The 144,179-nt window shown below is 44.7% G+C and overlaps 1 protein-coding gene across 1 annotated transcript; it reads left to right on the plus strand.

Moving 5' to 3' along the window:
• The first annotated feature begins 2,023 nt into the window (after window positions 1-2,023).
• On the plus strand, window positions 2,024-93,656 carry LOC148501719 (uncharacterized). Its single transcript, XM_088450057.1, has 7 exons — window positions 2,024-2,292; window positions 6,130-6,238; window positions 16,676-16,773; window positions 16,945-17,197; window positions 32,114-33,238; window positions 59,583-60,179; window positions 92,285-93,656. The coding sequence occupies exons 1-7, from the start codon at window positions 2,041-2,043 to the stop codon at window positions 93,127-93,129; spliced, it is 3,279 nt and encodes a 1,092-aa protein (XP_088306183.1). The 5' UTR covers window positions 2,024-2,040; the 3' UTR covers window positions 93,130-93,656.
• Window positions 93,657-144,179: the final 50,523 nt, after the last annotated feature.

Raw genomic sequence — 144,179 nt, forward strand, 5'->3', positions numbered from 1 at the left:
ACCGTCTTCTGACCACTCAGAGTGTCTTGAAGCTTTGTGTTGTAATTATGCCTGGCTCATTCTCCTATGGGTCCCAGGATCTTTCATCTGTAATCTTCTAAATCCGTTCTGCAGACCACAATTCAGCTCAGTACTCGCCCCTCTGATTAGTGCCTCAGGCATCCACCCGGGAGATCACTGTCACTAGAGTGTGGGGCATAATCCCGACTTCCTCTGTGTCCATCTACCTCCTGCCTGGTTGTCCTCTGCACGGGATCTTGAGCCCTACATTGGCCCCCAAAGCTCCTGGGCACTGCTGGGTCCCATCTTGGTCTCTGGTCTCTCGCCCACATTAGGTTCCCCTGCCTTGAGCCTCCTCCTGTTGCCTTATCCGGTCTCAGAGTAACTTACTTGTCCGGGCCACTTTGGCCCGGATCTCACCTCCAGCTCTTCTCTAAATGCTGTGTCTGCTCTAACCTGCAGTCTTAACTTAAGCATATCATTCTTCCTGGATCCCTTTACTCTCACGAGCAGGACCCTCTTCCATTACGTGCTTCTTCTTCCCCTACTTATACTATCATTTACTCCTAACTCCCCAAAATGTAACAGAGTGTCCCAGCTTGACTCGCATGCAAGTTAAACTGCTGGTAAACGTGGACCTTGTAATGCGACTTTCATTACAAAGTGCGAGTTACACAGAAGCCTGCACAGATCAGTGAGATTCTTGAAGGCTTCGGTTTAAAAAATAAAAAAAATGTTAAAAATATTTAAAAAAATTATGTGAGGTCCCCCCTTAAAGCACAACCAGCACCAGGCTTTTCTGAGCCGGTCCTGGTTGTAAAAATACAGGGTAAAAATAAATGTAGGATTCCCCTGTATTTTTAACAACCAGTGATGGGCTCAGTGAGCAAGTCCTGGTTGTGAAATACAGGAGACAAAATGAGTAGGGGTCCCCTGATTTTTCAACAAGCAGTACCGGACTCTTTCTAGTTGGGGTATAATACTACAGCCGCAGGACTCTTCAACTGGGTCCAATGGCCAAAGCATTGATCACCTGACCGCTAGTCAGCAGAGGTCGGGGATCCCTGGGGAGGAGGGGACCCCTCAATAAAGGGGTTACCCCTCTACAGGGCACTCCAGGCCTGGGCGGATATCCCAGGGCGATCCTCAGAGCCTCTGGGCAGTGGGTGCCAGGTCGGTGTAAAAAATAATAATATTGTCTTTTACAGTAGAACTAGAAGTTCCAGTAAGCCTCCCCCGCATGCTGGTACTAGGAGAACCACAAGTACCAGCCTGCTGGGCATTAAGGGCCCTCTGGTACGTTCAGTTCACCTAGAAAATTTTAAAATAAAGCCAAGACTCACAAACAGTGACAGTACACGTCTATTACACACATACTCACCTTGTCCCTGGTGTAGATCGTGTCCTCTTGTCCAGTAGAAACCATAGTGTTACCTGTAATATAAATCCATACTCACCTACCCCTTGGCTCCAGTCCTCCTCTGTCCCTGTAGGCATCACGTCATCCAATAACACAACAACCCGCCAATACCCGAGTCATGGACATGTATGAGGGCTCAGCCGCTGCAGGTCACATAGAAAGGTATTGGCTGAGGGTTCATTGGATGAGGGAGACGAGCCCCCACCTCTCCCAGCCAATGAGCGGTTCCCACCACTGACTTAGATGTTAGGAAGCGCTGGGTAACCTCTAGTAACAGATCCGCAATGGGTGTGGCCACTGCCGGGACCAGCGCATGCGCCCAACACCGGCTTCTAGGGAGGAGCAGCTGCTGCTGCTACAGTGTTACATGTCTACTGGTCATACATGTGTCACACACAGCCCCCAGGTCACACACACAGCCCACAGGTCATACATGTGTCACACACAGCCCACAGGTCATACATGTCACACACACAGCCCACAGGTCATACATGTCACACACAACCCCCAGCTCATACATGTGTCACACGCACACACAGTCCCCAGGTCATACACATGTTATACACAGCCCCCAGGTCATACATTTGTCACACAGACCGTCACACATATATAACACATGTATGACGGGGGCAGCAGCAGCAGCTCAGGCCGGGTCTCCTCCTCCCATTATCCTGTCCGCGTTCTTCTCTCTCCTGCCCCACTGCGGCCTCCGTCACTTCCTGATACTGCACGCCGCCGCCGCCATTACTCTTCCTGGCAGCTGCCAGTTCCTCCCATACTTCCTGGTGCCGGTGTCTCCGCGCTGCCGGTGCCCTGTGTGTGCTGAGGGGGGAGGGAGAGGCCGCTGCCTGACACTGAGGGGAGGGGGTGAGGTGAGTGGCGGCTGCCCGGTGCTTCCATACTCCATTACCCCCCTGCCTGGTGTCGCCATATACCTCCTCCTTCCCCATATACTTTATATATACCTCATCCTACCCCATGTACACCTCCCCCTACCTCATATATACCTCCTACCCCATGTATACCTCCTACCACCTCATATATACCTCTTCCTATCTCATATATACCTCCTCCTACCTCATATATACCTCCTCCTACCTCATATACCTCCTCCTACCTCATATATACCTCCTACCTCATATATACCTCTTCCTATCTCATATATACCTCTTCCTATCTCATATATACCTCCTCCTACCTCATATATACCTCCTCCTACCTCATATACCTCCTACCACCTCATATATACCTCTTCCTATCTCATATATACCTCCTCCTACCTCATATATACCTCCTCCTACCTCATATATACCTCCTACCTCATATATACCTCCTCCTACCTCATATATATCTCGTACCAATATATACATCCTAACTCATATATACTTCCTACCTCACATATACCTCCTCCTACCTCATATATACCTCCTCCTACCCCATATATATATATATAAAATCACCCCTATACATATCTATATCCCTCTACACCCCCTGCTCCCATATACACACACACATATTATATATGCTTCTTGACGAACGTCATATGACCGAAACGTTGAAGTAAATTTGTGGTTATTTACCCTGCTTCGATGAACTTTGTTTGTGAAGTGCCACCGCTTCTTTATGTATGTGTATATATCTATATATCTAGATTATATATATATATATATATATATATATATATATATATATATATCCCCTCCACGCCACACATCCCTGCCCCTTATATATCTATCCTATACATATAACCACACCCCTGTCTCAATTATATATACACATACATATATCCGCCTCCCACTATATATATATATATATATATATATAATATATATCTATCTAATTTGTTTACCATATCTATACAGAGTATATCTTTTTTTTATTCATATTTATATATACATTTCTGCTTTTGCACACTGTGGTGGCGGGCTATTATTATTATACAGGAGAGAGGAATGTACAATGATATATGAGGGGGATAACACAGCTCCCAGCACACACTGATAAGTGGTATTATTATTATATAGGGGAGAGGGGACTGTACAGTGATATATGAGGGGGAATAACACAGCTCCCAGCACACACTGATATGTGGTTTTATTATTATATAAGGGAGAGGGGACCATACAGTGATATATGAGGGGGAATAAAACAGCTCCCAGCACACACTGATATGTGGTATTATTATTATATAGGGGAGAGGGGACTGTACAGTGATATATGAGGGGGAATATCACAGCTCCCAGCACACACTGATACGTAGTATTATTATATAGGGGAGAGGGGACCGTACAGTGATATATGAGGGGAATAACACAGCTCCCAGCACACACTGAAATGTGGTATTATTATTATATAGGGGAGAGGGGACCATACAGTGATATATGAGGGGTGTATAACACAGCTCCCAGCACACACTGATATGTGGTATAATTATTATATAGGGGAGAGGGGACTGTACAGTGATATGAGGGGGAATAACACAGCTTCCAGCACACACTTGATATGTGGTGGTATTATTATATAGGGGAGAGGGGACTGTACAGTGATATATGAGGGGGAATGACACAGCTCCCAGCACACACTGATAAGTGGTATTATTATTATATAGGGGAGAGGGGACTGTACAGTGATATATGAGGGGGAATATCACAGCTCCCAGCACACTCTGATACGTAGTATTATTATATAGGGGAGAGGGGACTGTACAGTGATATATGAGGGGGAATATCACAGCTCCCAGCACACACTGATACGTAGTATTATTATATAGGGGAGAGGGGACCGTACAGTGATATATGAGGGGAATAACACAGCTCCCAGCACACACTGAAATGTGGTATTATTATTATATAGGGGAGAGGGGACCATACAGTGATATATGAGGGGTGTATAACACAGCTCCCAGCACACACTGATATGTGGTATAATTATTATATAGGGGAGAGGGGACTGTACAGTGATATGAGGGGGAATAACACAGCTTCCAGCACACACTTGATATGTGGTGTTATTATTATATAGGGGAGAGGGGACTGTACAGTGATATATGAGGGGGAATGACACAGCTCCCAGCACACACTGATAAGTGGTATTATTATTATATAGGGGAGAGGGGACTGTACAGTGATATATGAGGGTGAATAACACAGCTCTCAGCACACACTGATATGTGGTGTTATTATTATATAGGGGAGAGGGGACTGTACAGTGATATATGAGGGGTGTATAACACAGCTCCCAGCACACACTGATATGTGGTATTATTACTATATAGGGGAGAGGGGACTGTACAGTGATATGAGGGTGAATAACACAGCTCCCAGCACACACTGATATGTGGTATTATATAGGGGAGAGGGGACTGTACAGTGATATATGAGGGTGAATAACACAGCTCCCAGCACACACTGATATGTGGTATTATTATTATATAGGGGAGAGGGGACTGTACAGTGATATATGAGGGGGAATAACACAGCTTCCAGCACACACTGATATGTGGTATTATTATATAGGGGAGAGGGGACTGTACAGTGATATATGAGGGTGAATAACACAGCTCTCAGTACACACTGATATGTGGTATTATTATCATATAGGGGAGAGGGTACAGTACAGTGATATATGAGGGGGAATAACACAGCTCCCAGCACACACTGATATGTGGTGTTATTATTATATAGGGGAGAGGGGACTGTACAGTGATATATGAGGGGGAATAACACAGCTTCCAGCACACACTATGTGGTATTATTATTATATAGGGGAGAGGGGACTGTACAGTGATATATGAGGGGGAATAACACAGCTTCCAGCACACACTGATATGTGGTATTATTATATAGGGGAGAGGGGACTGTACAGTGATATATGAGGGTGAATAACACAGCTCTCAGCACACACTGATATGTGGTATTATTATCATATAGGGGAGAGGGTACAGTACAGTGATATATGAGGGGGAATAACACAGCTCCCAGCACACACTGATATGTGGTGTTATTATTATATAGGGGAGAGGGGACCGTACAATGATATATGAGAGGGAATAACACAGCTCCCAGCACACACTGATATGTGGTATTATTATATAGGGGAGAGGGGACTGTACAGTGATATATGAGGGGGAATAACACAGCTCCCAGCACACACTGATAGAGATGGGAGTTGGATGGAATATATGACAGGATGGGGATATGCACAGTATGATTAAAAGTTTATATGACTTGGGGGGGGGGAGGTTGAGAGAGAGTATTTATATTCTGCTGTTCCTTTATTTTATTTATTTATTTTTATTTACAAATTATATGTACTATTGTGCGATCACACAATGGCTACGCATCTGGGGAGTGACCTCTTGCTAAGTGGTATTTGATTATCAATGCATTGTGTGAGTAGTGAAGGTAAGTATTACTCTATGACTATACCTTAATTAAATGATTGTAGATGTGAATTGAAGCGCCATTACTTGAACTATATTGCGTATTATTAAAATTGTGTTTTTAGGTGAAACTTGAGTTTCAAATTGGACATCTAAATTATTCACTTACTTGAGCACCAGATTGTGTTCTCATATACTATAACATTTACCGTACGGTCTGTAGGGCGCTGTAATTAGTCTTCCACACGAATATTCTTCTCTTTTACTAATGTCTAATATCATTTATTGGTATTTGAGTGTTTTCTTTATTGTTCTGTGGGTTATATAGGTTAAAGATATGACTGATATAAAGGAAGAAGAAATAGAGGAAGAAGAAGAGACGTATATGAGGAGGGATCAATGTAAGGAGGAGGAAATCCCCACAGATATCAGCACAGGTGAGTAATAAACACTTATTACATAAGTGACACATTCTCCTTGTTCAGTCACTACAGCAATCTCTTATCTTGCACCCTCCTCCCGGAGTCTGGATGCCGACGCTCCTATAAGCTGCGCCAAAATCTAATGAGGGAAATTTATCTGCCCAGTCTCCTCCCCACACTCTCTGGTGTATCTCATACATCAGGAGCCATCAGCCCCTATTATACTCCTGCTCTACCCCTCACATCATGTCAGTGTGTGTTACCAGCCCAGAGATCTGACCAGTCTCCTCCTCACACTATCTGGTGTATCTCATACATCAGGAACCATCAGCCCCTATTTTCTCATACATCAGGAACCATCAGCCCCTATTATCTCATACATCAGGAGCCATCAGCCCCTATTATCTCATACATCAGGAGCCATCAGCCCCTATTTTCTACTTCAGGGTCCATAGGGTATCCACAGGATACCTCGGGTATAGGTGTGACGTCAGTCGCAGGGCACCAAAGAGTTAAGCTTTCAGCCTCCCAGGATGCACTAGGTCCCCCTCCTATACCCCGCCCCCGGGCCAAGGCACCTCAGTTTAGTTTGGTGCCCGGCCGGAGTCGGGTGCACCTGTTGGAGTGGGGGCTAGAAGAGCCCCTGAAGCTTTTTCTTCATGCAGCTGTGGCTGCACATCTGGATGAACAGCATGGACAGTCAGTCCTGACGTCCATGCTGTCTTCCCTACACCCCGCCGGTACCAGAACGCCGGTACTGATCCGGGGATGCTGGTGGGCGTCTGGGGTCACAGCTAGCGGTGACCCCAGATGTTCCGGACCATGGCCGGATTCAAGGGGGACAGAGGTAAGCAGCGGGGTTCCGCGGTGGGTCCCCGCTGATCACATGGTCCTAAGTCCCCAGGCAGGGGGCTCCCTGGGGACTGGCTGCAGCGTGGAGCCAGGCGACCAACCTGCGCTTCCACTACCCCCTGGGACAGCGGACCGCAGCAGAGCGGTAGCGCTGCGGCGTCCCAGGGGTTAAATGCATGCCAGGGGAGCGCGCCTTCCCTGTCTCACAGCCGGCGCCTCCCCCGCTGCACACAGCCCTCTCTGCACTGTGCTGACTGGTCCTGTGTCAGCGCTCCTCCCCCAGGCCAGCTTCTCTCTGCTCCTCGGCGGCCATCTTCTCTGCAACGCATGGTGAACGCTGCTGGAAGTCTGGAAGGAAGCATCGTGGTCTGGGTCCCCCCGCATACCTCTCCTCCGCTGTGGCTCAGGTCTGTGTATGCAGCGCTGTGTCCTACCAGGCCCTGTGTCTGTGTAGTTGAGTGATCAGCGCTGTTAGTGCAGGAATTGTTATTTCTCTGCATTGTATGTGACTGTGCTAGCGCTGCCTGTAACTTTTCTTCTCTAAACTGTCAGCTTTATTACTGTCCCTGTTCTTTCTGCTAAAGCCCTTGCGGTGCGGTGCTGCAGGGTGGTCTCTCGCCTATTTAATACTTAATTGGTGAGAGAGGTCACATACGTGGTGCCATCATGTCTGAAAGTGATTTTCCCCTCCGGCTACAGTGTACCACGTGCAAAGTACCGTTAGCGGAGGGGGAGGGTAGCGCGGAGGGCCTTTGCCGGCAGTGTTTGTCCATGGCGCGGCCTATTACGGTTACAGCACCGGTACAGGAGCCGCCCTGGGCTTGTTTCGCTCAGGCGTTAACAGCTTTAGTGGGCCAGTTAGCTCCGCAGCCCGCGTTTACTCCGATGGGTTTGTCCCAGCAGTCTGTGGTGTCGTCACCCATGCAGGGGTTCCCACGACAATTGGTGGTACCCCACAGTCTCCCTATTTCCCCGCTCCCGGGTTCTCAGGAGCCAGCGTGGGTTAACTCCCTGACGAGTTCTGTACAGCACTTGTCGGATGTGTTGCAAGGGGAGTCTGTGATGCGGCCTCATAAAAGGCCGGTGGCGTCTCTGTCCGCTCCTTATGAGGATGACGAAGGGACGTCTGATGATGGGGAGATTCTGGATCCTTACGATCAGGAACCTTTCCATACTAAGGACGCTGATGCTAAGTCCAAAGTATATATTCCTGGACTTATTCGGGCGGTCCGCACAGCCTTGGTGATTGAGGACGAAGTTCCCCCAGCGGCTAAATCTAAGTATGCCTTTTTCAAAGATGTGAAGGGCGATGCCACAGTCTTTCCTCTTTCGGGTCAGTTGGTGGACCATTTAGAGGAGGCGTGGAAACAACCTGGCAAAAGATACCAGCCGCAGAGACGCCTGGCGGTGGCTTATCCGTTCGCGGATAATTATTTTGCTAAGTGTGAATCCCCTCCACAGGTGGATTCTCACGTGACCCGTCTTGTCCGTAGTGCCACATTGCCGATGCCATCCATGTCCTCCCTTAAGGATGCTACGGACCGCAAGGTAGAAATCTGCCTGAAGTCTGCTTATTCCCTTGCAGGGGGGGCAGCACGGCCGGCTATGGCCATTTGCTGGGTTGCCAGAGCGATGGAGCGCTGGGCGGATTCATTAGAGGCTTCTTTTGAATCCGACTGTCCGGCCGAACAGGCGGAGTTGATTGGCAATCTCCGTGATTCGGCCACCTACATCAACGAGGCGGCTCTAGACATTAGTACTCTGGTGTCTAGAATTTCTTCAGCAGCGGTAGCTGCTCGTCGCACCTTGTGGCTGCGATCCTGGAAGGCGGACGCAGATCCAAGAAAGGTCTGGAAGCGTTGCCGTTTACCGGAGAAGTTCTCTTCGGTCCGGATCTGGATAAGATTGTGGCCACGCTGGCGGCAGCCAAATCTGCTTGTCTCCCGTCGGCCGCTGCTCCTTCTGGTTCTGGACCATCGTCCTTTCGGTCATCTAGGGCCCAGGGCAGGCCCAAACCACAGTCGTTTCCTTGACAGGCTGGCCCTAAGAAATCGGTCAAGCCCCGGAAACAGGCATGGAGTACCAGACGTCCGGCCCCCAAGCCAGATGACAAGCCTGCGGCCTGACGGTCCGGGTCTCCCCTTGGGGGATCCCAGGGTGGGAGGCCGCCTGCTGCAGTTCTCCCGGTGTTGGTCGTTCACTACGACAGACACTTGGGTTCTGGAGGTGGTCTCTCACGGGTACGCCCTCTCCTTCCGGCACAGACCCCCGGCTCGATTCTTCACCACGGGTCTACCATCAGACCGGAACAAGGCTACGGAGCTGCGGAAGGTATTGCACACTATGCTCCAGGCTGGAGTTATAGTGCCTGTTCCATTCTCCCAGAGGGGCCAGGGTTTCTATTCAAATCTTTTTTTGGTACAGAAACCCAATGGGTCATATCGTCCGATTCTCAACCTCAAAGCACTCAACAAGTCTTTGCGGGTCCCGAAGTTTCGGATGGAGACCCTACGGTCCATCATTCTGGCGCTGGAACCTGGGGACTACATGGTGTCATTGAACTTACAGGACGCTATGGCGGTCATGGCGGCTTCTCTGCGGCTGCAAGGAGTCCGCATGTTGCCGTACTTGGACGACCTGTTATTGGTGGCAGGATCTCCAGAGCTCCTGTTACACCACTTGGACCTGACCATTGCACTGCTGCAATGGCACGGCTGGCTAATCAACTGGCAGAAGTCCACTCTAATCCCGTCTCGGAGGATTCTGCATCTTGGAGCCTTATTGGACTCGGGACAGCAAAGGATCTTCGTGACGGAGGACAAGATCTCTGCTTTACAGTCAAGGGTGCGCAGTTGTCTGCACAGCCGCCGGGTGTCCTTACACTCGGCGATGAGGTTACTGGGCTCCATGGTGTCGGTGTTCGACATGGTGGAATACGCCCAGTTTCACTCCAGACCTCTGCAGCACCTGATCCTGTCCAAGTGGAACGGGCTGCCTCAGTCTCTGAAGTTCCAGACGATTGTGCTCACCCCGGAGGTTCGCCTGTCCCTTGCGTGGTGGTTAAAGACGACCCACCTCAACAAGGGACGTCCGTTCTGGGTTCCAAATTGGGTCCTGTTGACAACGGACGCCAGTCTTCGGGGCTGGGGAGCAGTTTCGGGTCCACACTTGTTCCAGGGCAGGTGGACACCGACAGAAGCGGAGCTTCCAATAAATATCTTGGAACTCCGTGCGGTCTTCAATGCTCTCCTGCAGGCACAGCGGTTTCTCCAGGGTCACCCGGTGCAGGTCCAGTCGGACAATGCTACCACCGTGGCCTACATAAACAGGCAAGGAGGAACTCGCAGTCGGGCGGCTCTCGTAGAGGTCTCTCGGATCCTGGTTTGGGCGGAGCGCAATCTTCCGGCCATATCAGCGGTCTTCATCCCGGGAGTGCTAAATTGGGAGGCAGACTTTCTAAGTCGCCAGGACGTTCATCCAGGGGAATGGTCCCTGCACCCGGACGTTTTTCAACTACTGGTGGACAGGTGGGGTCTTCCAGAAATCGACCTCATGGCGTCCCGGCACAACAACAAGTTGCCGGTGTACGGGTCTCGCACAAGAGACGAAGGGGCGTCTCTGGTGGATGCTCTGTCCGTCCGGTGGACGTTCAGGTTCGCATACCTGTTCCCTCCGGTCTCCCTTCTTCCACGGGTAATCCGGAAATTCAAACAGGAAGGAGGGACGCTCCTGTTGATAGCTCCCGCGTGGCCCAGACGGCACTGGTTCTCAGACCTTCAGGGTCTGTCCGTGGACAGTCCTCTGCGGTTGCCGCTACGACCGGACCTTCTGTCTCAGGGTCCTTGTCTTCACCCGGACCTGTCTCGGCTGTCTTTGGCGGAGTGGCTGTTGAGACGGCCATGCTGAGGTCCTGGGGGTTTTCCAGCTCTGTGGTGCGTACCATGTTACGAGCTCGGAAACCGTCTTCCGCGAGGATATACCATCGCGTGTGGCATATGTTCTTCCAGTGGTGTCGACCGAGAGGTTATGCACCGCGGGAGTTTCGTCTGTCTCGGATTCTCGCCTTCCTGCAAGCGGGACTAGATCATGGGCTTCGCCTTGCTTCTTTGAAGGTACAGGTTTCGGCCCTATCTGTCTGGTTTCACCGTAGGATTGCTACAATCCCGGATGTGCGCACCTTTATGCAAGGTGTTCTCCGTATTCAGCCGCCCTTTGTTCCACCTGTGGCGCCTTGGGATTTGGCTGTGGTCCTGAGGGCTCTCCAAGGACCGCCGTTTGAACCACTGGGCTCAGTGGATATTAAATGGCTAACAGCTAAGACTGTTTTCCTTCTGGCCGTTGCTTCAGCCAGACGTGTTTCTGAGTTAGGGGCTCTTTCTTGTAGACCCCCTTTCTTGGTTTTTCATGGGAACAGGGCAGTGCTCCGCACTCGGCCCAAGTTTCTTCCCAAAGTTGTTTCCCAGTTTCATGTTAACGAGGAAATAGTTGTTCCGGCCTTTAACTCACCGGGTCTTTCCGTGGGTGAGGCCTCTTTGGATGTTGTGCGGGCCTTAAGGACTTATGTTGACCGCACTTCTTTGTTTAGGAAGTCGGACGCTTTGTTGTCCTCTATGGCTTCTGTAAAAAGGGTTGGCCTGCTTCAAAGCAAACTTTGGCAGCCTGGATCCGTATGGCTATTTCTGAAGCTTATCTTCATGAAGGCCTACCGGTCCCTCCTTCTCTGAAGGCTCATTCCACTAGGTCTGTGGGTCCTTCGTGGGCAGCTCGACGTGGTGCCTCGGCAGTTCAGATCTGCAAGGCTGCTACGTGGTCTTCTGTCCATACCTTCGTGAGGTATTACAGGTTTGACACCTTCGCCTCTCAGGATGCTTCCTTCGGGCGGCGGATTCTCCTTTCTGCACAGGAGCGTCCCCACCCTTAAAGGATACTGCTTTGGGACATCCCCAAGGTATCCTGTGGATACCCTATGGACCCTGAAGTAGAAAATATGAGATATGGTAAGAACTTACCCTTGTTATCTCTATTTCTACGAAGTCCATAGGGTTCCACAGGACTCCCGCCCTGTCGCACCTGTGCTGCAGATGGGCTTTGCTCTGGTCACCGGTTTTCCGTCTCCCTCTGGTGAGAATGTGATTCTTGTATGTGTCCAGATCTTTGTTCTCTCTCTTCCTTCTCCTCCTCCGGCCTATGGCTTGGTAACTAACTGAGGTGCCTTGGCCCGGGGGCGGGGTATAGGAGGGGGACCTAGTGCATCCTGGGAGGCTGAAAGCTTAACTCTTTGGTGCCCTGCGACTGACGTCACACCTATACCCGAGGTATCCTGTGGAACCCTATGGACTTCGTAGAAATAGAGATAACAAGGGTAAGTTCTTACCATATCTCATATTATCTCATACATCAGGTGCCATCGGCCCCTATTATCTCATACATCAGGAGCCATCGGCCCCTATTATCTCATACATCAGGTGCCATCGGCCCCTATTTTCTTATACTTCAAGAGCCATCGGCCCCTATTTTCTCATACATCAGGAACCATCAGCCCCTATTATCTCATACATCAGGAGCCATCAGCCCCTATTATCTCATACATCAGGTGCCATCGGCCCCTATTTTCTCATACATCAGGAGCCATCGGCCCCTATTATCTCATACATCAGGAGCCATCAGCCCCTATTATCTCATACATCAGGTGCCATCGGCCCTATTATCTCATACATCAGGTGCCATCGGCCCCTATTATCTCATACATCAGGAGCCATCAGCCCCTATTATCTCATACATCAGGTGCCATCGGCCCCTATTATCTCATACATCAGGTGCCATCGGCCCCTATTATCTCATACATCAGGTGCCATCGGCCCCTATTATCTCATACATCAGGAGCCATCAGCCCCTATTATCTCATACATCAGGTGCCATCGGCCCCTATTCTCTCATACATCAGGAGCCGTCGGCCCCTGTTATCTCATACAGGTGGGGGCATGTGTGTTGGATGGATTAAAGCCTTGATGGAGGTTATTGTGTGGAAATTACATACTATGATTGTTATTTGGTAACCCCGCTATGTTAGGCATAGGAACATGTTGCTTTTAGGTAGTGTTTGGCATACTTCTAAGTCTTTGTGATAATAAGGCTGGGTATTACTAGAAGAGGCTTCCAAGGCAAAGTTTAGTTCTTCTCACTGAGCCAGGAACCTTCTGCGCAGCCTGCGAGACAGAGGCCTTGGACCGGCCATGAAGAAGTTTGATGGATAAGTCAGTGATCCTGAATTGGGCTGAGTCCATGTAGAACTTACTAGGCGGGTGACTCGGCAGTTGGAGTTGAGTGATTGTTCTCTCTCCTAAGATGTCAGAATCTATGGATAGGATTCTGTCATCCCCCGCATTGGCAGTTGTTAAGAAGAGGTCACCGCAAGCTTTGGCTGCTTTTCCTGGAGACTCTGATTCAGTAGGTTCCTCAAAAAAAGAGGATGATTGGGTAGATACATTGGGATGGGATGATGCATCTCCCAATGTTGTTGTCTGTAAACTAATAGATGCAGACAGACACGTAATATTCAGGAAACTGAGGCGCCTGATGTTTAAGCATAAGAAGAAGCAGTAATTCCTCTGTTCCGTCCTTTTCACATTTTCTGATATTTTGAGGAAGGGGGCAGGGTTTAAAACTATGTAAGAAATTTTAGGTTCAGGTTCCCAGAAGGTTTAAATACTCTTCTCCTTTTGCGGACGAGGACACCAAGGTTTTGGAAGTCCCGCCTAGATTCGATGCTCCTGTAGCCAGGTTGACAAGGGCTAAATGTTAACTGTATGCATGCACAGAACATGTAGTTAGCTTGATTGGTTAAGGTACCCAGAGCGGGCTTCCCCCTGTGGTATTCTGTGTTAGTACTGTGTAAATGGATGTCCTGTAAGCCCTAAGCATACAGCCTCTGGAACATCAAGAAGGATTGTACTTCTGGAACATCTTTTATGCTGTGATTGCCCCAAGCACCTTTAGCATGGGGAATTGTCTTTTTCAAGACATTTGAGCAATAAACATCTTTCCTTAAGTCGCCTGCATCTGCTAGTATCCTGTGTCCACCAGAAAAGAGCAAATCACTATTTTGTTCTCCGGCAGTTCTGCACTGAGCCCAGTGGCTCCAAGCTGAAACCTTCTGTCAGCTACACAGTGTAGATTGGTCCTTGCTAAGGGACCAACGGGTATTCGCCAACACTACCCAGGAAATGTTGAAGTAGCATGTCCACATACCCAGAAGTAGGTGCTTCCAGGTTCTGGTGGTAGGAGCCTTGGAGAAGTGGTTCCGCCTCTTGAAAGGATATTGGGAGTTTTGGTCCTTTTCTGCTTTAAAGATCATCATTTGCAAAATTCCCGTCTGTGTGATCGCTCACAGCAGAATTACTAATTGACTATATCCATCCGGATAAAGCATATTGCATGCCGCACGTATTCAGGTACATTCTCTTACCAACTACGGCTAATATAGAGATGGTGAAAGATCCTCCCCTCTGTGTCCTGTTACGACATATGAAAAGGATCCTCTAAGTGCTGCTACAGATTGGAGACTAAAGGCTGTAACACCTACATATGCGGCTGCTTCTCATTTTGTGCTAGTTTGGACCCCTTCACTGGGTTTGTTACCATGTTGAGATTGACTGGACCTCTAAGAGTTTCTGCTGGTAGGGTGGTTCCATTACCGGATTTCGACATAGTACAAGGATTTATTTTTTATTTTACCTAATTGGAACAATGTTATTTTAATTAATTATTATTGGTCAATGTATGCCATATATGCGTTTAGTATTTATTTGCAGATATATAATATATATATTGTGATATAGTTGGGGTAGGGGGGTCCCTCTCCTGGGGTAGATGGACATCTCCTTACACACAGCAGCCAGGAAACAGCACACCAGTCCAGGGTTTTCGTGCAAGCTGGTCGGAACCAGTTTTATTGTGCAATATAAACAGCAAAATAAACAAACCATGAAAATAAATCCTAGCCCGTCTGGGCACTAACTGGACAGGTTATTCCCTCTCTACAAGTGGCAGGGCCTAGTGCCTTACCACAAACACAGCACTTCTAAATAACACAGTGTCTCTGATCAAACCTCAGTGTCTGTTCCCCCCCAGGGTATGTGAGACACTCAACCAAAACCTAACACAGCTTATCTGAGCCACTTCCAGGTGCAACTACTAATCAGCCTGCTCTCAGGCTGAAAGGCCCAACTCCTGGAATGGCCTGTGGATGGAGCCCTCCCTCTCTTGTCACATCCACAGCCCTAGGACCCATTATCCGGCTTTTACCAAAAGCCAACACTTCTGGTCTGTTTGGCATAACAGACTTCACCTGGGGTTTTTACTACACGTGTGATAGGAATCTGGGACACACATATATGCCATCCCATACTACTCCAATGCTTTTAAATTATATATATATAATAAAGGGGGCGTGGTTATGAAAAGGGGGCGTGTCTATAAGACGCGTCCCCTTTTCATCATACTTGGGGGCGTGCCCGGAGCTTACGGACATGCCGGGCAGCCCCCAAGCGCTGCAGAAAGGGAGAATAGATGCCGGGCGCATGCGCCCGGCGTCTATTCTCCGGCGGTGACCGGATCACCGCATGTTTGTCCACCCGCAGGCTGTTAGGGCAGGGTGCTTTTTGCTCTCCAGAAGGAGGGCAGGGCACCACGCCCCGCTAAAACAGCCTAGCAGGAACGCTATATATATATATATATATATATATATATATATATATATATATATATTAGTATAGATTTTTTTTATTCCATGGAATATGAGTTCAAATAGTTTAATTTGATAACATTATTTATGTTATCTCCATGTGTACTACCGCCACCTTTTTTATGTTGTAATTTTAGAGGAGTGGCATTTCTCTTTAAGGTTACGGTGGCAATTACCCAGAGTGTTCAAATCACACAGCTTAAGCACCAGGATCATATTTTTCGTTATTGATCTTTCCTTAGCTGCTTGCATCCTGTGTCCACCAGAATAGAGCAAAATAGCATTTTGCTTTATTATGGTGGACACAGGATGCAAGCAGACGGCTGTTCTGCACTGATCTCAGAGTCTCCAAGCTGAAGCCCTATGCCAGCTGCCCCATGCAGACTGGGTTATGCTGAGGGACAAGCGGGAATTAAGTGACAGTGCCCAGGAAGTGTTGCAGCAGCGTGTTCACACATACCCAGAAGTACCAGGTTCCAGGTGTTAGTGTAGGTACTTTCTTCTGACATATCTGGATGTGGGGACCCTAGACATAGTGTCGTAGGTCTACCCTGTCACACTGCTGGGGACATGGGGACCCTTAGGGATACATTGTACCATATCTTTTGGGAAAATCTTAAAATGAAACACTAATGATAATTATTTATTCCCTGATAAAAAGAGCTTTGACATTTCCTATTGTTCCATCCTGTTTATTGCAACATTTATGAGATGTCTCCTTATATACTTGGTAAATGCAGCATAGGGAGTCATACCTAGAGAGTTTTCCCCATCCAGTATATTTGGTTAGGTTACTGTACACACATCACCTGGTAATCATATATACAATGTACTCAGTCACTGTGTGTCTCCTACAGATGGACCCAGTAACAGAAATACCCCAGAGAGATGTCCCCGTCCTCTTTATTCCCAGGATTGTACAGAGGAGAATCACAGGACCCCACAGGAGCATCAGGTAATATAGGCTCTTTCCAAGGATCGAAATACCAAGGTGACTTTTCATTAATTGACCTGCATATAATTGATTGTCTTACATGTTGATATTTTAATATTATAATATTTATTGTGATATAATTTACTCAGACATTATTAAAGTGTTATTTTGTTGTTTTATGGATACTTTTAGGATGAAGGCCTCATTGAAATTAAGGCAGACGTTATAGAGGGAAAAGAAGAGACGTTTGTGACTGATATGAAGGCAGAAGATATAAAAAGTGAAGAAGAGACATATGTGACTGATATGAAGGCAGAAGATATAGAAGAAGAAAATACATATGTGACTGATATGAAGGCAGAAGATACAGAGGAAGAAGAAGAGACGTATGTGAGGGGTAATCAGCAGTGTAAGGAGGAGGAAATCCCTACAGATATCAGCACAGGTGAGTAACAAACACTTATTACTGAATAGAATCACATATTCTCCTTCTCGGTCACATAAACAATCTATTATCCTACACCCTCCTCTGTTAGTGAACAGTTTGGTAATTTGTAAATCTAATTAGAGGTGGTCACGGCCACACTTTGTGAGACATGGAAAGTGCAATCAGACCGTGACTGCATGTAGTCTGTCTTCAATGTAATATATTACTCATAACAGACAATATAACAAATTGTCTGGTATGCGATAGTCAGTGCTCTAAGATAAGTCAGTAGATGAGTGCATGATCTAACTCACTAGCTGTTTCATGCTGACGCGTTTAGTAGTTCACGTGCAGTTTCATCTGAGGAATAGCATGTGAGGGTAAATCATTACATCTAAATGTCCTAATTAACCAATCAATAAGTGTGTGTGTATTGAGAGATAGAGAGAGTAATAAAACGAGAAGGGGTTTATAGAGTATAAAATAAAACACCAATTGATGGTAGAAAAAAGATATTGTGCGTACTTTTAAGAAAATATGGAAAAGCTTATCTGAGTATGGTTCCACTCAAGCGTAATGGAATCAAGATAAAGTCCTCTCCTAGGAGACCTTTTTAACCACTTTTAATGGTCTCCATATTTGGAATACAGCCCAGCACTAAGCAAACTGGGAAGACATGGTGTAGTAATTTAGAATTTTCTATATGATCCCTGAGGAAGTTTATTTTCAAATGAAACGCGATGGTGGTTCCTATTCATCTTCCAAAGGCTCCCTCAGCCAGGTACGACCACTGCTACCGGGAGCTTCTACTTACTCAAGTGCTGACTGCAGCTGTTGGAGCACCCCTTTTGTAAGATTTGGGTGAATTATATTGATTGAATCCTATATTTTCATGTGTAGAATTCCAAATGACTACACCATGAGTCTTCTCTGTGTGCTTGGTGCAGGACTGTATTCCAGATTTATAGATCATTAAAAGTGGTTAAAAAAAGTGCTCAAGGGGGTGACGTTATCCTGATTCCCATTACCCATGAGAGGAACCTTACTCAGATAAGCATATCCATACACTACCTATTTTACAGCCATGAATTGGTGTTTTATTTACTACACTATGAGCGCCTTCTTGTTATGTTACTTTATTCCCTTGCAACCTTCCATGATCTCATGGGTACAGCGGCAGCCATGGGCTGGAGTTATTATACGGCCGGTCACTAATGTCCTATGTAATGACAGTCCCAGCAGTGACTGTATAAACTTTGTCTACACTGTAAACTTGTCAAAAATATTTTCATTGTTCATTCTCATGGGAGAAATAACATCCACCACTGCCTGCTGGGGACAGTATGTGATGGTTCTCATTGGTTGTTACTCTCCTTGTTCCTAATGGAGGGCTGTGAGGTTGCCATGCTCCCTCTGGGGGTCTGCTGTCATTTCTCTCCATACCTGGCCCACTCAGGTCAGAGGAGATAAGATGTGGCAGAGGTGATGGGCTCTGGAGCTGGTGGTAGTAGTGGGTCACCCCGGCCATGCCATGCAACTGCTGCTGGTTTATCATGAATCTAAACCTAGATCTAGTCCTTGGTAGCTCCAGGAAACCTGGTAAAAGGAAGGAAGGAGCAGTATGAGGTGCAGAGATGAAAGGTGCAGGGGAAGCAGATGGAGACAGAGTAGAAGAAGGAGGAAGATGGAGACAGCTGCAGAAGAGGAGGGTGCTGCTGGGAGGAGGCAGAGCCATGAGCCATCAACCTGCTGCTGAAGAGCCCATCTCCTCTGCTGTTGGCTGCTGCAGCCTCAGCCCTTCTACATCTTGCCTCCGCTGTTACCGCCTCCCACTGGCTGATGCCTGAAGGTCCCTGGAGCTGATTTGCTTGGACCGGATGACACAGAGTACGGAGGCTGGAGCCTGAAAGGATGAGCTGTACTGATCTGGAGGCAGTTAGAGTGTAAATAAAACACCCAATGACAGACATAGGGACAGGACAGCACTTGGTTCCTCCTCCGGAGGCGGCACACCAGTCTGTGGAGCCCGGCCCTCATGTCTCTCCCTGTGTCCAGGGGTCTCCAGCTTGTGAGGGGCGACCGGCCCATGTCGGCGTTAATGAGCTTGTGTGAATGGTGTGGGCCCTGCTTGCTTCTAGACTTCGTGTCGGCTTGCTTCGGGGTGAGCTCAGGGCACAAATCGGAACACGCAAAACAATCAGGGCGCATTTCACATGCAAAACACAGACAGGACGCGGCTCCCCGCATTGTATATAAAATGTTTCTCTTAGTACTTTTCCACTCAGGGTTATGGCTAATTAGAATAAGATCTTATTTTTGGATGATCTCTTCTCCACTGTGTCAACGTTTCCAAATCTGGAATATAGCCCAAATAAACAAAGAAAATGTTTTATATAAATATAGGATTAAAAACATGTACAAAATCGGAACTTGACAAATAGCGCATCGGTCATCTACAGTTCACCCAAAGCTTAGGGAAAGGATGGTCCAACCAATGCTGCACCTGGATTAGTGGAAGCTCCACAAAGGCTGTTATCCTTTCTTTATGAGAGGATCTTGGAGAGATGAATAGGAACCTCCAACGCACCTTGTCCTGTTCCTCTATGTCGACTTCCTAGCTTCCTTTGCTGACAGCTGGCAAGGGTCATACAAGAGGAGCAGATCTAAATCATTGTTCAACATCGTATATTTATTGTACCTAACGCTAGTACATTGAGGGTTTGTTGCTGTGTGTGTGTGTGTATAATATAATATACACACACACATTGTAGATAAAACTGGTTGGACACTCCCGCGTTTAAACTGGTTGGCATGGGTCTACTAGTTTTAATTCATGGCCACATTAACTATGAATAGTATAGTAGTATAGAGATGTTCTCGACAACTTTGGTCCCTATATTGTGGCAGTTCTACGGAACAAATGTTTTTTTCAAGGGTGACAATGCCACCTGTCATGTTTTCAGGGCGATGATGGACTGGTATACATCTAATTCAGTAATCCGGATGGACTGACCAGCTCGGAGTCCAGATCTTAACCCCACTGAGAACCTCTGGGACGAATTGGAGCGACCGGTGCGTTCAATGCCGACTCAACCTTCTTCAGTGTTGGTCACTGTACTTAGGACGGAATGGCAAAACATACCTTTAAAAGATAGGCATGCGAAATCCTATAATTTTATAGCCATAGACCAATGTAAAGTTAATCTAATGTTTCTTACCACAATCTCAAAAAAAGTTAAACAACAAATGCTGTAGAAGACTCCATAAAATACACATAGAACACAATATAAAACACTTGAAATCACTGACACATATGATGGTAACTTTGCTAATATAAGTTAGCTGTGTCTTGCAACAAATTTATTACTCTTCGATGACTGGTTTAAGTAAATGTTATGCAGAAAAAAAAATCAAAGTTCCAATATCAAGGTATAGGCTCTGGTGTTTAAATGATATTACCGTCATCACTGGATGGTGAACTGAATTAAAGCACTGTTGGCTATCTTTGAGGACCGTAAGTTTGAAACTGTGGTAGCTGTCCTTAGTAACCGTATCGACGTCGTTGAATAATCACAGACTTGTACATTGGGTCTGTGTATACAGTGATATGTTTATTGATCACCAAAAGTGGAACACCTGTAGACAATTAGCAGGGTACTCCTATAAAAACCCTCTTTTCAAATGGGACATTATTCTCCTGACGAAGGTGCTAAATGGCACAGAAACGCGTTGAGCCTTATATTACTACTTTCAAGAAACTCTGAGAATTTCCGTACAGTGGTTACCAGCAGACAGACCGCACATCCCATGCCGGGAGCGAGTATATAACAGCGGATTCTATCACCAACTGCACTGCAACCGGCCTCTAATCAGCGGCCGAGAACTGGATACAGTTACCATTACATCTCCCTACAAACCGCCTTTTACAGACCACGATCATACCTGGCACAGACATCCGGTGACAAGCACGCAACATCCACACCGGAGCTCTGGCAATGTACTAACCAACGGTAGTCTGTACTCTGTATAACTGTATACACAGACCAATGTACAAGTCTGTGATTATTTGGTTACTAAGCACAACTACCAGAGTTTCAACCTTCCGGTCATTAAAAATAACTAACAGTGCTTTAATTTGCTTCATTTTGGAGTTTCTATATTCTCCCTGTGCTTGCGTGGGTTTCCTCCGGGTACTCCGGTTTCCTCCCACACTCCAAAAATATACTGGTAGGTTAATTGGCTCCCAACACAAATTAACCCTAGTGTGTATGTGTGTGCGCAAGTGATAGGGAATATAGATTGTAAGCTCCATCGGGGCAGGGACTGATGTGAATGGCCAGCTATTCTCTGTAAAGCGCTGCGGAATATGTGTGCGCTATATAAATAACTGGTAATAATAATAATAATAATAATAATTCAAGTGTTTTATATTGTATTCTATGTGTATGTTACGGAGTCTTTTTTCTGAGATTGTGGTAACAAACATTAGATTGACTTCACATTGATTAGTCTCTGTGTATAGAATTATAGGATTGTGCAGCTTATTTTTTAAATATTTTTGAAAATAGTACACAATTTTCTTTTTTTGGCAGCCGCAACCAATTAACTACCCACATAGATCACATTGTGAGCGCCAGGGTTAGCAAAGGTTTTTATGTTTAGCAATACAAACCGCCTGCTGTTGTCCAGGAACTTGTGGCCAGTCTGCCAAGAAGGGTGTCTGGAGTAATCACTGCACGTGGTGGACCTACAAAGTACTGACGTTCATAACATCTCAGTGATCTACTTGCTGTCCGTGTTCAATCACTTTTCTCTACATAGTGTATATAAAATAGACTAATAATGAACACTTTATTTACAAAAGCAGTACAATACTTAGTTACAGAAATGTTCGAAAGAAAAAATGGTTACAGGTTACATAGATAAACGCGTTTCAGATAAAAAGAAACTTACTAAATAACACGCAGCTTATTCTGACCAGGGACACAACAGAAAATGATGGTGCAGTCTCTCAATTAGATTTATGCCCATACCTTTAATCAGCTTACCCCACCCTCCACATATTTGAAGCCATGGCCAAGTCTTTAATGACTGGCTGTACAGTTAAGTATATCAGGGTCATGTCCGTTCTACCCACGTAACTTTGAACCTAAATACACATAACTGCACATACTTTCCCCTATGTAATAGCTACCTGAGATATGGTATGCTCACATTAGTCAATTATAAGGGGCTATAATATGAGTGTAAATATGGGATCTCTGGGAGGTTTGATTTGTTAGATGCCTCACTTCTATCCTATACATCCTATTGATTTCCAAATTACACCTAACCAGCACACTTACATCCGGTATATTTCTATGATTTCTGAAGATCCTGGCTATGGTATAAATATAAATTTTACATCAAAGTAGATAACATATGTTGATGTCTTCGATCCTTGATCCTATTCTGAATATAGTTCATGGTTTGTTTACCTCCTGTGTTAACATGTTAATTATTAAAAAAAAAAAAAATATATATATATATATATATATATATATATATATATACAGCAAAAGTTCGGGACTCAGAGAACGATATAAAGGACGGGGTGCCTTCCTAAACAATGTATAGCAACGAACTGTCTCTCCCTAATGAGGTATACCCCCAGGAAAAAATATCAAAATCCTGACGCCTGTCATTTTACCTACGTCCGGCATCCCGATCGAAGGTAAGCCGGGCGTGGACAGCTGCGGGGGGGGGGGAGGGTTAAGATAGGGGCTCCTGGGGGGGACTTAGGGTTAGGCACCCCCTGGGAGGGTTAGGCACCCCGGGGGGAGGTTAGGGATAGGCACCCCCCTGGGAGACTTAAGGTTAGGCTAAGGGGAAGGTGAGGTTAAGGTTAGGCACTTGGGGGGGAGGTTAGGGTTAGGCACCCCTAAGGGAGGGTTAGGGTTAGAGGGGTTAGAAAGGTTAGCGATATTTACCTTAATTTACGATCTGGATTTTCACCCTTACCGGGCTGCCGCTGTCAGGATTTGAACCATACTGATTCCCTGGCTCACATAAGCTTTTTTTGCACTGATTAAAACTCTGTGCACATTCTTTTATGTATACTTAACTTTTAGAGTTTTTGTTAATAAATCATCCCAGAGTTTCTCAATGAGATTGCGATCAGGTGACTGAGGAGGCAGGGATTGCGATCAGGTGACTGAGGAGGCAGGGATTGCGATCAGGTGACTGAGGAGGCAGGGATTGCGATCAGGTGACTGAGGAGGCAGGGATTGCGATCAGGTGACTGAGGAGGCAGGGATTGCGATCAGGTGACTGAGGAGGCAGGGATTGCGATCAGGTGACTGAGGAGGCAGGGATTGCGATCAGGTGACTGAGGAGGCAGGGATTGCGATCAGGTGACTGAGGAGGCAGGGATTGCGATCAGGTGACTGAGGAGGCAGGGATTGCGATCAGGTGACTGAGGAGGCAGGGATTGCGATCAGGTGACTGAGGAGGCAGGGATTGCGATCAGGTGACTGAGGAGGCAGGGATTGCGATCAGGTGACTGAGGAGGCAGGGATTGCGATCAGGTGACTGAGGAGGCAGGGATTGCGATCAGGTGACTGAGGAGGCAGGGATTGCGATCAGGTGACTGAGGAGGCAGGGATTGCGATCAGGTGACTGAGGAGGCAGGGATTGCGATCAGGTGACTGAGGAGGCAGGGATGGAGATCAGGTGACTGAGGAGGCAGGGATGGAGATCAGGTGACTGAGGAGGCAGGGATGGAGATCAGGTGACTGAGGAGGCAGGGATGGCGATCAGGTGACTGAGGAGGCAGGGATGGCGATCAGGTGACTGAGGAGGCAGGGATGGCGATCAGGTGACTGAGGAGGCAGGGATTGCGATCAGGTGACTGAGGAGGCAGGGATGGCGATCAGGTGACTGAGGAGGCAGGGATTGCGATCAGGTGACTGAGGAGGCAGGGATTGCGATCAGGTGACTGAGGAGGCAGGGATTGCGATCAGGTGACTGAGGAGGCAGGGATTGCGATCAGGTGACTGAGGAGGCAGGGATTGCGATCAGGTGACTGAGGAGGCAGGGATTGCGATCAGGTGACTGAGGAGGCAGGGATTGCGATCAGGTGACTGAGGAGGCAGGGATTGAGATCAGGTGACTGAGGAGGCCATGTTATAATTTGCAGAACTTTCTGCTTTTCTTTACATTTCAAGTAATTGATGCACAGTTTAGATGTGTGCTTAAGGTCATTATCTTGTTGCATGATTAACCCTTTTCCAAAATTTCCAGTTCGACTTGGTACATCATGGACTGATTGCCACTCTCTAATAAAGCAGACATTGCTGCTGTCCTGTTGAAAGGGTGTCCAAGAGGTGCTCTCTCACCTTAAAACAGTATCAGTAATGGTTAACTAGTGTCATTACATAACCTAAATGGCAAATACAGTGTGATAATGTATCAAGATGCAAAAGATGAGCATTGGGGCTATGGGCTTACCATAATAGTCACCCCTGAGTGGTGGGGAAGACATCACCACCCACCGTGGACAGCACAGTGGCCGATCATGGGTGCTTAATGATAGCGACCAGTGACATCTGGCCAGAATTTTCCATGGTAACAGATAAGCCACACTGGCTTAAATCACATACACATTCAATGGAGGAGGTACCAGACAGCTATCCAGCAGGTCAGTGCAGCGTTCTTTTGCTTCAATGTGGTAATATATATGGAGAGTTCTGACGAATGCTGTGGCCACCACGTCCGCCCAACATGAACCCAATCGAGCATTTATAGGACATGGTGGAGAGGTCCATTTGCATGCAAGATCTTGCATCCACAAATAACAAGCAACAGTGGAAACCTATCCAGACGGCATGGGTCAACATCTCTCCAGAGGTCTTTCATCCACTTGTGAAATATACTGTATGCCACATTGAGTTGCTGCACTTCGCCAGGCTAGAGGTGTCCTACACAATACTAGGCACCTATTCCATGACTTTTGGCACTTCAGTGTATGGTTTGTTTGCAACCTTTTTTTATTAGTTTGTGCTTCACCTGCAGCCAAACCAGCGAGATCTGGCAGCTCTATACTTCAGTGCCGCTGCCGTATCGCCGAGGATGGGAATTTTTTTTACTCCCTGGCTTCTCCTGCCCAGAGCCCACTTGGGATAGTGCCATGACCTGTGGCCGACACTCTGACCTTTCTAGAGGGTAGCTATGGCCGCGTTGGCTAAGCATGATTACCGCCATCTTGACCGGGTTTTCCAGCAGCTGTCCTCTTTCCAGTGAGCTGATCCTGTTGCCTGAAGGAGGTGGACAGCATTTCTTTGCTTTGCAGCTATAGCCGGCCCCTGGGGACACTGCTCTGGACCCTAGCTTTCCTCGACTGCAGCTCCTGATTCTTGGCCTGTCTCTGGAAGTCTCAGTACCTCTGTTTTTTTTGTACCTGTATTTTTTCCTGTGCTAGACAATGTTATCACCCAGTTGTGTTGCTTTGCTATGATAGCTGTGTGTGTTGCATATTACTATTGGCTACTTTCCTGTGTGTATACTGTGTAATCTGGAGTACAGCTACAGTCCTGGTGATGCATGGCCCTCCTTATGGCTGACAAGTCGAAGTCCACTAAGTCTAAGGTGGATGCGGTGGCCATGTGTTTTTACTTGTGCCCAATGTCAGGTTTAATTGCCTTGTGGACAGTTGTACTCCGTGGCCATGTCATGTAGTTCTGGGAAGTGTAATACCTATCATGGCAGAGCCAGCAGGGACTCCGAATTTGGGCATGTTGGTGGCTGAGCTGGTTAAGCTGTTGGCGCACTATTGGGTGAAACAAGCTTAGGCACTTCGTTCATCTGCCATCCCAGTTCATTTGTAGGACATCCCAGGGGTGTCTGGATCTTTTTCTGCCCGATGGTGAGCCTGCTTGGATCCAGTGCATGGTGCGATCAGCTTTGGGATTTGCAAAGTTTTTTTTACATACTTGGAGAGCTTCTTTGAAAGATCGCATTATAGAGACTTGCAGAAACATCGTTCTCATTTGATCCCAATAGAGGACTCAGAGGAAGAGAAGGGTGATATTCCAGATGACGTGCCCCTTCAGGATAGTTTGGAGCCCTCCTCTGATCAGTGGATAAAGGATTTGATTATGGCGGTCCGTCAGTCTGTGGACTGCTCGGATATGGATTCTCCAACCGAGACTGCGGGTTATTTTAAGCATAAGAGAAAGAGGGCGGTTACTTTTCCATCCTCTTCGCATCAATCTGGTTTAATTGAGGTGGCTTGGAAAACCCTAGATAAAAAGATCACTGTACCCTGAATTTTTTCGTATATATATATATATATATATGCTGCTTGTGGGTCCCACTTTGAAATCTCCAGAGGTAGATGCTCTGCTGGTGCATGTGGCCAAAACCACCACTCCTCCAGTCCCAGGCATGACATCTTTTGGGGTCACATTAGCAAAAAATCTGGTGGGGTGTCTCCATTCTCTTTTTGTGGGCTCAGGTGTGTCCATTCAGCCCATACAGCGTGGGTGGCTGGAGCCATGGAATATTAGGCAAAACAGCTACTCGCCAGACTTCAGACCGATACTTCTAAGCTGAATCTGCTAGATTTAGCAGAACAAATCCAAGGCACTGCAGAGTATGTTTGTGATGTGGCACAGGTGGCGTCCTGGGTCTCGGCGACTGCTATCTCAACCAGATGGGGTCTGTGGTTGTGTTCCTCAGCAGTGGACTTGAGTCCATACATTCCCTTGAATAGGTCTCCTTTGAGGGTGGCATTCTCTTTGGGCCAGAGTTGGTCAAAGTGATTGCGTTTGGTTATGTGTGTTACTTTCCTACAGGTGTATACTCAAAACTCTAAGGGTTCTCAGTTCCGTCCCTTTTGTCCTTTATTTTTGGGTGGTGCACCGGCAAGAAGGCAGCCTTCATCAGGTAGGGCATTTCCTGACCAGAGCTCGGCACAGCTGGGTAAATCCACCTGGTTCAAGTAGTCGCTTAGGGCTTAAAGAGTCTGAAAAGAATAGCGTTTGATGGGGTGGCTTCCCACATGTCTGGGACAGAAGTGGGAGGTTGCCTGCTCTACTTTATAGACATGTGGGTGAGGTCCTCCCCAGATTTTGGGGTATTGGAGGTTATACAATGGGGGTTATGTCATCAACCTCAAAGGTTCCCCACATAGAATATATCTCCACTGCTTGTCTAATGGAAAATGTTGGATCAGCCCATTGCTTTTCTTCTGACAGGTGGTGTAATTGTTCTGGTTCTGGCAGATCAGTGGACCAAGGGGTTTTACTATAATGTGCTTCTTATCCAGAAGCCAGATGGGTAATTTCGACCCATTCTCACCCTCAAAGATTTTAGAACCAGTCTGTGGGTGGATCAGTTCTGGTTGAGGTCAGTGATCTCTTCTGTCTGGCCAAAGCTCTGTAAGTTTTTATGAAGCTCATGGTGGTAATGTCAATTGTCTTACACAAGGAGGGATTAACTGTTGTACCATACCTGGAAGATCTCCTTATCAAGGCAGATTTGACTGCTTTACTGAGAAATCGCTTCAGCCACATGGTTTTGTTGTTGAAAAAGCATGGTGGAATCATAAACTTCAAGAAAACCCAACAAGTACCCTGTGTGCTTGCTGTATCTCGGCTTGGTCTACAACACTAGCCTTCAGCAGGTGTTCCTTCTCTCAGACAAGATTTGTTCCCTTTAGATCTGACCTTGGAGTGTCTATCGGTCCTGTTATGCTTGCAATTGCTGAGGAAGATGGTCTCTACTTTCACATCGATCCTCTATGCCTGGTTACAGTGGGAAATTCTGCTGGGTTGGTCAGGTTCCAACTATCACCTGAAGTCTCCGCTACTCAGCCTTTCACTGTCTCTGCATTGGTGATTGGTTCCAGAGAGTCTCAGCAGAGGCAGGTCTTTGACCACTCCGTCCTGGGTCATTGTGACCACAGATGCCAGTCTTCTGGGTTGAGGGGTGGTAATCCTGCACCTTTTTCTGCAGGGCCTTTGGTCTGTGCAGAAGTCTGCCATAGCCATCAATGTTAGGGATCTCAGGGCCATCTACCTGCTGTCCAGGGTTTAGTCAATGCTCATGGGCTGCCCGGTCTGGATTCAATCAGACAATGTAACGGTGGCGGTGTATATCAACAATCAGGAGGAACCTGGAGTGCCAGGACGATGGCAGAGACAGCTGGAATATTGTCTTGGGTAGAGGCGTTTGTGCCATCTATCAGCCATGTTCATCCAAGGGGTGGAAATTGGGAGGCAGATTTCTTCAGCAGGAATATGATCCTGCCAGGAAAGTTCTCTTCACCCAGATGACTTCACCCAGTTGGTTCAGCGGTGGTGTCTACCAAAGGTGGACCACGTGGCCTTGTCACAACTGGTTCCTTGGTTATGTGCTTGGTCACCAGGGATCCGAGCACTTTTGCAGTCAACACCGTGCAGCTTATGTAATAGGTTGCAAGCTGTAGCCGCTGTGGGGATTCATGCAGGGCTTCTTGTATTTTTAAAGCAGCAATCATTTTAAAGGCAAAACCAGCTTAGATTTGCCTTTAAAATGATTGCCACTTTAAAAATACAGGAAGACTTGCATGATTCCCTGCAGCGGCTGTTCCATGGATGTTCAGTCTGGGGTATGTTTCCCCTGTTGCCAATGTTCCCTCACATTGTCAAACAGATCCAGTCTTGGGATACCAGTGATCTTTATAATTCAAGATTGGCCCCAGCGGTCCTCATATGCTGACATTCTCAAACTGGCCATGGGTCCAGGTTGGTGCTTCCGTTGCATCTGGATCTTTTGCATCAAGGTCAGTTTGGTGCCGTGGGACTAGCTGGGCACCTTCCCTTGCAGTCAAATTTGTTTCAGCAAGGGCTGTTTTTACACCAGGACCTTCCTTGGTGTGGCTATTGGAGCCAGTATGTTTAAGGCTAAAGAGTTTTCTTTGAGCATCGAAGGGACCATTTTGTGAGCCAGGAAACATGTTTCTACTATAGTGTGGAGGATTTACATTTTGTGGTGTGAAAAGAAAGTATTACATATTCCTCTTTTTCTGTGTTTCCCGATTCCCTGCTTTCTTACTGTTAGGTTGGTTTGGAGGTGGGTCTTTGACTGAACTTACTTGAAAGTGCAGGTTCTGCACTATCTTTATGTTCAATGCCGTTTGTCCCTCCTTCCGAAGGTTTGTACATTTTGCTGGTTCAGCCTCCTTTTGTCCCTTCTGTGGCTCCATTGGATCTGAGTCTGGCCCTGTTGGCCCTTCAAAGAGCTCTGTTCGAATCTTTGGAATTAGTTGAGCTCAAGTTTTTAAACTTGTTGTTCTGATGGCTATACAGTCAGAAGGGCGTGTTTGAGAGCTTGGAGCCTCATCTTGAAAGTTGCCTTTCCTCCTCTTGCATGAGGACGGATGGCCTTGCATACGATTCCATCATTCCAGCCAAAAGTTGTCATCTTTTCACATTAACCAGGAGATTGTTTTCCCTGTCTTCTATCCTTCTGGAAATTAGGAAGGATTGGATCTTTTGGATGTGGTCTGGGCCTTTTGTCTGTATTTGGAAAAGAGCTTTTCGCTTAGGTGAACAGATTCTCTCCTGGTGATTTTATGAAGTGCATGAGTGTGGTTGACTGGCTGGAAAACAGACTATTACAAGGTGGGATCTGCTCGGTTATACTCCAGGCTTACTCCAGTATGGGGTGGCCAGCTCCAGAGCAGGTGTCAGCACACTCTATCAGGATGGTGAGTGCTTCCCGGTCTACTAGGCATGGGGCTTTTGTGGAACAGATGTGTGGTGTGGCTACCTGGTCCTCTGACCACACCACCAACTTTTACAGTTTTTGCATCCAAGGATACTAGTGTTGGATTTTCTGAGCATACCCTCCCCTAGGGACAGCTTTTGAATGTCCCAAGGTTAAAGTGTCCCCCAGATTGGATGAAAGAATAAACAGGATTTTTATAGTTATACAAAAAAACAGTTGGCGCTGATTTAACACTAACCTGAATAATAATAAGTCCTTAGGACTTGTTAGGCAGCTGTTAAAAAAAGAAACTCTACAGTTTCATAAATATGAACCAAAGAAAAACATCACATGAACTGCGCTATACCAGTCTGTGTGATAAATATAATTCCTAGGTGCAATTCAAAAGAATATCTAATTTATTAAAAGCTGTCTAATAAAAAATAGTTATACAATATTGCATGGGTGCCAGCATAATAAAATTTGTTTTATAGTAGTATATCGATAATATATATGCATCAATATACATCAAAACAACATCTACTGTAAGTAGGATTTATTTATTAACAGTTTCTTCAGCATATTACATTGCACTTTACAAATGAAAGTAACATTAATAGAACCAAACTGGGTAGTAAAGGACAGACATAAAGGTAAGATTGCAGAGGTTATTGGGGAGCTGTATGATCCAGTCACACAGGAAAGGTGACCTAGGGTCAGAAGGATGTGAAATTGAAGAAAGAGAAAATATGTGAGGTTATGTGTAGACTGTAAGAAGGGATGTAATTAGATAGAAAGATATGAAGGTTATGTGAGTGGTTCTGGAACCTGATAAGCTTGTTTGTAGAGATGAGTTTACAGGGAGCGCTTGAATGTTTGGAGACTAGTGGAAAGTCTTATTGAGCATGGGAGGGCATTCCACAAGATGGGTGCAGCCCGAAAAATATCCTGTAAGCATGAATGTGAACAAGTAATCCGTGGGGTTGAGAGACGCAGATCTTGTGCAGAGCGGAGAGGTCGGGTTGGAAGATATTTTGAGATAAGTGAAGAGATGTATGTTGGTGTGGTTTGTTTAATAGCATTATGGGTCAAATGTAATAGGGTGAGAGTTTAGAAAAGTGAGAGTTTCTGACACATTTTAAACTTTGCCAATGTAATAGAGTCCAAAATCAAAGTAACAGAGTGAACTTGCATGTTTTTTCAGACTTAAAAAACTCTCACGATTTAAAATCTCATTCAGATGTTTTCCCATTTTGAAGATAAAACTCAACCAATGTGAGAGTTTACTGCTAAACTCTCACATTTTCTAAACTCTCACCCTATTACATTTGGCCCTATGTGTGAGTTTAAGTATTTTATATTGAATGCAGTAGAAGACCGTTAACCAGTGGAGGGACTGACCGAATGAGTCAGCAGACAATGAACGTTTGGTGAGGAAGATCAGCCTCGCAGATACTTTCATTATGGATTGTAGCGGTGAGAGCCTATTTTTGGGAAGATCAGTAAGGAGACTATTGCAATAGTCAATGCGGGAAATGAGTGCACGGATTAGTTTTTGCAGTGTCTTCTGTAAGATATTTTTGAATTTTAGCTATGTTTTTTAGATGTATGTAACATGATTTTGAAACTGATTAAATGTGGGGAACAAAGGACAGTTCAGAGTCAAGGATGACATCTAGGCAGCGAGCTTGTGGGGTGGGGTTGATTGTCGAGTTGTCAACAGTGATACAGATATCAGGTTGGTAACTACTATTGGATTAACCGCTTCCTCTCACAATCACATCGAGTAATCCCAATGTCTGTGAATAATAATAACTGGAATGGTAGTATAATCCCCTTAAAAGTCACTGTCCAGATTCTTAGCTTGTTGAAAAGTGTTACTGGAAATACACCATAGTTAGGGGGGATCGGGTTATGTCACAGTCAGATGCCAGCACTAACCCAGATAGTATACAGGGAGGTTTATGTTATCACTGTGCTGTGATGCTGTTGCTTTCATGTTACAGAGTAACCAGCACAAATGATTACAATAAAGCTGTAATCCCTGCTCTATACATAACAGAGTAACATGTCAGGTGATGAGTGTTACATTGTACCTTGAATCATCGTGAATTTATCCATTTGATGGTGATTTAAGGACCTTTGATAACTGTCTTTATGGAAAATGAGATTTATGGGACATTCATATATTTATTTTAATTCCAGCAGATGGAAGTAACAGCAGGAATATCTCAAAGGAAAATAGAATTTTATCTCCAGATTGTGAAATAGAAGATAATGACAACAAACAAGATTCTCCAGGAGAAAACCCCATTCCCCCAATCATACATCCAGTACCTCACATTGCATATGTATCACCTGATCCTGCTTATAATGAGGCATGTTCTCCTGGTACCTCTATTACAGCTATTAAAGTAGATAAAGTATTTCCCTCTTCTATAGATGCCAAATGTCTTACACAGAACACAAAGTATATTGCTCATCAGCCAGCTAAGGCAGGTGAGAGGCCATTTCCATGTTCTGAGTGTGGAAAATGTTTTACTTCCAAATCGCATCTTTTTAGACACCAGAGACATCACACAGGTGTAAAGCTAATTTCATGTTCTGAGTGTGGGAAATGTTTTACAGAGAAATCACATTTTGTTATACATCAGAGACATCACACAGGTGAGAAACCATTTCCATGCTGTGAGTGTGGGAAATGTTTTACACATAAATCACATCTTGTTACACATCAGAGAAGTCACACAGGTGAGAAACCATTTCCATGTTCTGAGTGTGGGAAATGTTTTACACGGAAATCAGCTCTTGTTATACATCAGAGAAATCACACAGGTGAGAAACCATTTCCATGTTCTGAGTGTGGGAAATGTTTTACACATAAGTCTAATCTTGTTACACATCAGAGAAGTCACACAGGTGTGAGGCCATTTATATGTTCTGACTGTGGGAAATGTTTTACATGGAAATCACAGTTTGTTACACATCAGCAAAGTCACACAGGTGAGACACCATTTTCATGCGTTGAATGTGGGAAATGTTTTTCACGGAAATCAGCTCTTGTTATACATCAGAGAAGTCACACAGGTGAGAAACCATTTCCATGCTGTGAGTGTGGGAAATGTTTTACACAGAAATATGATCTTGTTTCACATCAGAGAATTCACACAGGTGAGAAACCATTTCCATGTTCTGAGTGTGGGAAATGTTTTACATGGAAATCCGATCTTGTTACACATCAGAGAAGTCACACAGGTGAGAAACCATTTCCATGTTCTGAGTGTGGGAAATGTTTTACACAGAAATCAGATCTTGTTTCACATAAAATATGTCACACAGATTAGCTACTCTCATGTTGTGATCATCAGAAATTACAGAAATCAGGTCTCATTAGACCATCCTTTATTTACAGTAGATAAATTTTACAAATGGAAATTAATTTTTTTTAAATAACATCTTATTAAGCAGTATTTCTCCTGACCCGATAGTAGTTTTTGGAATTGGATCACCCAAATGGTATAAGAGGGTGTAGGAAGTTACGAGGAACTGTGGCCAAGGCGGTAACAATGCTGTCATCAAATAATAGACCATAAGATCTGAGACCTGACAGATAAGTTTCTGCCACCAGCCCCCTCCCCTCTATTATATGCTGTAAGGAGGCCAAGTGCCCAGAGCAATGGGAGGATATATACAGTTAATGATATATAATTATTTGTCACACTCCAGGGCACAACAACAGTGAGGACTGTCCTATATGTGGCTGTCCCTGGTGCTCCCGGTGGTGTACTCAGTATGTGTAAATTTCTGTGTATGTAAATAAACTATTCTCTCTACTTCCACAAAAATAAAAAAAAAACCTGGAAGGCCTATACTATCGGGTTGAATCTATTACAGCAAATATGTCAGAGTTTATTGACTTCTATTTGCAACCCCTGCTACTTTTTAATAAAGTAAATGAACCAGTTGGCGCTAATTACTAATAGGAGAGTTTGACTTAATATATTAAGATTGATTCAGCAGCTGTTCCAAAGAAACTCTGTAGTTTCTCAACAAAAGAATAATAAACCGGAAAATGTATAAAGGAACTGCGCTATACCAATCACAATGATTATATATACAAATACAATGTAAAAATTAATAATTTATTAAAACATATAGTTTGGGGGCGTGGCCTGGCGGGAAACGAGAGAGGACGCGTGGCTTGTGAGCTCCGGCGGAATGCAGCCACTGTGGGCCATTATAAGCCTCCCAAAGCCAACAGGACTGCGACCCCTTCTCCCCAGAGGTTCTCTCACCTACCCGTTGCAGCGACTGCAGTGGTCCGAGGAATCGGGGATTGAGGATTCGGTCACGCGGATTACGGCCCTGCATTTAGCGGTGAGCCAGGGACTGGATTTTAGAGAAGGCGCTGCCACGCGATAGCGAGAGGATCCGGTCTCAGTGACTGCTCTTAATTCCGAAATTAGCGGTGAATCCCAGGGTGAGACAGGTAAGTCACCGGTTACACAGGGGGAGACGCACGTCACGCTACTCAAGTGAGCGGCGGTGCCGGGCAGTCTCCCGTTGGACACAGTGTCATCCCCGGTGTTGCAGGTCGGAGGCGGCTTGGTCATTCAGGCAACCTCCGATACTGACACGGTGAGCACATCACACTGCAAAACAGGAGCTACTGCTCCCCGGCATATACACCGTACTCTTGTCCCCGTGAAGATCATCCCGGGCTCCATACCTCAGACTGTACTTTTTACCACTTCTTGCTGCCACTACAGCGGGATGCCGCTTTCTGACTAAAAGACTGACATCAAGCATCCAGATTCATTTGGGATCGTGCACGCCAGTGCACCTTATCACTTTTAGTAATATCACCCCTTGGCCTGATATTCACTATCCATTTACCATATCCTGACACATATATCCTATGGTCCTTGAATAGTCAATGCTGATTTGTTTTCATTCCTAACTGATCTGGTAGGATATTGTTTGTTTGTGTGCATGTGCATGTTTTCCACTCTATATGGTTTAGCCAACTTTGGAAATAAATCATTTTTTATTACATAATATCCACATTGTCTACTAAGTATTTGTTACATATTGTCTTATCATATCATACGTGCTAAACATAGATTAACTCCATACTTGGTTCATAGATACCGCACGTTAGTAATGTTTGCTAGCTGAGCGCAGTATATCTTTTTCTCTCTTAATTCCGAAAGGCCGGTGTGAGTATCTGAGGGGCTTTTTACCCCAGTCCTCACCTCCTTACTCTGTACTACAGAGACTCAGGGCAGTGGGTATAATTGATCAGGGAATCCCGGGCAGACGCCATCTCCAGCCTCACTACATGTTACAAGCCTTAACCCAGCACCCAATCGGCGGTACTTTTCTACCACGTATATAATGAACATGCTGACATAGAGATTTTATAGTGATTCAACAGCAACAGCAGCCCTGGAGCTTGGCTATAATTATTAATCTGGGTGACTTAATATTACCAGAATTTATATTTCTCACAGTTCCCTGACATTTGCTGTCACTAACAATTTTTTCTTGATACTCTGGCTCCACACGGTGCCAACTTGTTGCACTACTCATTATTTGTGAAATATATCCTATATGTCAGTTGCGCATTTCACTCTGAAATGTGGTAATATCCTCTCAACAACCCTCCGTATACCCAAACCAAAAAATGCCCCAGAAGGCTTACCCAAAGACACTCTTATGTGCATGCATTACTTCCACATAAAAGAAGCTGTTTTGCGTGCAGCTAGATCCTCCGAAACCTCCAGGACTAATCCAGGCGACCTTCAAATCTATGGAGATCTATCTGCTTCCACACTAGCCAAGCACAGATTGTTCTATCCTGTTTAAAAGAGCTCTTTGGCAAGCTAACAACTCCTACCATTGGGCTTCCCCACCAAAATGTTGATTACTCGCAATGGCTCCACCACGGTGGTCTCTTCACTTAATGACTGTGTCCAGCTTCTGGTCTCTTGGAACCTGGAGGACATCTCGGCGTCGCTCCCTAAAAGCCCGCGGATTGAAAGTGAATGGTCTTGATCGCAGATGCAGTGTTCTAGACACACAAGAATGGTTTTCGCTTTGGTCAAGCCCAGTGGACACTATGTAAAGTGTTTGTAGGCTTTCTCAGTTGCTAATACTGAAGGTGATTCCGTTCTAGTTACTCTGACACTATTCACTGTTCGATTTGTGATAATGTCAGTTCAGTTGGTAAATTTTTCAAATTTTTTATACCATAATTGGAAATTATACGATGATATACTTGTTTAATATTGTTATAATTTAGAGTGGTGGTGGGTGGCCACTACCCCCCCTACTTTCCCTACATGTGCCGCTTTAGGAGGTGTTCCTTTCTGGCTCCTATATGGTGCTATTCAGATTTTTCCCCTTTATGTTTTTTTCTATTATGTTGTTTCTATCTTTGTTTTTTCTTATGTCTTTATTGTATTTTTGTGCTCTTATTGTTTTTTTGTTGTTGCTCCAATGGTACTATACGTGCAGATTTGGTTTATCTCGATGTCATCTCTAGGTCTTCTTATCATTATTTAATTATAACATAATGGTCAATGTTCTGTCCCTGAATGCGAAAGGGCTAAATTCACCTAATAAGAGGTGGCTGCCCTTCATTTTTTCCACAAACATAAGGCTCAAATAGTAGCGGTTCAATAAATCCATTTCATCTCCACGGCACCCCCGAAATTTTATAATTTCTACTACCCACAATCCTATATGTCCAATGGCCCACAAAAAAAGGCGGGAATGGCCATATTATTTGCAAGCTCCTGTCAATTATTGCAAGATGAACAAATCATAGACCCTAACGGTCGGTATATCATTCTAACAGGGAAGCTAGAGGCTCATGTGGTTACAATAGCTACGATATATGCCCCAAATTCTAAACAAGCCTTATTTTGCAGGAAATTTTGTTCCATTCTCCAAAAACGTTGTAAGGGTCCAGTTATACTATTAGGGGATTTTAACATGGTACTTGACCCATTCTTAGATAAATCTATCCCCACTAGTAAATTACATTCTCAACAGGTCATAGATCATTCCATAGCATTTAACAGATTATTAGCAGAATATGATATTTATGACATTTGGAGGGCAAAAAATCCTACGTCCAGGGACTATACATTCTATGCCCATGTACACCGCTCCTACTCAAGGATAGATTTAGTGTTGTCAGACAAATGGACCCTACAGCAAATCAAGAAAGCATTTATTCTACCAGTAGCTTGGTCAGACCATTCGGCTCTGGTGTTACACTGGGCTGTGGACTCCCATAAGACTCCCCCTAGACCGTGGCGGCTTGGTGACCATTTGCTGAATAATTCAATAACTAGACAATATCCTAGATGCTCTTACAATTTATTTAGAAACCAATAAACCAGAGGACACTTCTGTATTTAACCATTGGTGCGGTGGTAAGAGGTTCGGCAAGCCAGTCGGCGGCAAGACTTAGGAAAACTACTGCTAAAACCCATGCTGCACTAGAGGTATAATTGGCAGATCTGGATACCAGACATAAATATTCCCCTTATAATGATAAAATATATAGGGAACTTCTTAAAACTAGAGAATAATGGAATGTATTGGTTTTAGGAGCGGTTCATAGGACTATATTTAAATTAAAACAGAATACTATGTTCATGGTGACAGGGCGGTTAGAATGTTAGCCCGGAAGTTAAGGGGCAAGATGGCTAGGGAACGGATTCGGACAATTTACAATTCACGGGGAGCTAAGGTTACTTATCCTTATGACATTGCGAATGCTTTCGCAGATAATCTACAGGATGACCCCCAAATCATCCAACCCTCAGCGGATATTGATACATTTCTAGACTCCTTTCTGCTCCCCTCTCTAGATGACTCCTCTATCAACTCCTTGAATGAACCCTGGTCAACTAAATAAGTGGGTGCGGTTATTGATACTCTACCTTTAGATAAAGCCCCTGGCCCTGATGGGTACATTAATAAATTTTATAAAGAATTTAGAGATTTGTTGGCTCCAATTCTGGTGAATCTTTTTAACAAGGTATCGGATCATGGGTTTTTGCCTAAAGAAATGTTAGAAGCTAGATTGGTGGCGTTTCCCAAGCCGGGTAAGAGCCCTACCCTAATCTCCAACTATCGCCCTGTAGCACTATTAAATTCGGAAGTTAAAATCTATGCTAAAATGTTAGCAAATAGGCTAAACCTGCTCCTTCCCTCATTGATCCACCAGGACAAGCTGGGTTTTGTCTTGGGCCGCCAGGCCCTGGACAACACCAGAAGAGTAATTGACTTGATCGAGGCCTTCTCTGGGCCGGGGGAGCTGCTGTTGGTGCTTTCCCTGGATGCAGAGAAGGCTTTCGATAGATTTCACTGGGGATATTTAATGGCGCTATTACAACATTTTGGAATTTGTAATAGAGGCTTATCTTCTATAGGGCCTCTCTATTCCAACTCTTCAGCTAAGGTGTTCATTAATGGTCTCCAATGGGTTTGATATAACAAATGGTACCCATCAGAGTTGTCCACTGTCCCCATTAATATTCGCACTCGCCATTCAACCGGTCAACGCCTACTATACAAGGCCCTGTCTTTGTGGCAGTGCATCATAAAATCTGCTTATTTGCAGATGATGTTCTGTTAACCCTTACCCCATTGCTAGTCTGGCCAGCCTACATAATGTACTTGAGAGTTACTCACATGTATCATATTATAAGGCGAACACATCAAAAAATGTAAGCCCTTCCGATTAACGTCCCACCCACCCTGCTTACTTCCCTCAAAACTTCCCACTCATGTTTGGAAAACCGGAAGTCTTAAATATCTGGGAATTCAGATCACCCCGAGAACTTCTGATCTAATCACATGTAATTATCTACCCTTACTGAGTTCGTTATCGTTATTGTTAAAGGACTGGGTGATGCAGGAGGTATCATGGTTGGGGTGCATAGCTGCCCTGAAAATGATGCTTCTTTCATAAATTCCACTGTTAGTTCCAAAATATCTGTTGGATAAATTTCACACTTTGTTCACTACTTATGTATGGAAAAATAAGAAACCAAGAGTTGCTAGGAGAGTCTTGTCCTTACCAAAACTGGAGGGCGGATTAGCATTTCCAAACCTGCAAATCTACCAATGAGCATGTCTACTGAGTCAAATAGGAGAATGGTCAGTGCCGGATAATCCGAAGACATGGGTTAGTTTAGAAAGAATGTATAGAAAAGATTCCTGGACTGCACACCCTGAATATATATAATGGGAGGTGCTACCTGATGAGACTAATTGCAGGCACACCCACCATATCCAGGTAACCTCTTTAGGGTGCAATGCCCTGGGGTGGCTAGACTGCGCTGATTTAGGGGTGTTCTGCGCTCTGGATTTGAACCCCTAGTATGTTATAGGACCTACCCTAAAGAGGTTACCTTGATATGGTGGGTAGGCCCATAACATTGGCCAAGATTATGCTAAAAATCTCTATTGATTGCAACATTTTATTGCATTTATATATTATAAATAATTTGGAGCTGTGCACCTGAGTTCTGTCTGTTTCTGTGCCTGCAATTAGTCTCATCAGGTAGCACCTCCCATTATATATATAGTCAGGTTGTGCAGTCCAGGAATCTTTCCCATTTACTCCATTTAATGTGCTTTATCGCACATCTGAAGTAAAGGAGACACCCTCAGCCTGGACTAGCACCCCTCTCTTATTGGTTTAAAAGCAAGGAGTCTGGTATAGTATATGCACATTAGTAATAGGCACAATTATAGGTAAGTCCTACAAGTTATATACTGTAGTGCAATTTTGGGTTGATTTTTGGGGCGTGGGTCCCCTGGATTGCTTTGGTTGATCTGCTCCAGGGCATTGCATTATAACACCTTTTTTTCTGCGCAATTTTAATACTTTGTTTGTTTCATTATATTTGTATTTTCACCTTTCTATGCAGCTATAGCTGCTCTTACTTTTTTTACTTCACTTTTCTCACTATGGCAATACCCTGGGGCGGCTCGGCTGCGCTGATTTAGGGGTGTCCTGTGCTCTGGATTTGAACCCTAGCATGTTAGGGACCTACCCTAAAGAGGTTACCTGGATATGGTGGGTAGGCCCATAACCTTGGCCATGATTGTGCTAAAAACCTCTATTGATTGCAAAATGTTATTGCATTTATATTTTATCAGTAATTTTTAGTTGTGCACCTGAGATCTGTCTGTTTCTGTGCCTTAGTTTAGAAAGAGTCATGGTCTCCCCACTCCCCCTGCAAGACTTGCTGTGGTTGCCCAAATCCAGTAACCCTTGTGCTTCCAGCCGCTTAGCAGTGGTCACATCTTCCAGAAAGGCTTGGCTAGAAGTGGTTTCTAAATTGGATGACATTACTCTCCCAGCTACTAATTTATCGCTCAAGGGTATTGCATCCATTATCCCAAATTTACGACTCCATAATTGGACAATTAGGGAAGTGTTTTTCCTTGAATGATGTTACTTCAGACGGCGTTCACTCAGATACGTGAGAAATTCTCACTACCGGTAAATGACTTCTCTAAATTTCTTCAACTACGCCATTGGTTACACAATGCAATACATACTCCCCATCTTATTTTCATGGTCCCTAAATATTTGCTCGATAGGGTTTCTTCAGTCTCTTACATAACCTTGTGGTATTCCCTTATAATTAGTTCAAAACCCTCTAAATTTTCCTCTTTGGTGAAGTGGGAATCAGATTTGGCATGCTCACTATCTGAAGAAGACTGGTGGTCAGTCTTTTGCACCTGTTTTAAACACTCTAAAAGGGTTTCTCATGTAGAACAATTTTATAAGCTCCTCCATAGATGGTACCTAACTCCAGAGAAGCTTCATATGATTTGGCCCACAACCTCCAATATGTGCTGGCGACACTGTGGTCAAGTGGGAACCCTACCTCACATGTTCTGGTCATGCCCCATGTTACTCCCATTATGGACCCGAGTATTCAAACTTATAGAGCAGATCCTACAGATCTCTATAACCCCAGATCCTGTGATAGCTATGTTCCATGTTTATCATGGGGCCCTTACTAACAATGACCATTACATAATGGGGCACATACTTATTATGACTAAATTGCTAATTGCTCAGCACTGGAAATCAAATTCTATCCCTAATATACAACCAATCGAAAATAAAATTCAGGCTCATTATGAATTTGAGACTGCTGGGGTCCCATATTCATCTTCTGTTTGCAACACCCTGATTCGTTGGCTATCTTGGAATGAATATTGGAGTCATAAATGCTCCCTGGGTAATTAAATTAAACTGAACACATTATACTACAATATCGTATTATTTATAAGGCTTTAGTGGACGCACTAATAATAATTGGTATGGTATTTAACAATGTAACTAGATGTTATGTTAATTTCTGTTGTGTCCTAATATAAGACTAAATGTGTGATGAAACTAACAAGTAACTATTGTGTTATTGCTTATATGCCATTTCTGGATATGTGGCCCATTGTGACCTATGGATATGTTTGCACAGTATATACCGATTATACCTTTTTTCAGTTATTTGATTTTATTTTGTTTATTCCGCCTTGTCATTTTTTTTTCTTCTATCTATGTTTTCTTTTTTTGAAAATCAATAAAAATTTAATATTGAAAAAAAAAACATGTAAAGTTTATAATAACATTCGTGCATGGGTCCCAGCGTCCTATTAAACCTATTAAAAATAAGTAATATGCTCATACAATAATTATGTCAGACATCATTATAAAAACAAGACCCTTTCTATATAGGGAAAAAAGTAATACTAAATGTCCCAATGACACAGGTAAATGATCCAAAAATCCTGTAGTATGGAATATAGTGTCACAAAGTTCCAAACCTGTTGCAAAGAAGGGAAATAATGTAACATTCACTTTGTTGAGGTATTTAGAAATAACTTTCATTCAATTAGCAACAGTGTCTCCACTAGAATGCGGCTGTAGTGATCAGATAAGTTCAATTAGAGTAATTGCCAAAGTAGGCTATATAGTATAAAGCTGCTTACCAATGCAGCATGTATAGAGGAGTCCTAGAGCCGTTCCAATACTGCTGTGTCTAACTCCCGGGTCTGTGCTGGTTGCCGGCGACTCCGTTCGTACAGCCTAATGAGACCGACTTCTCTATCCACCGAAGAGTGGTGAACGACAGACACGTGTGCCATTCGTAACTCCCGTATTTCCTGCAAGTACTGTAGTAGGGCGGGCAGACAACTGTGCCGATGATCTCTATGTCCACCTGGTGTTAGCATAGTGGAACAAAATAGCTGTAGCCACCAGAAGATGTGCAAGGTGAAATCTGCAGGCTTTCTTTCTGGGTTCCTTTAAGTAAACACCCAGTGATTGAATGCTGGTGACCTGTGGGCTCCGTCAGTGGCTCAGGCAGGACTTCTGGTCAAGCCCAGCTCACTTCCACACATGGACACCCCCCTATGACCACGGTAACGAGATGCTCTATATAGTACGAGCAGTCTGTGCCATCTAGTTTCAGGGAATTCACGGACATCTGTTTCTTTAATCCAGTGTTGAGTTCATTGTCAATGGTAGTAACCCTAAATCATTCCATCTGTAAAAACTGAAGCTGTAGCACACCGCATATCATGGAATGGCAGCAGGTCCAACGTAATTTGGGTGGTTCTCAATCAGTCACGTTGTGGATCCCTCACCCCATTTTGTGCATCTTCATTTATCACTACCCTTTTAAAGACTTGGATGACGTCTGCGGCTTTGTATTTTAGGCAGAGGGCAGGAACGCCGTCTTGTTACTTGCCAGAGTAGCCAAAATTGTATCCAATTCTGGACCAAATAGGACGTCTCCTGCATAAGGCAGACTCTAGAGCCCGTTTTGATTCTGAATCTGCTTTCCAGCCAAACAATACGGCGGGCCACTACCGACATGGCAGATATCCTGGAGGCCAGGAGAGCCGTATCCATAGCTGCTTCACGTAAGTAGGAGGCTGCATCTCTAATGTGAGATATGTAGGACAGCTGTTCCCTTGATGCATCAGGGGAAAAAATTATTAAATACATATTAAAAATTAGAGCAACTTATAGAATGATAGCATAAGAAAGATATTGTGCAAACAGACAACCGATGGTAAAAAGTTCATATACATATATATATATATTGTTATAATGTAAGTCTCGTGAGGGAACAAGGATCCATTTTATCTCTCAGTCCACACATAACCTCACACATAGGGGGTCATTCAGACCCGCTCGTGAGCGTCAGTACGCTCGCAAGCGGGTCGATGTTCCCCACTGCGCATGCGCACGATGGAGGGAGCTCCATCGTGCGCATGCGCGAGACCCGGCGAGCGACGGGCTTTCCATCGCTCCGGGTCTCGCACCAAAGGGCGTGCTGTCGATGTTGATTGACAGCACGCCCCCTTTGGTGGGTGTGTCGGGGGTGTGCCTGCCAGACGGAGGCATTCCCATGGGAATGCCTACCGTCTGAAGCCGGCCCCACTGACATCACTAGTGATGTCAGTGGGAGTGATTTTGGCTCTGAGAGCCAAAATCACTCCAGGGCTTGTGGCAGGGAGACCCTACCACAGGGTCTCCATCTCCATCGTCTGATGGTCACGATGGTCAAGACCATCGCGACCATCTTTTTGCCCGCTCGCATATGCTGTGGGTGGTCACCCACAGCTGTACGAGCGGCCAGGAGGCCGCTCCATTTTCATGGAGGAGGGCCCTGATTCAGAGCGAGCGCTCTGGTCAGAGCGTTCAGCTCTGAATCAGGCCCATAGTCTTTTTGTTCACATCCTCCTGACCCTAGTCCAACTTTCCTGTGTGACTGGATTATACAGCTCGCCAAGAACATCTGCAATCTGGCTGGACCAATTTGCAATATGTAGCACCTATTCCTTGTGTATCAACACATTGTAAGCTTGTGAGCAGGGCCCTCTTACCTTTATGTCTGTCTCTTACACCCCAGTCTTTTTCTATTAATGTTGCCTCAAATTGTAAAGCGCAATAGAATATGCTGCGATATATAAGAAACTTTTAATAAATAAATGATCTCTGACTGTGAGACTTTCAAATCTCTCATTCGCCATTTTGGAAGAATTTGTTGAATCCCCTAAAAATTCTTACTGTGGCATTCTTTGCAGTTATGTAAATGTGCAGAAACTGTGTGTCTCAAGGCCCTTGCTTATATTATAGATATGTTCAGCCAGTCGGAACTTGAGACACCTTGTGGTCTTTCCCACATAAAAAAGGCCACATGCACATTCCAAAAAATATGCTACATTTCTGGAATTGCACGTTATGAATTCTCGAATGGGATACTTTTTATTATTAACTGAATTCTATGATTTTACTGATTTAATGCGGCCCATCCACTAGGCGATTAAATTGAGCGATTGAACAATAACGACGTTATCGTTCAATCGTTCATTAATCACTTGAAGATCATTCACTAAAATGTATAAAACGACCAGCGATGTACATGCTCGCTGGTCGCTAAGACCTCTATCATCGTGTAAACCTGATCACAGCATGTTAGCAGATGATTGATGTTCCTACACTGAACGACTGCTCGTAGGCACACCACATAATAAACAGACAGACAAATGACTGCACGATTACAGTGTCTATCGTGCAGTCTTCCCTGTCTTCTAGTGGATGGGCAGCTTAACTGTTATACACATCAGACACAGCCCGCAGTGATAAAAACCTTTTGTACAGACTCTCTGCCTAATGTCAACCTCTATGCTACTCACAAGTTTGACCTTTAATGACGGTGCTCTCCTATAGATGAACCATTGTTGGTCAGGTATTTATTTTCCTATAATTGGATCTTGTTTTAGTAAATTCCAATTCCTTCTCACTACATTCTCTCTTTATGACAGGAGTTAAATTGACTAATAAATACCCAGTTAAAGGTGTCCTTATTTTCTTTTTTCTTTCTAATCTGTAAAAGATCATTCCTTTCTATATTGATTCGGTCTCTGGCTTTGGCAAGGGTATTAATATGATAACCTTTTATTTGAGATCTTTCGGTCATGTAGTTGTTGCTCACATATTTCTTCCTCTGTACTGTTTCTTTTATGCGTGAAAACTAACCAACTAGAATGGTGATAACTCGGTCTTTCTATAAAACCATTTGAGCCAGTCGGTTTTTTAAAAGTTTTGGTATTAACTTGTCCTTGTTTGATGTAGATATTTAAATCTAAATAACTAAATAAAGAGACCTCCACTTTGCTAGTAGAGAAGGTAAGATTGATGCAAAAAGGATTGGAATTTAAAACATCACAAAAAACAAGGTGGGATTCTTCATTACCACGCCAAATAAAAAGGATGTCATCTATAAAACGCTGCCAGGACTCTAGGCATGCCAACAGATTGCCATCAGGCCAGACGACAAGGTCCTCCCAGTACACCATAAATAAATATGCCTAACTGGGGGCGAACCTAGTGCCCATTGCAGTACCAATTTGTTGTATATAAAATCACCCATCAAAATAAAAAGTTATTAATTAAAACAAACTCAATACTGTCTAAAATTAATTACATTAAAAAGTCATCCAAACCACTAAAATATAAAAAGTATGAGACTGCTCTTATACCTTTCTCCATTTTAATTATAGTGTAGAGTGTGCTTACATCAGCACCACAGAAATAATCATTTTCGTTCCACTCATAAGTAGACATTTTCCTTAAGACGTCACCTGTATCTTTTAAATATGCCTTTGTGCCCTGTACTAACGGTTGTAAAAAAAAATCAACAATGGCTGACAGGTTACTCGTTTAACTATTACAACCAGATATTATCGTGCGACCAGGGGGATGGACTGGGTCTTTTCATAGCCTTGGTAAGACATAAATGGTGGGACTTGAAGGGTTTTCAATATGAAAAAAATTCTAATTCGTTTTTAGTGATCACATTATCTTCTAAAGCTTTCTTAGTTAAACATAATAATTATTTAGTAAATCTTGTAACTGGATCATTCTTAAGATTTTTATAAGTCATTTAATTGTTTAAAAATTTCCTTCATATATTGTCTTATCCATCAAGACAACCCCACCCCTTCTGTCTGCCTGTTTTATAATTAAGTCTTTGTCTTCTCTTAATGACTTATGGGCCTCAAACTCTTTCTTAATTTACCTTTTTTTATTATTTTTCTGTATTTCTTTATCTATTTCACCACATATCACTTTATTGAAGCAGTCTATTTTACTCCCTTTTGCTTGAACTGGATAAAATGTTGATGGTGCCTTACATTTTGATTTCCCTGGCTGTTTTTGGATTACAACTTCTTTCTCTTTACTTAAAAAATACCATGGGGCTGTATAAGTGAATGGGAAAAATCTCCAGCAATACAATAACATACAAATGAGGCTTTGTATATCCACAACAAGCCCCGGAAGCACCTGCATTACCTGTGCCGGCCAGTCTCTGCCCAGCGCCTTGTTACTGATGGTCTGTTTATAATGTTATTGTGCAGGTACTGGTGCCAGTGCTCCCACATTGTCAGTGATGTCATCACACACCTGGGTGCTGAGGATTCTGGGTATGTTGTATTGGGCATTATAGTAATCTCTCGCCCCTCAGCAGGTTGTAGTAAGTATGGGAAATCTGCACATGGGTATGAATGCCACTTATAGGGCACATTAGAAAAACAAGGCACTGCAGGCCAAATAGGATAATCAGAAGTCATTTGAATAACGAAAGGACATGAAGCAGCTCCTGCTGATTAAACTGATATGCAGCATGCCCATATTCTGTGTGTGTGACTGCGGGTGTATCTGCATGCCCATATTCTGTGTGACTGCGGGTGTATCTGCATGCCTGTATTCTGTGTGTGTGACTGCGGGTGTATCTGCATACCCATATTCTGTGTGTGACTGCGGCTGTATCTGCATGCCTATATGCTGTGTGTGACTGTGGCTGTATCTGCATGCCTATATGCTGTGTGTGACTGTGGCTGTATCTGCATGCCTATATGCTGTGTGTGACTGCGGGTGAAACTGCATACCCATATTCTGTGTGTGACTGCGGCTGTATCTGCATGCCTATATGCTGTGTGTGACTGTGGCTGTATCTGCATGCCTATATGCTGTTTGTGACTGCGGGTGTAACTGCATACCCATATTCTGTGTGTGTGACTGCGGGTGTATCTGCATGCCCATATTCTGTGTGTTACTGCGGCTGTATCTGCATGCCTATATGCTGTGTGTGACTGCGGGTGTAACTGCATACCCATATTCTGTGTGTGACTGCGGCTGTATCTGCATGCCTATATGCTGTGTGTGACTGTGGCTGTATCTGCATGCCTATATGCTGTTTGTGACTGCAGGTGTAACTGCATACCCATATTCTGTGTGTGACTGCGGCTGTATCTGCATGCCTATATGCTGTGTGTGACTGCGGGTGTATCTGCATGCCCATATTCTGTGTGTAACTGTGGGTGTAACTGCATGCCTGTATTCTGTGTGTGTGACTGCGGGTGTATCTGCATGCCCATATTCTGTGTGACTGCGGCTGTATCTGCATGCCCATATTCTGTGTGACTGCGGGTGTATCTGCATGCCTGTATTCTGTGTGTGTGACTGCGGGTGTATCTGCATGCCTATGTTCTGTGTGTGACTGCGGGTGTATCTGCATACCCATATTCTGTGTGTGACTGCGGCTGTATCTGCATGCCTATATGCTGTGTGTGACTGTGGCTGTATCTGCATGCCTATATGCTGTGTGTGACTGTGGCTGTATCTGCATGCCTATATGCTGTGTGTGACTGCGGGTGAAACTGCATACCCATATTCTGTGTGTGACTGCGGCTGTATCTGCATGCCTATATGCTGTGTGTGACTGTGGCTGTATCTGCATGCCTATATGCTGTTTGTGACTGCGGGTGTAACTGCATACCCATATTCTGTGTGTGTGACTGCGGGTGTATCTGCATGCCCATATTCTGTGTGTTACTGCGGCTGTATCTGCATGCCTATATGCTGTGTGTGACTGCGGGTGTAACTGCATACCCATATTCTGTGTGTGACTGCGGCTGTATCTGCATGCCTATATGCTGTGTGTGACTGTGGCTGTATCTGCATGCCTATATGCTGTTTGTGACTGCGGGTGTAACTGCATACCCATATTCTGTGTGTGACTGCGGCTGTATCTGCATGCCTATATGCTGTGTGTGACTGCGGGTGTATCTGCATGCCCATATTCTGTGTGTTACTGTGGGTGTAACTGCATGCCTGTATTCTGTGTGTGTGACTGCGGGTGTATCTGCATGCCTATATTCTGTGTGTGTGACTGCGGGTGTATCTGCATGCCTATATTCTGTGTGTGACTGCGGGTGTAACTGCATGCCTATGTTCTGTGTGTGACTGCGGGTGTAACTGCATGCCTATGTTCTGTGTGTGACTGCGGGTGTAACTGCATGCCTATGTTCTGTGTGTGACTGCGGGTGTAACTGCATGCCTATATTCTGTGTGTGACTGCGGGTGTAACTGCATGCCTATGTTCTGTGTGTGAATGCGGGTGTAACTGCATGCCTATGTTCTGTGTGTGACTGCGGGTGTATCTGCATGTGAAATGCTACGTTACCTTGTCAGTGGCTGTGACACCGTGATGTAGCATTTCACACGCAGATACACCCGCAGTCACACACACAGAATATAGGCATGCAGATACACCCGCAGTCACACACAGAATATAGGCATGCAGATACACCCGCAGTCACACACACAGAATATAGGCATGCAGATACACCCGCAGTCACACACACAGAATATAGGCATGCAGATACACCCGCAGTCACACACAGAATATAGGCATGCAGATACACCCGCAGTCACACACACAGAATATAGGCATGCAGATACACCCGCAGTCACACACAGAATATAGGCATGCAGATACACCCGCAGTCACACACAGAATATAGGCATGCAGATACACCCGCAGTCACACACACAGAATATAGACATGCAGATACACCCGCAGTCACACACACAGAATATGGGCATGCAGATACACCCGCAGTCACACACACAGAATATGGGCATGAAGATACAGCCACAGTCAGACACAGAATATGGGCATGCAGATACACCCGCAGTCACACACAGAATATGGGCATGCAGATACACCCGCAGTCACACACAGAATATAGGCATGCAGATACACCCACAGTCACACACAGAATATGAGCATGCAGATACACCCGCAGTCACACACAGAATATGAGCATGCAGATACACCCGCAGTCACACACAGAATATGGGCATGCAGATACACCCGCAGTCACACACAGAATATGGGCATGCAGATACACCCACAGTCACACACACAGAATATGGGCATGCAGATACACCCGCAGTCACACACAGAATATAGGCATGCAGATACCCCCGCAGTCACACACAGAATATGGGCATGCAGATACACCCGCAGTCACACACAGAATATAGGCATGCAGTTACACCCGCAGTCACACACACAATATAGGCATGCAGATACACCAGCAGTCACAGAATATAGGCATACCGCATATCAATTTAATCAGCATATGCTGCCTGTGCATCCTATTTGCGAATAAAACACATTTGACGGTAACAAGTTGCACAAAAGACACTCTAGTTGTTGCTCACATATTTCTTCCTCTGTACAGTTTCTTTTTATGCGTGAAAACTAACCAACTAGAATGGTGATGACTAGATCTTTCTATAAAACCATTTGAGTCAGTCGGTTTTCTAAAAGTTTACAGAGATCTTGCTCAGGCCTACTTGCATGAAATCGCTATCTTAAGCCGGATTTGGGAATAACATCTGAGGCATGTGGGTCTGATGTTAGGAAGGATTCTTTAGATCGGTCTGATTATCAAAACAGATAAGTGCCCAATGGGCATTTCAGGGGTACAGTACCTGGGGAGCCATGTGCAGGGAGGTAAGGTGAAGCATAATCTAGCAAAGGTAGAGGCAGTCTGAGACAGTTTTCTTAGGGATAGCAGGTTACTACAGATGCTTTGTCCCTGATCTCAGCTCTGTGGCCAATCCCTTGACAGATCTGACAAAGAAAACCGGCACCTGGGATGTAGTTAACTGTATAGGTGGTCTAAGGCACAGAGGAGTGACTATTCCCCACTGTTCATTAGGGATCATGTTAAACATGCTGTTAGCTTGATTAGTTAAGGGACCCAGGGTGGGCTTTCCCCTGTTGTATTCTGTTAATACTGTGTAAATGGGTGTCCTGTGAGCCCTTAGTAATACAGCCTCTGGAACATCAAGAAGTATTGTACTTATATATAATATTATATGCTATGATTGCCCCAATTCAAGAAATTTATGCAATAAACTTTCCTTAAGACACCTGCATCTGACCACCAGAATAGAGCAAAATACTATTTTGTTCTCTGGCGGTTCTGCATTGAGCCCATTGTCTCCAAGCTGAAACCCCCTGTTAGCTATACAGTGCAGGTTCGTGCTAAGGGACCAATGGGTATTAGCCAACGCTACCCAGGAAATGTTGAAGTAGCATGTCCACATATCCAGAAGTAGGTGCTTCTGGATGCTGGTGGTAGGAGCCTTGGAGAAGCGGTTCCGCCTCTTGAAAGGATACAGCGGTTTTCTGCTTTAAAGACCATATGCAAAATTCCCGGCTGTGTGTCTGGTGATTGCTCACAGCAGAATTACTACTTGACTACATCCATCCGGATAAAGCATATTGCATGCCGCATGTATTCAGGTACATTCTCTTACCAACTACGGCTAATATAGAGGTGGTAAAAGATCTTCCCCTCTGTGACCTGCTATGATGTATGAAACCGATCATCCATGTGCTGCTACAGATTGGAGACTAAAGGCTGTAGCACCTACATATGCAGCTGCATCTCATTTTGTGCTGGTTTGGATCCATTTTGTCATGAGCCGCTCTGGAGCGCTGTGGGAGGTCTGGGTCTTACCTGTCTAGGCGTTCTGGTGGGGCCGCCCAGCAGTGGTGCCAGCTGCTGATGGTTAGTGATGTGTGCTGGCAGGTCCCTGAGAGGCAGCGCTGGATCTCTGCTGCAGTGGAGATGTGGTAGCTGGGAGTCTGTGCAGACGCTCCCGGGTGCTGGAAACTGCCATCTTGGATCTAGTCATATTGTCAGTAGTCAGTCAATCCAGTCTGCATAATTCACAGTCTGCTCTGCCAGACAATCCAACTCAACCAAAGGGTACTTAAGGGCTGTTTGGGAGTTTCAAGCTAGTCTGTGTGTCTAGTTTTCTGTGCTCCTTAGCTACGATCGCTACCCAGTGTTCCAGCTCACAGTACCAGTTGGAGTTTACTTCTGCTACCAGCTTCACTTCATAGTGCCACTGCAAGTTGGACTGCCTATCTCAGTTCAGGTGACTGATACCACCACCTGCACTTCGTTACTAAGCCTCCTTTACCGGCATTCCCAGCCAGCACTTGTACAAGGTCCCTGCATTCCAGTTCCTCCTGGAGTTGTGCTCTGATTACCCCAGAGGGATTTATTTACTTTTCTTCTTTTGGTATCAGTCCTCCGCTTCCTCCAACAAAGGCAGAAACATTCATGAATAAATACCCTCTTCGTCCAGCTTCATTCCAATATCAGGAAACTGCTCACAAGGACTCCCCTGCACCCAGTCCGGGTCCACAAGCCATTTTGGACGTGACACCTTTGTTACCATGTTGAGATTTACTGGACCGCTAAGAGTCTCCGTAGGTAGGGGTGTTCCAATCACTGGATTTGGACATAGTATAAATATTTAGTTTTGATTTAACCTGATTGGAACATCGGGACATTTACCAAGCAGTGTTATTTTAATTCATTATTATTTGTCAGTATGTCAAATATACTTTAGTATTTGTGTGAATATCGGAACTGATAAAAAGCGCTCAGTGTGCTAATTCATAACATGATTTAAAACCCAGTGTGTAGCATTCTATTAATTAAAGGTTGAAATAAATACATTAATATCTATAGAATACAAATACCTAAATATTGAAAGTGCAAAAATGCAATGAAAAGTGCAATATGTACATATAGATAAATAATTATGATTTAAAGTGGAGTGTTATAATATTATGTATACCCAACTATACAAACTAGCTGTGTAAGTGAAATTAAAGGGGATTTATTTAGAACACAAACCTGACCCTAAAACATAGGGCAGTATACATATGATTTTCAATAAAAAACAATACAACGCGTTTCATCCAGTTAATGATCCTTTGAAGAAGTCCATTAACTGGACGATACGCAGTGGTGACTCCTTGTTCCACCTTCTCATGAACTTACCATTCCTTTATGTCCAGATAACCCATTTTTTTACCCTCATTTACAAACATTTTTATGAACTATTATTTATTTTATTATGTGTTTTTTATTGGATATCTTATGTATACTGCCCTATGTTTTAGGGTCAGGTTTGTGTTCTAAATAAAACTCCTTTAATTCACTTAAATATTTAATATATTAAATATTTGCCTACATATATATCATTTTGTGCATATACACAATTCCATAGTATTGATTGGTATATTGTAAAAAAGGGCTTTCACAACACTTGGCGCTGTAGTCTCCCATATATAATTTATACATTAATATTTATTTGTGTAATGTTTATTTTAAGCTTTTTTTATTCCATGGTATATGAATTGAAATAGTTTGTTTATTGATTTGTTTACATTATTTATAATATCTCCATGTGTACTACCACCTTTTCCTTTTTTATGTTGTACTTTTTAGAGGAGTGCCATTTATGATGCCAAGTATCCGGAGTGTTCAAACCACACACCTTAAGTGCTAGGATCGTATTTGTCTTCATTGATCTTCCCTTAAGACGCCTACATGTGGTTGTATCCTGTGACCAGCAGAATTGAGCAAAACACTATTTTGTCCTCTGGCTGTTCTGCACTGATCTCAGGGTCTCCAAGCTGAATCCCTCTGCCAGCTTTCCCATGCAGACTAGTTCATACTGAGGGACCAGCGGGTATTAGCTGACAGTACCCAGGAAGTGTTGCAGCAGCGTGTTCACACATACCCAGAAGTAACATGTTCCAGGTGTTAGTTTAGGTACTTTCTTCTGACATATCTAAATGTGGGGACCCTAACATTTCCCATTGTTGCAGCTTTGGCAATTCCTATTGTTCCAACCTGTTTGTTTCAACATTTATGAGATGCCTCCTAATATACTTGGTAAATGCAGCAGAGGGAGTTATACCTAGAGAGCTTTCCCCATCCAGTATATATAGTTAGGTTACTGTACACAAATCACCTGATAATCACATATATACAATGTACTCAGTCACTGTGTGTCTCCTACAGATGGACCCAGTAATAGAAATACCCCAGAGAGATGTCCCCATCCTCTTTATTCCCAGGACTGTACAGAGGAGAATCACAGGACCCCACAGGAGGATCAGGTAATATAGGCTCTTCCCAAGGATCAAAATTCCAAAGTGACATTTCATTAATTTACCTGCATTGATTAATCTGAATGTAGTTGTCTTTAATGTTGATATTATATTATTATAATATTTATTCTGATATAAAATACTCAGACATTATTAAAGTGTTATTTTGTTGTTTTGTGGGTAATTTAGTATGAAGACCTGATTGATATTAATGCAGAAGACATAGAGGGAAAAGAAGAGATTTATGTGACTGATATAAAGGCAGAAGATATAGAGGGAGAAGAAGAGACGTATGTGACTGATATGAAGGCAGAAGATATAGAGGGAGAAGAAGAGATGTATGTGACTGATATAAAGAAGGAAGATACAGCGGGACAAGAAGAGACGTTTGTAACTGATATGAAGGCAGAAGATACAGAGGGAGAAGAGACGTATGTGACTAATATAAAGGCAGAAGATATAGAGGGAGAAGAAGAGACGTATGTGACTGATATAAAGGCAGAAGATATAGAGGGAGAAGAAGAGACATATGTGACTGATATGAAGGCAGAAGATATAGAGGGAGAAGAAGAGACGTATGTTTGGGGTGATCAGCAGTGTAAGGAGGAGGAAATCCCTACATATATCAGCTCAGGTAATAAAAACTTATTACAGTAAAAAGAGTCACATATATTCCTTGCTCAAGTAACTACAGCAATCTCTTATCCTACACCCCCCTCTGTTAGTGAGCAGCTTGTTCATTTGTAAATCTATTTAGCGGTGGTTACTGTAGATCCGTCCACAATTTATATGAGACATGGAAATGCAATCAGACCGTGACTGCATGTAGTCTAAGGGCCTGATTCAGGAAGGATTGCAACTGTAATTACGCACACAGGCGGTCGATTTTTGCATACTGCGCATCCACAAAGGCATCATTGCGATCGCAGACACCATACAGACCCAAAACTGAGTGATTAACAAGAAGTGAGTTTTTAGGGTTTTTGACGTGGGTGTGGTCATTGAAACGCAGTTGTATCAGTGCATTTGAATGTCACTACTGTGCATAATTTAGCTATTGTGATGTCATGCGCAGCTTGAGCTCTCACTGTGTACTGGAAGGTTAGCAATTTCTGGGTAAGGTCTGACCTTGTGAAATTGTACATGAGACTCCAATGTTACCTGATGGTACCGATATTTTTGCAGACTTAGAAGGTATTGCGGATCTGAGTATGTGGAAGTGGGCGTCATTATTTCGTGCTGCGATGACATTGCGATTGCATTCATTAGAATATTTTCATAGTGGATCTGCATAAGTACTCACAGTTGCGATCGCAATTGTGATCTGTAATTAAGTGGGCCCTAAGTCTTCAATGGATGTAATATATTACTCATACCACACAATAGAACAAATGTCAGATAGTAGTATATATCAAGTACAACTATGTGAATCCTCTTTACACTTCTGTAGACTGTTTTTCACACAGACTCCATCCACTGCGATGAATCAGTGCTCTTAGGTAAGTCAGTAGATGAGTGCATGATCTGACTCACTAGATGTTTCATTCTGACACGTTTAGTAGTTCCGGTGCAGTCTCATCTGAGAAATAGCTTGTGAGGGTAAATCGTTACAATTAAATGCCCTCATAAACCAATCAATAAGTGTGTGTGTGTGTGTGTGTGTATATAATATATATATAGAGAGAGAGAGAGAGAGAGAGAGAGAGAGAGAGAGAGAGAGAGAGAGAGAGTAACAAGACAAGAAGGTGTTTAAGGAGTATAAAATAAAACACCAATTGATGGTAGTAAAAAAGGTAATGTGAGTACTTTTAAGAAAATTTGGATATGCTTATCTGAGTATGGTTCAACTCAAGGGTGATGGAAATCAATATAAAGTCCTCTCCTAGGACACCTTTTCAACCACTTTTATAGGTCTCCATATCTGGAATACAGGCCAGCACTAAGCAAACAGAGAAGACTCATGGTGTAGTAATTTTCTATATGATCCCCGAGGAAGTTTGTTTTCATCATGAAACGAGTTGGTGGTTCCTTTTAATCTTCCACAGACTCCATCACCCAGGGATGACCACTGCTACCGGGAGCTTCTACTTAAATGCAGTCTGCAGGAGTTGGAGCACCCCTTTTGTAGGATTTGGGTGAATTATATTGATACACTGTTTGTATAGCTTTATGTTGTACGTGTTTTGAATCCTATATTTTAAATGTTAAATTCCAAACTACCACATCAGAGTCTTCTCTGTGTGCTTGGTGCTGGGCTGTATTCCAGATTTATAGATCATTAACAGTGGTTAAAAAGTGCCCAAGTGGATGACTTTATCCTGATTGCCATCACCCATGAGTGGAACCATACTCAGATAAGCATATACATACACTACCTATTTTACAGCCATCAATTGGTGTTTTATTTACTACACTATGAGCACCTTCTTGTTATGTTACTTTATTGCTTCCCTACCTTCCATGATCTCATGTGTACAGTGGCAGCCATGGGTTGGAGTTATAGAAAGGCCGGTCACTAATGTCCTATGTAATGACAGTACGCAGCAGTGACTGTATAAACTTTGTGTACACTGTAAACTTGTCAGACACATTTTCAGCGATCGTTCTCATGGGAGAAATAACATCCACCACTACCTGCTGGGAACAGTATGTGATGGTTCTCATTGCTTGTTACTCTCCTTCTGTTCCTAATGGAGGGCTGTGGTGTTACCATACTCTCTATGGGGGTCTGTTGTCATTTCTGTCCATACCTGGCCTACTCAGGGCAGAGGAGATAAGATGTCGAAGAGGTGATGGGCTCTGGAGCTGGTGGTAGTAGTGGGTCACCCCGGCCATGCCATGCAACTGCTGCTGGTTTATCAGGAATCTAAACCTAGATCTAGTCCTTGCGGGGCTCCATGAAAGCTGGGAAAAGGAAGGAAGGAGCAGTAGGAGGTGGCAGAGATGAAAGGTGCAGGGGAAGCAGATGGAGACAGAGTAGAAGAAGGAGGAAGATGGAGACAGCTGCAGAAGAGGAGGGTGCTGCTGGGAGGAGACAGAGCCAAGAGCCATCAACCTGCTGCTGAAGAGCCCAGCTTCTCTGCTGTTCACTGCTGCAGCCTCGGCCCGTTACATCCTTCCTCTGCTGTTACCACCTCCCACTGGCTGCTGTCTGAGGTCTGCTTGGACTGGATGACAGAGTACAGAGGCTGGAGCCTGAAGGGGTGGCTGTACTGATCTGGAGGCAGTTGGAAATTTACAAGCAGAGTGTAAATAAAACACCCATTGACAGACATAGGCACAGGATAGCACTTGGTTCCCGGACACCTCCGGAGGCCGCACACCAGTCTGTGGAGCCCAGCCCTCCTGTCTCTCCCTATGTCCAGGGGCCTCCAGCTGATGAGGGGTGACTGCCTTTTTACATCCAAGTATGTTAGTGTTGGATTTTCTGAGCATACCCTCCCCTAGGGACAGTTTGTGAATTTCCCATGGTCCAGTGTTCCCCAGATTGGATGAAAGAATAAACAGTTGGTGCTGATTAATACTAACATAAATAATATTTCCTTAGGACTGGTTAAGCAGTTGTTCAAAAAAAGAAACTCTGCAGTTTCATAAAACAGGATTTTGGTACTTACCGATAAATCCCTTTCTCCGATTCCACAGGGGACACTGGAGGCTTCAAGACAGTGGGGTATATACGGTGCTAAGTGGAGCTGGCACTTTAAATCTTTTTAAAATGTGACTAGCTCCTCTATACCGCCCTACAAGCCCAGTCTTAGGAATCTGTGCCCAAGGGGAGCTGAGAAAAAGACAAACAGAAGAGGAGGTAAAAGTACACAAAACCTTTGAAAAGGTTGAAAGAAAAACAGAAATACAACAAGAGACGACAAACATGTCTCTAACAATCATAACATAAAAACACCACCAAGTGTGGCAGGAAGGAACAGCGCAGGGTGGGCGTCCAGTGTCCCCTGTGGAATTGGAGAAAGGGATTTATCGGTAAGTACCAAAATGCTGTTTTCTCCTTAATCCACTAGAGGACACTGGAGGCTTCAAGACAGTGGGGACGTCCCAGAGCTCCCATCACAGGCGGGAGAGCGCTGAGAACCCCGCAAAACAGACTGGCCATACTGCGCTGTAGTGGCCGCAAACGTGTTGAATCTGTAGAAACAAAGGTATGCCGGCCCGACCATGTGGCCGCCTGGCAAAGAGATTCCATGGAAACCCCGCGAGCAGCCACACACAAGACACCCACTGAGCGAGTGGAATGCGCTGTAATACAAGGTGGAGGCTCTCTAGATGAGGCCATATATGCATATCTGATGGTCAGGCGAATCCAGCGACTGTTTGGAAGCTGGCCAACCAGGACGTATAGCATCATACAAAATAGAGTGTCTGTTTTACATATGGCTGCGGTCCTCTCCACATATATCCGAAGAGCCCTAACAACATCTAAGGATTTTGATGAAGGTGAATCCTGTGGAAGAACTGGCACCACAATAGGTTGGTTGATGTGGAAAGCCAAAACCACCTTATGAAGAAAAGCCATTCTAGTATGGAGTTCCACTCTATCCTCATGGAATACCAAGTATGGAGGATGACAGGATAGAGCACCCAGTTCTGACACTCTCCTGGCTGATGCCAGTGAAAGAAGATGTATAACCTTCCACGAAAGGTATTTTAACTCCACAGACTCCAAAGGTTCGAACAGAGAAGACTGTAAGAAGGAAAGGACTAGATCCAAGTCCCACTGAGCTGTAGGAAGAACAAAGGGTGGCTGTAACCTAATCACACCTGCAGAAAAGTCTGCATGTCTGTTATCCAGGCCAATTTCTTTTAGAAGAAAACCATGAGAGCTGAAATTTGGACTTTCAGAGAACCCAAACACAGACCTGCTGAGAGACCTGCTTGTAGAAAAAGCAGAAATCTGGCTAGGTTGAATTCTGTAGGCGGATATCCTCTACGTTCACACCATGAAACATAATCCTTCCAAATACAGTGGTAATGCTTTGAAGTAACTTATTTTTGGGCTCTGAGCATAGTAGGTATTACCCTGGATGGGATCCTTTTTACGTCTTAAGATTGCCTTTTCAACAGCCACGCTATCAAGTAGCCGCTGTAAGTCTGGATAGACTAAAGGACCCTTAAGTAATAGATCTTCTCTCAGTGGTAGTGGCCATGGATCGTCAATCAGCAGAAGTTGAATGTTGAAATATCAAGCTCTGCGAGGCCAGTCCAGAGCTACCAAAAGAACCTTGGCCTTCTCCCTTTTGATGCGTTGTAGGATTCAAGGGAGAAGAGGGAACGGAGGGAACAGATAGACAAATTGGAACTGCCATGCTGCTGACAGTGCGTCCACTGTCACCACCAGTAGGTCACTCATCCGAGAGCAGTAGAGAGGCAGTTGATGATTCTGTCTGAATGCCATGAGGTCGACCTGCGGAAGACCCCACCGTTCCACCATCTGGGGAAAAACTTGAGGATGCAGTGCCTATTCCCCTGAATGCACGGAGATCTAGCTTGAAAGTCCTGGAGCGAAAATGACCATAAAGAATGGCCTCGAACGCCGCCACCATCTTCCCCAGGAGTCTAATGCACACATGCATCGAAACCTGATGATGTCTAAGGACTGTCCTCACCATCTCCTGAATGGAAGTTACCTTTTCCTGAGGGAGGAATACACACTGAGGCAATGTGTCCATGATCATTCCTAGAAATTGTAACCTCTGCGTCGGTTGCAGATGAGACTTGGGGTTATGTTATCTCTGTGCTGTGTTATCACTGCATGTTACAGAGTAACCAGCACTAACCCCGATAGTATACAGACGGGTTTATGTTATCACTGTGCTGTGTTATCACTACATGTTACTCTCATGTTACAGAGTAACCAGCACAAATGATTATAATAAAGCTGTAATACCTGCTCTATATATAACAGCGTAATATGTCAGGTGATGAGTTTTACATTGTACTTTGAAGCAGCGTGAGTTTATCCATTTTATTCCCAGCAGATGGATGTAACACCAGGAATATATCGAAGGAAAATCCAGTTTTATCTCCAGATTGTGAAATAGAAGATAATGACATCAAACAAGATTCTACGGGAGAAAACCCCATTACCCCAATTATACACCCAGTACCTCACAGTGCAGATGGATCACCTGATCATGCTTATAATGAGGAATGTTCTCCTGGTACCTCTATTACATCTCTTAGAGTAGATAAAATATCTCCCTCTTCTATAGATGCCAAATGTCTAACACAGAACACAAAGTGTATTACCCATAAGCCAGCTAAGGCAGGTGAGAGGCCATTTCCATGCTCTGAGTGTGGGAAATGTTTTACATACAAATCACATCTTGTTGTACATCAGAGAAGTCACACAGGTGAGAAACCATTTCCGTGTTCTGAATGTGGGAAATGTTTTACATACAAATCACAGCTTGTTGTACATCAGAGAAGTCACACAGATGAGGACCCATTTTCATGTTTTGAGTGTGGGAAATGTTTTACACATAAATCACATCTTGTTAGACATCAGAGACATCATACAGGTGTAAAGCTAATTTCATGTTCCGAGTGTGGAAAATGCTTTTCAGAGAAATCAGAACTTGTTAGACACCAGAGAAGACACACAGGTGAGAAACCATTTCCATGCTCTGAGTGTGGGAAATGTTTTACACAGAAACCACATCTTGTTACACATCAGAGAAGTCACACAGGTGAGAAACCATTTCCATGTTCTGAGTGTGGGATATGTTTTGCATACAAATCACAGCTTGTTAGACATCAGAGAAGTCACACAGGTGAGAAACCATTTCCATGTTCTGAGTGTGGGAAATGTTTTACTGAGAAATCATCTCTTCTTAGACATCAGAGAAGTCACACAAGTGAGAAACCATTTCCATGTTGAGTGTGGGAAATGTTTTACACGGAAGTCTGTTCTTCTTGTTTCACATAAAAGGTTTCACACAGATTAGCTACTCATGTTCTGATATTCAGAAATGACAGAAATGAGGTCTCAGTAGACCATTCATTATTTACAGTAGAGAAACCGTGTTTACAAATGGAAATGTGTTTTTTTAAAACTAACATCTTATTAAACAGTATTTCTCCTGACCCGGGTGCTTTACAGACCTCTTACATTTCTCTTCGTGAATGGTCATAGTTTGTATTACTGTCCTCATTGTATTCTGCTGTTATTTTTTCTTGCTTTTATCTATTTTGAAAGGAAAGTGACTCTGCAGTGTTATAGTAGTTTTTGGATTATATGGTAGAAACGTATGTAGGCAGATACAAGGAACAGTGGCCAAGGAGGTAACAGAGTGCTGTCATCTAATAATGGACCATAAGGTCTGAGACCTGACAGATAACTTTCTGTCACCCACCCCCTCCTCTCTATTATATGCTGCAAGGAGGCCAAGTGCCCAGAGCAATGGGAGGATATAAACAGTTAATGATATATAATTGTCACACTCCAGGACACAACAGAGAGGACTGTCCTATATGTGGGTTTCCCTGGTGCCCCCGGTGGTGTCCCCAGTATGTGTATATTTCTGTGTATGTATATATATGATTCTCTCTCTACTTCTTCCCGAGCTTAGAGAATGAGGCGAAACTTAATATTGTGCTGTATGTACTAATAATTGTATACATGCTACATTGTAATATTGTGTTGTTTTATTTCTCTGGTTTTCCATGTACAAAATGAAGCCAAACATCTTCATGTATTGGGATTAGAGGGACCGAATGTTTGTCATGTGTTAACTAAACAAAGTTTCATTAAAAACTGCTATTATTTTTTAATGTTTGTGTTTTTTTTAAAGTACATGACGTATAAAACTAAAAGGTCCACTAACATCTGTAGCCTAATGTCATGCAGCAATTGGATCACTCCCTCTACAAAGCTGTTACAGACCAGCAATGACTCTGATAAAGCTCTGTTGGAAGTGAAATGCGTCAGTTATTGCTGTATAATAGATCTGATGTAACAAATTGCTTATACTGTCTCCCTGACGGATCCATGAATATTGTGGTATATCCATCTTTTGAGACACATCTGAGTGCTGTGTGTGATTACCAGCTTCATTCTTACAGGCAAACAGCGTATACACTAGAAGTGGTCACCGTACTCACCAGGACTCTGCAGTATAAGGAGACACCTATGGACACACTTGTGCAACTAAATCTTCGTGAGTGTACATTTGGCAATGGTTGTGTCACATATTTCTCAATGAAGTAAAAATACTCTTCATATTTTTAATAAATATTTTTATCCAAAGAGTGAAAATTTTATATATATATATATATATATATATATACACACGCACACAATTATTCTCCAATTAAAATGGTAGCACAGGTGCTAGGAAAACATTCAATGATGTAGCATTTGGTCACTCCCATATCATGTTAGCACTTTTCCCATCTCATCCAATATGTTAGCATGGAGCAGTGTGTGCAGTCAGTGTGATGATTATCTAGCAGGGAAAGCACCAGTGGTCACAGCCCCTGTATGACACCAGTAATATCTTAGCATGGAGCAGTGTGTGCAGTCAGTGTGATGATTATCTAGCAGGGAAAGCACCAGCGGTCACAGCTCCTGTATGACACCAGTAATATGTTAGCATGGAGCAGTGTGTGCAGTCAGTGTGATGATTATCTAGCAGGGAAAGCACCAGTGGTCACAGCTCCTGTATGACACCAGTAATATGTTAGCGTGGAGCAGTGTGTGCAGTCAGTGTGATGATTATCTAGCAGGGAAAGCACCAGCGGTCACAGCCCCTGTATGACACCAGTAATATGTTAGCATGGAGCAGTGTGTGCAGTCAGTGTGATGATTATCTAGCAGGGAAAGCACCAGCGGTCACAGCCCCTGTATGACACCAGTAATATGTTAGCATGGAGCAGTGTGTGCAGTCAGTGTGATGATTATCTAGCAGGGAAAGCACCAGCGGTCACAGCCCCTGTATGACACCAGTAATATGTTAGCATGGAGCAGTGTGTGCAGTCAGTGTGATGATTATCTAGCAGGGAAAGCACCAGTGGTCACAGCTCCTGTATGAAACCAGTAATTTCTACTTCAGGGTCCATATGGTATCCACAGGATACCTTGGGATATAGGCGGATGATGTCAGACATCGGGCACCACAGAGTTAACTTTTATCTCCTAGGATGCACCGGGGCCCTCTTCTATACCCCGCCCCCGAGCCCAGGCACATCAGTTTCGTTGATGCCCGGCCGGGAGTCGGATCACCATTACAGAGTGGGGCTGTTACAGCCCCTGAAGATTTTATCAAGGCAGCTTTTGCTGCACAACTAGAGTAGTACAACATGGACAGTGTGTACAGACGTCCATGCTGTCGCTCCTTCACCACTACGGACCAGAACATTGGTACTGATGTGGGGAAGCTGGTGGGTGTCCGGGATCCCAGCTAGTGGTGTCCCCGGAATGTCCCTGACTGTGGCCGGATTCACGGGGGTTCAGGTAAGCAGTGTGGCCCTGCAGAGGGTACCTGCCGATTCACAGTCATTTAGTCCTCAGGCGGGGGGCTCCCTGGGGACAGGCTGAGCGTGGAGCCAGGTACTGATCCTTCGCTTTCCACTAGACCACCAGGGACAGTGGGCTGCAGCATTAAGGACATGTTCCAGCATACCAGGGGTTAATAGCATGCCAGGGAGAGTGCCTTCCCTGTCTAAAAGGTGGTGCCTCCCCCGCTGCACAGTTACCGCTCCCCCTCTCCATTGCGGTCTGGCTGCCTGTGTGAGCCCTCCTACTCCGGGCCCACCTCCTTTCAGTTGCTCGGTGCCCATTTTCTTCAGGAAAGTGCGCGAATGCTACTGGATAGTGATGATGGTGGCATCGTGGTCTGGGTCCCCCCCCCACATACCTCTCCTCCAATTAAAGGTCAGAGTATGCTGCGCTGTTTCCTGCCAGGCTCTGTGTCTGCGTAGTTGAGGAAAGTGCTACTAGTGCAGGGCATTATTCTGCATTATATGTGACTTTGTGCTAGCGCTGTCTGACTGTCTCTATTTCTTCTGTCGACCATTTTACTATCCATGTTCTTCCTGCTACAAGCCCTTGTGGTGCGGTGTTGCAGGGTGCTTATTGCCTCACAGTAAACCAGTTTTTCTATGTGGGGAGTCACATTTATCTGTTCATTGGCATCATGTCTGCGAGTGAACCGGATTACCCCCTTCAGCCTATGTGTACTTTATACAAGATACATACAGCAGAGGGGGAGGAAGACCATGAAGGGCTGTGTAAAGTGTGTGTGCAGGAGAACAGCAGTGGCAGCTCGGCACAGCACCCTGGGCTAGTTTCGCTACTGCACTGCCGGCCATTATGGGTCATATATCTGCCCCTCCTGCGCTTTTCCAGGTGGTGTCCCCGCAGCAGGCGTTGGCCTCCTCACCCATGCAGGGGTTCCCCAAGAAGTTGGTTATACCCCAGTGTCTCCCATTATTGCCCCCTGAGGCTTCTCAGGAACCTGTGTGGGTTAACAAATTGTCCAACACAGTACAGCGCCTGAAGGACGTTTTACAGGAGGAGTCACCTTTGCAGCCTTATAAATGGCCATTGCATTTGTCACAGACGGCTCAATACGATGATTACATGACGTCTGATGATTGTGAAATGCATGATTTATCTGACCCAGAGCTCTTTCAACCAATAAGGAGGCAGAGTCTAAGTCTAGAATATCTATACCAGGCCTTATACGGGGTAATCCGTGCGGCCTTGGTTATTGATAATGTGGATCCCCTGGTGGCTATATCCAAATATGCCTTCTTTAAGGATGTTAAAGGGGATGCCATGGTATTTCCTCTATCGGGTCAATTGATGGATCATTTAGAGGAGGCATGGAGAACTCCGGGTAAGAGATTCTAACCTCAGAACAGGTGGCAGTTGCGTACCCTTTTGCGGAGGATTATTTCTCAAATGGGAAACTCCTCCCCAGGTTGATTCTCATGTTACATGCCTAATGAAGAGTGCAACATTACCCATGCCCTCCATGTCTTCCTTAAAGGATGTTACGGATCGCAAACTGGAGATTTGCTTAAAATCCATTTATTCCCTTGCTGACTGGTCTTCCAGACTGGCTATGGCCATGAGCTGGGTAGCCAGAGTATGGAGTGCTGGGTGGATGTCGTGGAGGCATCTCTGGACATGGATCTCAGAGACGTGGCTACATATGTCAATGAGGCAGCCTTAGATATTGGTCTCCTTACCTCTAGGATTTACTCGTGAGCACATTGGCTGCAGCCAAGTCTCCTTGTCTACCTTCAGCCACGGTTGCTTCTGGGTCTGGTACTCTGTCCCTTCAGCCCTCTCGGGCCCAGGTAAGTCCAAGGTACAGCCCTTTCCTAGACCGTCAGGCGTCCGTAAAACCATCAAGCCCAAGAAACAGGCTTGGAGTACAAGATGCCCGGCTTCCAAATCTGATGATAAGCCCTCCACCTGATGGGTTGGGCCTCCCCCTGGGGGACCCCAGGGTGGGAGGCTGGCTTCTTCAGTTTCGCCTAGTGCTGGTATCAGACTACCAGACACTTGGGTAAGAGAAGTGATCTCTCTCGGGTACGTCCTCTCCTTCCGCAGAAGGCTTCCCAGACGGTTTTTCACCACAGGTCTTCAGTCAGAACTAGACAAGGCCCTGGAATTCCAGAAAGTAGTGCACTCTATGCTCCAAGCTGGGGTTATAGTGCCAGTGCTGGCCCATCTACGGGGCATGAGGTATAATTCCAACCTCTTTCTGGTTCTGAAACCCAATGGGTCCTATTCCCATCCTCAGGTCCCTCAACAGGTCTTTGAGGGTCCCAAGGTTCAGGATGGAGACACTGCATTCCATCATATTGGCTATGGAGCCTGGGGATTTTATGGTATCATTGGACATTCAGGATGCCTACCAGCATGTCCCTATAGCTTCGGCTCACCAGTGTTTCCTCCGGTTCGCAGTGGTTAATCCACATTTCCAGTTTCAGGCACTGCCCTTTGGCTTTTCTCCAGCACCTCGGGTGTTTACCAAGGTCATGGCAGTAATGACAGCCCACCTGCGGATGCAGGGGGTCCGCCTGTTACCCTATCTGGACGACCTTCTGCTGTTGGCAAAATTCTCCAGATATGCTTCAGCGCCATCTGCAACTGACCATATCTGTGTTGCAGAATCACAGCTGGCTGATCAACTGGAAGAAGTCATCCCTGCTTCCCTCGCAGAGGAATGCTCAATCTCGGAGCCCTGTTGGACTCCCAACAACTGAGGATCACTGTGAAAAAGATCTGTTTTGCAGGCAAGGGTACGCACTTGCCTTCAGAGTCGCTGAGTGTCTGTTCACTTGGCGATGAGGGATCCATGGTGTCGCCGTTCGACATCATGGAGTTTGTCCAGTTCCACTCCAGACCTCTGCAGAAGTTGATCCTCTCCAAATGGAATGTGTTACCCCATTGGATAAAGACACAAACAGTGGTACTTTCTCCGGAGGTGCTTCAGTCTCTGGCCTGGTGGCTGCAGGCGTCTCACTTCAACAAGGGACGCTCCTTTTGGATATCGGATTGGGTCCTCCTGATGACGGATGCCAGTCTCCGAGGTTGGGATGCAGTGACAGGCCCACACCTGTTTCAAGGCAGGTGGACGTCAGAGGAATCTGCTCTTCCAATCAACATATTGGAACTTCGGGCAGTATTCAGGTCTCTTCAGCAAGTAAGACTCATTCTTCATGGAAAACCCGTGCAAGTCCAGTCAGACAACGCCACCACAGTGGCTTACATAAAAGGCCAAGGAGGAACTCGAAGTCAGGCAGCACTGACAGAGGTGTCCCGCATTCTGACTTGGGCGGAAGGCAATCTCCCGGCCATCTCGGCAGTGTTCATTCCAGGAGTGTTCAACTGAGAAGCAGACTTTCTCAGCCGTCAAGACGTGCACCCAGGGGAATGGTCTCTTCACTAAGAGGTATTTCAACTCCTCGTGGACAAGTGGGGCCTTCCAGAAATAGACCTCATGGCACACCGTCACAACAACAAGCTGCCTGTTTAAGGGTCAAGAACAAGGGACGCGGAGGCTCTCTTTGTATATGCTATCAGTCCAGTGGACTTTCCAGTTGGCATACCTATTTCCTCCATTCTCCCTTCTTCCTCGAGTGCTTCGAAAATTCAAGCAAGAGGGAGGCATGCTTCTGCTGATAGCTCCAGCATGGCCCAGACGTCACTGGTACTCAGATCTTCAGAGTCTCTCCATAGACACTCCATTACCTGTTGTCTCAAGGTCCTTGCCTTTACCCGGAACTGGGTCGGCGGTCTTTGATGGTGTGGCTCTTGAGACTGCACTCTTAAGGTCTGGGGGATTTTCTGGCTCTGTGGTTAACACAATGCTCAGGGCTTAAAAGCCGGCATCTGCCAGAATTTACCACAGGGTTTGGCATACTTTCTTTGAACGGTGTCGCCCTAAAGGTTATGATCCCCAGGTGTTTCAGATATCCAGGGTTTTGGCTTTCCTACAAGTAGGCTTCGATAATGGGGTTCATCTGGCATCCCTCAAGGTGCATGTTTCTGCCTTGTCAGTGTGGTTTCAGCGTAGGTTTGCTCCTCTTCCAGATGTCCGCACCTTCATGCAGGGTGTACTTCGCATTCAGCCTCCCTTTGTCCCTCCTGTGGCTTCTTGGAATTTGGCTGTGGTCCTGAGGGCTTTCCAAGGACCGCCTTTTAAACCACTGGGCTCAGTGGATTTCAAGTGGCTTACTGCGAAGACTGTGTTTCTTCTGGCCATTTCTTTGGCCAGAAGGGTGTCAGACTTAGGGGCTCTCTCATGTAGACCTCCCTTTCTGATTTTTCACTGGGACAGGGCAGTGCTCGGGACTCACCCTGGTTTCCTACCTAAGCTGGTGTCTAGTTTCCACATTAATGAGGAAATTATAGTGCCAGCCTTTACTTCCCCAGACAGCTGGTGAGGCCTCATTGGATGTGGTACGTGCTCTCGGGATATATATGTCGACCGTTCCAGTTCTCTTCGGAAATCGGACTCCTTGTTTGTCCTCTATGGTCTCCACAAGGGATGGCTTGCCAATAAGCAAACATTGGCTAGGTGGATTCACATGCCGATATCTGAGGCTTATGCTCATAAGGGCCTGGCTGTGCCAGCCTCTGTAACTGCTCATTCTACTCAGTCTGTGGGTCCTTTGTGGGAAGCTCGCCGTGGCGCCTTGACTATTCAGCTTTGCAAGGCGGCCATGTGGTCTTGTTTATACCTTTGTGAGGTATTATGCATTCGATACCTTCGCCTCTCAGGATGCTTCCTTTGGGCGGCGGATTCTCCTTTTTGCACAGGAGCGTTCCCACCCTTAAGGATACTGCTTTGGGACATCCCCAAGGTATCCTCAGGATACCCTATGGACCCTGAAGTAGAAAATATGAGATATGGTAAGAACTTACCTTTGTTATATCTATTTCTACGAAGTCCATAGGGTCCACAGGACGTCCGCCCTGTCGCACCTGTGCTGCAGATGGGTTTGGTTCTGGTCACCGGTTTTCTGTCTCCTTCTGTGTGAGAGTGTGATACTTGTGTGTTCCAGACTTTCTTCTCTCTGTTTTCCTCCTCCGGCCTATGGCTTGTTCCATAACTGATTTGCCTGGGCTCGGGGTCGGGGTATAGGAGAGAGCCCCGGTGCATCCTGGGAGATAAAAATTAACTCTGTGGTGCCTGATGTCTGACGTCATCCACCTATACCCCAAGGTATCCTGTGGACCCTATCGACTTCGTAGAAATAGAGATAACAAAGGTAAGTTCGTACCATATCTCATATTATTTTAGCATGGAGCAGTGTGTGCAATGTGATGATTATCTAGCAGGGAAAGCACCAGCAGTCACAGCCCCTGTATGACACCAGTAATATGTTAGCATGGAGCAGTGTGTGCAGTCAGTGTGATGATTAGCAGGGAAAGCGCCAGCGGTCAGAGCCCCTGTATGACACCAGTAATATGTTACCAAGGAGCAGTGTGTGCAGTCAGTGTGATGATTAGCAGGGAAAGCACCAGTGGTCACAACCCTTGTATAGCACCACCAGTAATCGTTCGAGCCCCCACGAGTCAGACATTGGACACAGCTCCCAAATTGTTACCTTATGCCTGAGATGTTACTTTTAGAGATGTGCACCATCCCCAGTGTTTTGGATCTGGATTAACTTTCGTGTTTTGGTACCAGTTTTTCAAAACCACCTTCAAGGGTTTTGGGTCTATTTTTTAAAAATGCCAAACAAATCTGAAATCACATAATTTGGGCCTGTTTTTATTCTTACACTATTATAAACTTCAATAATATTATTTTCTAGTCAATTTTGACCACCTCACAGCTCACAATATTGTTTTCACCAATGTTGGCCAAAGGCTGCAATGAGCTGTCTGATTACTAAGCAGCAGTAGAGTCAGTTACTCACAATACACCACACAATATCACTTATACACATTACACCATACAGTAAAGCCACTTATACAGAGAATGGACTTCGGGCTCAAACAGGCATATCGATCCAAAATATGGTCTGCATTCGGAATGATGGCTCCTGATGTAAGAGATACACCAGAGAGTGTGGGAAGACTGGTCAGATCTCTGGGCTGGTAACACACAGTGACATGATGTGAGGGGGAGAGCAGGAGTATAATAGAAGATGATGGCAACTGATGTATGACATACACCAGAGAGTGTGGGGAGGAGACCGGTCAGATCTCTGGGCTGGTAACACACAGTGACATGATGTGAGGGGGAGAGCAGGAGTATAATAGGGGCTGATGGCTCCTGATGTATGAGATACACCAGAGAGTGTGGGGAGGAGACTGGTCAGATCTCTGGGCTGGTAACACACAGTGACATGATGTGAGGGGGGAGAGCAGGAGTATAATAAGGGCTGATGGCTCCTGATGTATGAGATACACCAGAGAGTGTGGGGAGGAGACTGGTCAGATCTCTGGGCTGGTAACACACAGTGACATGATGTGAGGAGAGCAGGAGTATAATAGGGGCTGATGGCTCCTGATGTATGAGATACACCAGAGAGTGTGGGGAGGAGACTGGTCAGACCTCTGGGCTGGTAACACACAGTGACATGATGTGAGGGGGAGAGCAGGAGTATAATAGGGGCTGACGGAACCATTAGTGTGTACTGACAGACGAGGGTGGATGATAACAGATTGTTGTAGTGACTCATCTGTGCTGATATCTGTAGGGATTTCCTCCTCCTTACACTGCTGATCATCCCTCACATTCGTATCCTCTTTTCCCTCTATATCTTCTTCCTTTACATCAGTCATATTATAAAACCCACAAAAAATTAAATAATACTCAAATAACAATAAATTATATCAGACATTAGTAAAAGAGAAGAATATCAGTGTGTAATTGTGGTGTTACCTGTGTATTACATTATTCTGACAGTCACCACTATAAATATACTATGTATCATTACTGGGCTTGACAAATCCCAGGAGCCTGGTGACCATATTTTACAGAGAGGGGGGAAGCAGATCTATGTCAGCCCCAGTGGAGATTCAATGGCATGCCTGTAATACTGCACAGGAGTACATGTGCTGTCGCCTGTGGTGCTGCTGTGTCTTTATGCCCCAGCCTGCGCTGACTCCTCTTGTCCGTCCTGTGCTGACTCCTCCTGTCAGTCCTGGCCTTTGCTGACTCCTGTCTGTTCTAGGCTGTGCTGACTCCTCCTGTCCATCCTGGCCTGTGCTAACTCCTACTGTCCATCCTGGCCTTCGCTGACTCCTATCCGTCCTAGCCTGTGCTGACTCCTCCTGTCCATCCTGGCCTGTGCTGACTCCTCCTGTCCATCCTGTGCTGACTCCTCCTGTCGGTCCTAGCCTGTGCTGACTCCTCCTGTCCATCCTGGCCTGTGCTGACTCCTCCTGCCCATTCAGCCTCATCTGACCACCTCCTGGATCGCTAGAGCCTTTGCTGGATCTGAAGGAAGGCCTGCAGCGAATGGCAACTGGAGGATGAAGGGAGGTGGGCCTAGGGAGGATCGCTGCCTCAGCCCGCCAAAACCTCAAAGTAAGGCGCCTGAGAGCAGTGAGGGGAGGAGCCTCCTGTGTGCTACAGGGAAGGCGTCCTCCCCTGGCAGGCCATTAACCCCTGGGATGCTGGAGTATGTTCCGCAACACTCCAGCCCCACATCCCTGATGGTCTAGTGTGAGCACAGGCTCCGTGCCTGGCTCAACTATGCTGCCATCCCCAGGGAGCCCCCAGCCCTGGGGACGCTGGACTGTGTGACAGCGGGAGCCTACCACAGAAGCCCGTTGCTTACCTCATGCTGTCCCCCATAGGTCCGGCCACAGTCCACGGCCCCTAGGAGTTCCGCTAGCTGGAACCCACAAGACCCCGCCGAGTTCCCCTGATCATTACCGGTGGTCGGCACCGGCGGGGGTGTCGGAGTGGTAGCATGGATGTCTGCTGGACTGTCCATGCTAATGCTCTTGGAAGAGAAACACAGCCCCCCTGTGCGGTAACCCTGCTCCGGCCATGCACCTACTGAAAACTGAGGTGCCTTGGCCTGGGGGCGGGTATAGGAGGGTGCCCGGTGCATCCTTGGATGAAACACTTAACTGTGTGGTGCCCATGGCGGAGCTAAGCCTATACCCCAAGGTATCCCTGTGGATCCCTAAGGAACCTGGAGTATAAACATAAAATATATAAGGACAATAACGTAGCCCAACAAGAGACTATTTTGAAACGTAGACAACATAACATAAGGGCCCTACTCTGTTTATTGGATGGGTGAGACATGGGCGTTAGAATTCCCCCCATCTCTTGCATTCCTTATGCCTTCTGTAGTATAGTGGTCACCACACAATAGCTACTAAGAGGCTTATTCACTGAACGTGGCGACTTCATCTTTCAAATGAGTAGCGTGTATCAGGATTGGGGAGAACAAGCACAATTACTGTATGGAGAACTGAGGAAACTGGCAGAGCATAGCACCAGAGAAACGCATTAAGGCTGATTTATGGAGCGGTTTGTGGTTTACAACTAACCTCCTTGTGCTGACTTTATGCCGGAGCTGTAAAGGAGATTTATATTATTGTCAAATCTGAGTCACGGACCTACCATCTGAGCTCCTGTGACGCGAGTGTGTGGGATAACCAAATGGAGATCGCCGACTGCTGCAAGGTCGCTGAATACCGGGAGCCATCCAGCCCAAATGGGGAGCGTGTAAGTAATACGCAGCCTGATCAGCTGCGTGTTTATTACTGTACCGGATTTTACACACCATCAGGGCGGTTATTGAGTTCTGCTCCCCTAACAGCAATTATCAATTGTAAAAGACTGCAGCTAATACCACATCTCTAATAGGAGAAGCTCCTCTCCCCACCTCTTTTGCTATACATAAGGACTTCCGCAATTCAGCTCTTTATTTTTTCCAGAGGAACAAGCCAGACCAGTAATTGGATAATACCATAGAAATACATATAAATTATATATTTTCTGTGACCAAATGATAACACCAGGATTCGAACTTGGGATGGTGTGTTGAATGTGGTGGTGCCCCAGCCGACAGCTATTTTGAGCAGTGAGATGATCGGGGACCAGTAATTACCCCTAGCTGAGGGTACATTCTTCCTGGATATATTCCTGCATTAGTTACCTGGATTAAGATCTTTTATTATTAATATCTCCAATAAAGCTAACCACTATTTATTGGCATCTTTAACCACTTAACTGACAAATTCTTTTTCCAAAAACCGCTCCAAAATTGGCGGTTTCTTTTATGATTGAATTAGATCAAGAACATAATTTTAAACTTATCCATCACTATTATTTTTTTTTAAAACGCAGTATACCATAAAAAATAGGATTTTGGTACTTACCGATAAATCCCTTTCTCCAATTCCACAGGGGACACTGGAGCCTCAGTACAATGGGGTATAGGAGTGTGTTAACTGGGAGCTGGCACCTTTAAATAAAAAACTACTGGTAGCTAGCTCCTTCCCCTCTATACCCCCCCCCCAGGTCAGTCTAAAAACAACTATGCCCGAGGGGAGCTGGAAAGTAAGGAGGAGACAGAAAAGCTACATTAATCACATATACCTAAAGAAAACAAACGTATACTTGAAAACAAGAACAGTTCAGTCAGACAACATTAAATGCAAACCAGCGTCTGAACCTGTAAAACAGTAACAATGCAGGCAGAACAGCGCAGGGTGGGTGTCCAGTGTCCCCTGTGGAATCGGAGAAAGGGAATTTATCGGTAAGTACCAAAATTCTATTTTCTCCTTCATCCACCAGGGGACACTGGGGCCTCAGTACAATGGGGACGTCCCAGAGCTTACATCCCGGGTTAGAGAGCACTGAGAGCCCTGCAATACCGCAGGGCCAAACTCCAAAGCAGAGGCCGCAAAAGTATCAAAACTATAGAATCTTAGGAAGGTATGCTAGCCTGACCAAGTGGCTGCTCTACAAAGCTGGTTTAAGGAAACCCCACGAGCAGCCGCCCAAGAAGGACCTACCGAGCGCGTAGAATGCGCTGTAATAGGACCTGGTGGTTGTTTGGAAGCCACCACATAAGCTTGTCTGATAGTGAAGCGAATCCATCTAGAAATGGTCTGTTTGGAGGCCGGCCAACCGGGACGGGCCACATCAAACCGAATAAACAAAGCATCGGATTTACGGAGGGAGGCAGCCCTGTCAACGTAAATCCTGAGTGCTCCGACTACATCCAAGGATCTTGAATTTGAAGAGTCATCCTTAAACACCGGAACCACGATAGGCTGGTTTATATGAAAGGCCGTCACCACTTTGGGGAGAAAATCCCTTTGAGTACGCAGCTCCGCCCTATCTTCGTGGAAAATAAGGTAAGGAGGGCGGCAGGATAAAGCACGGTGTTCTGATACGCCTTGCCGAAGCGAGTGCCAACAGCAGAACCACCTTCCAGGTTAAGTACTTTATCTCTACTCTCTGTAATGGCTCAAAAGTATCAGACTGGAGGAAGGCCAACACCAAATCTAAATCCCATGGTGCCGTGGGAGGCACAAAAGGGGGTTGAATCCTGACAACTCCTTGAAGAAAAGTCTGTATATCCGTAAGCAAAGCCAATTTTCTCTGAAAAAAAATTGACAATGCGGATACCTGTACTTTTAACGAACCAAGACGAAGGCCTGCTGTGAGACCAGCTTGAAGAAAAAGGAGATGTGATACTTTAAAGACTGACGGAGGAGAATTACATCTCTCACACAGGCAACATATGTCTTCCATATGCGGTAGTAATTTTGAGAAGTGACTTCCTACCTAGCCCGAATCATTGTGTGAATCACACTAGACGGAATACCCTTTTTCCTGAGGACGGCCCTTTCAGTAGCCAGGTCGTCAAACGAAGCTGCCTTAAGTCATGATAAACAAACGGGCCCTGAAGAAGGAGGTCGTCCTGATGAGGCAGTGGCCACGGCTCGTCTATTAACAGATTCTGTATCTGGGAGTACCACGCTTGTCTGGGCCAATCTGGTGCTATCAAGAGCACCTTGATCCCTTCTCACTTGATTCTTTGAAGCAAGCGTGGAATGAGCGGAAACAAAGGGAATAGGTAGATGTAATGAAACTTCCACGGAGCCGTCAGTGCGTCCACTGCAGCTGCCCGTGGGTCTCTTGTTCTGGAGTAGTAAACTGGTAATTGGTGGTTTAACCTTGATGCCATAAGGTCGGCTTGAGGACAGCCCCACCTCAGAGTTAGTTGCTGGAACACCTGAGAATTGAGTGACCATTCCCCTGGATGAACGTCCTGCCGACTGAGGTAGTCGGCCTCCCAGTTTTCTACTCCTGGGATGAAGATTGCAGAAATCGCCACTGCGAATTCCTCTGCCCAAAGCAGAATCCTTGTTACCTCCCTCATAGCGGCTCTGCTCTTTGTGCCGCCCTGCCTGTTTATATACGCCACTGCAGTGGCGTAGTCCGACTGGACTCTGATTGCCTCACCCTCCAGCAGCGGATGTGCCAGCTGGAGAGCATAAAGTACAGCTCTCAACTCTAGGACATTTATAGACAATCTGGCTTCCTGCTGCGTCCAGTGCCCCTGAAAATGCTTTCCCAAAGTCTCTGCTCCCCAGCCCCAGACTTGTCAGTGGTGAGGAGGGTCCAATCCCACACTGCAAACCTTCTTCCCACCAGCAGGTGGGAAGGGTTCAACCACCAAATGATAGATGTTCGAGTCTGAGGCACCAGGAGAGTTCTCTGATGGAGAAAGAGGTGGGATCCTGACCACTGGGAGGGGAGATCCAGTTGAAAAGGACGGGCGTGAAATCTTGCATACTGAATCGCCTCGAAGTCCGCCACCATCTTCCCAAGAAGGCGGATACAGAGATGTACAGACACTCGGTGATGTTGTAAGACCAGGCGCACCATATGCTGAATGGAGGCAGCCTTGTCTTGAGGCAGGAAAACTTTTTGTTGCGCTGTGTCCAGTATCATTCCCAGGAAAAGGAAGCACTGTGTAGGGATCAGGGATGACTTTTTGAAATTTAGTATCCAACCGTGTTGCAAGAGGATGCTCTGAGTTAAGTGAATGTCCCTCAACAGCCGAGCTTCTGATGAGGCTTTTATCAAGAGATCGTCTAAGTATGGAACAATGACGACCCCCTGTCCATGCAGCAGGGCCATCATTGCTGCCATAACTTTTGTGAATACTCTTGGAGCTGACGAAAGTCCGAAAGGTAGGGCCTGGAATTGAAAATGCGAGTCTAGGACCGCAAAACAAAGGAAGGCCTGATGGGGGGGCCAGATGGGGATGTGGAGATAAGCATCCTTTATGTCTAAGGACACCAGAAATTCGTTCCTGTTGAGACCCGCTATAACGGATTGGAGAGATTCCATCTTGAATTTGAAAACTCGAAGATGAGGGTTTAAATCCTTGAGATTGAGTATGGGTCTTAAGGAGCCATCCAGTTTGGGCACCACAAACAGGCTGGAATAAAACCCTTGACCTCTCTGGTGGGTTGGAACATTCACTATTACCTGAGACAATAACAGCTTTTGTATTGCCTCCTGAATCTCTCCTCGTTTTTCTGCAACCAGAGGTAAACCGGTTTTGAAAAAGCGAGGAGGTTGGACCCTGAAGTCCAACTTCAGGCCGTGAATAATGATGTCCCTGACCCAGGCGTCCTGGCAAGACTGGATCCAAATCTCCTTGAAATGTAAAAGGCGCGCCCCAACCCTGAGATCCCCCAAATGAGAAGGACGTCATGTGGCAGGCTTTGCAGCTGCCTTGTTCTGCTGTGTGTTGGAGGCGGCTGATGCTGAAGCTCTACCTCGGCCTCTGGAGAAGGCTGGGCCTCCTCTGGAACGCCCTCTAAATCTTCCAGAGGCACGAAAGGAGGGACCAGTTAAAGGTCCTCTAGTAGGAGCTGCAGATGGTAGGTAAGTGGATTTCCCACCTGTAGCCTGCGAGATCCACTTATCTAATTCCGATCCGAAAAGTACCTCCCCAGTAAAAGGAAGGGCCTTTACCGCTCTCTTGGACTCTGCGTCTGCTTGTCATTGACGCAGCCACTAGGCCCTTCTAGCAGATATAGCTAATGCTGAAGATCTGGCGGATAGATTAGAAATGTCCTTAGATGCTTCTCCAAGGAAAGCAGCCGACTCTGCAATCTGTTCAGCTAACTGAATTAGGTAGTCAGTTTACGTACCTGTCTTCATCCCCTCTGCCAACTGCAGCGCCCAGGCTTCAATGGCCTTATTTACCCAACAACTAACTAGTGCTGGACGCATCAAAACCCCTGCAACTGTACACAAGGATTTTAATGTGTGTTCCATCTTCCTATCCGAGGTTTCCTTTAGGGAAACTGCGCCAGGCACCGGAAGCACGGTTTTCTTGGAAAGACGGGCTACTGATGGGTCCACTGCTGGAGGAGTTTCACATAATCTCCTACTGTCAGGTGGGATAGGGTAATAAGACAGATATTTCTTAGAAATTTGAAATTTTTTGTCTGGGTGTTTCCATGCGGAAGAAAGAATCTCATCCAGCTCTTCCGAAGCTTGAAAAGTAACAGACTATTTAAATCTTTTACCGAAAATAGATGGTTTTTCAGTAACCTCTAAATCCTCTACATGTAACACCTGGCGTACTGCTGTAATTAAAGCATCCACGCCCTGAGATGCAGGTTCGGGGTCCTCAGGAATGTAAATTTCCTCTTCCTGAACCTCGCCCTCTTCAGGGTCCTGCAACTCCTCATCCTCTGATTCATCCCAGCGTAAGGGGTTATGAATCAATCTCTTACTAAGGACCTGAGCAGGAGAAGAAGCAGGCGAAGCCTGGGACATTGCTTTTGTAAGTCCCTCAACAGATCTGGCCAGAGAGCGAGCCCAATCTGGTTCAGCTGTTGTCTGTCTTAGCCTCTCCCTGTCTTGCAAGCTGCTTCCAGCTCTGATGACAGATTTGATATAACTGAAGTCAACTGATCAGACCACATAGGCTGAACTACAAGATCAGTATCTTGAGGTATAGACACACATTTGTCACACAGTAAGGAAGCATTAGACTGTCCCTGTGTGAATTTCTCACCACAAGTCTGGCAAGAAAAAGACTTTTGGGCAGCATTAGACCCCTTGGTAGACATGTCTATAGCACAGACACCACACCCATACACACAGAGAAAAGGACAGTAAGACTGCAATAACAGATTATACAATCACACTACACAGAGACCCTGCTGAAAGGGGCACAGAGGGAGATAAACTATTATCTTTGCAGCGATAACAGAATAGTACTGATAACAAGAAAAAACTGCAAGTGCTGATACACAGAGTACTAGCCTGACTCCTGACACAGCTCTCTCTCCACCCTGTAGTGCATGTAAAATGGCCACCAGCGTCCTTCTGGAAGCACTGAGGCTGCTGGGAGGCAGGAGCAGAAGAAAAACTTAGGCTCCGCCCACCCACTATGGCGCTCTCAGCGCAAGCGGAGCGCACAGTGGATGCCCGCCTAAACACTTGTCCTGGCTCCTCTGCTAACCAGAGCCAGGGATACACTGACCTTAGCCCTGCCTGTGCTGCCGGCGGCAGGCATGTGCTACGGGGTCCCGTGACGTGCACTGCATGCAGCGCGTCTTTGGGCACCCCAGAGACTGAGGTCTCTGTAGCAGGAGACCTCAGCGCAAACCGCATGCAGTAGCGGTGAGGTCTCCCCGGCAGCTCCATCGGCGCAGACAGGCAGGGGCAGTAGGATGCGTGTCTATTCCTCTTGCTGATAGCAGATCTTTGTAAAAACTTTTCAGAGCCCTAAGGAGGCTTATGTCCAGCTCCCAGGGCACATTTTTTAGACTGACCTGGGGGGTATAGAGGGGAAGGAGCCAGCTACCAGTAGTTTTTTATTTAAAGGTGCCAGCTCCTGGTTAACACACTCCTATACCCCATTGTACTGAGGCTCCAGTGTCCCCTGGTGGATGAAGGAGAAATAGCAATTTTTATGTTATACTGTAGTGATGGCCATTGACAGCTGTATCATCGATGGTTCAATCATCGTTAGAAGCCATCAATTGTTTAGCGATTGGTGGAGATCTGTGTAGACCACAACTGCTGATGATTCCTAAACACCGATTGAGGGTTGTCATCGATGGTGTAACATTGATGCCCACCAGCAATGGCAAACCACTTTTCAGTCAGACCATCGATGGTTTGCAAACCATCAATGGTCAGTTGCCATCCCTAGTCAGAGGCTCTGCGATATCTATATATATATATAGAACATTTTTATAATATATATATATATATATATAAAAAACTGCTCTTGCTTACACACACATGTGTGTGTGTGTATATATATATATATATACACACATATACATATATATATACACACACACATATATATATATATACACATACATACATCTATATACACATACAGTCAGGTGCATAAATATTGGGACATTGACAGAATTTTCATATTTTGGCCTCTATTCACCACCACAATGGCTTTGAAATGAAACAAACAAGATTTTGCTTTAACTGCAGACTTTCAGATTTAATTTGAGGGTAATTACATCCAAATCAGGTGAACGGTGTAGGAATTACAATGGTTTCTATATGTGCCTCCCACTTTTTAAGGGGCCAAAAGTAATGGGACAAACTACACAATCCTAAATCTAACTTTCACTTTTTAATACTTTGTTGCAAATCCCTTGCAGGCAATTACAGCCTGAAGTCTGGAACGCATAGACATCACCAGACGCTGGGTTTCATCCCTGGTGATGCTCTGCCAGGCCTCTCCTGCAAATGTCTTCAGTTCCTGCTTGTTCTTGGGGCATTTTCCCTTCAGTTTTGTCTTCATCAAGTGAAATGCATGCTCAATCGGATTCAGGTCAGGGGATTGACTTGGCCATTGCATAACATTCCACTTTTTAGCCTTAAAAAAACTCTTTGGTTGCTTTTGCAGTATGCTTCGGCTCATTGTCCATCTGCACTATGAAGCGCCGTCCAATGAGTTCTGAAGCATCTGACTGAATATAAGCATATAATATTGCCCGAAACACTTCAGAATTCATTCTGCTGCTTTTGTCAGCAGTCACATCATCAATAAATACAAGGGAACCAGTTCCATTGGCAGCCATACATGCCCACACCATGACACTACCACCACCATGCTTCACTGATGAGGTGGTATGTTTGGATCATGAGTAGTTCCTTTCCTTCTCCATACTCCTCTCTTCCCATCACTCTGGTACAAGTTGATCTTTGTCTCATTTGTCCATAGAATGTTCCAGAATTGTAATGGCTTCTTTAGATGTTGTTTGGCAAACTCTAATCTGGTCTTCCTGTTTTTGAGCTCACCAATGGTTTACATCTTGTGGTGAACCCTCTATATTTACTCTTGTGAAGTCTTCTCTTGATTGTTGACTTTGACACATATACACCTACCTCCTGGAGAGTGTTCTTGATTTGGCCAACTGTTGTGAAGGGGTTTTTCTTCACCAGGGAAATAACTCTTCTGTCATTCACCACAGTTGTTTTCCGTGGTTTTCCGGGTCTTTTGGTGTTGCTGAGCTCTCCGGTGCGTTCTTTCTTTTTAAGAATGTTCCAAACAGTTGATTTGGCCACACCTAATGTTTTTGCTAGCTCTCTGATGAGTTTGTTTTGATTTTTCAGCCTAAAGATGGCTTGCTCCACTGATAGTGACAGCTCTTTGGATCTCATATTGGGAGTCGACAGCAACTGATTCCAAATGCAAATGTCACACCTAGAATCAACTCCAGACCTTTTACCTGCTTAATTGATAATGAAATAACGAGGGAATAGCCCACACCTGTCCATGAAATAGCTTTTGAGTTGATAGTCCCATTACTTTTGGCCCCTTAAAAAGTGGGAGGCACATATAGAAACCGTTGTAATTCCTACACCGTTCACCTGATTTGGATGTAATTACCCTCAAATTAAATCTGAAAGTCTGCAGTTAAAGCACATCTTGTTTGTTTCATTTCAAAGCCATTGTGGTGGTGAATAGAGGCCAAAATATGACAATTCTGTCAATGTCCCAATATTTATGCACCTGACTGTATGCGCCTAATCAGCCGTGTGTGATTAGTTTATTCCAGAGTGCCGCCGTGTGGATTACACATTATATAAATATATATAATTATGTCCTGGCCCTTATAAAAATGGGCATCATGGGGGAGGAGCAGCAGCTGTGGCCGGAGGGAGTGGCCCGGATACCTAGAACAGCTACCAGAGCCGCCGCTGCTGCTGTCTCTACATGGAGAGTGATCACTATATGATCACTGCCGGAGCAGCGGGAGGGTGTCCCGCTGGCTGCCTGGACACATAGAGCTGCTGCTTCTACACAGTGATCACTGTGTTCCCGGAGCCGCAGCGGGAGAGTGTTCCGCTGGCGGCCCAGATACATAGCAGCAGCGGCAGGTACCAGAGCCTCCGCTGCTGCTTCTCACTGAAGGGGGTGGGGCTGGCTGGGCTGCCCGATCACTGCTGGCCACAGTGATCGGGTTACAGCAGCAGCTGCGGCTATAGGAGCCCTGGCTGCTTCCTCTATGGAAGTGCACCAGGAGGGAGGTTCAGACGGTGCCCGATCACTGTGGCCAGCAGTGATCGGGACACAAAGGAGGTGGAGCCGCGGGTGTAGAGGGACCAGAAGGTCCCTCTGATATAGGCGGCAGTGGGAAGATTAACTTCCCATAGCCGCCTAGTGGCCATTTCTGACTGGTCGTATCAGATACGACCATGTCAGGGGAAACCCAGTCTGGTATGGTTGAATCTTATACGACCGTGCCAGGCAAGTGGTTAAAGAAGATTATCTTCAACTGATTATTTTGGAGGATTGCTTTGTAAACCAATTGTTTTTTCTAATGAATGTTTATATTAATATGCAATAATTGTGTTTTTTTAATTTATTACATATATATATATATATACACACACACACACAGTTTTAAGAGATTTATTATTATTGTAAATAAAATAAATTTATTAAAATATACAATTGTGTTCAATAAATGTAATGCACACCTTGTGGTGGAATTCATTCTATCTTATTTTCATGTTGTATGAAGAACACACTGATCACCGGACAACTTGTAAAGAGAAGGCACCATGTGTAACTTCATCTAGCTGCTCGGTCATGTTCCTTTAGTAATTAAACATATTGAGGGTTATCATTCCTCACTCATCGAGTGTTCTTTCCCTTTTTCCAAGTAGGAGACCTCACGGGCCAGGGATATTGTACAACCACAAACCCAATACAGATGCTGTTCTAATGTCAAGAACTCATTAATATCTCAATGACCCAATATAGTCAGTCCCATTTGACACTATTCACTACAGAGACTAACATGGCTCAGGTGTTCACCGAGAACCCCCGAAAGGAGGTATGGACTCTTCTGCTGACATCACGCAGCTCATAGTCCCCCCGTTCCTCCCTTTCCTGTGATGATCAGACATGACCAGCAGGAATAGATGACACAGAGGCACAAGGATATCACTGTCAGAATATAGAGATGACAAACAGGTATGAGGCACGAGGACATCACTGGCTGAATGCAGAACTGACATTGAGGAATGAGGATATCAGGAACCACTAACCGGAACTCGACAGGAAACAATGCTGGATCAGCAATCTAACTAATGGACCACACACACCTAACGACTGATTGTCTGATCATGCGATTGGATCTGATATGTCCATCCGCTGGTCAGAAATGACGACTATTGATGTTCTTAGATCCATCAGATTGTTGAAACTATACATGTTAAATTTCACCGATTTACAAATCCCAGTCATATTTTGGATCGTGATCGGAAAATCAGTGAAATCCAACATGTTCGATTTCGCCGTTCTCCGACCGGGCATCTAATTATCACAGAAACATGACAATCCATCACTGGTGTATGGGGCAATAAGACTAATACTCTGGCTCCAGTCTAGTCATTGATGAAGAAGTGTGCTCTGGCTGGGCTTGGTCATGTATCGGGGTCTTTAAAAATAACCTGAAGTTCTGATGCGCGACACCAAACACACAACTGCTGGAGCCGCAGAAGCAGAGAGGATTTGGGCTAAATTAACCCCCCCCCCCCCCCCAAAAAAAAAAAAACTCACAAAAACGTTCCCATGCTAGAGATTGTGCAGCTGTAATAGAAGACTGGACTGCTCCGAATACTAAGCACGCCAGGATTCATAGTCCTCTGCGAGTAGATCAGTAGTAAGGTCCAGGAAGGGCAGGAGCTTAGCAGTATATATATATATATATCTGTAATTGGTGACATCATCTGAGCCTTCTCCATTATAAACCGTCCTCTGACCACTCAAAACATCTTGAAGCTTTGTGTTGTAATTATGCCTGGCGAATAGTCCTACGGGCCACAGGATTTTGTATCTGTAATCTCCTAAGTAACCCAAATCCGTGCATCCACCCGGGAGATCCATGTCACTAGAGTGTGAGGCCTCATCCCGACTGCATCCGTGTCTATCTGTCTCCAGCCTGGTCGTCCTCTGCACGGGATGTAGAGCCCTACATTGGCCCCCTCAGCTCCTGGGTCCCATCTCGGTCTCTGCTCTCTCACCCACCTCAGGCTCCCCTGCCTTGAACCTTCTCCTCCTCTTGCCTCAGAGTCTCAGGGCTACAATTACTTGTCGGGGCCACCTCGGCCAGGATCTCACCTCTACTCCAGCTCTTCTCTAAATCAGACCTCCTATGCTGTGTCTGCTCTGATCTGCAGTCTCTCCTTGATCATATAATTCTGCCTGGATCCCATTACTCGAGACAAGGGGCAAAATGTATTACGTTGCAAATTTTTAGCGCAGGGCAAATTCAGACCTTCTCGCACATTTGGAAATGTAACAGGGTGCGAGTTAGAATGTCACAGTTTGACTCGCATGAGAGTTAAACTATCGGTAATCTCGGACCTTGTAATATGACTTTCATTACAAGGTGCGAGTCACACAGAAGCCTTCACAGAACAATGAAGGTTCCCAGGTGTCCTGGGGAGGTGGGGACCCGCCAATAAATGGGTTTCCCCTGTCCAGGGCACCCCAGGTATGGGCTGATACCCCAGGGCTATCCCCAGTACCCCTAAGCAGTGGGTGCAGGGCTGATTGTGTATACTATAGATAAAATAATATTGTTTTTTACAGATCACCTAGAAATCCCAACAAGCCTCCCCCGCATGCTGGTACTTGGAGAACAAGAAGTACCAGCATGGAGGGAATTAAGGGCCCACTGATCACCTGCAAAAGACATATTATAATAAAGTCAAGACTCACACACAGTGACAGTACACGTCTATTACACACTATCACACATACTCACCTTGTCACTGGTGTAGATCGTGTCCTCTTGTCCAGTAGAATCCATAGTGTTACCTGTAATATAAATCCATACTCACCTACCCCTTGGCTCCAGTCCTCCTCTGTCCCTGTAGGCATCGTCATCCATAACACAACAACCCGCCAATACCCGAGTCACGGACATGTATGAGGGCTCAGCTGCTGCACGTCACATAGAAATGAATTGGTTGAGGGTTCATTCGCTGAGGGAGACGAGCCCCCACCTCTCCCAGCCAATGAGCGGTTCCCACCACTGACTTAGATGTTAGGAAGCGCTGGGTAACCTCTAGTGACAGATCCGCAATGGGTGTGGCCACTGCCGGTACCAGCGCATGCACCCAACACCGGCTTCTAGGGAGGAGCAGCTGCTGCTACAGTGTTACATGTCTACAGGTCATACATGTCACACATACAGCCCACAGGTTATACATGTCACACACACAGCTCCCAGGTCATACATGTGACACACATCCCACTGGCCATACATGTGTCACACACAACCCACAGGTCATACATGTCACACACACAGCTCCCAGGTCATACATGTGACACAAATCCCCCAGGTCATACATGTGTCACACGCAGTCCACAGGTCATACATGTGTCACACATCCCCCAGGTCTTACATGTGTCACACACAGTCCACAGGTCATACATGTGTCGCACACAGCCCACAGGTCATACATGTGTCACACACACAGCCCACAGGTCATACATGTGTGTCACACACACAGCCCACAGGTCATACATGTGTCACACACACAGCCCACAGGTCATACATGTGTCACACACACAGCCCACAGGTCATACATGTGTCACACACAGCCCACAGGTCATACATGTGTCACACACAGCCCACAAGTCATACATTTGACACACAGCCCACAGGTCATACATGTGACACACAGCCCACAGGTCATACATGTGTCACACACACACACAGCCCACAGGTCATACAAGTGTCATACACACAGCCCACAAGTCATACATGTGACACACAGCCCACAGGTCATACATGTGACACACAGCCCACAGGTCATACATGTGACACACACACACAGCCCACAGGTCACACATGTGTCACACAACGCCCACAGGTCATACATGTATAACACATACACACACATATATAACACATACATGTATGACGGGGGCAGCAGCCATATTATCCCGTCCGCGTTCTCCTCTCTCCTGCCCCACTGCGGCCTCCGTCATTTCCTGATACTGCACGCCGCCGCCGCCATTACTCTTCCTGGCAGCTGCCAGTTTCTCCCCTACTTCCCGGTGTCGGTGTCTCCGCGCTGCCGGTGCCCTGTGTGTGCTGAGGAGGGAGGGAGAGGCCGCTGCCTGACACTGAGGGGAGGGGGTGAGGTGAGTGGCGGCTGCCCGGTGCTTCCATACTCCGTACCCCGGCCTGTACCTCCATATATACCTCCTCCTAGCCCATATACCTCATATATATACCTCCTCCTAGCCCATATACCTCATATAGACCTCCTCCAACCTCATATATACCTCCTCCTAGCCCATATACCTCATATATACTGCCTCCTACCCTATATACCTCATGTAGACCTCCTCCTACAACATATACCTCATATATACCTCCTCCCGCCAAATATATACTTCCCATCCCATATATACCTCCTCTTCCCATATACCCCATATATACTTTCTCCTACCTCATATATACCTACATCCCATATATACCTCCTCCTGCCCCATATACCTCATATATACCTCCTCCTACCCCATATATACCTCCTCCTACTCTATACTGTATACCTCATATATACCTCCTCCTACCCCATATACATTATATATACCTACTTCTACCCCATATATACCTCCTCCTACTCTATACTGTATACCTCATATATACCTCCTCCTACCCCATATGTACCTCCTCCTACCCCATATCGCTCCTCCTACCCCTTATACCTACACCCCTATACAATACATAAATATATATACCCCTTCCACCCACTATACCTCTGCCCCATATACCTATATACATATATAGACACCCCCTCCCACCCACTACACCCCTATACATATATATCCCCATACACTCTGACCCCTGTATACTCCCCACTCTATACACCCCTATACATATATATCCCCATCCCACCCACTACACCTCTGCCCCCATATACATACACCCCTATATATATATATATATATATACCCTCCCACCCGCAACACTGGCTACCCCCCATATACTTACATCCCTATACATTTATATCTTTCTACACCCCTGCCTGCCACATATCTACACCCTTATATATATATATATGCCTCATAAAGCTATACAATATATATACATATATCTCCCCTCCACCCCACACCCCTTATATATCTATCCTATACATATATACACAACCATATTCAACATATGTATATATATATATATAATTGTGTGTGTGTGTGTATATATATATATACATATATACACATGCATATATCCCCATTCCACTATATAGTGTGTGTATGTATGTATATATATATATATATATATATATATTTATTTTTTAAATTTCTATACAGATTTTTAAAATTTATATTAGTATATCAATTTCTGTTTTTGCACACTGATATGTGGTGGTGGACTGTTATTATATAGCAGAGAGGGGACTGTACATCTGATATCTGTGATATTATCATTATTATATAGGGGAGAGGGGACCGTACAGTGATATATGAGGGGGAATAACACAGCTCCCAGCACACACTGATGTGTGGTATTATTATTATATAGGGGAGAGGGGACTGTACATTGATATATGAGGAGGAATAACACAGCTCCCAACACACACTGATATGTGGTATTATTATATAGGGGAGAGAGGACTGTACAGTGATATATGAGGAGGAATGACACAGCTCCCAGCACACACCGATATGTGGTATTTTTATTAGTATGTAGGGGCGAGGGGACTGTACAGTGATATATGAGGGGATTAATACAGCTCCCAGCACACACTGATATGTGGTATTATTATTAAATAGGGAAGAGGCGACCGTACAGTGCTCTATGAGAGGGGGCTCGGTATGATTCAATGACGACAACGGCTGCCCGGCAGGGGTGAAAATCCTGATCGTCCAAGGAAAATATTTCCTAGCCCTATTCTACCCCCTGACCCTCCTTTAGGGGTGCCTAACCCCTCCCCCAAGTGCCTAGCCCTAATCCCCCCCTTCCCCGCCGCCTAAACCTAAGTCCCTGGGGGGGTGCCTAGCCATAACCTCCTCCCGGGGGTGTCTAACCCTAACTCCCCTTCCCCTAGCCTAACCCTAACCTCCTGGGGGGGTGCCTAACCCTAAATCCCCCCCAGGGAGCCCTAAACCCGCGGCTGTCCGCACCCGGCTTACCTTCGATCGATAAGCCGGGTGGCGGGCTCCTGGCGTAGGTAAAATGACAGGCGTCGGGATTTCGACGCCTGTCATTTAACCCTCCCGGGATAAGACAGTCGGGAAGCCATCCGTCGGCTTCCAGACTACTTTCCTGAGGGGGACTAGCACAGCTCCCAGCACACACTGATATGTGGTATTATTATTATATAGGGAGAGGGGACTGTACAGTGATGTATGAGGGGGAATAACACAGCTCCCATCACACACTGATATGTGCTATTATTATTATATAGGGAGAGGGGACTGTACAGTGACATATGAGGGGCATTAACACAGCTCCCAGCACACACTGATATGTGGTATTATTATTATATAGGGGGAGGGGACCGTACAGTATTATGAGGGGGAATAACACAGCTCCCATCACACACTGATATGTGGTATTATTATATAGGGTAGAGGGGACTGTACAGTGATATATGAGGGGCATTAACACAGCTCCCAGCACACACTGATATATGCTATTATTATTATATAGGGAGAGGGGACCGTACAGTGATATATGAGGTGGAATAACACAGCTCCCAGCACACATTGATAGAGATGGGAGTTGGATGGAATGTGTGACATGATGGGGAGATGCACAGTATGATTCAAAGTTCACTTGACTATTTCTAATTAGCCAGTGTCTGTGAGGACCATGAACAAATCTCTGCTCCCCCATGTACTAACCCATAGTATACTTATAGTGGTGACTGTCAGACCACTCCTGTAACACACAGGTAATACCACATTTACTATATGGTCTGTAGGGCAGCTGTAATTAGTCTTCCACACTAATATTCTTCTCTTTTACTAACGTCTAATATCATTTATTGGTATTTAAGTGGTATTTTAATGTTTTGTAGGCTATATAGGATAAAGATATGACTGATATAAAGGAAGAAGATATAGAGGGAGAAGAAGAGACGTATATGAGGAGGAATCAATGTATGGAGGAGGAAATCCCCACAGATATCAGCACAGGTGAGTAATAAACACTTTTTACATAAGTCACACATTCTCCTTGTTCAGTCACTACAGCAATCTCTTATCCTGCAGCCTCCTCTGTCACTACATACTAATGAGGGAAATGTATCTGCCCAGTGGTATAGTCAGGTCACAGATCTGCCCTGTCACACTGCTGGGGATGTGAGGACCCTAGACATAGTGTCACAGATCTGCCCTGTCACACTGCTGGGGATGTGGGGACCCTAGACGTAATGTCACAGATCTACCCTGTCACACTGCGGGGACCCTTAGAGATACTTTGTACCATATATTTTGGGAATATCTTAAAATTAAACACTTATGACAGATGACATAAAGATACATTTCCCATTGATCCAACCTGTTTATTGCAACATTTATGTAATGCCTCCTTATATACTTGGTAAATGCACCATAGGGAGTTACCTAGAGACCTTTCCCCATTCAGTATATATGGTTAGGTTACTGTACACACATCACCTGATAATCACATATATACAATGTACTCAGTTACTGTGTGTCTCCTACAGATGGACCCAGTAACAGATATACCCCAGAGAGATGTCCCCGTCCTCTTTATTCCCAGGACTGTACAGAGGAGAATCACAGGACCCTACAGGAGGATCAGGTAATATAGGCTTTTCCAAAAGATCGAAATACCAAGGGTCTTCATTAATTGACCTGCACTAATCTGCATCTAATTGATTGTCTTACATGCTTTCATAATATTTATTCTGATATAATTTACTCAGACATAATTAAGTGTTATTTTGTTGTTTTGTGGGTATTTTAGGATGAAGACCTGATTGTTATGAAGGCAGAAGACATAGAGGGAGAAGAGACGTATGTGACTGATATGAAGAAAGAGGATATAGAAGGAGAAGAAGAGACGTATGTGACTGATAATAAGGCAGAAGATATAGAGGGAGAAGAGACGTATGTGACTGACATGAAGGCAGAAGATATAGAGGGAGAAGAAGAGATGTATGTGACTGATATGAAGGCAGAAGATATAGAGGGAGAAGAAGAGACGTATATGACTATGAAGGCAGAAGATACAGAGGGAGAAGAGACGTATGTGACTGATATGAAGGCAGAAGATACAGAGGGAGAAGAGACGTATGTGACTGATATAAAGGCAGAAGATATAGAGGGAGAAGAAGAGACGTATGCGACTGAAATGAAGGCAGGAGATATAGAGGGAGAAGAAGAGATGTATGTGAGGGGTGATCAGCAGTGTAAGGAGGAGGAAATCCCTACAGATATCAGCACAGGTGAGTAATAAACACTTATTACAGAAAAGAGTCACATACAGTCAGGTGCATAGATATTGGGACATTGACAGAATTTTCATATTTTGGCCTCTTTTCACCACCACAATGGCTTTGAAATGAAACAAACAAGATGTGCTTTAACTGCAGACTTTCAGATTTAATTTGAAGGTAATTACATCCATATCAGGTGAACGGTGTAGGAATTACAACGGTTTCTATATGTGCCTCCCACTTTTTAAGGTACCTAAAGTAATGGGACTATCAACTCAAAAGCTATTTCTTGGACAGTTGTGGGTTATTCCCTTGTTATTTCATTATCAATTAAGCAGGTAAAAGGTGTGGAGTTGATTCTAGGTGTGACATTTGCATTTGGAATCAGTTGCTGTCGACTCTCAATATGAGATCCAAAGAGCTGTCACTATCAGTGAAGCAAGCCATCATTAGGCTGCAAAATCAAAACAAACCCATCAGAGAGATAGCCAAAACATTAGATGTGGCCAAATCAACTGTTTGGAACATTCTTAAAAAGAAAGAACGCATCGGAGAGCTCAGCAACACCAAAAGACCTGGAAGACCACGGAAAACAACTGTGGTGGGATGACAGAAGAATTATTTCCCTGGTGAAGAAAAACCCCTTTACAACAGTTGTCCAAATCAAGAACACTCTCCAGGAGGTAGGTGTATATGTGTCAAAGTCAACAATCAAGAGAAGACTTCACAAGAGTGAATATAGAGGGTTCACCACAAGATGTAAACCATTGGTGAGACTCATAAACAGGAAGACCAGATTAGAGTTTGCCAAACAACATCTAAAAAAGCCATTACAGTTCTGGAACAACATCCTATGGACAGATGAGACAAAGATCAACTTGTACTAGAGTGATGGGAAGAGAAGAGTATGGAGAAGGAAAGGAACTGCTCATGATCCAAAACATACCACCTCATCAGTGAAGCATGGTGGTGGTAGTGTCATGGTGTGGGCTTGTATGGCTGCCAATGGAACTGGTTCCCTTGTATTTATTGATGATGTGACTGCTGACAAAAGCAGCAGAATGAATTCTGAAGTGTTTCGGGCAATATTATATGCTCATATTCAGTCAAATGCTTCAGAACTTATTGGACGGCGCTTCACAGTGCAGATGGACAATGACCCAAAGCATACTGCAAAAGCAACCAAAGAGTTTTTTAAGGCTAAAAAGTGGAATGTTATGCAGTGGCCAAGTCAATCCCCTGACCTGAATCCGATTGAGCATGCATTTCACTTGATGAAGACAAAACTGAAGGGAAAATGCCCCAAGAACAAGCAGGAACTGAAGAAATTTGCAGTAGAGGCCTGGCACAGCATCACCAGGGATGAAACCCAGCGTCTGGTGATGTCTATGCGTTCCAGACTACAGGCTGTAATTGCCTGCAAAGGATTTGCAACAAAGTATTAAAAAGTGAAAGTTAGATTTAGGATTGTTTAGTTTGTCCCATTACTTTTGGCCCCTTAAAAAGTGGGAGGCACATATAGAAACCGTTGTAATTCCTACACCGTTCACCTGATTTGGATGTAATTACCCGCAAATTAAATCTGAAAGTCTGCAGGTAAATCTCATCTTGTTTGTTTCATTTCAAAGCCATTGTGGTGGTGAATAGAGGCCAAAATATGAAAATTCTGTCAATGTCCCAATATTTATGCACCTGACTGTATTCTCCTTGCTCAGTTGCTGCAGCAATCTGATATCCTACACCCTTCTCTGTTAACGAACAGTTTGTTGATATGTAAATCTAATTGGAGGTGGGTACTGCAGATCCGTCCACCCAATGACAGACATAGGGACAGGACAGCACTTGCTTCCCGGACACCTCCGGAGGCCGCACCCCAGTCTGTGGAGCCCAGCCCTTTTGCCCCTCCTGTGTTCAGGGGCCTCTAGCTGATGAGGGGCGACCGGCTTTTTGCACCCAAGGATGCTAGTGTTGGGTTTTCTGAGCACACCCTCCCCTAGGGACAGCTTCTGATCGTCCCATGGTCCAGTGTCCGTAAGATTGGATGAAAGAATAAACAGTTGGCGCTGATTAACACTACTGTTAATAATAATAAACCCTTCGGACTGGTTAAGCAGCTGTTCAAAAAAATAAACTCTGCAGCTTCATAAATATGAACCAAAGAAAAACATCACATGAACTGCGCTATACCAGTCTGTGATAAATATAATTCCCAGGTGCAGTTCAGAAGAATATATAATTTATTAAATGCTGTCTAATAAAAAATAGTTATACAATATTACATGGGTCCCAGCATAATAAAATATTTTTACAATACAGGTGGAGTCTTCCATATCCAAAATGCTTGGGATGAGGGGTATTTTGGATATCGGAATATTCTGTATTTCGGAATAATTGCATACCATATTGAAATGCCTTAGGAATAGGGCCCAAATCTAAACACAAAATGCATTTATGTATTATATACACCTTATACACACAGCCTGAAGGTAATTTTATACAATTCAATAATTTTGTGGCTCAAACAAAGTTTGTGTACATACATGAAATTCATTTATGGGTCATATACACCTTGTACACAGCCTATAGGTAATTTTATACTTTAATAATTTTGTGACTTAAACAAAGTTTGTGTACATTGAGCCATCAAAAATCAAAGCTTTAATTATCTCAGTCATGCCAAAATAATTCCGTATTTCGAAATATTCCGTATTTCGGAATATTTGGATATGGGACACTCAACCTGTAATAAATCTATTAATATATATTCATCAATATACATCAAAACAACATCCAAGTAGGACTAACCGCTTCATCTCACAATCATATAGAGTAATCCCAATGTCTGTGAAAAATAATAATTGGAATGGTTGTATAATCCTTTTAAAAGTCACTGTCCAGATTCTCAGCTTGCTGATAAGATAAGTGTTACTGGATGTACACCGTAGTTAGGTGGGACAGGCTTATGTCACAGTCAGATGCCAGCACTAACCCCGATAGTATACAGAGGGGTTTATGTTATCACTGTACTGTGTTATCACTGCATGTTGCTCTCATGTTACAGAGTAACCAGCACAAATGATTATAATAAAGCTGTAATCCCTGCTCCATACATAACAGCGTAACATGTCAGGTGATGTGTTACATTGTACCTTAGAGCATCGTGAGTTTATCCAATTGATGGTGATATCAGGACCTTTGATATGTCTTTATTGAAAAATTATATTTATGGGACATTTATATATTTATTTTATTCCCAGCAGATGGATGTAACAGCAGAATTATCTCACAGGAGAATATTATTTTATCTTCTATTTCACAATCTGGAGTTAATGACATCAAACAAGATTCTCCAGGAGAAAACCCCATTACCCCAATTATACATCCAGTACCTCAGAGTGCAGATGTATCACCTAATCCTGCTTATAAAGAGGAATGTTCTCCTGGTACATCTATTACAGCTCTTAGGGTAGATAAAGTATTTCCCTCTTCTATAGATGCCATATGTAGTACACAGAACATAAAGCTTATTGCCCATCAGGCAGCTAAGGCAGGTGAGAGGCCATTTCCATGTTCTGAGTGTGGGAAATGTTTTACATACAAATCGCATCTTGTTACACATCAAAGAAGTCACACAGGTGAGACACCATTTCCATGCTCTGAGTGTGGGAAATGTTTTACACAGAAATCACATCTTGTTATACATCAGAGACTTCACACAGGGGAGAAGCCATTTATATGTTCTGAGTGTAGGAAATGTTTTACAGAGAAATCCGAACTTGTCAGACATCAGAGAAGTCACACAGGTGAGAAACTATTTCCATGTTCTGAGTGTGGGAAATGTTTCACACGGAAATCACAACTTGTTGCACATCAGAGAAGTCACACAGGTGAGACCCCATTTCCATGCTCTGAGTGTGGGAAATGTTTTAGACAGAAATCAAATCTTGTTATACATGAGAGAAGTCACACAGGTGAGAAACCATTTATATGTTCTGAGTGTGGGAAATGTTTTGCACAGAAATCAAAACTTGATATACATGAGAGAAGTCACACAGGTGAGAAACCATTTATATGTTCTGAGTGTGGGAAATGTTTTACACGGAAATCAGATCTTGTTGTACATGAGAGAAGTCACACAGGCGAGAAACCATTTATATGTTCTGAGTGTTGGAAATGTTTTACACATAAATCAGGTCTTGTTAGACATCAGAGAAGTCACACAGGTGAGAGGCCATTTCCATGTTCTGAGTGTGGGAAATGTTTTATGCGGAAATCACATCTTGTTATACATCAGAGAAGTCACACAGGTGAGAAACCGTTTTCATGTCCTGAGTGTGGGAAATATTTTACACATAAATCAGGTCTTGTTATACATCAGAGACGTCACACATATTAGCTACTTTCATGTTTTGATCATCAGAAATGACAGAAATTAGGTCTCATTAGACCATCCTTTATTTACACTAGAGAAACCGTGTTTACAAATGGAAATCTATTTTTTTTAACATAGTGTTTCTCCTGGCCCGGGCGCTTCACTGACCTCTGACGTATCTATGAAAAACATTATTGATCGGCGCCAATTAATCTACTTGGTGTAGAACTTAATTGCCTGCTGCTTCTAAAAAAAATAAGGGAATTACTCAACCCAATATAATTTACAACAAAAGAGAATGGAAAGCGCTAGCACACTGTTCTTGCATATATATGTGTGTGTATATATATATATATATATATATATATACATACACACACACAATTATATATATATATATATTTATATTTATGTATTCCTTTCTTTGATGAAAGTGTAATATCAGCTAATTAGTAAACACTTATTGAGCCACAAATATTTCAGTCATGACTACATTAGACATTAGTTAATACAGAGCTAAAGATTAATTAGTATAAGTCTCCTATTTTATATTATACCGTCATTTAAAATAGCGCATGTCTTTTCAAACTTAAAAAATCCTTATTGATGTAAAGCACTAGGAAGACTGTTTCTCTATAAGCAGTAACAACAACTGTGTTCTAATCGTCAGTCACATAACGAAAAGTTCAATTTGTAACCTTGTTTCACAGCAATTTGTATTTCAGCAGCACAAAATAGTTGTTTTTAAGTATCAATATAATGAAGTAGTGGATTCTTATGTTCCGACAGCCCTGAGTTCTCCTGTTGATTTTAGCAAGGCTATTATACAGCTGTCTGCATTTAATTAGATCTAATGAGTAGAGCATTCCATTATTATGCAGCAGTTTAGATTCCAACAGGAAAAACGTTCCCCAGCTGATTCCAATGATAATATAACGGCTAGTTGTCCGCACAGCTCTCCACATTCACTTGGTACAGTTTCTAAGCAAATTTCAATGATAAAATCCCACAGTAACACCGAAGACTGGAATCTGCTTCAAACAGTAAGAAAACCAATCTCTAATAGTCGCTAATAAATAGGGCATGCAGGCCTCAAATGAAAATTATGTAGTTTACCACATCCTTTTTCTGCTGATTGAAGATGATTGTTATGTCCTTTAAAGGTTCTCTCCCCCTTCTCAGCTTTGTGTGCTCTGTATGTTACACAGCCATCTCTGGAGGTTAAACAGCTGGATCTCCAGGAAAAGACAATCAAGGAGATACTAGGGATGTATGAATAGCCAGCTGGTCTCTCAATAGCAATAAACGCGTTTCTCCGCCTGTGCCTAGTATCGACGTCTTCATCAGTAAGCGTGTCCTCTGATCAGTCTTTTTATTCCGCCGTCTGTCAGCACATGCGCGGACACTCTGCTGTTCAAGCCTCTTTATCATTTCAGTGATTATATTAATAGTGTCAGTCCAAGTTTTTACTTTTTTTACTTTTTTTTTAAAAACGCTTCAACTTTTTATTAGTAGGTGATGGATAATTAGGAGATTCCCTTCTCCAAATTTTCTTGTAATAAGAAGTTTCTCATTTTTTTCTCCGAAGGAAAGACCTGCTGTGTTGTTTATTACTGCTGCTAATATTTGTCAAATTTAAGCAGAAGACATCACATCGACACACTATTTGTTTCTGTTACAACATTTATATATCTATATAGGAAAAAATGATCTAATCTATATTATCAGTTTATTGTTTTAATTGATATCAAATCATACTCAATTAAGGGTATATCTAGTCCATCCTTACTATTAAATGTTGCCCAGAGGGACCTCTGGCATCACATATTTCTAAGTGAGATGAAGAGAAAAACATTTTTGCCATTTTAAGATCTATATATTATTTAATTATATTGTATAATTTAGACCATTAAGAAATAATGTGCCCAAATGGATAGATCCAGAGTGCCTCTCTACGACATAGCATACTAAACCTATCCCCCCCTTGTTGTTGGTTTAATTTGTTCTATACCTTTTACAGAAATTTCTTTAAGGGACAAACTTCTACATTGTGATATATGACTAGACCGGGGATGAGTTGTTATCCCCTTATTTATGTTTCGCCAGTGCTCCATAAATCTTGTATCAAGATAAAAGAAAGCAATTAAACCAAGCGCTAAAGTGTACACGTGTCCAACTCTAAAAAATAAATATAGATATATAATCACCTATGTCCTGCTGCTCCCCTCAAAGACCTGGGAATGCTGAACCCCAGACAAAATTATCAAGATGAAACCAAAGAATGTATTAAGGAGAGCGCTGGACAATGGTAAATATTTTATTAATCAAAAAAATTCAGAAATACTAATAGATCATAAAATACATGTAAGAAAAAAATTAATAAAATAAAACCGTAAAAGACATCAATACAGAAAAAATCCAGTCAGCTGACTACTATCGCTACTACTAACATCAGCGACTTACTGCTTACTAATGGACTGGCTGTTCCGGATATTACAATTGATATTAGTTATCAAATTACCACAATATTTATTGGTCTGATTTTTCCTAGATTGATGTCTTTTACTGTTTAATTTTATTTATTTTTTTTCTTACATGTATTTTATGATCTATTAGTATTTCTGAATTTTTTAAATTAATAAAATATTTACCATTGTCCAGCACTCTCTTTAATACATTCTTTAATAAATCTTGTATGCAGAATTTTTGTGGTCCGTCCCACATACTGTTTTCCACAGCCGCATTGTATCATATATTTAATGAAAGTTCTACAATTTATAATATGAAGAAAATTTTTTCTTTTTTTATTGTATGTAAACATGTATTACATGAGACTTTTCCACATTTATGGAATCTTACTGTTTTTTTTTGGGAGCCATACATTCATATTCTCTATTTTTGGGGGTTTTCGTTTGGAATGACTATAGACTAATTTTGATTTAATGTTATCAGCCTTTCTAAAGATCACTTTACCCTCCAGGTTGACTGCTTCTCTAAGTATTGTGTCTAATCAGCGTGTCTAATATAAATCATCTATAAATCTGCCGTATAGGACCAGGCTTGCCCAGAACGTGCTTCCCCACAAGTATTCCTCCTCAAAACGACCCATGTAGAGGTTCGCGAAGCTCAGAGCTAACCTGGTCAAAATGATATATGATACAATGCAGCTGTGGAAAACAGTACGTGGGAATGCTTAATACAAGATTTATGGAGCACTGGCGAAACATAAATAAGGGGATAAAAACTCATCCCCTGTCTAGTCATATATCACAATGTAGAAGTTTGTCACTTAAATGTATGCAAAAGGTATAGAACAAATTAAACCAACCTAGGGCTTTACATCAATAAGGATCTTTTTTAAGTTTGAAAAGACTCGTGCTATTTTAAATGAAGGTATAATATAAAATAGGATACTTTTCTTGCTTTTATCTATTTTGAAAGGAAAGTGACTGCAGTTTTATAGTAGTTTTTGGAATTGGATCACCCAAATGGTATAAACTGGGTAGGAATACATGAGGAACAGTGACAAAGGCAGTAACACAGTCCTGTCATCTAATAATAGACCATAAGGTCTGAGACCTGACAGATAAGTTTCTGTCACCAGCCCCCCTCTGGAAGGAGGCTCAGTGCCCAGAGCAATGGGAGGATATAAACAGTTAATGATATATAGCTATATATATAATTATTTGTCACACACTCTCAGGGCACAACAACAGTGAGGAGTAAGGACTGTCCTATATGTGAGTGTCCCTAGTGCTCCAGGTGGTGTCCCCATTATGTGTACATTTCTGTGTATGTATATATACTATTCTCCTTCCCGAGCTTAGAGAATGAGGCTATAAAGATCTATCTATGAAACGTAATATTGTGCTGTATGTACTAATAATTGTATACATGCTACATTGTAATATTGTGTAGTTTTATTTCTCTGGTTTTCCGTCTACAAAATGCAGCCAAACATATTCATGTATTGGGATTCAAGGGACTGAATGTTTGTCATGTGTTAATTAACTAAACAAAGTATCATTAAAAACTGCTATTTATTATACTGAACCAGTTTCACGCATCCAATGTTTTTTTTTACTGTTATATTGTTTTATATGTCATGTACACAAAGTAAAAGGTCCACTAACATCTGTGGGCTAATGTCATGCAGCAATTGGATCACTCCCATTACAAAGCTGTCACAGACCAGCAATGACTCTGGTAAAGCTCTGTTGGAGGTGAAATGCGTCAGTAATTGCTGTATAATAGATCTGATGTAACAAATCACTTATACTGTCTCCCTGACGGATCCATGAATATTGTGGTATATCCATCTCTTGAGACACATGTGAGTGCTGTGTGTGATTACCAGCTTCATTCTTACAGGCTAACAGCGTATACACTAGAAGTGGTCACTGTACTCACCAGGACTTTGCAGTATAAGGAGACACCTGTGGATACACTTGTGCAGCTAAATCTCTCTGAGTGTAAGGTCAGCAATGGTTATGTTACATGTTTAATAAGTATTTTTATACAAAGTGGAGTGAGAATGATTATCTAGCAGGGAAAGCACCAGCGGTCACAGCCCCTGTATGACACCAGTAATATGTTAACATGGAGCAGTGTGTGCAGTCAGTGTGATGATTATATAGCAGGGAAAGCACCAGCAATCACAGCCCCTGTATGACACCAGTAATATGTTAACATGGAGCAGTGTGTGCAGTCAGTGTGATGATTATCTAGCAGGGAAAGCACCAGCAGTCATAGCCCCTGTATGACACTACTTAATATTAGGAACCCCCACGTGTCAGACACATGACACAGCTCCTGTATTGTCACCTTATACCTGAGATGTTACTTTGTCAGTGTCTCTTACGTAAAACAAATACATTATATATATTATTGCTGCTTTCTATGGCTGATAGGATGTTATTGGTAGAAATGAACTTAGGGCCTGATTTAGTACAGATCACAACTGTTATTGCAATAGCTATCACACACGCAGTCTCAACTGGAAGATATGCTAATTATCTGTGATCGCTATTCCATCGCAGCACAACAAAAGGACGCCCACCTTACCTTACACACATCTATAATACTTTCCAAGTCTGCAAAACCATCGGTCACATTGCAGCCTCACGCACACTTGCACAAGGTCTGACCTTACTCAGACATTGCTAACCTCATTGCACTCAGCGAATGTCACACTCTTGGGTAGATTATGGATGTAACCCGTATTTGGGAATTGACGAGACCTATTTCTGAGGTGCGGAGTCTAATGTGCCAGTGGTGTTCACCTGGGATCCCTGCAAGGAGGTATGGATTTGGCTACGTCTCACACACAGGTCACGGCCCTTAGGATAGGTTTCTGGTGAGCTCTGGATAGAGTGGAGAAGACTTAGCGTAGTCGACAGGACAGGTCAGAATCTAACGGGAAACACGGTTCCAGGGAGAAGACTTATGCAGGTCACGGAGGATAGCCGAGGTCAGAACCTGATTACCAAATGCAGTACCAGGGGTCAGACGAAAATGGGTCAGGAACAGATAGCAAGTACACAGGAACGCTGGTGTAAGGTAATGGAGCGTATACTGTATTAACTGTCTGTCACCAGACACTCCCTCTTATAGGGAGGAGTTCTAATCATGACCAAACATGACTACACATTTGGCGCGCTTTTCTCTTTAAATTTCCCTACATGGTTGGCTCATGCACTCCTAAGAGAGCCGTGGCCACCTGCCATTCATTCACCGCACAGAGCCGCACACAGCAGCGGGAGCGAGGACTCATTGCCTACTCCCCGCCGTCTGGGACACCAGTGCTGCCGGACCTGGTAAGCAATAGCTGGAGTCCGGTGCACTGTGACATTACCCCCCCTGTAGGGGTGGGCACTGAATATCCCACAAATTGTTTATTAGGAAACCTTTGGTGGAACTTCAGAAGCTGAGGTGCATGGATATCTGAGGCCTTGACCCAGCAGCGCTCCTCAGGACCATACCCCCTCCAATCCACCAAGAACTGGACAGCTCTTGCAACCCTGGAGTCCAATATCTGTTTCAACTCTTACTCCTGATGGTCCACCAAAATCGCAGGAGGGCTGCAAGGTGTCAAGAAACGATTAAGCACCAGGGGTCCTAGGAGGGACACATGAAATACATTGGGTATCCTAAATGTACTAGGAAGTTTCAGACGGAATGACACTGGATTGATCACCTGAAGAATCTGGAAGGGACCGTTGTATCTGGGAGCAAACTTTATTGTTGGGACTCTTAATCTCAGATGTTTGGTTGACAGCCAGACTTTATCACCAGGATTCAGCACCGGAACCCTCCTCTTCCTGTCTGCAAACAGTTTATACCTTGAAGAGGCTTTTTACAATTCTTCTTTACCTCCTTCCAGATTTTAAAGAACCGGTTTACTGTACAACGCACGGCTGGTAGTGATACTGATTGAAGACCTGGTAACTCAGGTAACCCTGGATGCAAACCGTACTGAGTAAAAAATGGAGAGTCCCCCGATGCCTCATGATACAGATCATTGTGGGCAAATTCAGCCCATGGCAACAAAGACCCGGTCATCCCGAGTTGGCTGAAAAATACACTCTAATGAATTTCTCCAATTCTCGGTTTATTCGCTCTGTCTGGCCATTACTCTGGGGATGATAGGCCGAAGAGAAACTCAGATTGATGCCAAAGCACCTGCATAATGCTCTCCAAAATCTAGAGGTAAACTGCACCCCTCGGTCAGAGACAATGTTTTTAGGAAACCCATCCATTTCTCTTATAAACACTTCCGCCAACTTTGGTGCTGAAAATAGCCCTTTTTATTGGAACAAAGTGAGCGACCTTGTAGAACCTATAGGAAATAGGCATATATGTGTGTTACCACATATATGTCTGGCGGACTGCGCTTCACAGTGAATGATGTGGTATTACAATAGTGTAATATTGTATAAATGATAATCAACAATGATATGTTAAAATACTGTATGTGTCTTTATTGGGGATCAAATGATTGATAAATTAAATGCCTACAGTATGCAATGGGTATAGTGAGTGGACAGCGCCACAACAGAATGCCTGCTGATTGGATGAGGAGAGGGGGGGAGGGATTGAATGGTAGGCAATCAGCAAATGTCTTGTGTACTGTTCCTAAGGTGACCAGCTAAGGGATGGACGTCCCACAACCCCTTAGTGTGTGAGTACTGGAGGTTGGTACTTCACAATGGGTTGGGGAATAAGTACAGTCTCAGAGGTAAGTCAAATGGGAAAGTCCATGGTGAGGCCTCACCTAGTCCGTCGTCTTCTTAGGTCCTGGTCCGTCTTCTTTCTTCGTCCACTCCTTGCCGCATCGATCGTCGGGGCTGCACTCCGATGGATGATGTGCTGCTTGCACTGGCAGGTCCCTGCAACGTCTGAGAGTTACTCCTGTCCTGGCTCATGATCTCGTTGGCCGGGACAGGGAGCAGTGGACTCTCGTCGTAACGCGCTCAACTCACCTAATGAGGAGACTTTGTGGCAGGACAGAGGGACAGTGGATGGGGATGACGTAGTGAAAGTAAGCAAAGGATGTATAGCTCCTATGCGTGTCAGCCTCCAGGCCTTACTCAGGGAGTAATAGGCGACGCCATCTTACTGGTGATTTAAATACTCAATAGGCGGGAATATCAGTGTTGTGGTCTGACATTACTGTATTAATCCGGACTGGTTACCATAGTGATTGTATACAATGGACACAATGGGTTTTGTAAGTCAATAATCAGCTGTCTAATTGCTGTCTAATTATACAACCAATCCAAGGGAGTAAATAGATTAGTTTCCATGAACTGCATAGTAGCATGAGACGTGGATATTAAGAGTGTGGTTTTTGGTTATTTGATAATAATCAATATTACCAATGACCCTCACTAATATGTACTTGTCTCACTCATCTACTGGTGTTTTATAATAATTTATAGGTATGACAAATACATTTTAAAGGCTATCTGTCAGGGCTCAGCCGGGGATCGGCGCCCGCTTACCGCACCGCCGGCTTCCCCTCTCATCCTGGGTGGTCGGTCGGCATGCGCGACGGCGGGGGAGAAGCTGAGTATTCTCCCCGCATGCTGTGGCTTCCTGGAGGGCTGGTGTCCGGCATCGCAAATCCGGACATGGGCACCGCCATGACAGTCGGCCCATGTGACTGGACCCTTCTCCCTGATAGGCCCGTTTTCAGCTGATGCTGTGCACCTGTCTAAGGGTTCCCCTGGGTATAAAACTGTTCCACAGGTTATGGGAAATTGCCTGAATAGCGGATGTCTCCTAGCGTGCTTTAGTGAGTTCCCGGTCCAGGTTCCTATTCACCCGTACAGCAGCAGTGTTACCACCTTTACCTGTGTGCCTATACATCTCTGGTGAATACCCGTGCAGCAGTGTTACCACCTTTACCTGTGTGCCTATACGCATCTGATGAATACCCGTGCAGCAGTGTTACCACCTTTACCTCTGTGCCTTTATGTCTTTGGTGAATACCCGTGCAGCAGTGTACCCACCTTTACCTGTGTGCCTATACGTCTCTGGTGAATACCCGTGCAGCAGTGTTACCATCCCCACCTGTGTGCCTTACGTCTCCAGTGAACATCCGTGCTACAACGTATACCACCTCTACCCGTGTGCCTTCTATCTCTGGTGACGTCTCAAGTAACCGTGAGTTGCTTCCCACTTGAAATCCTTATTGACATTTGATCCTCGTGTCAAGGTGTTTTCTATACAATGTTTTAAGGGACTGTTTGGTGCCTAAGCAGGCATATCCTCGCTGGGCCACGGGTGTAGTGTCTCTATCCCTGCAGGGCTTGGGTACCTGGTCAAAGGACCACGACCTGCTCACGGGGTGCAGCTAAGCCCATATCCCAATTGGGGGGGTCACTGGCGAACACCATCCTGTGGGTTAGACTCCGCACCTTTGCCCAAGTCTCGCCAACACTCAAGACCTGTGGATGAGAACGTACATCCAGGCCCCTTGTCTCCGCTTCTTTCCCCAACTTAGGCCCACCACGTCCTCTTCTCCAGTCTCAGACGTGACAGTTTGTTCAGGCCAAATGGAGGCTGCAGGATCCCAAGGTACTGGGTCACTGCAAGAGTTGACCTCTCGGATGGACAACCAGGAGGCGCAACAACAACAAGTGGCTCAGTATTTACAGGAGCTCTCGAGGCAACTGGTTTCGATTCAAACCACGTTGGCTTCTATTCTCCCGGTTCCCCTGCCTGCGGTTCCTGTACCTTCTCCATCAGTCCCTCCACTAGTGGTTCCTACTCCCAAACCCCGACTACAGCTTGCCACTCCAGAAAGGTTTGATGGCGATCCCAGGCGGTGCCGCGGGTTCATCAACCAATGTGAAATCCAATTCGAATGTCTTCCCCAGAACTTTCCCACGTCTCGGGCAAAAGTAGCATATGTGATTTCATTATTAACAGGAGCAGCGTTAGACTGGGTCTCCCCTTTATGGGAACGGGCCGACCCCATCGTATCTACCTACGAGGAATTCGTTTCTGCTTTTAAGAGAATTTTTGACGAGCCAGGCCGTTCTGCATCTGCATCTTCTGACCTTCTCCGAGTGCGTCAGGGTACACGGTCCGTGGGGCAGTATGTAATCCAATTTCAGACCCTGGCATCAGAATTAAAATGGAACGAGGAAGCTCTTAAAGCGTCCTTCCTTCATGGACTCTTTGAGAGGATGAAGGATGAGCTTGCCTCCAGAGATTTGCCAGAATCTTTCGCTGACGTTATCTCTCTCTGTATCAAAAATGACCTTCGCCACCGGGAAAGATGGGCTAGTAGGGGAAGAGGTGAACGTCTACCAGTCCGTTCTTCTGCTGTTAGTCCGCCTATACCCACCCTAGCTAGTGAAGAGGAACCGATGCAGGTCAACAGAACCAAACTCACCCCGGCAGAGCGCAATAGACGCTTCCAAAATAAATTGTGTATCTATTGCGCTGCACCTAACCACATTCTGAAAAATTGTGTTACCACCTTTACCTGTGTGCCTATACATCTCTGGTGAATACCCGTGCAGCAGTGTTACCACCTTTACCTGTGTGCCTATACGTCTCTGGTGAATACCCGTGCAGCAGTGTTACCACCTTTACCTGTGTGCCTTTACGTCTTTGGTGAATACCCGTGCAGCAGTGTACCCACCTTTACCTGTGTGCCTATATGTCTCTGGTGAATACCCGTGCAGCAGTGTTACCATCCCCACCTGTGTGCCTTACGTCTCCAGTGAACATCCGTGCTACAACGTATACCACCTCTACCCGTGTGCCTTCTATCTCTGGTGACATCTCAAGTAACCGTGAGTTGCTTCCCACTTGAAATCCTTATTGACATTTGATCCTCGTGTCAAGGTGTTTTCTATACAATGTTTTAAGGGACTGTTTGGTGCCTAAGCAGGCATATCCTCGCTGGGCCACGGGTGTAGTGTCTCTATCCCTGCAGGGCTTGGGTACCTGGTCAAAGGACCGCGACCTGCTCACGGGGTGCAGCTAAGCCCATATCCCAATTGGGGGGGTCACTGGCGAACACCATCCTGTGGGTTAGACACCGCACCTTTGCCCAGGTCTTGCCAACACTCAAGACCTGTGGATGAGGAGAACGTACATCCAGGCCCCTCGTCTCCGCTTCTTTCCCCAACTTAGGCCCACCACGTCCTCTTCTCCAGTCTCAGATGTGACACTATCATCTTACATTTTTGGTATTCCTACATATAATAAACATCAGCCTGTGATCACTGATTTTATTTAATTTTCCAGGTTTAATCCATAAGGGGCAAGGGTTTTCAACTCTATAATCCATCTTAGTTCTTCCTTGTTTATTTTCCTATCATAATCGCCCCCCCCCCTCCAATTCTTGTGGATCTGCTCAATTCCTATACAGTCAAGACCTGTGGGGTCCTGATTGTGTCGGTCCTTGAAATGTTGAGATAGATTGTGTCTCAAGTTCCTTTCTAATATTTCTAATATGCTCAGAAATACGAACTCTTAGTTTTCTGGTGGTCCTTCCCACGTACTGTTGTCCGCATGGGCATGTGATGAGATACACTACTCCTATACTGTCACAGGAGAGGTGATCTTTAATTTTAAATGTGTTATGGTTGCAGTTTGAGGAAAAGGACAATCTACCTTTAGTGGATCTTGATTTAAGTTTGCAGAATTGGCATCTACCACAATAGTAGAAACCTGGATTTAATGTTTGGCCTAGTAGCATCTTTTGTGTCAATGTCTTGGTTTTTATGTGGTTATGTACTCATTTTTGTTTCAAATCAGGTGCTTTCCTAAATATTAGTTTAGGTCTTGTCGGGAGGTCATTGAGTGTCTCGTCTTCTAAGAGTATGTGCCAATGTTTCTGAATTATTTGGTTCAGATGTCTATGGTCCTTATTGTACTGAGTGATAAATGGCATGTTGGGTTCACCGGCTGTAGTAGATCTGTCTTTGTAGTGCAACAGAGGGGCCCTACCTTCATCTTCTACTACCTTAAAAGCATTATGTACCCTTCCTTGGTTGTAGCCTTTCTCTATGAATTGATTTTCAAGTGTTTGTCCCTGTGTACGGTAATCTGATATTTTACTGCAGTAGAACCTATCCACCACCACCAGGATAGTGTTGAACCCTTGGCATGAAGGCAGATCCATCACAAAGTCCATAGAAATGTGGGTCCAAGCACAACCGTGCATAGTGGCAACAGGGGACCTGATGGTGAGTGTGATGGAACCTTGTGCTGAGCACAATTATGACAAGGTGCTACGAATCAGTTCCAAGGTTTTTTGACTGCTGCATGCCCACTTAAATGTGAAGAATGTGCCCACCACAGTAATTTAGATCGGAGTTCAGGTGCAATGAATGTTTTCCCCTGTGGAATTTTTACCTTGTTAGTGACAGCCACGAAGCAAGCAGTGTTAAGAATGGGCTTGTCCTCCTCTATCCCCTCCATTTCAGTAGAACTAAAAGCTTCAGACAGTGCATCGGCCTTGATGTTCTTATTACCCGGTCGATAGGTAATCACCAGATTAAACCAATCAAAAAAGTAACGACCATCTGGACTGAAGATAATTTATACAGTGGGCAGTCTTGAGGTATCTCAAATTCTTATGATTGGTATAGACCGTCACTGGAAATTTAGCTCCCTCTAACAAGTATCGCCATTCCTGCAGGGCCAACTTGATGGCTAGTAGCTCTTTATCTCTGCCCCCATAATGCCTCTCTGGTGCAGAGAACTTTTGGGAGAAGAACCCACAGGAGTACAACTTGTTTTCTTTTTCCTTCTGCAACAAAACTGCCCCAACACCAACCGTGGAGACATCCACCAGCAAGAAAAAGGGCTGATCACAACTTCTTTGCCTCAGAATGGGTGCTGAAAGCAGGGCTGTAATTAGGGTAATGCGGCCAATGCGCCCTCACAGAGCACACATGCCCTGTGGGCAGAACTGGCCTCCTCCTCCAGCGATCACCAGGGTTATAAGGATACTATCTTGCCTCTCTCTGATCTACTGCGGCTGCCCGCTGCCATGTATAATAGTGGTGGTGGGGGAAAGAATGATTGCTGGACAGAGTGGGGGTGATTCCAGTTCCGAGTCTGGTTACAAGTCTTCATTCCATCTGCTCGAGTCTGGGTTATTCAACGACACTTGTTCCTAACAACAACCATTGGTCCCCAACCAATATCTCCAACCATCGGTCCAAAGCCGATATCTCAAACCATACTGTGTATATATTATAACACATATGTAATAAAAATACAGTGTATATATTATCACACGTACAAAATAACAATATTGTGTACATATCACACAAACTGTATGAAATAACTATACCATGTATATATTATCACACATATGTAATAACAATACCATGTATATATTATCACACATACAGTATGTAATAATACTGTGTATATATTATCACACATATGTAATAACAGTACTGTGTATATATCACACATGTAATAATACCATGTATATGTTATCACACATGTAATCACAATACCCTGTATATATGTAATAACAATACTGTGTATATAATATCACACATTATTATGCAAAGGAAGAAAGAGAACTCTTTTTCTGGGGGCACAAACTTATTTTCATCTGTTAAAACCAGTATTTTATTGTCATATTAAATTATTTGTAATGCACTTAGACACAAAACGCATATAGACAAAAAATCACAAAACATGTATGTAATCCAATGTTATTAATCATTCCCAAAAACTCTGGGTCATGTTATCACACATATAATCACAATACCCTATATATATATATATATATATATATATATGTAATAACAATACTGTGTATATAATATCACACAATGTAATAATACAATGTATATGTTATCACACATGTAATCACAATATCCTGTGTATATGTAATAACAATACGGTGTATATAATATCACACAATGTAATATTACCATGTATATGTTATCACACATGTAATCACAATATCTTGTATATACAGTCAGGTCCATAAATATTGGGACATTTTCATATTTTGTCCTCTATTCACCACCACCACAATGGCTTTGAAATGAAACAAACAAGATGTGATTTAACTGCAGACTTTCAGATTTAATTTGAGAGTAATTACATCCAAATCAGGTGAACGGTTTCTATATGTGCCTCCCATTTTTTAAGGGGCCAAAAGTAATGGGACAAACTAAACAATCCTAATCTAACTTTCACTTTTTAATACTTTGTTGCAAATCCTTTGCAGGCAATTACAGCCTGAAGTCTGGAACGCATAGACATCACCAGACACTGGGTTTCATCCCTGGTGATGCTCTGCCAGGCCTCTACTGCAAATGTCTTCAGTTCCTGCTTGTTCTTGGGGCATATTCCCTTCAGTTTTGTCATCATCAAGTGAAATGCATGCTCAATCGGATTCAGGTCATGGGATTGCATAACATTTCACATTTTAGCCTTAAAAAACTCTTTGGTTGCTTTTGCAGTATGCTTCGGGTCATTGTCCATCTGCACTGTGAAGCGCTCTCCAATGAGTTCTGAAGCATTTGACTGAATATGAGCATATAATATTGCCCGAAACACTTCAGAATTCATTCTGCTGCTTTTGTCAGCAGTCACATCATCAATAAATACAAGGGAACCAGTTCCATTGGCAGCCATACATGCCCACGCCATGACACTACCACCACCATGCTTCAGTGATGAGGTGGTATGTTTTGGATCATGAGCAGTTCCTTTCCTTCTCTTCCCATCACTCTGGTACAAGTTGATCTTTGTCTCATCTGTCAATAGGATGTTGTTCCAGAACTGTAATGGCTTTTTTAGATGTTGTTTGGCAAACTCTAATCTGGTCTTTCTGTTTTTGTGGCTCACCAATGGTTTGCATCTTGTGGTGAACCCTCTATATTCACTCTTGTGAAGTATTCTCTTGATTGTTGACTTTGACACACATACATCTACCTCCTGGATAGTGTTCTTGATTTGGCCAACTGTTGTGAAGGGGTTTTTCTTCACCAGGGAAATAATTCTTCTGTCATCCACCACAGTTGTTTTCTGTGGTCTTCCGGGTCTTTTGGTGTTGCTGAGCTCTCCAGTGCAGTCTTTCTTTTTAAGAATGTTCCAAACAGTTGATTTGGCCACACCTAATGTTTTTGCTATCTCTCTGATGGGTTTGTTTTGATTTTTCAGCCTAATGATGGCTTGCTTCACTGATAGTGACAGCTCTTTGGATCTCATATTGAGAGTTGACAGCAACTGATTCCAAATGCAAATGTCACACCTAGAATCAACTCCAGACCTTTTACCTGCTTAATTGATAATGAAATAATGAGGGAATAGCCCACACCTGTCCATGAAATAGCTTTTGAGTTGATAGTCCCATTACTTTTGGCCCCTTAAAAAGTGGGAGGCACATATTGAAACTGTTGTAATTCCTACACCGTTCACCAGAGTTGGATGTAATTACCCTCAAATTAAATCTGAAAGTCTGCAGTTAAAGCACATCTTGTTTGTTTCATTTCAAAACCATTGTGGTGGTGCATAGAGGCCAAAATCTGAAAATTCTGTCAAGTGTCCCAATATTTATGGACCTGACTGTATGTAATAACAGTACTGTGTATAGATGAACATGATGTGCAAATGTATGGTCAGTAGATAGAAAAGTGATAAACTATAATTATCAAACAAGTAGACATCCTGTATGTAGTAAGATTATATTATTATTATTATTTATTATTACCAGTTATTTATATAGCGCACACATATTCCGCAGCGCTTTACAGAGAATAGTTGGCCATTCACATCAGTCGCTGCCCCAGTGGAGCTTACACTCTATATTCCCTACCACATGCTCACACACACATACACACTAGGGTTAATTTTTGTTGGGAGCCAATTAACCTACCAGTATATTTTTGGAAAAAGGAAATGAATGGGACAGCTGGTGCTCAGTGTGTGTGAGGGAATCTCATGTGCACGGTGCCAGCTGGTAATATATCATCTTATTTCTTATTATTTATATAAGTAATTACCTATAATGTGTTGGGATGTAGTCAGGACGGTGACGGTCACAGTCCTGGCAGATTCCGATAGTGAGGATTAGGGTTAGGTACTAGGAGGAATGTTAGGTACTAGAAGGAGGGTTATGTACTAGGAGGAATGTTAGGTACTAGGATTAGGGTTAGGTACTAGAAGGAGGGTTAGGTACTAGGATTAGGGTTAGGTACTAGGAGGAATGTTAGGTACTAGGAGGGTTAGGTACTAGGAGGAATGTTAGGTACTAGGAAGAATGTTAGGTACTAGGAGGAGGTCTAGGTAATAGGAGGAGGGATAGGTACTAGGGTTAGGTACTAAGAGGAATGGTAGGTACTAGGAGGAGGGTTATAAGGATACTGAATTTGAACCTCTATACGCTAATACCTATACCTTCTAAAACCTGCCTATAAACCTCCTAGATTGACGCTATTTGCGTACGCAGTCATACAGTAAAATAAAGACTTTAGACCTTGAAAATGTGTTTCCAAAGCACAGAGTATTATTCAAGTACAGTCAGTTACACGCTGTGATCTAAGTACAATTTAGCGCAAAGAATTATACAGACCCAGGATACAGTTATACATACGCACGCGCTCTGGACCAGATACCGGCATCAGCAAGAAACCTCCGTCAATCAGCAAGAAGACTCCAGACTGGGGTCACAACACACATTTTTACCCTCACAGAAACAGACAACACAATAGAGAAGTTTGTTGCTAATCCCATTGGTTCCCAGTGCGAGTGCATATGTTACAGGGCATTTAACAGGTTGATTCAAATGGACACAGAACAGCCTCTAACAGCTTGTTGCCTCCGTTTTCCCGCCTCATTCAAATCTTGGCTGTTGGTTTTACAATGTACATTTTGGTGCTTTAAGTCTCTTCGGTCCATAAGTTGAGAATGCATGTTGCGATCTTCACACCGATGATACCGGAAAGCTGTTGAGAAAGTGCAGATCAGTACAATACCAAACACAGCTTATCACGTATAAAACCTTAGATACCAAAATAGTCTTTATTTCACAGCATTTGTAATAAATGAATAAAACTTGGATCTTATACTTTAAAGCTATGGAACCTTTTATGTGAGTGTGCTTTATGTAAGTATTAGGGATTTGGGAAAAGACGCTAGTTAACTTCAGGCTGATGTGTGCGCATTAAGCTAATAAACAGCGTTTTCATACTGAGCCTTATGCATTCGCTAATATGCGACATGTTAACAGGGCAATTGTTGGTATTAATGTGTGTATGAGGTAAGATAAAAGATGCGATCCCTTAGTGCTAATAGTAGCATCGCCATATGTACTTAAGTGTGAGTTTAGCTAAAATGGCGCTGGGCGGCCATTCGCAAGATGGTGTCTTGCCGATCTCATTTCAAAAATGGTGTCTTGCGGCCATTCACAAGATGGCGTCGTTTCGATCTTATTTTAAGCTGATCTTGTCTCAGCCAATTATCCAGCTTTGACAGTTAATGTTAGGTACTAGGAGGAATGTTAGGTACTAGGAGGAATGTTAGGTACTAGGAGGAGGGTTAGGCTGCGAGATGGTTAGGGTTAGGCTGCGGGAGGGGTGCCTTAGGGTTATGCTGCAGGTGGGGTGGCTTAGATTTAGGCTTAAGGAAGGTTAGGATTAGCCTGTGGGGGCAGTGGGTTATTGTTAGCTGCAGGACGGTTAGGTTTTGGCTGTGGGAGAGTTAGGCTGTGGCAGGGATGGGTTTGGGTTAGGCTGCAGGACGGTTATAGTTAAGCTGTGGGAGGGGTGGGTTAGGGTTGGGCTGCAGGACAGTTAGTGTTAGGCTGTGGGTGGGTTAGGCTTCGGAAGGGCTGGGTAAGGGTTAAGCTGTGGATTCTGATTAGTAATAAGCCATAGTTATTACACCCTACACAGAGCTAAATATAGATTACAGTAACAGTGTGTCTGTGTGTGTGTATATATACCAAATTCACATACACTGGTCATGATGATGTAGTATAACTCCTAAGGCTAAAGGTTGAAAATAACAATTCTAAAATAACACACAGATGAATCCGTTCTCATTGGGATCCCTCCTCAACAAGACCTAACAATGGTGACGTATTTATATGTTAGCTTATTAAAAACAAGATTGGAAACTAGCAGATGCAACAACACCGCTAATCAGGGGCGGATCTAGATGTTTTCCCTTTCTACTCATTACTCCTCCCACTTCCAGTCCCACCTCCTATTGAATCCCAACTGCCAAATTTGCTATTTGTAGAGTTCTAATATCTTTTGCATCCTGTCCCAGTAGTGGATAGTTCCCCTTTAGTAGATGTAAGGTCATTCCACATCCTGTCCCAGTAGTGGATAGTTCCCCTTTAGTAGATGTAGGGTCATTCCACATCCTGTCCCAGTAGTGGATAGTTCCCCTTCAGTAGATGTAGGGTCAGTCTGCATCCCGTCTCAGTAGTGGATAGTTCTCTTTCAGTAGATGTAGAGTCATTCCGCATCCCGTCCCAGTAGTGGATAGTTCCCTTCCAGTAGATTTAGGCTCATTCCGCATCCCGTTCCAGTAGCGGATAGTTCCCTTTCAGTAGATGTAGGGTCATTCCGCATCCCACCCCAGTAGTGTATGGTTCCCTTCCAGTAGATATAGGCTCATTCCGCATCCCGTCCCAGTAGTGGATGGTTCCCTTCCAGTAGATGTAGGGTCATTCTGCATCCCGTCCCAGTAGTGGATAGTTCTCTTTCAGTAGATGTAGGGTTATTCCGCATCCCCTCCCAGTAGTGGATAGTTCCCCTTCAGTAGATGTAGGGTCATACCGCATCCCGTCCCAGTAGTGGATAGTTCCCTTTCAGTAGATTTAGGGTTATTCTGCATCCCCTCCCAGTAGTGGATAGTTCCCCTTCAGTAGATGTAGGGTTATTCCGCATCCCCTTCCAGTAGTGGATAGTTCCCTTTCAGTAGATGTAGGGTTATTCCGCATCCTATCCCAGTAGTGGATAGTTCCCTTTCAGTAGATGTCGGGTCATTCCGCATCCCATCCCAGTAGTGGATAGTTCCCTTTCAGTAGATGTAGGGTTATTCCGCATCCCCTCCCAGTAGTGGATAGTTCCCCTTCAGTAGATGTAGGGTCATTCCGCATCCCGTCCCAGTAGTGGATAGTTCCCTTTCAGTAGATTTAGGGTTATTCTGCATCCCCTCCCAGTAGTGGATAGTTCCCCTTCAGTAGATGTAGGGTTATTCCGCATCCCCTTCCAGTAGTGGATAGTTCCCTTTCAGTAGATGTAGGGTTATTCCGCATCCTATCCCAGTAGTGGATAGTTCCCTTTCAGTAGATGTCTGGTCATTCCGCATCCCATCCCAGTAGTGGATAGTTCCCTTTCAGTAGATGTAGGGTCATTCCGCATCCTGTCTCAGTAGTGGATAGTTCCCCTTCAGTAGATGTAGGGTCATTCCGCATCCCCTTCCAGTAGTGGATAGTTCCCTTTCAATAGATGTCGGGTCATTCCGCATCCCATCCCAGTAGTGGATAGTTCCCTTTCAGTAGATATAGGCTCATTCCGCATCCAGTCCCAGTAGCGGATAGTTCCCCTTCAGTAGATGTAGGGACATTCCGCATCCCGTCCCAGTAGTAGATCTAGTTCCTCCAGTAGATGTATGGTCATTCTGAATCCCGTCCCAGAAGTGGATAATTCCTCTTCAGTAGATGTAGGGTCATTCTGAATCCCATCCCAGAAGTGGATAGTTCCTCTTCAGTAGATGTAGGGTCATTCCATATCAAATCAACACAATTTCCGAAAAAAATTCTAACTTTCATTCTCTAGCTTCAATGAAATTTGGTATAATAAATCCTGTCATAGGTGTAAAGAAACCCCCCAAATCTTAAGGCTAGTATGTACACTGGTTTGAAGTTATATACCTTTAAACTGCAATTTTTTTATGAAAAGGCCTCATCTTAAAAATATGTAAAAACTTTCAAAAAATGTTCCTACTATTGTTAATAAATCCCCAAAGTTTTATTTGGGGATTATGATGGGATCACTTGCTATAAGAACCTTCATTTTTTAGTGATTCATGAAAATTGTATTTGAGTAACTGCTCCTCCGGAGTGACGCCCCTTTATGTTAACCCACGTGCCTTTTTCACGCGAGGGAAATTTACAGTTCGCACTGGGTGTCACCAAACCCGATGACGCTTCTGGCATTAGTGCTATCAAAGATGTCTTTGACCTGGGTGGTCACTTTCTTTTCACTCCAGAGTTGGTAGTCAGACACGATATAACTCGTTCAGACTTTTTTATGTATTTTCAGATTTGTCATTTTATTCAATACCTTCTGGAGCTTTATGACCCTTCATATGAAGTGGACCCCATAATCTCCCTTCTTCATTTAGTTTCCATTGTTTTTTCTCCTTCATCCACTAGGGGACACTGGAGGCTTCAAGACAGTGGGGTATAGACGTGGGCTAAGTGGGAGCTGGCACTGTACATTTTTAGAAGTTTGACTAGCTCTTCCCAGCCCAGTCTTAGTTTGTGCACAAGGGGAGCTAGTAGTGTTTTTGGACTTCTCCTCAGGGTCTTTTATTTGTAAGAATGCTTGCTGTGCTGAAGTAAAGAATACTATACAGCAACAGACAGGCAGCAGCTGCACTGCCTGTCTGCATCGATGGAGCTGCCGGGGGACCCGCTCGCAACTGCTCGCAGTTTGCCTGGGGTCCCCGACTACAGAGACCACTGTCTCCATATAGGAGGTTCCGCATGCCGCTGCTTGCAGCATGCATTGACGTTCTCCATTAGTCATACCGGCAGGGGAAGCAGCGGCGTGAGTATTCCCTGGCTCCCTGTCTAGTGGGGTAGCCAGGTAAACAGTAAAGGGCGGTGTATTCAGCAGCAGGCTGGTCCGATTAGCGCGGCAGCCAAGCGGCATCACTAACTTAGTGCGCTTCTATTTTCAAGTTAAGCGCCATAGGTGGGCGGAGCCTAGCACCGAAGTACTGCTCCTTCCAGCGGCCTCAGCGCTTCTTTCGAAGTGTGCTGGTGGCCATTACATGGAGAGACACTGTCTGCTGCATTACACAAAGATACTACATGAAACTGTTAGCCTGACGTAGACTGTAAGTAAACAGTGGGGTTTAGGCTGGTCAGGAGAGCATTTAAGGTTAATAACTACTTTATTATCAATGGTTACTTTCTTCTATGCAAAATAATGCAAAATAGTGTAAAGGATCAGAGAAACCATTTGACCTCAAAATCTAGGTTTAAGCCGCCTGGATGTAAAGTTCCTAATTCAAAGATCATCTTCATCATCCCCCAGTTACCAAAAGTAACAAAATGTATATATAGGAGAGCACCCAATATAGGCTCTCGCATAGTAAACAGTGCATTACCGAAAGCTGCAAACACAGGAAAGGCTTTATCTAAAGGTTTCTGTCGTTGTCGAAGCTCTATCCCATTAGGGATTTTATTACGTGTAACACCAAAAGTGTCATTTACACAATAGGATGCAAATGTCATCTTTTTTACATTGGCAGAACTTCCAGACCCCTAAAGGTTCGGATTAGGGAACATTTGCGCAATATTCGCAAAGGATTGGACACCCATGCCCTTTCAAGCCACTTTAAAATATGCCATAACAGTGATCCAAATGATATTATATGCTTTATGGGCTTGCAGAATATAAAAGGCCATTGGAGAAGAAGAGATTTACCTACACAGTTAGCCGAAGCTGAAATGAAGATGATCTTTGAATTTGGAACTTTACATCCATGCGGCTTAAACCTAGATTTTGAGGTCAAATGGTTTCTCTGATCCTTTGCACTATTTTGCATAGAAGAAAGTAACCACTGATAATAAAGTTACATTAAATAAGAGACACTGACTGCACACACTGCTCCATGGTAACATATTACTGGTATCATACAGGGGCTGTGACTGCTGGTGCTTTCCCTGCTAGATAATCATCACACTGACTGCACACACTGCTCCATGCTAACATATTACTGGTGTCATACAGGGACTGTGACCGCTGGTGCTTTCCCTGCTAGATAATCATCACGCTAACTGCACACACTGCTCCATGGTAACATATTACTGGTATCATACAGGGGCTGTGACTGCTGGTGCTTTCCCTGCTATATAATCATTATACTGACTGCACACACTGCTCCATGCTAACATATTACTGGTGTCATACAGGGGCTGTGACCGCTGGTGCTTTCCCTGTATATAATCATCACACTGACTGCACACACTGCTCCATGCTAACATGTTACTGGTGTCATACAGGGGCTGTGACCGCTGGTGCTTTCCCTGCTAGATAATCATCACACTGACTGCACACACTGCTCCATGCTAACATGACATAGGAGTGACCAGACTCCAGACGCTAAATGCAATGTTTTCCTAGCGTCTGTGCTAACATGTGAAGGGGAGAGTAATTGTATATAAATTATTTTCACTCCACTTTGGATAAAAATACTTATTAAACATGTAACATAACCATTGCTGACCTTACACTCAGAGAGATTTAGCTGCACAAGTGTATCCACAGGTGTCTCCTTATACTGCAAAGTCCTGGTGAGTACGGTGACCACTTCTAGTGTATACGCTGTTAGCCTGTAAGAATGAAGCTGGTAATCACACACAGCACTCACATGTGTCTCAGAAGATCAATATACCACAATATTCATGGATCCATCAGGGAGACAGTATAAGTGATTTGTTACATCAGATCTATTATACAGCAATGACTGACGCATTTCACCTCCAACAGAGCTTTATCAGAGTCATTGCTGGTCTGTGACAGCTTTGTAGTGGGAGTGATCCAATTGCTGCATGACATTAGCCCACAGATGTTAGTGGACCTTTTAGTTTTATATGTCATGTACTTTAAAAAAAACGCAAACATTAAAAAATAATAGCAGTTTTTAATGATACTTTGTTTAGTTAACACATGACAAACATTCAGTCCCTCGAATCCCAATACATGAAGATGTTTGGCTGCATTTTGTACATGGAGAACCAGAGAAATAAAACTACACAACATTACAATGTAGCAGGTATACAATTATTAGTACATACAGCACAATATTACAATGTAGCATGTATACAATTACTAGTACATACAGCACAATATTACAATGTAGCATGTATACAATTACTAGTACATACAGCACAATATTACGTTTCATAGAGATTATAGCCTCATTCTCTAAGCTCAGGAAGGAGTAGAGAGAATAGTATATATACATACACAGATATATACACATACTGGGGACACCACCCAGTGCACCAGGGACACTCACATATAGGACAGTCCTTACTCATCACTGTTGTGTCCTGGAGTGTGACAATTATATATCATTAATTGTTTATATCCTCCCATTGCTCTGGGCACTTGGCCTCCTTGCAGCATATAATAGAGAGGAGGGGGCTGGTGACAGAAACTTATGTCAGGTCTCAGACCTTATGGTCCATTATTAGATGACAGCACTCTGTTACCACCTTGGCCACTGTTCCTTGTGTCTTCCTACATACGTTTCTACCATATAATCCAAAAACTACTATAACACTGCAGAGTCACTTTCCTTTCAAAATAGATAAAAGCAAGAAAAAATAACAGCAGAATACAATGAGGACAGTAATACAAACTATGACCATTCACGAAGAGAAATGTAAGATGTCAGTAAAGCACCCGGGTCAGAAGAAATAATTTTTAATAAGATGTTATTTTTTAAAAAAAAATTCCAATTGTAAACACGGTTTCTCAAGTGTAAATGATGAATGGTCTAATGAGACCCGATTTCCGTCATTTCTGATGATCAGAACATGAGAGTAGTTTATCTGTGTGAAATCTTTTATGTGAAACAAGAACTGATTTCCGTGTAAAACATCTCCCACACTCAGAACATGGAAATGGCTTCTCACCTGTGTGACGTCTCTGATGTCTAACAAGCTGTGATTTCTCTGTAAAACATTTCCCACACTGAGAACATGGAAATGGCCTCTCACCTGTGTGCCTTCTCTGATGTCTAACAAGCTGTGATTTGTATGCAAAACATTTCATACACTCAGAACATGGATATGGTTTCTCACCTGTATGACTTCTCTGATGTGTAACAAGACCTGATTTCTGTGTAAAACATTTCCCACACTCAGAGCATGGAAATGGCCTCTCACCTGTGTGACTTCTCTGGTGTCTAACTAGTTCTGATTTATCTGTAAAGCATTTCCCACACTCGGAACATGAAATTAGCTTTACACCTGTGTGAAGTCTCTGATGTCTAATAAGATGTGATTTATGTGTAAAACATTTCCCACACTCAAAACATGGAAATGGGTCCTCATCTGTGTGCCTTCTCTGATGAACAACAAGCTGTGATTTGTATGCAAAACATTTCCCACATTCAGAACATGGAAATGGTTTCTCATCTGTGTGACTTCTCCGATGTACAACAAGATGTGATTTGTATGTGAAACATTTCCCACACTCAGAACATGGAAATGGTTTCTCAACTGTGTGACTTCTCTGATGTCTAACAAGTTCTGATTTCTCTGTAAAGCATTTCTCACACTCAGAACATGGAAATGGCCTCTCACCTGCCTTAGCTGGCTGATGGGTAATACACTTTGCATTCTGTGTTAGACATTTGGCATCTATAGAAGAGGGAGATATTTTATCTACTCTAAGAGATGTAATAGAGGTACCAGGAGAACATTCCTCATTATAAGCAGGATCAGGTGATACATCTGCACTGTGAGGTACTGGGTGTATAATTGGGGAAATGGGGTTTTCTCCCGTAGAATCTTGTTTGATGTCATTATCTTCTATTTCACAATCTGGAGATAAAACTGGATTTTCCTTTGATATAGTCCTGGTGTTACATCCATCTGCTGGGAATAAAATGGATAAAGTCATGATGCTCTAAGGTACAATGTAACACTTATCACCTGACATGTTACGCTGTTATATATAGAGCAGGGATTACAGCTTTATTGTAATCATTTGTGCTGGTTACTCTGTAACATGAAAGTAACATGATAACACAGCACAGTGATAACATAAACCTCTCTGTATACTATCGGGATTAGTGTTGGCATCTGACTGTAACATAACCCGATCCCCCCTAACTACGGTGTATTTCCAGTAACACATATCTTATCAGCAAGCTGATAATCTGGACAGTGACTTTTAAAAGGATTATACAACATTCCAATTATTAATATTCACAGACATTGGGATTACTCTATAGGATTGTGAGAGAAAGCGATTATTCCTACTTGGATGTTTTGATGTATAGTGATACATATAAAGTATTGATTTATTATTGTAAAACAATATTATGCTGGGACCTATGTAATATTGTATAACTTTTTTTATTAGACAGCTTTTAATAAATTGTATATTTTTTGGAATTGCACCTGGGAATTATATTTATCACACAGACTCGTATAGCGCAGTAAATGTGATGTTTTTCTTTGGATCATATTTCTCTTTCATCCACTAGGGGACACAGTGGCGTATAGATGGTGCTAAGTGGAGCTGGCACTTTAAATCTTTTTGAAGTGTGACTAGCTATCTCCCTCTATACCCCCCTACAATCCCAGTCTAAATTTTGTGCCCGAGGGGAGCTGGACGTGTTTTACACTCCACCTCAGGGTATAGGAATTTTTTAAAAGAATAAAAGCATTGAGGACAGACAGGCAGGAGCTGCACTGCCTGTCTGCACCGTGGGAGCTGCCAGGGGGACACACTCGCAAGTGCACTTCGCCTGGGGTCCCTGGCTTCAGAGACCTCCGTCTCCATATAGGAGGTGCCGCATGCCGCTGCTCGCAGCGCGCATAGCAGACCGCCACCAGTCACTAACCACTGCCGGCAGCACGCAGCTCCGTAAGTATTACCTTGCTCCCTGACAAGCGGGGTAGCCAGGTTACCTTCACTACAACAGGTGCTACGCAAAGCAGCACTGCCCTGATAAGCAGGGCAGCCAGATGCACAGAACAGCCATGCTGAGGCTGGCACGGTAGCGCGTGCCATTAAGTACTGCAGTGGGGAGAGCCCAGGCTGCCGGTACGATTCCCTTCCCTGCATCACATGCATTAGGAGCAGCCTGTATTTTAACGCTGACAAGAGCATATATATTTAAAAGCGGCTAGTGGGGGGGGGGGAGAACTTAGCTCCGGAGCCCTGCTTCTTCCTCCCAGCTGCTGCATGAAACTGGAAAGCCTAATCCTGGCCTCCAAGTACAGTGGGGTTTAGGCTGGTCAGGAGAGCATCTAAGGCAGGTTAGTAACTACTTATTTATTAGTGGTTATTCCTTCTATGCCTAGCATTCTCTGGCACTGCTAGGAGTGCCATTAGGGCTGGTGTGGCTCTCTCCTTCCTCTCTGTATCTCAGTTTCTTCTTCTGTCCAATTTCACTACACTTTTATGTTGTTTGTGTGGGGTCTGTATGTAGCATGACTGGCAGATCAAAAGCATCTCAAAAGTAATTTACCTGCAAAAGTGTCCAGTTCAGTTTACACAGGGGCAGTCATCTAACTCCAGATTGTGTGACAATTGCAATTCTGAGCAACACTTTGCAGGGATGTCAGAACCAACTTCTTGGATGCAGGTTACTTCCGCTATGTCCGCTAAGCTGGAGGCTTCTCACAAAGAAAGAGGCTTACAACTCAGCGGCTCTAAAGGAACCAGCATGGGCGAGGTACTTAGCTATATCCATGGGGGGGATTTCAAATGCCATGACTCTTTCCCATACCACTACGGGATCCTCTCCTCAGGTCTCAAAAAAAAGAGTCTGTTACCCTCAGTCCTTCAATCAGAGGAAGCGGATATGCCACATATGCTCCAAATTCACCTAAAGAACTCCAAGAGGAGTCTGAGACAATATCCGAGGGGATAAAGGCTTTAATTTCTGCAATCAGACAGGTTTTGAAGATACAAGTGGAGGACACAGGTCCTGCTCAACAGTCTTTCTTTCTAAAGAAACAAAAATACAGGCTATTGCTTTTCCGGTCTCGGAAGAGCTAGATTCTCTGTCCCGGCAGTTATCTTTTTATCCTTTTCCAGCAGATAACAGAAAATCTTGTGAGTACCCCCCTATAGTAGATCCATCAGTGTCGCGGCTGTCTAAGCAGACTACGCTACCAGTTCCTGGGGTCACGTATTTGAAAGAAATGTTGGACAGTAGATTGTAGAATACTCTCAAGTCCATTTATACAGCTGCAGGTGTGGCACTGCCTCCTGCAATTATAAGCTGCCAGACTAAGAAAGCAATTGAGCTTTGGGCAAAACAATTGGCTGATGGGATGAGAAATCAGCTGTCGGTGGAGGAGCTTATTCCTTTAGCAGAGCATATAGGTGAAGCTGCGACTTACCTTGAAGAGGTGTCCAAAGACATTTACAATATCGCATCCAGGACTTCAGCTCTGGCGATTTTGGTGCGCAGTGCGTTGTGGCTTAAACAATGGCAGGCGGATGCAGAATCAAAGAAAGCTCTGGAAACACTTCCATTCATGGGAAGTGTATTATTTGGAGCAGTACTAGATAATTGGATTTCTCAAGCTACTGGGAGTAAATCCACTTATCTTCCATCTGCAGCTCCTCCCCCTAGAAGATCTTACTCGGGGCCCTAGTTTCAGTCCTTTTGTGCTCCGGGACATTCCCGTGGTTGCTTCAGAGGAAGACCATCGAGTTCCCGTGGTTCCAGAGAACGTGGCAGAGCTGCAACAACATCGACTCAACAGGAGGTTAAGTCCACTACCAAGCCTAGTGCATGATGTCCTTCCCTCGAACCTGGGGGACTCCATAGTGGGAGCACGTCTTTGGGACTTCAGGGAAGTATGGACCGAATCTTGTATGGACGCTTGGGTCCGAAATCTCATCTCTCGGGGATACAAGCTCGACTTTGTTTCAACATCCACCTCGGTTTTTTACCACAGGCTTACCAGTTTCCAATGACAGGTGTGTCATTTTACAAGAAGCAATAAACATGCTTCTATCCACTAGAGTGGTGGTCCACGTTCCCAGAAATCAGACCAGAAAGAGTTTTTACTCCAGTCTCTTCGTGGTTCCGAAGCCGGATGGCTCGGTCAGACCTATTCTGAACTTGAAGGATCTCAATCCCTACCTAAGGATCTTCAAGTTCAAGATGGAGTCCCTTCAGTGATTACGGGCCTGGAGGAAAACAAATTCATGGTATCTCTAGATATCAAGGACGCTTACCTCCACATCCCTATCTGGCCGCCTCACCAGGTATTTCTGATTTCTGAGATTCGCAGTTCGGAACTCACATTTCCATTTTCAAGCCTTACCCTTCAGCTAATCATCAGCCCCCGGGTATTCACAAAGGTTTAGGTAGCATAGTGGAGCGTTAGGTTTTGGGGGGGGTAGGCACCCCTAGGAGGGAGGGTTAGACACTAAGGGGGAGTGTTAGGTTTAGGTAGCGTTAGGTTTTGGTGGGAGGTTAGGGTTAGGCACCCCTGGGGGGGAGGGTTACGCATGAAGGGGGGAGAGTTAAACTTAGGCACTAATGGAGAGGATTAAGGTGTGGGGTGAGGATGGTTTGGCTACAAAAAAGGGAGGGTTAGGGGGAGAAGAGGGAAGTGTATGTATACTTACCCAACCCCTACTGGGATACCAACCATCGCCGCTGCCTGTATTTTGACAGGAGGCATCTCGACAGCCGGCTTTACATACCGATTATATATATATATAGTTCAACAGGAAGGCAGCACTCAGAGACTGGCACAGGTTGAGAAGGTAAAAAATCTTCTATAATCAATGTTTGGGTAGACCTCCTTTCTCAAGATCACCACATACAATAACAAACACAAACATGTAACATTTAAATACCTGGTAGTGCACCACGCACCTCCTCCCCACCTGGGAACCAAACCCCGCCACGCTGCTGATGATCCGGGAGAGCGCGCCGATAACCAGAGTCGCACGCACACTGACGTCATCAGAAAGTGCGCAGGGCGCATAAACAAACATAGCGACGTAGCCATGACAACCAGACACCAGAACGGGAGTCATGCACCCGTGAAATTAAACAAAAGCCCACCAACATAAAAAATGTACATAATATGAAATAAACACTATAACAAATGGCACAATACACTGGAACCAAAAAAATATGTTTGATGGTCAAAAATAACCCCCAGTCAATACTAAAGGGAACTTCATTATTGGCATAAAGGGTATATAATAATCAGTAGAACTTAGTGGCATAAGATAATGGAGAAAATGCATCACTAAACAAAAAAGAAATTACAATATATGCACCAGACTAATGCAGCTAATAATAATCATACACATAAATATTGCAATCATGTGACGCACAGCCAAACATCATCTGCCCAAAAGAATTATATCATAACTATAAAAAACACTGTAGGCCCAGAGACTCATTAAGGCCTCTACGAGCCCCAGTTTCGAGCAAAAAAATCCAATGTGATTCGATCTGCAACAATCGTTTAGATCGGTTGCCACCACGCAAGGACACAGGGACATGATCAATCATGCGGTAACGCAATGTAGCCAAACCGTGCTTAGCCTGCGAGAAATGTCCTGCGACCGGCTGTTCACTAGACCCACAAGGAATAGCCGCCCTGATCGCAGAGCGATGCTGGGCCATACGCTCTTTAAACTGCCTAGTGTAACCCACATGGGCAAGACAGTGGGTAAACTACAAATCGAGAGCTGTAAGACAAAGCGTGCAAGATTTTAAATATTTTACCAGACTATGGATGTTGGAAGCGGTCACCCACAACCATATAGCGACAGGTCAAACACCCTATGCATCTGAAACAACCATTCTTCCACTGTAAAAAATGACTGGGAGAGAAACGTGAAAGAGCAGTAATATCGTTCTTAACAAGATGATCCCTCAAATTGCGACCCCTGGTGTACCAAGGACGAATGTGGGATTTTGCCAATATCGCCAGATCAGGGTCTGACTTGACAATTGGCCATAATTACTTAACTTTTTTGTTACTAAAGACACTACTAGTGCAAAATCTATTGACCCAGGTTACAACATCCTGGTCAACAGACTTTGTCACAGGTTGTAACAACTGATTATGATTGGGTCTTAGAGCCTTATTTTTAGACTGTAACAATTCATTTAAAGGATAACCCCTATCAATAAATTTAGCAATCATGATTTCCAGTTGTTTCTCTTGTTCAATCCCATCATTCGTAATGCGACAGACCCTAAGCATATATATATATATATATATATATATATATATATAAAATTAACACACCCAGTAAAACAGACCAGTTGTTTGTGTCCATGGATGATGGACAATTAGGATTTGTACTTGTGTTTACCAGTCTGGGAGGAGGGACACTGGTGTCTCCTGTTTTCTATTCTGCACCTTCACTTTCAGGTCCTGCTCCTGAGTCTGGCCCGGTGTATCCAGTACCCACCAAACGATGAATGATGAGACCGGATTTCACCAATTACTGCAGAACATCACAGTAACTCACAGCCTTCTCATTCATCATGGATGGATCCTGGATTTCCCCAAGTCTCATCTGCAACCAACGCAGAGGCTACAGTTTCTGGGAATGATCATGGACACATTATGTCAGAGGGTGTTCCTCCCTTAGGAAAAGGCAACATCCATTCAGGAGATGGTGAGGACAATCCTTCGACATAGTCAGGTATCGGTGCATGTCTGCTTTCGACTCCTGGGGAAGATGGTTGCGGCATTTGAGTCCATTCCTTATAAATGTTTTCACCCCAGGACTTTCAGATAGACCTCCTATCACAATGGACAGGATCCCATATTTTCCTTCACTAACATGTAAGGTTGAGTCCCAGAACTCGGATATCCCTTTTCTGGTGGTTGAACTCGGCACATCTAATGGAGGGAAAGAGATTCGGAGTGTGGGATTGGGCTCTTCCCACCACAGACGCGAGTCTGAGAGGCTGGAGGGCAGTGATTCAGGAACATCATTCCAAGGCCACTGCACATCACAGCAAGCGAGTCTGCCGATGAACATATTGGAATTAAGGGCAGTGTTCTATATTCTTCAGTCAGCAAATCACCTGTAGCGGGGCCCAGCTGTCAGGGTCCAGTCGGACAATGCCATGATAGTGGCATACATAAAAAGACAAGGCAGCACCAGAAGTCGGGGAGCTATGAAGGGAGTAAGCTGGTTTCTAATCTGGGTGGAAAAGTTTGTGATGTTAATTTCAGCTATCTTCATTCCAGTCATCAAAAATTGGGAGGCAGACTACCTCAGCCAGCAGGACATGCATCCAGGGGTATGGGTGCTACATCCTCAGGTTTTTCACTAGCTTGTCCAACAGTGGGGTTTTCCGCAGGTCAATCTAATGGTATCCAGACAAAATAATCAACTGCCTCTCTACTACTCTTGGACGAGAGACCCAGAGGCAGTGGCAGTGGATGCACTGCCAACGCCATGGCAGTTCCAATTTGTCTGTTTCCCCTGCTCCCTCAGATTCTACAATGCATCAAAAGGGAGAAGGCCAATGTTTTATTAGTGGCTCTCGAATGGCCTAGCAGAGCTTGGTATTCCAACATTCAACTTCTGCTGATCGAAGATCTCTTACTGCAGGGTCCTTTAGTCTACGTTTGACGGCATGGCTGTTGAAAGGGCCATTGTAAAACGTAAAGGGATCCCATCAAGGGTAATCCCTACTATGCTTAGAGCCCAGAAGGAAGTTACATCGAAGCATTACCACCGTATTTGGAAGGCTAATGTTGTATGTGTGAATGTAGAGGGTCTCCTCCTACAGAATTCAACCTAGCCAGATTTCTGCTTTTTTTGCAAGCAGGTTTCTCAGCCAGACTGTGTCTGCGTTCTCTGAAATTTCAAATTTCAGCTGACAGTTTTCTTCCAGAAAAAGCTGGCCTTGATACCGGAGGTGCAGACTTTATTGCAAGGTGTGATATGGTTACAAACATCTTTTGTTCCTCCTATGGCTCCATGGGATTTGGATCTTGTCCTTTCTTTCTGACAGTCTTCTCTGTTTGAACCTTTTGGAGTTAAAATACCTTTAGTGGAAAATAACAGTTCTTCTCACGCTGGCCTCAGCCAGGAGGGTGTCGGAACTGGGAACTCTATCCTATAGTCTTCCATACTTGGTGTTTCATGAGGATAGAGCAGAACTCTGTACAAGGATGGATTTTCTTCAAAAGGTGTCTTCGGCTTTCCACATCAACCTTTTGTGGTACCAGTTCTTCCACAGGATTCACCTTCTTCAAGATCCTTGGATGTTGTTAGGGTACTTCGGATCTATGTAGAGGACTGCAGTCATACATAAAACAGATACTCTATTTGTTTTGCATGATGCTGCTAGTCCTGGTTGGCCAGCTTCCAAACAGTCGCTGGCCCGCTGGATTCCTCTGACCATCAGACAGGCGTATATGGCCTAATTTAGGGAGCCTCCATCTTCTATTACAGTGCATTCCACTCGCTCAGTGGGTTTCCCGTGGGCGGCTGCTTGCATCCTCGTGGTCTGGCCGGCATATCATCATTCGTTTTTATAGATTTAACACATTTGCGGCCTCTGCACCGCCGTACAGCTGGTCTGTTTTGCAGGGTTCTCAGCACTCTCCTGCCTGTAATGGGAGCTCTGGGATGTCCCCACTGTCTTGAAGCCTCCAGTGTCCCCCAGTGGATGAAGGAGAAAACAGGATTTTGGAACTTACTGATAAATCCCTTTCTCTGATTTCATAGGGGACACTGGACGGCGACCTTGCACTTTTCCTTCCTGCCAGGATTGTGGTCATTTTATATTATGACTGTTAGAGAACTGTTTGAGGTCTCTTGTGTTCTGTGTACTTGCTTCACCTCCACCTCTTCCATTTGTTGTTTTCCAGCTCTCCTTGGGCAGTTTCCGAAGATTGAGCTTGTAGGGGGGTATAGAGGGGGGGAGCTAGTCACACTTCTAAATATTTAAAGTGCCAGCTCCCACTTAGCACACGGCTATACCCCACTGTCTTGAAGCCTCCAGTGTCCCCTATGGAATTGGAGAAAGGGATTTATTGGTAAATACCAAAATCCTGTTTTTTGTACTGGGATTTAGCGTCCACTAATCTCTTACTGAATTGACCCCAAATACTGCAAGTTAATTACTTATTAGGTAAATCCCCCCTCATACGGAAATCACAGGGCTTACATCTCTCAAGGCCAGATAAAGCATATGGTCATTGCCAAAAATGTAATGCCCCAAATGTATTGCTCTTTCACAATTTCTGGAAGTGCCCTATAATTCAACATTTTTGTATTATCAAGCTTTCTGGTTTATCAATACTTCATTTGGTTTCCACTGATCCCTAGACCCCCAGGGCAATGATAGTTTTGAATTTCTCTTCTTGGGGTCCTCACGCTGGCTAATAAAGTGATTCTAAGTGGATTGATCGCTCTAACCCTAGGCCCGAACAGGTACATGTTCTGCTTCTACATATGCTACACTTAGAGCATCAATCCACTCTTCCTGATGTGGAGAGAAATGTAACCTGTTATAATATATGGGGTACTTATAATGTATCTTTAGGCCACTCCCAGCAAGAACATATCTTACACCTCCTTGGATCTGCAAACAAAAAGTATGCTGGTTGCTCATATCAGCTTAATGACTTTGTAAAGGGCGGGGTTTACACTGAACCAGCTGGTATTTATATCAGCAAATTCTCTCTTCCCAACGTGACTTATGATTTATCATATTTACATTGATTGATAGAAATATTTGTGACTGATTTATATTATTTCCATTATTTATGTGTGAGTGGGATATGCCCCAGCCATATCCAACCCTCAGTGCATTTTCTACAGTCCATATTAGTCTTGTTTAATTTTTCATGGCTCTTTGGAGATGGATAATATGTCCTTTTCTTCCTGTTTTTATTTACGATTTTTGGTTCTTTATGCACCGTCATGTACTCTGTACGGTTCCTGTTTATGATGTTCATATTTCTTATTTGTTGTGTTGTCTTTGTTGCCATTACGATGGGTTTTTTTTTTAAAAACTCAATACATTTTTAATAAAAGTGTTCTTAATACATTATCAACAGTGCATACAATTACACCTATCGCTTACATATAGTGCACGGCCATCAGGTCTACACACTGGTATGCCTCTGTGGGTACTGGTTTTGCATCCCAAAAGGCAGCTGACTACAAATGGAAGTTTTAATTTTCTTGCGGGCATCTTTTATGATTTGATTTATGTGTACAACATATCTGTAAAGAACATTTCTCACTTTTTCAACATTTAGAATATTGTTACAACTCCATTTTAGATTTACCAGTTTATAGACATTGCATTTATCCTGTGCATTTTCTGATGTTTTAGAAACAAATCATATCATGTTAAACATTTCCCACACTCAGAACATGGAAATGGTTTTTCACCTGTGTGAGTTCTCTGATGTGTAACAAGGTCTGATTTCTCTGTAAAACATCTCCCACACTCAGAGCATGGAAATGGTTTCTCCCCTGTGTGAGTTCTCTGATGTGCAATAACATTAGATTTCTTTGCAAAGCATTTCCCGCACTCAAAACATGGAAATGGTTTCTGACCTGTGTGACATCTCTGATGTGTAACAAGAGCTGATTTCTGTGTAAAACATTTCCCACACTCAGGGCATGGAAATGGTTTCTCACCTGTATGAGTTCTCTGATGTCTAACAAGATCTGATTTTTGTGCAAAACATTTCCCACACTCAGAACATGTAAATGGCCTCTCACCTGTGTGACTTCTCTGATGTCGAACAAGATCCGATTTGTTTGTAAACCATTTCCCACACTCAGAGCATAGAAGTGACATATCTCCTGCCTTAGCTTTCCCTGTGGAAGAGGGAAATATTATATCTGTACTAGAAGTTCCAATATCAGAGTTATCATGAGAACATTCCCCGTGAGTAGACGGATTAGATGACAAATCTGCATGGTGATGTACTGGGTGTATAATGGGGTTTTCTCGGGGGGAATCTCCTGTGATGCCGTTGCCTCCTATTTCACAATCTGGAGAGAGCATGGGAAATTCCTCTGAGACATTCCCGCTCTTACATCCATGTGCTGGAGATAAAATAAATATATGGTAATATGAATGTTTTCCCTATGACAAGATTACTTTGCCCAATAAAAGTCCCAGAATTACCACCATATAGATATATTGAAGAATTAAGGTACAAGGTATAACTCATTACTGACAGTGTAAGTTGCCCTATGCATATAGCAGGGTTTATAAAAAACTATCAAACTGCACTCAATTAAAAAGAGGTGGGAACTAGGCAGGTAATTAATCATTATTAATATTCTCTAACAATAGGATATTACATATAAAATGCACAAACACATTTTGAGCCAGTATGGTTTAGGAAATATGGGGAAAAACCAGCAATACATAGGGGTCTCCTGTATTACCATCAACCAGCTCTAACTAGCTGGGGGTTAATGTCACAGCAAGGGAACACGATTCACAGAGTCCCCTGGCCAAAGCATTAACTCCCCTAACTAGTCATGTTAGGACTGGGATTCCATGGGAAGTAGGCCCACCCCTAAAAAGGGGAACCCCCTGCCAAATATACCCCAGGCTGATAACCCAGGGTTATTCCCCACACCCCTAGTACCTTTGGTGCAGGGTTCTATAAAAATAGAATAAATATCATCCATTACAGTGGGACTACTGGTCCTGAAATGTTGGCAATTAGAGATTCGCAAGTGCCGACATACTGAGACCTAAGGGCCTGCTGGTACTTCTAGTCTTACTGCAAAGTTTAATACACATTCACTCGCACTCACACTTCTCCATGTAGGCATTCCAGGACTTGGCAAAATAAAAAAAAAATTACCCATGCCCACGGACAATAGCACTGTACTCTAAGTACCGTACTTGCCAAATGATGGCGGAGTCATGCTTTTTCTCACAGAAGTACAGGGGAAACCCCACGCCATTTTCCCCCTGTATTTCCTGAACTATGAGTGGCTCAAAAAGCCCAGTGCTGGTTATGCTTTGGGAGGCCACCTTTTTTTAAACAAAAATTATCGTATACTATACATACACACAGAAGCCTGTACAGATATCACTGATCTGTGCCGGCTTCTACAAACATGCGGCTCACAGGGCAGTGTGTATTGACTAGAGATGAGCGGGTCCGGTTTTACGAGAACCGTACCCACCCGAACTTCATGTGACGGATCGGAAAACGAGGCAAAACACGTCATCCCGCCCACGGGTTCTCGCTGGTTTTGGTTTATATAAAGGTCCCCGCGATATGCGCCATTTTCACTCCAGCTGTGGAGAGAAGGTAACAGACGTGTAGTACTAGTCAGTCACTCAGTGTGTGTGCCCAGTCGGGGTCTTCAGCTGAAGACTGCTGCTGTGTTGTCCATAAAGGGGCTTAGCCTGCAGTATATAAAGGGGGGCTTCCTTTAGTGGGTGCTACAGCTGTTGTGTAACTTGTCCTGTCAATTAACTGTGGCTGCTGCTGTGTTGTTGTCCTGTCCATCAGGCTAGGGCTGCAGTCCATAAAGGGGTGCTGTGTTGTCCAGGGGGGTGCTCTGTCAATTAGGGGTGCTTTTCCACAGAATGAAAAAAAAGTACTTTTTTTTTTTTTTGGTGTGTGCACCTTAGTAACTTAGCTGTGCTATTATTTTTTGTGACACTGCCACAGTTTATCGTCCACGTATTTGTGACTCTGCAGGTGGTCTGTCCACACTCGGCTGGGTTGCGCTTTGTTGTCCATAAAGAAGGGGTTCTGTCTGTGTTGTTCATCAAGGGGCTGCTGCCTCATTCAGGGGTGCTCTTCAGCAGTGCAAAAAAAATTTAAAAAGTGCTTTTTTTGTGTGTGTGCGTTTGCAACTAAGCTGTGCTATTATTGTTTGGTGACACTTTCGGCCAGACCGCAGTTTATAGTCCACGTATTGTGACACTATAAGTTGTAGCGTAGTGTGTTATTCTTATTCATAAAAAATATTGTCACACTGTAAGTGGTAGTGCAGTGTTTTACTCATAAAGAATCTTTTGACACTAAGTGGCAGATCAGTGTGTTCATTTCTTATTCATAAAAAAATCCTGTGACACTGCAAGTGGTAGCGCAGTGTGTTATTCTTATTCATAAATAATCTTGTGACACTAAGTGGCAGCGCAGTGTGTTATGCTTTTCTTATTCATAAAAAATCTTGTGACACTATAGGTCATTGATACCGCAGTGTAATATTTAAAATTAGTACAAAATGTGTGCTGTACCCCCACTTCATTCATGATTGTTGATATCGTGAACGATCAGTTGAGACTTGAGAGGAGAGCAGAAACCACATACTAGTGCTGGGGCTTCTGCCTGTGCCACCAGTCATGATGATACTAGTCAATCTACATCATCTACTAAAGCTGATGCCCAAGGGCATAGAGGCTTAAGTAAGGGCATTTAAGGGTACTTTTTAAAGGTATTTTATAAATTTAAAAAAAAATTAAAAATACAGATCCAAAACACGCAAGGGGCGATTTTGAAAAAACCAAATCCAGATCCAAAACACAAGGAGATACACATCCAAAACCAAAACATGGGGGTCGGCACACATCTCTAGTTTTGACCCGAGTTTAGTGATTTTATTAATGTTTTTAAAAACATGATTCTTGGCAAATTCCTATTAAGTATTGTTTCCTATGGGAAGTATTTACGAGTTTGACCGATGTTGTATTTAACAATGTTGTATATAATAATATGTTTTTACACCTGTTTTGCAGTTTTAACCTCGTTTTTACTCCTGCATTTGTCTTTCGTCAACCTCCGTGTCAGAATTCCAGGCTAAACTCCCCAGTGACTGGCATCTTGGCAAGATATGATTCTTAGTTTTATCCCCTAATCTGCAGTAATGGGTCACATCACTGTTACAGAGCACCAATAACAGTACACTCCAGCTACCATGTAGGGATCGGTGTAATGATAAAGCCCATTTCATATCAGAATGGGCATATCAGCAATGGTATTAGTAACAGTATGTGTTATGATCTGTAGACTTATAATCCACTGTATATATGTATAAATTGTATCCACTAACCAAATGATTTATATGTTCAGATATAGAATGTTTACATTTATGGAAGAACTAATTAAGTGTCAGAGGATGTGGCTGATAGACGGTTATTTCCAGTAATGATGGCATGCCAGGGGAACGAGACAGCCGATAAAAGGGGAGATGAAGGTGCTCACTATAATCACTAAGACTTCTAATGATCATAATATTTATAATATGCTCCAATAATTAACATGGTATTTTTTATGGTAGGTTACTTAGTACATGTTTGACCACCTACCAGGTCACGGTGAACCTCAAAAGGTGGGTCCATAACATCCCTACTACTGACACATTAAATATATTTATCTAGGACTTACCTGTAATAGAGCAATAAATGTGTGTACTGCAATGTAAAAGACCCATACCAATATAATCACCTGGGGCAGGTGGGAGGAGTGCTAGCCCAGGAGAAGGGGTATCGCCTTCATATGTACCTTATATACACACATACACAGAGGGAAAAAGGGGGGCTGGGCTGCACAAGGCCAAAAGTATTTTAGGGGCAGCGAGTCTCCAATAGTTCTGTAATATGACATTGTAAACCCATCGGGGCGAAGGCGTTGGCCAGTGTAAGAAGACTTCAGGGAATCCACCAGCTCCTCAATGTAAGGACTGCGGGTTCTGGACTTCCCAGTAGAGACTTAGATACCTGGTCACTGATAGCTCGGGAGGTTTGGAGTAGGGAAGGATGTATGTAGCTCTTCCTCATAGATGAAGGATGTATATAATGTTATACAGCAGGAGAGTACTGGGAGAAAGGTGCACTGGAAATAAACACTGGGACAGGAACTGGAATGTAGCACCAACTTGGGCCAGATTGGAACCGAACTATTGCAGAAATTAAAGCCAGATTGGGACTGGAATGTAGAACAGACTGGGGCCGGATTGGGACCGGACAATAGCAAACACTGGAGCCGGATTGGGACCACAACAGGAATCAGCAGGTGTACTGCAGACAGCTAGCCAGGGAGCTGGAGCCTAGGACATCTAGTAGCTACAAAACTCAGGCATAAAATGCTGTCAGAGAAAGAGATTTATACCCTGGGTTATGCAGTGATTGGCCGGTGTAGTCAGGTGGACATTAGCCCAGCAGCAATTGGAGAATAGCGCTCAGCTGACCGGGACCAACATGGTCAGAGTCCAGATCCGGTGGGAACATCACTGGAGCACCAGGGCCCTGAGACCACCACCATGCTGGGGGCCCACCAACAGCGCACTCTCCTGAGTCCCCATTTGACCATTAGTTTGGGGATGATATGCTGAAATGAATTTTAATTAGACTTGAATTTTGGAACACAATACTCTCCAGAACCTGGCCACAAACTGTACACCTCTGTCTGACAATTTCCTTTGGGAAATTATGGAGACAAAAAATCTCGCGTATGAAGATGGGCCCTAACTGAGGTGCTGATGGAAGACCGGACAAAGGAATAAAATGGGCAATTTTAGAAAAACGATCCACCACCACCCAGGCAGTATTACATCCTTTTGAGACAGGCAGTAGTAATAAAGTCCATTGATAAATAGGTCTGTGGCTGCTTTGGTATTGATAGTGGTTGGAGAAGACCAACTTGCTTTTCATGATAGTTTTTATGCTGGGCGCATTTTAAATATGAGGCGTTAAACTCTTGAACATCTCGTTTCATGGAAGACCACCAATAGGAGCGTGAAAGAAATATAAAGGTTTTTCATGTACCAGCATAACCAGCGAATAAGGATCCATGAGCCCATGTTAACAATTCTTGGTGGCGTTCTAGATGTAGGAACATCTTACTGGGTGGTGGTACAGGGGCTACCTGGGTGTTGGCGAATGAAAGCAGATTGGGAATAGGAAAAGAATCCTGATGGATAGCAGACACATGTTAGAGCGTCTGCTTTACGATTTTGGACTCCAGGGCAGAAGGTGATTTTGTAGTTGAACCTTGAGAAGAATAAGGCCCAGGAAGACTGCCAAGGTTGAGACACTGGGCTGACTTTAGCTACAACAGGTTCTTATGATCCAAGAAAATAGTTATGGGATATCTGGCATCCTCTAAAAAGGTATCACCACTCCTCTAAGGCTAATTTGATGGCTAAGAGCTTTTGGTCACCAACTGAATAATTTTTTTCAGCAGGAGAAAATCTTTGGGAGAAAAACCTGCATGGATGAAGCTTCCCGTCTTCCATGTTCTGTGATAAGACAGCAGCTATTCCCTCAGACAAAGCATTGACTCAAGGAATAATGGGTTTTCCAAATCAGGCTGACAGAGGATTGGTGCAGAGGTAAAATCTTGTCTTAAAACATGAAAAGCAGAGATGGCTTCAGGTGACCAGTGCAAAGGATTGGCTCTCTTCTTTGTTAATGCTGTCATCGGGGCTACCACAGAATAATAATTTTTTTTTTAATTTACTTGCGGAATCCTAAAAATTGGTGGACGCCTTCAAGGTGGAGGGCTGTGGCCAGTCTTGAATGGCACTTGACTTTTCAGGATCCATTTGAAGATTATTCCTGGAAATAATGTAGCCTAGAAATGGAATTTCGGGCACTTCATAGATACACTTGGACAGTTTACCATAGAGATGATTTACACAAAGACGCTGCAGAACTTCTTTCACATATTGCCGATGGGACTCCAGGTCTCTGGAGAATATAAGAATGTTGTCTAAGTAAACAACTACATAGAGATACAAGATGTCTCAGAAAATCTCGTTTACAAAGTGCTGGAATACAGCGGGGGCATTGCAAAGATCAAATGGTATGACTAAATATTTGTAATGACCATCTGGTGTATCAAAGATTAAACGTAGAGGAATCACACGTGACAAACAAGACTGGAAACAAGAGGCACCCCATGACTTAAGCTGTGATGTAGGCCAATCAAACTGAGGATTAGAAGTTGTACCCATGGAAGTCAGAGGACAAGACGATGAGTAGCTTTGGGAATAACTAAGAGCTCTAGTAGTGGAATGAGTAGTGGAATGAGTAATGAGACCTCATTGAATACGGCTCCCATCCACTGCTGTGAGAAAGACCCGATTAGGCAGAGCCTTGATGGGAATGGAAGTTTCCCGAACCAATGATGATGTAATAAACTTCCCAGCAGCTACGGAGTCCAACAAGGTGTCAAAATATTTGGGCCCTTGAGGGGTGGTCAAAGTCACATTCAACAGTCATATTTCTGGGAAGACAGAGTGGCACATTTTGGGGGGACAGAGTGACATGGACCCAGGAAGATAGAGCAGCGCAGATGGGTAAAGACAGATTGGTGTTGATGAGAGGATACAGACTAGCACAAATGGGAGAACATACAAGAGTAGGGATTGGAGAAAACAAATTGGTGTGGATGTGGGGGAAGGAAAAATTGTGCAGAAGGATGAAGAAAGAGTTGCAAAGATGAGGGCAGATATAAGGAAACAGATTGGCACGGATGCAGGAAGAGAGGGTGGCGCAGATGAGGAAGACAGATTGGGGAGGATGAGGGAATACAGACTAGTACAATTAGGAAACCACACAGCAGTAGGGTTTGGGAAAGATAGAGCAGCATGGAGGCGTATAGGGGAAGAAAGTGTACATGAATAGTCAGAGTATAATAGTTTTAGCAATTAGGGAGCTGAATGTGTATAATCAATTAGATGGATGTATGGAGTGAGAAGGAGGTTGCAACCTAGTGGGATTGCTGTGGTGACCGAATGGGAAGATTGTGGGCACTGAGTGGGATGTGGGCGCTACATAACTGCACAGACCTCAGTTGCATAGACTGCATGTGTGTATTCCGATGAGCACACAATTCTGTGAATTAGCAGCTCCACCATTTTGTGAATGACAGTAATCTCACCCTGTGAAAGTGCTGAATCTGCAGTTAACCACAGGGTGTGATGGCATCCCATATCTGTATTGCGCAAGGAACACGTCCATTTAATGATCATAATTTCATTGCTTTTTTTAAGTTTGAGTGGCTGAAATTCAGTAGGTTTTCTGAAAATTCAGATTATAGCTAAGAAGCCTTAATGGGACATGTGAAACCTTAAGGATTTTTGTCTATGGAATATATACGCATTATATATATATATATATATATATATATATATATATATATATATATATATATATATATATATATATAGTGCCCATTTGGTTGAACCTTCAACAAATCTCTCTCTTTAAAGTCTAACTCATTACCATTATTACCACACAACACACCACTCAGTCACATTAATTCCAGAAGGTGAGCGCCAGCTAAAATAACTTTTTCTTTTGCACTGGAAATAAACACTGGGACTAGAATGTAGCACCAAATGGTACCGGACTATAGCACAAACTGGAGCCGGTTTGGGACGGGAACGTAGCTCAGGCTGGAGCCAGATTGGGACCGGACTGAACCATAAACTGGAGTCGGATTGGAATCTGGATTGTAGCACCAACTGGAGCTAAACTGGGACAGGACTATAGCACAAACTGGAGCCGGGTTGGGACCGGGCTATAACACAAACTGAAACAGGATTGGTACCTGACTATAGAACAAAATGGAGTCAGATTGGGACCGGACTATAGCACACCCTGGTACTGGATAGGTACCATAGCAAGAATCGGCAGGTGCACTGCAGACAGCTAACCAGGGAGCTGGAGCCTTGGACATCTAGTAGCGACGAAGCTCAGGCTAAGAATGCTATCAAAGAAGGATAGTTATACCCTGGGTCAACGCGGTACTTGGCTGGTGCAGTCAAGTGGACATTAGCCTGCCTGAGAATGGGAAATAGCAGTAAGCTGACCAGGTCCAACATGGCGGCGCCCAGTGTCCAGAGCCGGCGGGAATGCCGCCTGAGCTCCAGGCCCTTGAGAAGACCATCATGCTGAGGGACCACCAACAGCGCACTCTCCTGAGTCCCTCCATGATGTGAGGAGGAGAAAGTGGGGAAGAGACTGGAGAGATATCTGGGATGGTAACACGCAATGACAATATGTGACGGGAAGAACAGGAGTATAATAGGGGCTGATGGCTCCTGACGTATGAGATATACCAGAGAGTGTGGGGAGGAGACTGGTCAGATCTCTGGGCTGATAACATACAGTGACATGATGTGAGGGGGAGAGCAGGAGTATAATAGAAGCTGATGGCCCCTCATGTATGAGATACACCAGAGAGTGTGGGGAGACTGGTCAGATCACTGGGCTGGTAACACACAGTGACATAATGTGAGGGGGAGAGCAGGAGTATAATAGTGGCTGATGGCTCCCGATGTATGAGATACACCAGAGAGTGTGGGGAGGAGACTGGTCAGATCTCTGGGCTGGTAACACACAGTGACATAATGTGAGGGCGAGAGCAGGAGTATAATAGCGGCTTATGGCTCCTGGCTCCCCCACTAGGCAGATAAATTTCCTTCATTACTTTGTACTGATATACGAGGGTGTAGGATAAGAGATTGTTGTAGTAACTGAACAAGTAGAATATGTGACTCTTTTCTCTAATAACTGTTCATTACTCACCTGAGCTGATATCTGTAGGGATTTCCTCCTCCTTACACTGCTGATCACCCTTCACATACGTCTCTTCTTCTCCCTCTGTATCTTCAGTCACATACATCTCTTCTATTACCTCTATATCTTCTGCCTTTTTATCAGTCACATATGTCTCTTCTACTCCCTCTATATCTTCTGCCTTCATATTAGCCACATATGTCTTTTCTTCTCCCTCTATATCTTCTGCCTTCATATTAGCCACATATGTCTTTTCTTCTCCCTCTGTATCTTCTGCCTTGTTATCAGTCGTATACATATCTTCTTTTTCTTCCTTTATATCTTCAACTTTAATATTAGCAAAATCTTCACTCTAAATGACCCATAAAAAATAATGTCTGATTTAATTTAGACCACAGGTTCTCAAACTCAGTCCTCAGCACCCCAAACAGTGCATGGTTTCCAAGTCTCCTCACATAATCACAAGTTAAATAATTAGCTCCACTGTGGATCTCTTAAAATCTGTTAGTGACTAATGAATACACCTGTGCACCTGCTGGGTGACCTGGAGAATGTGAACTGTTTGGGGTTCTGAGGACAGAGTTTGAGAACCACTGATTTAGACTCAACAGTATAATATCAGTGTATAAGGCACACATTGCTGCTCTACAGATCATTTAGAGAAAGTCACTGTGGTATATTGGTTAGACCAGGGGTTCCCAAACACGGTCCTCAAGGCACACTAACAGTCCAGGTTTTAAGGATAACCATACTTGAGCACAGCTGACTTAATTAGTACCTCAGTTATTTTGACTTAACTATCCATGCTTAACCATGGATATCACTAAAACCAGGACTGTTAGTGTGCATTGAGACCGAGGTTGGGAATCACTGGATTAGACCCTAAATGCCACCTACTTGATGCTCCTGTGAGGTCCTATGATCCTCCTCTGTACAATCCTGTGAATACAAAGGACGGGAACATCTCTCTGGGGTATTTCTGTTACTGGGTCCATCTGTAGGAGACACACAGTGACTGAGTACATTGTATATATGCGATTTTCAGGTTACATGTATATAGGGGCCCCCCATAACTGCTCTACCCTGTACAATAAATGACAGTCTCCTCTTACCTGGTGATTCGCAAGGCCGGTGATTCTCTATCATCACTTGCTTGCACAGACCCCTGTGTTCCTCTATATACTCCCCCTCCTGCATGGAGACACAGACAGTGACATCCTGACACCTTTTAGGAACCTGACACACACAGTGATACAGTCATCACCCAGAGACATCCCCTGGTGTTATTGTATAATGTCCCATTCCCAGCAGTCACCTCTCCAGTCATCACCCAGACACATCCCCTGGTGTTACTGTATAATGTCCCAGTCCCAGCAGTCACCTCTCCAGTCATCACCCAGACACATCCCCTGGTGTAACTGTATAATGCCCCACTCCCAGCAGTCACCTCTCCAGTCAGCAGCTGAATGATCTTGTTTTCATGTATCAGTGAGTGAGGTGGAGGCACCGTGATGGGGCTCTGGGTCCTGATCAGTCCTCCTGTCACACGGGGATGGCTGCTGGGTGTCTCACAGTCACCGGCTGTCTTCTTCACTACTGTGTAATCCTGTGTATTGGGGGAGACACCAAATATCACTGCATACATTCCCAGATATCACTGTAACAGTCCCAGACCCACTCACCTCCCTAGTCATGTCCCTGTATTATTGCTATAGATATAAGTGATGTCACTGTGAAACTCCCAGATCCCCTCACCTCCCCAGTCATGTCCCTGTATTATTACTATAGATATAAGTGATGTCACTGTGACACTCCCAGATCCCCTCACCTCCCCAGTCATGTCCCTGTATTATTACTATAGATATAAGTGATGTCACTGTGACACTCCCAGATCCCCTCACCTCCCCAGTCATGTCTCTGTATTATTACTATAGATATAAGTGATGTCACTGTGACACTCCCAGATCCCCTCACCTCCCCAGTCATGTCCCTGTATTATTACTGTAGATATAAGTGATGTCACAGTGACACTCCCAGATCCCCTCACCTCCCCAGTCATGTCCCTGTATTATTACTGTAGATATAAGTGATGTCACAGTAACACTCCCAGATCTCCTCACCTCCCCAGTCAGCAGGTAGATGATCTCCAGGGTGAGATTTAGTACCCTCTCAGTCATGTGACTCCTGTCCATGTCCATTTTCAGTGATTAGTGATTTATACAGGACACGTCTCACCCTCACGTGACTTCTAGTAACAAGGATCTGACTCCTCAGTGAACAGATATCTAGGAATAAAATATGAGATATGGTAAGAACTTACCTTTGTTATCTCTATTTCTACGAAGTCCATAGGGTTCCACAGGATACCTTGGGGTATAGGTGATGACGTCAGGCATCGGGCACCATAGAGTTAAGTTTTCAGCCTCCCAGGATGCACTAGGGTCCCCCTCCTATACCCCGCCCCTGAGCCAAGGCATCTCAGTTACGTACCAAGCCATAGGCCGGAGGAGAAGGAAGAGAGAGAAAAAAGATCTGGACACACACAAGAATCACATTCTCACCAGAGGGAGACGGAAAAACCGGTGACCAGAGCAAAGCCCATCTGCAGCACAGGTGCGACAGGGCGGGAGTCCTGTGGAACCCTATGGACTTCATAGAAATAGAGATAACAAAGGTAAGTTCTTACCATATCTCATATTTTCTACATCAGGGTCCATAGGGTATCCACAGGATACCTTGGGGATGTCCCAAAGCAGTATCCTTTAAGGGTGGGGACGCTCCTGTGCTGAAAGGAGAATCCGCCGCCCAAAGGAAGCATCCTGAGAGGTAAAGGTGTCAAACGCGTAATACCTCACAAAAGGTATGGACCGAGGACCAAGTGGCAGCCTTGCAGATCTGGACTGCAGAGGCACCACGTCGAGCAGCCCACGAAGGACCCACAGACCTAGTGGAATGAGCCCTCACAGAGGAAGGAACCGGAAGGCCTTCATGAAGATAAGCTTCTGAAATGGCCATACGAATCCAGCCTGCCAAACTCTGCTTTGAAGCAGGCCAACCCTTTTTACGGAAGCCATAGAGGCGAGGCGTCCGACTTCCTAAATGAAGAAGTGCGGTCAACATAAATCCTTAAGGCCTGCACAACGTCCAAAGTGGCCTCACCCACTGAAAGATTAGGTGAGTTAAAAGCCGGCACAACGATTTCCTCATTGATGTGAAAACTGTTAACAACTTTAGGAAGGAAATCAGGACGAGTGCGCAGCACCGCCCTGTTCCTATGAAAAATCAGAAAAGGGGGTCTACAGGAGAGAGCCCCTAAGTCAGAAACACGTCTGGCCGAAGCAATGGCCAGAAGGAAAATTGTTTTAGCTGTCAGTCATTTGATGTCCACTGAGCCCAGTGGTTCAAACGGCGGTCCCTGGAGAGCCCTAAGGACCACAGCTAAATCCCAAGGCTCCACCGGTGGAACAAAAGGTGGCTGAATTCTGAGAACACCTTGCATAAAGGTGCACACATCAGGGATTGCAGCAATCCTACGATGGAACCAAACGGACAGGGCAGACACCTGCACCTTCAGAGACGCAAGGCGAAGCCCATGGTCCAGTCCCGCCTGTAGGAAAGCTAACACTCTAGACAGACGGAACTCCCGAGGAGCATAACCTCTCGGCTGACACCACTGGAAGAACGTATGCCACACACCATGGTATATCCTTGCAGAGGATGGTTTCCGAGCCCTTAGCATTGTTTGCACTACAGAGCTGGAAAACCCCCTGGACCTTAACATGGCCGTCTCAACAGCCAAGCCGTCAAAGACAGCCAAGTCAGGTCCGGGTGAAGACAAGGACCCTGTGACAGGAGGTCCAGTCGTAACGGCAACCGCAGAGGAATGTCCACAGACAGTCCCTGGAGGTCTGAGAACCAGTGCCTCCAGGGCCACGCGGGAGCTATCAACAGAAGTATCCCTCCTTCCTGTTTGAATTTCCGGATTACCCGTGGAAGAAGGGAAAACGGAGGAAACAGATAAGCAAACCGGAACGTCCACTGGACGGACAGAGCATCCACCAGAGACGCCTTTTCGTCTCTTGTGCGAGACCCGTACACCGGCAACTTGTTGTTGTGCCATGACGCCATGAGGTCGATCTCTGGAAGACCCCACCTGTCCACCAGAAGTTGAAAGACGTCCTGGTGCAGAGACCATTCCCCCGGATGAACGTCCTGGCGACTGAGAAAGTCCACCTCCCAGTTTAGGACTCCCGGGATGAAGACTGCTGATATGGCTGGGAGATTGCGCTCCACCCAAACCAGGATTCAGGACACCTCTACGAGAGCCGCCCGACTTCGGGTTCCTCCTTGCCGCGGTGGTAGCGTTGTCCGACTGGACCTGCACTGGGTGACCTTGGAGAACCCGATGTGCCTGCTGGAGAGCATTGAAAACCGTGCGGAATTCCAAGATGTTAATTGGAAGCTCCGCTTCCGCCTGAGTCTACCTGCCCTGGAACAAGTGTGGACCCGTGACTGCTCCCCAGCCCCGAAGACTGGCGTCCGTTGTCAACAGGACCCAATTCGCCACCCAGAACGGACGACCCTTGTTGAGATGGGTCGTCTGCAACCACCACGCTAGAGACAGGCGAACCTCCAGAGTGAGCACCATCATCTGGGATTTTAGACTCTGAGGCAATCCATTCCATTTGGACAGGATCAATTGCTGCAGAGGTCTGGAGTGAAACCGGGCATATTCCACCATGTCGAATACTGACACCATGGAGCCAAGTAACCTCATCGCCGAGTGCAGAGACACGGCGATTCTGCAGACAACTGCGCACCCTCAACTGTAAGGATGAGATCTTTTCCCCCGTCACAAAAATCCTTTGCTGTCCGGAGTCCAATAAGGCTCCGAGGTGCAGAATCCTCTGAGACGGGATCAGTGTGGACTTCTGCCAGTTTATCAACCAGCCGTGCCATTGCAGTACCGCAATGGTCAGGTCCAAGTAGTGTAGAAGGAGCTCTGGAGATCCTACCACCAACAGAAGGTCGTCCAAGTACGGTAACATGCGGACTCATGACCGCCATCACCTTGGTGAATACATGTGGTGCTGTCGCCAGCCCAAAAGGTAATGCCCGGAACTGAAAGTGGTCGTTGCGGATTGCAAACCTGAGGAATTGTTGATGGCGTAAAAGAATATGGACATGCAGGTAAGCGTCCTGTATGTCCAACGACACCATGTAATCCCCAGGTTCCAGCGCCAGTATGATGGACCGTAGGGTCTCCATCCAAAACCTCGGCACCCGCAAAGACTTGTTGAGTGCTTTGAGGTTGAGGATCGGATGATAGGACCCATTGGGTTTCTGCACCAAAAACAGATTGGAATAGAAACCCTGGCCCCTCTGGGAGAATGGAACAGGCACTATAACTCCAGCCTGGAGCATAGTGTGCAAAACCTTCAATCGCAGTTCCATGGCTTTGTTCCGGTCTGATGGAACACCCGTGGTGAAGAATCGAGACGGAGGCCTGTGCCGAAAGGAGAGGGCGTACCAATGAGAAACCACCTCGAGAACCCAAGTGTCTGTCGTGGTAACCGACCAACACTGGGCAAACTGCAGCAGCCGGCATCCCACTTTGGGATCCCCCAAAGGGAGGCCCGGACCGTCAGGCCGCAGGCTTGTCATCGGGCTTAGGGGCCGGACGTCTGGTACTCCAGGCCTGTTTCCGGGGCTTGGCCGATTTTTGGGGGCCAGCCTGTCTGGGAAAAGACTGCGTCTTAGGCCTACCCTGGGCCCTGTAAGGCCGAAAGGACGACGTATCTGAACCGGAAGGAACCGCAGCAGACGGAAGACATGCCGATTTGGCTGCTGCCAGCATGGCTACGATTTTGTCCAGATCCGGACCAAAGAGGACTTCTCCATTAAAAGGCAAAGCTTCCAAACCCTTCTTGGAATCAGCGTCCACCTTCCAAGATCGCAACCATAAGGTGCGACGAGCAGCTACAGCTGCCGAAGAAATCCAAGACGCCAGGGTACTGATATCCAAGGCCGCTTCATTGATATAAGTGGCCGAGTCCCGGACATTGCCTATCAACTCGGTCTGTTCAGCCGAACAGTCGGAATCGAAAGACGCCTCCAAACTATCAGCCCAGCGCTCCATAGCTCTGGCTACCCAACAAATAGCCATAGCCGGCCTAGCTGCCCCTCCCGCAAGGGAATAAACGGACTTTAGGCAGATCTCCACCTTACGGTCCGTAGCATCCTTCAAGGAAGACATGGAGGGCATGGGCAATGTGGCACTTCAGACTAGGCATGTCACATGAGAATCCACCTGTGGAGGGGATTCCCACTTAGAAAAATAATTATCCGCAAACGGATAAGCCACCGCCAAGCGTCTCTGAGGCTGATACCGTTTGCCCGGATGTTTCCACGCCTCCTGTAAATTGTCCACTAACTGACCCGAAAGAGGAAACACTGTGGCGTCACCCTTAATATCCTTAAAAAAGGCATATTTAGATTTGGACACCGGAGGATTTTCATCCTCAATCACTAAAGCTGTGCGGACTGCCCGAATAAGTCCAGGAATATAAACCTTGGACCTAGTGTCCGACTCTTTAGTACGGAGAGGTTCCTGGTCCGAAAGATCCAGAATCTCCCCATCAGACGTCACGTCGTCATCCTCACAAGGAGCGGACAGAGACGCCACCGGCCACTTATGTGGCCTCAACACAGACTCCCCTTGTAACACGTTCGACAAGTGCTGTACAGAACTTGTCAGAGAATTAACCCACGCAGGCTCCTGAGAGACTTGGGGAGGGGAAATAGGGAGACTGTGTGGTACCATCAATTGTCTCGGGAAACCCTGCATGGGTGACGACACCACTGACTGCTGGGACAATCCCATCTGTGAGAGCGCAGGCTGCGGAGTTAACTCTCCCACGAGGGTTGTAAGCGCTTTGGCGAAACAAGCCCAGGGCGGCTCATGTACCGGGGCCGTGACAGTAATTGGCCGCGCCAATAGATAACACTGCCGACATAGCCCCTCCGCGCTACCCTCCCCCTCCGCTATTGGTACCTTGCACGTAGTACACAAAAGCTGGAGAGGAAAGTCACTCTCAGACATGATGGTAAGTATGTGACCCCTCTCACTGATACTTGTTAGTATAGTGTGAGACCACCCTGCAATCACCGCACCGCAAGGGCTTTAGCAGAAGAATATCAGGGACAGTTAAATGCTGACAGATAGAAAATGAAAGTACATGCAGCAGCGCTAGCACAGTCACATACAGTGCAAAGAAAATCAATTCCTGCACTATCAGCGCTGATAAATCAACTACACAGACACAGAGTCTGGTAGGACACAGCGCTGCATACACAGACCTGACCACAGCGGAGGAGAGGTATGCCGGGGGACCCAGACCGCGATGCCACCGCTCCAGACTTCCAGCAGCGTTCACCATGCGTCTTGAAAAGATGGCCACCGAGGAGCAGAGTGGAGGCTGGCCTGGGGGAGGAGCGCTGCCACAGGGCCAGTCAGCACAGTGCAGAGAGGGCTGTGTGCAGTGGGGGAGGCGCCGGCTGTGTACAGGGAAGGCGCGCTCCCCTGGCATGCAATTAACCCCTGGGACGCCGCAGCGCTACCGCTCAGCCGCGGTCCGCTGTCCCAGGGGGGTAGTGGAAGCGCAGGTTAGGTACCTGGCTCCACGCTGCACCCAGTCCCCAGGGAGCCCCCTGCCTTTGGACTCTGGACCATGTCTCAGCAGGGTCCCACCGCGGGACCCCGCTGCTTACTTGCTGCCCCCTTGGATCCGGCCATGGTCCCAAACATCTGGGGTCACCGCTAGCTGTGACCCCAGATGCTTACCAGCATCCCCGGATCGGTACCGGCATTCTATTACCGGCGGGGGTGTAGGGAAGACAGCATGGACGTCAGTACTGACTGTCCATGCTGTACTTCCAGATGTGCAGCCACAGCTGCATTGAAGAAAACTTCAGGGGCTCTTCTTAGCCCCCCTCTAACAGGTGCACCCGACTCCGGCCGGGCACCAAACGAAACTGAGATGCCTTGGCTCGGGGGTGGGGTATAGGAGGACCCTAGTGCATCC

This window comes from Taudactylus pleione, unplaced genomic scaffold, assembly GCF_031769625.1.
Source record: "Taudactylus pleione unplaced genomic scaffold, aTauple2 ptg000504l, whole genome shotgun sequence".
NCBI lineage: Eukaryota > Metazoa > Chordata > Amphibia > Anura > Myobatrachidae > Taudactylus > Taudactylus pleione.

What these genes read in the sequence shown, in the direction of transcription:
- LOC148501719 (XM_088450057.1), top strand. Translation starts at nt 2,041, where the DNA reads ATGACGGGGGCAGCAGCAGCAGCTCAGGCCGGGTCTCCTCCTCCCATT. An exon ending in CACTGAGGGGAGGGGGTGAG is followed by an intron (nt 2,293 to 6,129) that starts GTGAGTGGCGGC and finishes TGGGTTATATAG; the next exon opens with GTTAAAGATATGACTGATAT. An exon ending in CCCTACAGATATCAGCACAG is followed by an intron (nt 17,198 to 32,113) that starts GTGAGTAACAAA and finishes TTTTAATTCCAG; the next exon opens with CAGATGGAAGTAACAGCAGG.